Source organism: Dunckerocampus dactyliophorus, chromosome 16, assembly GCF_027744805.1.
Source record: "Dunckerocampus dactyliophorus isolate RoL2022-P2 chromosome 16, RoL_Ddac_1.1, whole genome shotgun sequence".
NCBI classification, from domain to species: domain Eukaryota; kingdom Metazoa; phylum Chordata; class Actinopteri; order Syngnathiformes; family Syngnathidae; genus Dunckerocampus; species Dunckerocampus dactyliophorus.
Window position 1 is genome coordinate 20,019,266 of NC_072834.1, and position 121,896 is coordinate 20,141,161.

Sequence of the window (121,896 nt, forward strand, 5' to 3'; positions counted from 1 at the left end):
TACTCATTTAGGCAACGCCCCATAACATTTGCTGAATATATTTTGGAAAAAACTGTGATAGAGTGAAGCCACGAAATTCAAAGTGCAAAGTGGCAAGGGACTACTGTAAACCCGAGTCATAAATGTAAGCTTCTCCGACGACATGTCGATGACATGTCCCGACAAGGGTATGTAGCACAAAAGCAGCAACGCACAATAGTCTGGAAGTCATTACACAAAGACAGCTGAACTGTTCGTCTCTCACTCCTTGTAAAGTCACTGTCCTTGAAGGCCTGGCAGTATAGAGCTGGCTAGCATATGCGCTCCCCACCACATGTACTAAATCACCCACCTAAACAAACAACAGCTAAGCAGAGACAAGCCCTCTTTGCACCAAGGAGTACCGTTTTTGTTCAAAGTGGCAAAGAACCTCTTTACCGCTTTCACTAAGGCGCGGTACACAAGTTGTTAATTAGTTGACACTCACGTAACAATAGGAATGGGATGGGGGTAGACATCCAAGATATATTAAGGTTTGCTATTTCAGATTGTTGTGCGGCAAGCAGAACTGTCACCCCCTCAGGAGCAAAGCGGTACTACACGACAAACAAGATTTTTTTTTTTGTGCCGTTCTCGGAAATCCTCCTGGGAACGCTCTTGCATATCACCTCTCAACTGTCGTAGCAATTCCAGACTGTGCCTGGAATAAAGGATTTGTTCTTTAGTGCAGTGACTCTCAACTGGTGGCTCGCGGGCAAAAAAATCAGACGAAAATAGTCTTGCGCTTTTTCATAGGAGGCAGTTTTCATAGGTGAAGACCAACAAAGTTTGTTACTACAGTAATCCCTCGCCACTTTACATTTTGAATTTCGTGGCTTCACGCTTTCAAAGTTTTTTCAAAAATATATTACTCATAAATCATAGCTGTTTTGTGGTTGAATACAGCCTATTATTAGTAAAAAAAAAAAAGCATATTAAAGCAAATTTTATGTATTTTTGGTTTAAATCAAGTATTTTCAAGCATAAAAATGAAGTAAAATAGGTAAAATACAACTATAAGGCATTCAGAAGACGCATTCAAAGACGTTGCAATGATATGTAGTATTCTACACTGGTCGCTAGATGTCAGCAATGTTACATTGATGAGACAATTGCTACCATAGAAAGTACTGTACAAAACAGAAAGTAAAAAAAGAACAAAAAACGCTCCCAAAGCTAAGGTGTGAATCTATATTATGTCTTATTTATGTCATATTTTTTCTTACTATGTCCACTATATTGGGTAATAAGAGTGTTAAGGTGATTAGAAGGCTACAATAATGTTAAAAAATATATATTCCGAAGGTTGTAAACAGCTTTAAACACAAAAATATTCCATCTATAAGTAAGGAACCCTACTTTGCGGACATTCGCTCATCACAGTCAGGTCTGCAACCAATTAACCACCATAAATGAGGGATTACTGTATATTGTGCCAAGCGTGAGTCGCACAGGAAGCAGTCAGAGGCATCTTCAGGTTGCCTTAAAGAAGTGCTCAACACAGGACAAACGGATAGCAGAACACAGATGCCTAGCTAACTCACGTTGCGAACAAATCACTATGGAACACACGACGCAACTGCACTGCACAGACTATGCGGTTATCAAAATAACACACACTCACATGTATGCAAAACTATACCCACATCTACAACCCGTGAGGCATGCTGGGCAAACTTGCGGTGCCGACTCTTCCCCACTTGCTAATAGAAGATATGTGAGCAATTAGAGTTGAAAAATATGCACAATTTGGGTCGCTCCTCGTCATTAAAGAGTGAAGGCGGCCCCCGCGACCAAACCGGGTGCCAACCACTGCTTTAATACACACCATTATGATTGTAAATGACATCTGTGGCGCCCACTATATCGAAAGACATGTTACCATACATGTAATACATGTATCGTCAAAGTTTTATCAGGGGTGGCCATTTGAGGCCCGTGGCTGTTTTTTTTTATTGGCCCATGCCACATTCTAAATATATAATTAACAAGAAAACTTTAAACCTACAAAAATTTTACAAGAACAAAGTAAAAATATAAAGAGAAAAACTTTGTAATCTAACAAGAAAAAGTCAAAGAAATAACCTAATTTTAGTAGCCAGGAGTTGAAATATTAACAAACTAGGTTTTCATTTTTGGAAAATTAGGTTGGGGGAAAGTTTATTATAAAGTCAACATATTATGGGAATAAAGTCCTAATATTGTGAAAAAAAATGTGTAAAGATTATTTAAGAAGAATGTTGACATATTTAGAAAGATGTTTTGCTTGATGGCAGCCATGTTTTTCAAACGATGTTGCTCAAATTTGACACATGTGCTTGTCTGTCCCCTAAAGGCGTGTACCAAGTTTTGTGGCCATTCGGCAAATGTTAGCGGGTGTTGTGTAGCGCGCATTGAGCTGTGTGATACATTTCCAGCCAGTCCAACTTATGGAGGTCAAACTTGAATAACATCACCTTCGTGTGGTGTGTTTGTCATATAAATAATAGCACAGGCAACACAGCAGGGGTGCGTGTTTTGACACATTTTCACCCTTTTGTGTGCAGCACTTCAGGAGAAGAAGCGTGACACCGTGGGGGCATCCTCATTTTTTCACATGTGCGTGACATTGTTGGTGATGGTCTTGAATTCTCTGGAAGGGTTAACGGCTGCTGGTTTTGTTGCGCTGAAAGAGGGGGTCCACAGGTAAACAAGCCTTCAAGCAATAAAAAACGGGAAACCAAACTATTTCCTGGGAATGCACACGTTTGTTTGAGTAGATGGGACACCTGTGCATTTCCGGTGTGTGTGTTGTGTGCGTTCCTACGCAGGCTTAAACCACAGGACTTGGAAAAAGACAGACTTAAAAGTAAAATAGGGCAACCGGATGAGCAAACGTGTGTGCAATCAGCTATGATGTTTCACTTTGTCTAAACAGGCCCAGTCAGTGTTTTCATTGTGTGTGTGTTGTTGAGGAGTAGCTTGAATTCATCGCACCACTCAAAGTGCAACTCCTCTAATGTTTATGCCGCCCCCGGTCAACGTAGGAGTTACTGCACTTGGAAATTTAGGAGTCCTGTAGGAACACTTGTACTTCACCTCCGCCATGAGGGAGACGTCTGGAAGTAACTTCTAAAATGTGCACCTCCCTCGTCACTTTTATGGATGAAATACGTGAAAAGCAAAACAAATATGTTTAGAAATACAAATGAACTTTCTTCTGTTTTTATGTGTGTGTGTGTGTGTGTGTATGCTCGTTGAGAAGAGCGATTTGTGCTTACATGTTGGACACAGGGGCGTCAAACTCATTTTGACGGTGGGCCACATGGCAGTTACAGTTGCCCTCAAAGGGCCGCCTGCATCGGTGAAACCAATACAGTGGTGTGAAAAAGTGTTTGCCGCCTTCCTGATTTATTTTTTTGCATGTTTGTCACCCTTAATAGTTTCAGATCATCAAACATATTTAAATATTAGTCAATGACAACACAACTGAACACAAAATGCAGTTTTTAAATTAAACTTTTTATTATTACAGGAGAAAAAAAATCCAATCCTGCACGGCCCTGTGTGAAAAAGTGATTGCCCTCCTGTTGAAACATAACATAACTGAGATTAATTGAGATCTATCAGTCTGGAAAAGGTTATAAAGTCATTTATAAAGCTTTGGGACTCCAGAAAACCACAGTGAGAGCCATTATCCACAAATGGCGAAAACATGGAACAGTGGGGAAACCGGCCAACCAAAATGATCCCAAGAGCGTAGCGACGACTCATCAAAGAGGTCACAAAAGACCCCACAACAACATCCAAAGAACTGCAGGCCTCACTTGCGTCAGTTAAAGTCAGTGTTCACCACCATAAGACTCCACCATAAGAAAGACACTGGGCAAAAACGGCCTGCATGGCAGAGTTCCAAGACCACTGCTGAACCAAAACAACATTCACGCTTAACATCTTGATGATCCCCAAGACCTTTGGGAAAATACGCTGTGGTCTGACGAGACAAAAGTTAAACTTTTTGGAAGGTGTGTTTCCCATTACATCTGGCGTAAAACTAACGCCGCGTTTCAGAAAAAGAACATCATACCAACAGTAAAATATGGTGGTGGTAGTGTGATGGTCTGGGGCTGTTTTGCTGCTTCAGGACGTGGAAGACTTGCTGTAATAAATGGAACCTACCAAAAAATCCTGAAGGAGAATGTCCGTCCATCTGTTGATGACCTCAAGCTGAAACCAACTTGGTTCTGCAGCAGGACAATGATCCAAAACACACCAGCAAGTACACCTCTGAATGGCTGAAGAAAAACAAAATGAAGACTTTGGAGTGGCCTAGTCAAAGTCCTGATCTGAATCCTATTGAGATGCTGTGGCATGACCTTAAAAAGGCGATTTTCGATTTTGATTTTTTCAAATGTGACTCAGGACTTGTTTGTATGTAGATATAAATCCGATATGTATGTGATCTACTGCAGTCTGAACATTTAGGTAGCATCTATGCAACATAAGCTACAGGTCACAGGTGAAGAAAAAAATTCAGACTTGACCTGCGGTGTGAGCGTAGCCTACGGTGCAAAGCGTTAACTCGGCTAATTAGCTCCAAGATAGTCGTCTCTGTTCAGACTAACAATATCGCGGTACGTACACGCCTTTGTCGCACGGTGGAAGGGGACTAACGTCGTCCACAGATTCAATCTCAAGGAAGCATATCAATGCATAGGGTCTCTTTGGTTCCGCCATTTCTGGTAAACCTGAACAATTTTATCCTAAAGCTTTCTTTTTTGGAGACTCTGCCTTGTTCAATGCAGTAGCTCCACCTAGTGTTTAAACTAAGAAGTACAACATGTTTAAGCACATACAGTATTGCGCGCGGGCCAAAGGCAATTATATTTTTGACTTTGACACGGGCCAGTTAAAAAAGGATGCCGGGTTGCATTTGGCCCGCAGGCTGTAGTTTGAACACCCCTAATTTAAGTATACTTTTACCTTCATTGAAGACGTGATTCTTGATGTGGCTGAAAACAGGAAGGTGGTGGTGGTTGATCGGGCTGCCACATCGTGTTTTTGGGAACAGTCACGTCTTCATTGAAAGTAAAAGTAAGTGTCTTCTGGGGTTTTACAAGCAAACCATAGTCCTTCTCTGGGGAGTCGACAGTGTAAAACAATATAACCCACAAGGACGGTTCCAATTTCATGCGCACACAGCGACTAGGTTGTAAAAGCTTTATGTTTGTGAGTCACATATCGCAATGTTACTGTACCTCACACAGCCAATGCATATGTACAAGTTGTGTCGATTATGATGAGGGTTCTAATTATATATTAGCAACATTCAAGAGGAGCGACGTTTTAGTCAAATGCAACAAGGTGACTGGTTTTTCATTCCTGCCCCTGCAAATACGACAACAGCCTTGATGAGGTTACACTGTTTAAATCACCTCGGGGAGCTGCTGCTATCTCACTGGAAGTGTTCCCAACGACAGCATAGAGCTTAAAATGTGGCATGTGAATTAAATTCACGTGAAAATAAGTTCCCCATTGAGACCCATAAAGCTGCAGAGATTGTCCTTTCAATTTGTGATTGAACACCACATCACAGATCGAAATTCTTTGCTTTTAATGACAAATCTTGCACATAAACAGACTGAGCTCGAGGGCTGTGAGCACATTATGGGCTTGTTGTGGCGAGCGTCTTTTGTGACTCACGCTTTTTGAAGACACAAAGTCAAAGGCAAACTTGGAGACGGCAATTAAACTTTACACGCGAGTAGTTAGAAGTGACGCATTGCAATGTGAGATTTGGCGCCACCTGTTGACCCTCGCTCTCAGCCCATTATAATGGGACTGTCTGTGCAATTTGGGTTGCTAACACACCTCATACGCACTTGGTCTGCCAAAGAATACGAAAATGTAGCAGGAGGGATCAGTGTTGTGCGTAATCAGGTCCCTCTTGATATTCTTTTTCAAAAAAGTGACAGTGACTAGCAACTACTGACTTTTGGAAACTGAAAATGATAGACTCTTAAAGTGGTTTAGAGAGGTAAAGGTATGCAGTCGTCCCTCGTTTATCCCTGTAAATTGGTTCCAGACCTGACCGCGATAAGAGAATTTCCGCAAAGTAGGATTCAATATTAATGAACGGAATATTTTCGTAGTTATAGCATAGAAAACCTGGTTCTAACTTTCTAAATATGGGTTATACCATTATTAGAGCCTTGTATACATGAAATGGCACCCCTATAGCCAATTTACACACCTATTATTCTTTGTTTCCATCACATTGCGCAGGCTACGGGATCTCTGCAGGGACGCCGCTAGCATAGCGAGCCACTGAGCTAAGTAGTTACCCTCTCCAATTAACTTTTTATTCATTTTTTAAAAATCTAAACTTAAGAACGTGCTTCAAATGGAGTGGGCAAGGAGGACAAAAACTTACCACTTCCACACGGAGTGAGAGGAGAACCTTTTTTTCCATTCGATCTCAGCCACAGCATGTCCGCCTCAGCCGTAGTTTGTGGGCTCAGCTCTGGTGGCTCAGTAGCCAGCCTCCATGCAGTCTGAAAGATAATGTAATCTAATGTTAACATTACTCATCCCTAGTGAACAGAATGCTACAGTCCCTCGTTTATAGCGGTTAATTGGTTCCAGACCTGATCTCGTTAAATGAATTTCCTCAATCTAGGATTCAATGTTAGTAAATGTAATATTGTCATAGTTAGAGCATACAAAACCTGTTTATGACTTTCTAAATACGGTTCTTACCATTATTAGAGCCCGGTAGACGTGAAATAACACCCCTAAAGTCACCTATACACTATTATTCATCATGTACATCACATTGTGCAACTGTTATGCTGCAGGGACTTGAGATGACCACGACCTAGCTAGCTAGCTCGCTATCAAGCTAGCGAGCTAGCCAGTTAGCCTCAAAATTATCCCTTCGAAACTTAAGAAGCCAAAAACTTACCACTTCCACATGGAATGGGAGGAGAAGCTTTTTTGAATTCTATCATGTTAGACATGACATGGCTGACTTAATGACTTCATGCAGTGTTAAGGCAATGTAACGTAAGCTAATGTCTCATTGTTTTGTGTCATTGCTGCCGCCTGATGGCCAGAATAGTACATATCACTTGTATTTCAATATGTTTTGACTAAAAATAGGCCATAGTCTACCACCTAACAGCCATCATTAATGAATGAATGAATTAATTTCTGAATTTCTGAATTTCTTGAACCGTGATATACCGTGAAACTCAGTAATCGGTTTCACTTTTGAGTCTGTGGTGTGTTCAAGGTCCGCCGAACAAAGTGCAAAATCGTAATGCTTGAGGCAAAAACATCACTGAAACAAGGACATAAACGTGTAAAAACTGTGGGCTTTCAACAGAGGCTCTGATGTGAAAGCACGTGCTGCTCTTCTCAACGAGCAGCGGGTGCTCAAAGCACTCACTGGCAACTCTGTCTTGTTTGTGACAAAATTACAAAAAAAGCGACAGACGAAAGTTGGTTTATAGATCTAAATAGGGTTGCACAAGGGAAATATGAAGTCATAACGATACGTCCCATAACATAAAAAAGTAGCTCTGATAACCGATAATAAAAAAAAAACGCCCCAGTGAGGTGAGTTTACCAGTACGGTGCGGGTGAGCAAATCAGGCGCTCTTTTTTTTCCTGGCTGTGACATTAACGGCCTGTCGTAACTTCTCCTGAGCTCGCTTGTAAACAAACATTGACTTCCCAAGGAAGACAATTCGTGTGATGGTTGTACCAAATGCTCCGCGATGAGGGGGAAAAAAAACATCGAGCACACAAAAAACCTTATCAGCCAACTGAAACACCAGCGCCGCGGCATTTGAAAGGTGCATTATCATGCATTCTTCCACACGCCCACCTGCGATTTCACTTCAAAGCTTGGCAGAGACCAACAATCATCCCCCAAAACATGCAGCATGTTTGCTCTAGGTCCAAAAAAACACCTGGATAGAGGATCTTTGACGAGTGTTTCTTTGTAGTCGCTCCTTAAAACAGCCTGCGAGTTCAGTTGAAAACGTGGACGCGACAGACAATAATCCCTAAAAACTGCAGCGCAGAATCTTTGACTGGTGTTTTTGCAGTAGGTCTTAAAATACAACACAGCGCTCCTGTTATATAGAGCATCTTTGACTGGTGTTTTTGCAGTAGGTCTTAAAATACAACACAGTGCTCCTGTCATACAGAGGATCTCCCGTAAAACAGCACAGTGCTCCTGTCACATAAAGGATCTTTGACGAACACTAAGTTTTTGAAAAGAGCAGCGCGCTCCTGGCATATAGAGGATCTTTGAATAAGAGTAGGTTCCTCAAAACAGCAAAGCGCTCCTGTCATATGAGGATCTTTGATGAGTGTTTCTCTGCAGTAGGTCCTTAAAAACAGTAGAATGTTGCTGTTATATAGATTATATGTCATATAGAGGATCAACAAGTACAGTTGGTAAAGTCCAAGTCCAATTTTGCATGTTCGCTTACAATATGATGCGCGTCGTCGTGTTATTAATACGCTGGGTGAGTCCAAAACGTCGTTTTTAGCATCCTATTAGCTTGTTAACAAAATGGAAACTGGAAGCGGACGTCAGCGGATGTCATCAAGGACTGACTGTAGTTCTTCGCTAACTAACACAGTTACGCCACAAGTCCCAAAAATGTGAACACAAAAAACGTTTTACAAAGATAATTTTACATGCAGAAAACAACACAGGTCACATTCTTTATCAAAATGCAGCCACTCACAACAACTTTGGCTCCATTTTGGGTTATTTTGCAGCCGCAAATGAATGACATACTGAGAGAAGGTACAAGTAACCTTAAATGTTCTTTGATCTGTTTCATTCGTCATGTTTATGCATTTAGAATTGTTTTATGAATGTAAAACCATAACAACGTGTTTTGTGTTAACATTTTTGGCTTTCTGGAATTGATTAATTGGATTTACATGATTTCTTATGGGAAAAATGCATTGGGTTAGAGTACAGCTTAATGACGCTAACCAAGGTTCCGCTGTCATTGGCAGAGGAATGTCCCCAAGCGGAATCTTTCTGGCAGTGCAACGCTTCACATGGCTGAGCAGTGAGTCGCTGAAATTGCGCGTCTCCCGTTTGGCGCCAGATTTATGCATTTAATGGGCTTATTCGAGTTTAAGTGGCGAGGAGAGACAACTTCTGTGAATGGAGACGGGGTCAGTGAGTGCGGCTGAGGCGAAACACGCATGTCGAGCTCTGCTGTGTTTGGAACGCTGCTGCAAATGAAGTCAATGACAGACCACAGTGTTGCTTCAAATAGGGGATGGCAAATTGAAGTTAACGCACGTCGTTTGCTCCCAAAGTGGGAGAGATTTCACATTAAAGCGGTGCATTGTGTGCACTGACGTCTCCTTCCCCAACATGTTGCGTCACAGCAGTCGTTCAGGCAAAGACGTGGCAGCGTGGCATTCCCGAGCTTATAGCTAGCTGTAGCACACAAATGTCAAACTCAAGGCCTGGGGGCCAGATTCGGCCCACCATATCGTTTTGTGTGACCCGCGAAAATAATACAATATTATATTTTTATATTTTAAAAATTAGTCTTTTATTATTAATAAATGATTACATTTATATTGTTGGATATATATTGTTGTATATATTACATAAAAATAATTTTAAATATTTAAAAATAAACAAAAATTCCAAAAGACACAATTCATACTAAATATACTGTATTTGTTCTAATCCTATTTAAAATGTATTATACAATAGTTGTATACAGTGTTCCCTCATTTATTGCGGAGGATAGGTTTCAAAATAGCCCGCAATAAGTGAACTCCGCGAAGGAGCCAACTTCTTTTTTTTTTTTTTTACAATGATTATATATGTTTTAAGGCTGTAAAACCCTCACCATATACTTTATACACTTTTCTCAGACAGGCAATAACATTTTCTCACATTTCTCTCTAGTTTAAACGCTCTCAAAAACCTTTGTTTGAATTTTAGAGATCAACCTACAGTTTGGACACAAGAAATGATTAAGTCACTCACGTATATTTCACTCCTGTGACCGTGCCTTTTCGTCCTATTCTTGCTAAAACCTATTGCTGCAATACTCCTCCTGTTGCAGTCAGCTAGCAAGCAAACAAGCTAGCATGACACAGGAGACAAGGCAGGGCAGCACAAAGGAGATAGATTGACAATTGTCTACAGCCAATCAGGACGCAGAAAACGATTGAGAGACACTCAACTTCCCACAATGCAATTCTTCTTAAAGGGCCAGGCTCGGCCTATAACAGCGTTCATATGATGTAATAAAAAGAAAAAAAAAGAAGCACTTAAAAAAAAATCAGTGAAAGGTGAGCCGCGATAGAGCTTTACTACTTTTACTTGTACTTTTACTCGAATTTTCACTTGGCACCTTGGCTTCTGATTTCAATGTGAGTAGGCACTGTAAATAAATAATGTAAGTACATAGTCAGGTGTGTAATAATATCATGAGCCGACTATACTGTGTTGATGACTACTGATGTGTATGGGTTAACAGTTATAGGCGTAACCATAACTGCCAAGTGGCCCACAGTGAAAACGAGTATGACCTCTGCTATAGCGTCCCAGGTTGACTCAGACCTTCAGAGAGTCCTGCAGTCTGACACATGCGGCGTAATGCCTGAGCTCATCTCTCCGCTGCGACAACCTCGGTGACTCACTGACTGAGTGGATGAGAACGTCCAAGTGAGCCAGAGAGGGTGTGATATAGCTGCAAAAGCCCATTATTAGCATCAACTTTGCTCTTTTTTCCTATTTTCGCTATTTTCGCCTTTTTTAAATTATCCAAACATTTCAACTTTTCCTGGTAAATTTTCTCCTCAGAATTATGACTTTATTCCCATCATATTTTGAATTTATTCTCATAACATTCTAACTTTTCCCGCAACCTAATTTTCCCAAAATTACAACTTTATTCGTTGTTTTGTTTGTTTCTCATTATGACTTTTTTTAAAAGTATTTTTTCTTTAATATTTCAACTTTGCTGCTAAAATGATGTCATTTTCTCCCACGGTATTACTTTACTTTATTTGTATTTTTTTTATTAGATAACTTTTCCCCCTGATATTTTGACTTTATTCTCGGACAAGTACAGCAGATTTTTCCATGTCTGTTGTTGTTGCTGTTGTTGTTTTTTTTCATTTTTCCAACTATTTCAACTTTCCTCTTGTAAATTCAATATTACTTTCTTCACCTAATATTTTCACTTTATTCTCACAGCATTATAACTTCTTCTACAAGGTAATTTTACAAAAATGACAACTTTATTTGTTGTTGTGTTTTTCTCATAATGTTAGGACTTAAAATTTTTTTTTTCTTTAATATTTCAAATTTATGCTACTAAAATGACATCAATATTGATTTTTCATTTTTGTTTTTTTTTCGTTTTCTTGTTAAATTATATTTTTAGAATTTACTGTGGGCCAATTGAAACAACTGCCGCCCTCGGGCCGCACTTTGGACACCCCTGTTCTGAAGCCAAATGACACATGTGACCATTGCATTGTTTTATTCATCTTACCTTCAAGGTCCCATATAATGCAGAAGTGACATTTTAATGATATCGTAACACTAATGTGTCCTTAGAGCCTGTTTATGAACCCCAAATGTGGTAAAAATCTATCATCACCCTCGCTTGATCCAATTTTGCATACAGGAAAAAAAAAGGGAAATTCTTAAAATGGGAGGGAGGCGGGAGATAAGGGCAAAATACTGTCGTTTCCCGACAAAAACGGGAGGGTTGACAGGCATGCACTTTTGAGAGATGAGGCCCTGAAATGCTTGCTTTTCATGATGCGACGAAGAAAAAAAAAAAAGGCTTCCCCAGGCTTCGCTACACATCTTAAAACCAAGCTCTACCAGCTATACATCAGTCAGCTAGGTAGTTTTTCTTGAGTGAATAAACTAACCTGGCACGATGTTAGCACTTTAGCATCACATAGCTATGCTAGTGTTGGATGTGATAAATGGCGCCTATTAGGCTGCACGGGGTTACAGTGTACACGTCAAAAGTGTATCTGCAGGCAAACACAGACAAACACAACGCTTACGAGCATTAAAGCAGAAAAAGTTGCTAGATTTGTCGCTGGTCGCTTTTGAGAAAATATGTGGCCAAGAGGGCTTGGAATGTCAGCAGATTTAGCGACAAAGTCGCCAAGTTGTCAACACTGGTTATTTCATGACTAAAGAGCTCTAATAATGTTAAAAATCATCTTTAGAAGGTCGTAAACAGGTCTTCTCTACTCTAACAACAAAAATATTCTATTTCTAAAGAAGAATTGCTACTTAATGGAAATTCATTTAGGGTCTGCAACCAATTAGCAGCCATCGACGAGGGATTGCTGTATTACTTTGTGCACTGCATTGAACAAAAGTATCGGGTACATTTAGAACAGGGAATAAACGAACATGAATGAATGGAGGAGGGAGGGGAAGCAGCATGAAGTCCCCACTCCTCCTCTTCTTCCCAGTGGGCCGGAGAGGGCGGGCTGGACGGCACGTCATGGAGCGTCACAGGCAGCTGCTCTTATTTAAAGTTGACTCACTGTTGGAGGAAAGTTTTGTCAGGCGGGAGCGCGTTGCTTAGCAGCTCGGAACAGGACTTTTCTCCCCCCCCGTCTCTCTGTGGATAGATTGCTTTTTCCCGGCACCAGCATGCCCTACAGCGTGACTCTCAAGGGACCCTCCCCGTGGGGGTTTCGCCTGGTGGGGGGACGGGACTTCAGCACGCCGCTGACCATCTCCAGGGTAGGTTCCGACTCGCCTGGAGCCCAATGAAGCGCTCTCTTTTCCACCCATCATCTTTATGTAAAGGCACGTTCATTGCCCTCGTTCTTTCATGCCATAGTTCAACGTTTGTAATGATGGACGTGGTTTGTTTCCAGCAGATATGAATGAGCAGTTATGCATCATTTTCACTTTCATTATTTTTCATTTTCACTTTCATATTACCTCACAGCACAGACATCCCATTACAGATCAATTGCTTACATGTACCATCAATATTATTATTTGTTTCTCGGCACTGACACTTCAAGTAGGGGTGTCCAAAGTGCGGCACAGGGGCCATTTTTGTATTGGCTGGCGGCACATTCTAAAAATATCATTTAACAAGAAAGCTAAAAAAAAAAAAAAAAATTGAAAAATCTGCAGTAATTTGACAAAAATAAAGTCAAATATTAAGAGAAAAAGTTGTAATTTAAAAAGTCACAATTTTATGAGAATTCTGTCATAATATTATGGAAATGAAATCAGAATTATGAGAAGAAAATTTACAAGAAGAACACTGAAATTGTTTGAAAATTTAATAAATCAAAAATGGAAAAAAAAAAACCTGCTGTAATTTGCCAAGAATAAAGTCAACATATTATGAGAAAAAGGGAGAAAAAGTCCCAATTTTACAAGAATAAACTTGGAATATTATGATGAAAAATAATGCCATTTTAGTAGCAAAAAATGTTTTTTTAAAATCATAATTTTCCGGGAAACAAAACAAAGTTGCAATTTTTGGAAAATTAGGTTGGGGAAAACGTTTTATTATGGGAACAAAATCATATTTTCAGAAGACGTTTGACAAAGACAATTTCTGAAGAAAATGGAAATATTTGGAAAATTTAAAAAAATGGGAAAAAAATGGGAAAAAGAGCAAAAAGTGAAGCTGATACTAATAATAGTCTTTTTCACCTGCGTGACAAAGCTGAGATGCAGTTTTTTCTTGAAATCTATAAAACTTCTTAGCTTATCTACATGTGTTGCTTCACAAACTATCAAGGTGGACCCTTTCATTTATTTACGACGTGGCCCTCGCTGGAAAAACCTTTGGACACCCCTGACTTAAAGCTTCCAAAAATACTTGCTTTAACTCGTCACATTTTTATTCAACTCAGACATGAAGAATGTCAAATGACAGCACCTCTTGAGTGAATTTAAATGTTGCCCGTCACATCAGTTACACCAGATTATTAAAACTGCTGTGAAATGATGTTTGTGTATAAGAAGGCGGAGTTATTGCCAGTGCGGAACCCTGGTGAACTTTCCCGACCCTCGGTATATGGGTCAGGCGTCGCGGTTTTGGCAGTAGCCACTCGCTCATGCCGGGCCAGAGTAAACACACGGCGCTCCCGCTGCAGGGCTTGTGGAAAGGCAGGGGAAGGGGGGTGGGGGTCTGGCAGCGGTGGCCCCGAGGGGGAGGCGCCGACATTTGTTTTTCTTCAGTGCTTATTGGCGCTGCTGAAGGATTCCAGGTGTTCCGCTCAACTGTATGGCACCCCCCCCCCCCCAAAAGTCAAACCCATAGGAGATTTATGACGTGCCCCCACAGCGAGGGGAGGAGATTCACGCCCGGACACTAGACGCCTAATTGGAGCCGGAACGAGTGGACGGGTGGACACATTTAGTGTTGCCTTCAGGTTGCTGACTTGTCATGGACTGATTCAATACGTCAGTGTTTCAGTGTTCTCCCTCGCTCATAAACTCATTAGAACGCACCCGGACTGCTAGAGAATAAGAAGACGCAGCAGGAGGGATCAGTGTTGCCAACTTAGCCACTCTGCTGCTTTATTTAGCAGACCCGTTTGGATCAGTGCTGTCCAAAGCTAAAAAAAAAGCTTTAAGAAAAAGAAACTGCAAAAAAAGAAAAATCAGCAGTAATTTCATAAGAATAAAGTCAAAATATTACGAGAAAAAAGTTGTCGTTTTACAAGAATAACTTTGTAATATTATGGGGAAAAATAACATCATTTTAGCATTCTAGTTACATAATGCTGAAATATTAAAGAAAAAATATATTTAAAAAAAAAGTTGTAATAATATGAGAATCAAAACAACACAATTTTGGGGGGGGGAATTAGGTTGCGGAAAAAGTTATGTCACCAGAATAAAATCTAAATATTATGGGAATAAAGTCATAATTATAAAAATAAGTTCAAATAGTTGGAAATTTAAAAAAAAATGGTGGAAATGGAAAAAACAGCTGAGAATAAAGTAAATATGAAGAGAAAAAGTCATATTCTAATAAAGGTAAATATTCTAGTAATTCTAGTAAAAGTCCCAAATTTACAAGAATGAACTTTGAAAAAAATGATGTCATTTTAGTAGCATGGAGATGAAATATTAAAGAAAAAGTTGAATTAAAACAACAACAACCTTAAGAGAGAAACAAACACAACAAAATAAAGTTGTCAGTTTTGGAAAATTAGGTTGGGGGAAAAGTTATAATATTATAAGATTATTTAAGAAGAAAGAAGTAAAAAAACAGCAAAAAATGAAAAAAGAGCAATGTTGATGGTAATAATAGGCTTTTTCTTGTATTTCCCAAAGTAGAGATGCAGTTTTTTTGTTGAAATTTATAAAATGTCTTAGTATATCTTACAGAATATCAAAATGTCCCTTGCAGTCTTTCATTTTTCAGTTTCTGGCCTTCAGTGGAAAAAGTTTGGACACCCCTGCTATAGTTGCTAAGTCCTTAACAGGGCAGGGGGAGGATCAATCATTTTCCAGGATAACGTGAAGGTTTCCAGGACATTTGACCTTTTTCTCATTTTTTGTAAAATTGGTCAACCAATTTCCAGGTTTGCCATGAGAGAAGGTGATGACAACGACTGAACCATTGAACTGGTCTTGTAGTGGGTTTTTGCTATCTTGTGAAGGTCGAGGTGGCTGGTGCTGGTCCAAAGGTTGCATCGGCGTCCACTGCTGTCAACAAACCAAAGTCCTCCATTAGGTTGCTGATGTTTCTCCAAGGAAGTTGTGTTTGCTTTTGGCTTTAAACACTGGCAGAGGCTTGAATGACTGACATATACCGTTACTTCCTGTCTGTCTTTAAACGCCAGTACTTTAAAAACCGTGTACCAGAAAACTATGATAAATGACAGCAGCTGGTTCTTATCTGAAGCTGCCAACATCCCGAGATAAGCCCATTAGTCCCCTGCCAGCCTGTTGGCACGGAGGCTTGCAGGCTGCGGTGTCTGAGAAACACAGATTCTGTCGCTGATGTTACTGCGCAGACATTTGGAGAGAACGTGTTAAAAACGGCAGCGAGGTGATTGTCAGTCTGCTGCCGGGACGCGCTGGCTCAAACGCAGCATCACAAATAATGACGCCATGAAGCTCAACCAGAGTCAAACTCTTATGCTGCTGTTTGGCCCACTACAACACAACAGGTCCTTTATTGTCGTATCTTTTACCGATTTTAGTATCAATAGTGTTAGCATTGATGAGTGCGTGTCTCCAGGAAGCGCTATTGTGTACTTGGTCCTCTGTAACGCAGCACTTGTGCAACGCAATAAATCGCATACAACAGCGTGACATTAAGGAGTGGAACACAAACGTTAGCAACACTAGCTTAGCTATGGGATGCTAAAGTGCTAACATTGCATTTTAACATCATGCCAGGTCAACATACTCACTGAAGAGAAACCTCAATGATCAAACTTCTAATGAAGGACGGCTAGACGGCAGAGCAGTCATTTTAAGATGTGTAGCAAAGCCTGTTTTATGCCATTTCATACATTATTGTTTGAAAAACCCTCCAAATTTGCACACTACGTCCAAATTCTATCCCAAAAGACGCCACACAATTCTTCAGTTCAGAGAGCATTGAAGATTTGAACATGTTGCTGGCTTGTAAATAAACAGTTGGAAGTGCAAATCGCAACATTTTTGGAAAAATCATAACTTCAAATCCCCATCACGAATGACACTTGCATAGCCATGTGATGCTACAGCGCAAACGTTACATTTCAAGAGCAACATCATGTAAGTTTGCCTATTCACTAAATTATCCAACGTACAGCTCCGTTAGCAACACTAGCATAGATTGATATACATTACATTCTAACATCATCCCAGGCTAGCCTAGTCACGAAAAAAACGTACGATGAAACTTATAGCGCCCACAAATGTAGCTGATTGACGGATAGTTGACATTTTTATTTGAAAATGTGCAGTGAAGCCTGCTTTAGGACATTTTATACATTATTGCTGAATGAACCTCTAAAGTTGCACCAAACGAGTTTGAACCGCCGTCTTGCGAAACCTCAACGTACGTCACAAGTCTTCAGTTTAGCAAAATTCAAAGATGAAAAATCTTGCGAGCTGCAGTTGGCGCCTTAACAGCAAATAAAGCTGACTTTAAACCATTTGGATTACCGGTAATTTTCACAATATAATTCATAAATTCAAATTCCATGCACGAATGGAGCCACTGTTAGCAACACCAGCCACAGTGCTAACATTACACTCACATTTTAACAGCAACATCATGCTAGGCTAGGCTATTTGGTGAAGAAAAACTTAATAATCAAACACATGATCAAAATTACAGCTCCCACGGCTGTGGCTGATTGACGGGTAGTTGGCCTGGCTTTATTTTAAGATGTGTAGCGAAGCCTTTTTTTTTTTTTACATAGTGGTAGATGTATACACGGGGTGTGCTCATCTACCTAGGGGCAGGTCAGAGGAGGTTTTTCCTTCATGACGTCATGAAAAGACGAAACTTTAAAAGGAAGCCTTTGAGCGCCTCTTCTCTTAAAAGAGGAGAAAACAAGTGAAGGACAGGATAGATTTTTATTGCCTTTGTGCTCATAAACAGGCTTTTCCAAGGGAGCTTGAATGAACTCCACGTCCTTCCAGCCTTTGACCTCTCAGTCCAGGTCTGTCCGCCACATACCAGAGGAGGGACATGTGACCTAAAGCTGCTCGTGGTTGTTTCGCCGACAACGGCACTTAATCTTCAACGTTAGGCCGCTCTGTGGCACCGACATTTTTCTTTTCGGGGTTACGATCATAGATGGTTGTGACCCGTGTCATCTCTACAAGCCAAGCAAAAAAACTTCCTGGAGCCGAGCGGCGGGAGAACAATGCGAGGACATCGGCGGTTGTCGAGCGCTTCCTGGTCATCTCGTAACACATGATTCATGGCCGACGTAAGCATGTGCCATCAGAACAAGCAGAAAGTGGATTCCAATAGAGGCTGCTTCCCATGAAATGGTACAGTGCAACCTTGGTTAGCGTGTTTTTCGGTTAACATTCAAAATGTTGTCTTTGTTTGCGTACAATATTCGATGACGTCATCAGCGGCTGCCTCTCAAAAATGTTAACCAAAAACACGGTTTTATAGTTTTACATGCATAAATGCATATTAATGATGAATGAACCTTCAATGAAGACGTGACTGTTTCCAAAGACACAATGTGGCGGCGAGACCTTCCTCTTCAACGCCATCTTCCTGTTTTGTTATGAGTTGTTTCATGAATTCAATAATGTCACAGCAACTTGCAACTTTCTTTAGCTCCATTTTGGGTTATGGAGCTGAGAAACACTGCGGAATTCAAGAAATAACTCATGGCAAAACAGGAAGGTGGTGTTGAGGAGTAAAGTGATGATCTCGCTGCCACGTCTTGTCTTTGCTTTCCATAGTGTTTCTCAACTTCTTTATTAAAATGATTCCATTTGCAACTTTCTTTGGCTCCATTTTGGGTTGTGAAGGTGGGAAATACTAAGGAATTCAAGAAAGAACTCATGGAAAAACAGGAAGGTGGTGTAGAAGTGGAATGTGTTGATCTCATGTTCATTTATCCTTTTCATTCATCATTTATATGCATTTAGAATTGTTTCCTGCATGTAAAACTATAATTGGAAAACTGCAAAAACTGTTTTGTGTTCACATTTTTGGCTTTCTGGAACGGATTCATTAGATTTACATTATTTCTAATGGGAAAAATTGATTGATTGACGAGTCGGACCTTCTGGAACAAATTAATGACGCTAACAAATGTTCCCCCGTACCTCGCTTATTTATTCCTTCCAAAAGGTCAGACAAAAAAATGAAAAGTACAAAAACCTTGCTTTGATTCCTTCTTTCTTGGCCAGCATGGAGCTTATTGTTGATGCGGCAGCAGACTAGTTTGACTTTGCCAAATGAAATCGCCAGATTTGGTGTTGGGTGTGATCCGATACGGCTGAATAAAAAGCAAAGCTGGGAGAAGATTCAATGTACCAACGTGTAAAATACAACAGTTTGTGAATAACCTACGGTGACCGAGACAGTGAACCGAGACAACCGAATTGTACGAAAGCTGGGGCGTTCGAGAACAGACGTTTGACTGTACGGTGACGGTGCAGCTTTCCCTCTCCTGGGAAGACTTTGTACACAGTTTTGGAGAGTCTGTCAAAATTCTTGAGGCCGGGATTCTCCACAAGACATCCAGATGATGCAATGTTTTTACTCATGAAGAGGTCTCGCCTAACACCTGGTTGATTTAACGACTTAACCTGATAGTTTCATCCATGTCGTGTTATCGTGACTCATATTAGTGACTTGCATCATTACAGACATTAGCAAGCGCACACTCATGCTCCGATGACTCCTCTTCCAGTTTCAGATATTCCCTCCCTTGCATCGAGTCATCACTTGCAGCCTCAAGTCCTAAGCACAACTGTTTGGTCGGAACGGACTACAGCTGGGCTTTTAAGCATCACACTTGTGGAAAAGGAAGTTTAGCACTTTGATCAGTGAACCTGAAGGAGGCCTTCTGGTGTGAAGCTCTCATGCATCATGGATGTAGCACGGAGATCAGGAAAGGCTTTAATCATAGATATAATAAATATCATAAAGGCTTTGATAATAAAGTGTCCTAAGGTCGGGTGCGCCACATTAGAAGGATATGACAGCCACGGCGGAGACACACGCTCCTGCAAAGTTCGTTTGTGCACTTGCCAAATTTCCTGCAGCTCACCCAAATGTGACGTCATCAAACACGAGCCACGGGCTGGACTTCGGTCTGTACAATCTGTCATTTTACAGCTCAGACGAGATAAAATACAAACACGTCTGGATACTCGGGGATGATGTCATTGTGGCCGTGTAGCATTTTCACGAACTAGCAAGCCTCACTTTCATTTACATCCTTACCCTACCGATAACGAGAGGCAGCGCGTTCATTCAACATATCGACGCAGTCATATTTCAGACGCCGTCTCTGTTAGCAATTAGTGGCCAACGTGTGGAACACACGAGGCACCTGAGGCTGCGGGTGCCCCCCGTGGTTCGATAAGATCGACAAGATCAAAGTTATTTGTGTCGCTGTGACTTGAGTTGTCACCAAGTGCGTCGCCTCTGGGAGAAGAGATCAGTTATTGGCGCACTGCAGGTTTTTCCAAAAAATGTTCATTCATACAGTGGTACCTTGGCATACGAGTGTCCCAATTAACGAGTGTTTTTTTAGATGCGAGCCATCTCTCCACAGATTTTTTTGCTTTGAACTACTAGCAAAAATTTGGGCTAGGAGCTGCTAGTTACCAGCATAACTGATGACAGCTATTTGGGGGATAGTGTCAATGACAATGGATCTGAATAGCATTAGCTAGGGTGCACATCAGTAAAACATACTGTACGTACATTATAGCGATCTAATTTATCTTCTTTATTATGGATTGTGCAAAACTAAGACAGGAACAACATCAAATTAAAAGCCCTAAATGAATACAGACCCACCATCCACCAGTATGAGCCTGGACTTCGTTTTTCAGAGAGGTTGTGTGCCACAAATACTGTATGCGCTCAATAAGGTCATCAAATCTTACCTTTATGCATTCCCACATAGTATCGGCATTTGGGAGCAAACATGAGGTGAAAGAAAAAGGGTAAAAATACAGTATCGTAGTCTATCTGTGCAGCGTGGGAAAACATTTAAGGTGCGTTCAAGGACTGTCAAAAAGTGGGACAAATCGACGCTTGCATTAAACATTCAAAAACTGTGGGATTTCTCTGTATATAAACTTGATGTAGTTATCGTTGTAGTTGCGTATCAAATCGTTTACCACAAAGAGATTTACACCACTCCTTATTATAGATTAAAACTTAATTGCAATTAAATGCCATTAATTAGGAGTTAACTATGGACAAAATGCAATTAATCACGATTAAGTATTTTAATCAGTTGACAGCCCTAATGATATCATATTATATTGTATTATATTTATTATATTATAAATAAAATACATACAGTGGTGCTTGTAGTTTGCAGTGGTGTTAAACTTTGGTTACCTGATGAAGCTACATGCGGTTCGAAATATTACAAACAGCTGCAAGGGTACCCAATGCTGTGGCTTTTACGTCATCTGTTGTCGACCCCAGTCATGCGGTCAGCATAGCGCCATGTGGGCGTGTGTGTGTGTGTGTGTGCAATTCATTCTTTACTTTATTTGCTGCCTGACCCAGAGGTGATGTTTTGTGTGCGCGTATGAACTTTGGTCCACGGTGACACAACACAGGCCCAAGAATAAAAACACACAAACACACACTGTGGAGGTCGTGCTAAATGGCGTGGGTAAAGCGTGACCTCCTGTCGCAGATTGTCAGCTCATGCAAGACTGAGCTGGTTTTCTTTGGACTTGGAAAATGTCATTCATGCTTTAGAGCTTTGTCGGATTTCTGCACATGCAATTAGTGTTTAGCTAGGTTTGCCTTCACACACGCAGACACACACATCTCACAATGACCTCTCAGTTTACTGGAACTGAGTCATGGGCAAAAAGCGGGGTGCTCGGGGGACTGGGGGTGGGTGTGCAGCAGTCAGAGGCAGTAAATTAGGAATTCCACATGTGAAGCACACGACTCAGCTATTAGCACTTCATGGAGCGTGAACTTCAGTTCCTTTGCTCTTAAAACACTTGCCAGTTAACGGGCCTACTCTCGTAAAGAGTCGCAGCGTGGAGCAAATTGTAACCAATCACGTCTGAAGCCCACCATTTCCCCTGCACTAGATTGTTAATATCACTTAACTGCGACACACCCTAATGCATGGTTCTTAAGGTGACTGGACCCGGCCCAGTAGGACATTATTTGTGCAAGCGGTGAACTCGCCGGAATGAAGATGGATGGAGCTCACAAGGGCATCCGCTTAAAAACACACACACAGATGACAGGAGGAAGACGAATGGCGGGCGCTTGACAAGCAAGGCACTCATTAACTGCAACATCGTCCCAACTCCTCTGCTGCGCGTGCAATTCCGAACGCAGCTGGTAATTTTAAGCTCTGCTAAGTGTCGGATGCAGTCGGATGCCGTCGAGAATGGCTTCTAATTTTCTGCCAGAGGCGGCTTGAAGCGACGGAGGATGCGGGGCAAAGTATCAAACGAAGCGCAAGTTAAGGCTCCGTCCCACTCCGGCGTTTAATGATTCCATCTGACAAACAAGGGCGTACGTTTTTGGGACTTTTTAGCTGGTTTTAAAGATGGGTAGGGGTGTCACAACATTAAAACGTGACAATATTTCTCGTTTAAGAGAAAAGCTGCCTGGCGGGCAGCCAGGAGCCAATCAGACTGTGAGCTATGACGTCGCTACTTTGAAGGATAACACACATAATGTGGGAATGGCAGCGCGTGAGGCAGGATTGCGACCACACAGGAAGTGCTTTGCGATCACTGTACACCTTGCGATCCAAGCTGGCCTCTGGTTGTCCCCGCATCCCATCGGAGTTCAACAGCCTGTCCAAGTAGAAGCAGCAGTAATTCAAAATTTGATCAGTTACTTAAGATCCGTCAGGTCAAAACACGATAGCTGCGTAAGACTTTTATCAAAACATGCAATTCTACTTCTATTTTGGAAATTCACTACTTCCTGGTTAATGGAGTGAGGTTCCCCAGGATAGTGAAGTCGAGAATCATTAAGGGAGTTTCTTCAAATGCGTACATAACCTACTTCCATGTCAGCACATGACAGGTGAAGGAATCTGATGTAATAGCTCTAATTAAGTCCACTAAGCGGCTGTGACAGTCCAGAGCAGGCGCCCCGACAAATAGTGTTGGTGTAATAAGAGAAAATGATTCTCACATGTTCTCTGTGTGTGTGAATGTAGACCACTAGGACATCCACCTCCCCTTTCTTCCTTTCCCACCTCACTCCTCGGCCTCCCCGGAGGGGCTCGGATGTCCAAAGGCAGGCGTCGCTACGGAATGATGGATAACAGGGTGGGCAACACAGAGGAAAACTGGTCCAAACATGATGCAGTGGACCAGTGGTTAGCAAACTTAGCAAACTGGTTAGCAAACTACTCCTGCACACTTAAAAAAACATAAACCTCACAGTAAAATATTTATGATATATCATATATTATATCTTATGACATGTGTCTCATTTTTCACCTGCACACACAGGATACTAATTAGAGGGGTAAGGTATCTCCTGGCAGGTTTGCAAAATTGGGGGCTTTCTAACAGTCAGTGCATCCAGTCAACAAACAAATGACAATGCACTAGTTAGTCACAGCACCACGTAAGAAGACCAGCTCTTATTTAGCACACAATATAAACGATCATCACATCAACACTTTCAATACACCTCATCATCAAACTTGCTTATTTGTTCTATCTAACGCACACACAACAATGAACAACTTCATCCTGTCACTGTTCTTCTGCACTGTACTGCCATCTGAGGCTGTTCACATGAGGCGTTTGAGTGCATTACATAAATCTCAGTGTTCGGCGCTAATGTAGTCAAGCCGTTTTTCATTTTTAGTCACATACCCCCTACGGCAATCTGCGTAGCCCACTTTGGAAACCTAGGCGATGCAGGGATTGCCCATGATGGAAAAACCAAAAACCTCCAGTATATACTGTACTAGCTAATGCCTAATGGAACATTCCGTTGTCCTCAGTGCCGACACTCCTAACGCTGCTTTTTATCCCCCTAAGCTCCTCTCTTCTCTCTTCTGTGACCCCTTTCTCCAGGTAACAGAGGGCAGCAAGGCGGCTCAAGGCGACCTGTGCCCCGGCGACACCATCCTGGCCATTAACGGCGACGTGACCGAGCAAATGACCCACATGGAGGCCCAGAACAGGATCAAGAACTGCACCCGGCAGCTCTCGCTCATCATCAGCAGGTATTTTCCACCAAACAGCCTACAACAGCTTCCTGAAGTGTTAAAGAGTTAATCAGGGAGAGAGTGAAGCATAAGGCAGGGAAACGTCGCCAACATAGTCATCCTGACTTGAAAAACACTGCGTGGTTTTCGGCTTCCTTTACCAGCGACAGCTGCCAACTGGCGGACAACAAGGACTGGAAGTTGACTGTGGAAATACACAAAGTCAAAGAAAGTCCTAAGTCAGGAGCTTTTCTCTTTTGTACTTCTTAGCGTGCATCCATCCATGCTTCCGTTCGTCCGTCCAGCGGGTCTGCAGCTGAGCGTGAAGTGGTTTGTCCACGTTGTGATGCAAATGTTTTTCAGCGCACGGAAAAGCAGCACGTCGACTGGAGCAGCTTCTGTGCAGCTGCAGCAGCAGAAGAGCGGCACTCCCACACTTAACCGAGCTATTTTTATAACCGCTAACCACTTTTATTTCTGCTTATACGTGAACAACATGACGTATATAGACCGCGCTGTGACCATGTGATTCAGCATAATAAAACAAAGCGGCGCATTAGGACTGACAAGCTTATTCCATTTGCTTGTGATCCCGATCAAGAAATATTACCGAGCCGCTGCAGATGTCTTTGGCCTTCTCTTTGATTTCTTGTGCATTGGTGTCCATCCAGGCGGAGGACGGTGCAAGAAGTAATTTGAATCCTGAACTGACGTCTAAAACCGATGCTATTTTCCGTCTATTAGGAGACAGTCAGTAGTCGTTGGCTCGTCTTCTTGGTTGTCTTCAGCCAAACAGCTTCCTTTCTGCCATCACAACCTGCCTCCACTGTTTTACTGACAGGATTAGTTCCGTTATAGTTCTACTTTCTTACTTTGCCAGTTGTAGAACCAGTGGCAGGCGCTGGATTTCACACCTGGGTCTTCAGTGGGGACTTAACCGATCAAATCCACTTCTTCATACCACCACTATCACGCTGCAATTACACAAATCATCAATAACATACAAACGCACATCACAATGTGTGCCATTCCAGCAAGAGATGCATTTCATGTATTGGGGATGACTAAAGAGTGAAACCCAGTTAACCCTCTGTCTTCATCTACATCGCCGCCAATGCACCTGAGTTACAGCTCTGCTGGTAACGATGAGCATTACGTGGCTGTAAATTTGGTGCTCAGCCAAAGACAACTGCAACATCATTTGGAGCAGTTCACAATCAATATTGATCAAACAATACGACAACAACATTGAAATAAAATACATCATACTCACCAGAGATGAAGATCATTTAGAGACAAAATCCATCCTCCTTTCCAGACTATTTTGTCGAACAGTTTTGCTCTGATCAACCAATCAGCGGACGGAAAAAATGCTGACGTTATTGTGGTCCTACTAGCTGGCCCTGAGAGGCGAATCTGCAATCTGATTAAAGAAAGAGCCCCGTTGATTTTAGTGTTTAAGTGACATTGACAAGCACTCCTGATTCTGAAGGCCCTGGGCAGATTTGATTGACATGGCAACGAGGGTTGTATATCTCTTTGTGGTAGACGATTCGATACACATCTACATACACGGGTTACAATGTGATTAAACATTTTAAAAAATGTTTAAAAACTGAACGATTCGATATGATTCGACACAGTGTGATGTACTTACAGTCTTTTCAAATGTGTAAAAGAGGCCATCGTATCCCCAAGCATGCTGTAAGGCACTGGCAAAAATAAAGTCAAAAGACAACAACAGCATGACATGTTAATTGTATTTATTTTTGGACACGGACCAAAAAAAGACTTGCTGAATGGACATCTTTTTGTTTGATGGCATCAATATGAAATATATCAATAAAAAAAACACAAACTAAGATTTCTGTTTGGCTGAAAATGATTTGGGGTGATTATCTAACGCTAGCACGCTGCGACTATTTGCATCCATTCTCATCTTCGGTCATGATGCGCCGCATGTGCGACAGTCATTTCACCGTCAGCCCGAGCGCTCGTGTTGTTTGAAGCGGTTATTTTAGGGCTGATTCTTATCGATCGAGGAGGCTGCTGTCGACGCAACTGTCGCAATCCGGTCCCATCGGTTTGTCGTTCACAACCCTAATGGCGACACAGAGAAGCTGCAATCTGATTGGACAAAAAAGAAATGTAACACACTAGTGTAAGAGACACATGACAAAATGAAGGTGTTAGACTGGTAGGAACATATTCAGGAATACTAGAACTGAAGTTTAAATGTAGGGGAATGGGGAAGGGCTTGCTGCTTACTGCATAGAACAAAGTGTTCCTGCCCTATGCATTGGTCATTGAGGCTACAAATTCCTCCTCCAAACTATAACCTCAAGTAAATTACCATAGACTGCTGCAGTGTTCATTAATCACCTTGATCTTGCATCTGGGCTGAGAAGAATGCAACAAGGTGTCATGTAGCCACACCGCAGAGGCGAAGTGAGACAGGCCGCTGGTATGTGACCATATATCGGCCGAATAATTACAGTGCGAGGTTCCCTGCCGCTGGACAGAAGGAGGAGAAGGAGGGGTGAGGCGTGCACATTTGGGATACTTTTGCACAGAGCTGAAAGGCGCTGACGGTGAAGTGAAGTGGACGTGCTTCCGAGAAACAACGCCTGTGGATGGTTTCGTAAAGGTAGTAAAAACAGGAGCAGCTGGAGACTGAAAGCCTTTGCTGCGATTGCGGCATTCCCCATAACTCGTACTCCTCAGCATGTGTCACAGGCAATGCATCAGATGCTAAATTCCTTCCATTGCAAGTAAAAAAGAGAAAAGATGCAGTTGTTGCTAGCAGGGTGGAGGAACGTGATATAACAACACAGCAAGAAGGGTATCAAGAGCCAAGACGAGGAGCAGTGAATAAGCGAACCCACCAGGACACTTTTTGTTGCCTCACGCACGTTTGTGGAAATTCAATCAAAACGTCTCCGTCCAGACACTTCCTAGCCTTCAAAGTGGGGGCACGTTCAACAGACACAACAGGAATGGGCGTTGATGCAAACGTTATTAGTGTATTTTAATCAACTGTAAAACAGTAGGCTCACATTGAAGCCATTTCACAGCTTAATGAAGTATTAGCCAGCTGCCACATGAAATATTTCATATGTAATTGCAACCATGGCTCCCCGTGCTGACTCACAAGAACATAATCTCCACAGAGGACAACAGCTCTTCGCCTCCATGAAGAGACCACGCCATAAAACACTCCAAACCGTCAAAAGCAAAAAGCAAAAGAAACAAGAGACCTGTAATTTCGTTGCTGCTGCCCATGGACAAATATATGAGTCTGCACGTCTGCATGAGAAGCAAAATTACAGTGCACTCTGTGCATCTGAGGTCTGCTGTAATGCAAGAATGTTTCTTTGGATGACGTCCATTACTGTCACAGCCCACATTTTTCATCTACAAATTACGGAGGGTTTTGAAGGAAGCGCTGGATCATGGGAGACTGGGCTCAGAGACTGTGAAGTTTGTTGATCGGGCATTCAACCTTAAAAGTGGTTAGATACTCCACAGGGTGTGGGGGACGCCCACTTTCCAATGTATATATTCCGCCTTCTTCCTACACCGCCGTTGCAAGCCACACCCCACGTAACAAGTGCACGCTCATTGGTTATGTTTGTGGCCAGCTAATGATAGTGATTGGCCAAAGTTTAGCTACGAATGTTCATTATTGAATGTATAGCCTATCACAACCATGCAATGACTCCAAATTGTCAGTCGCTTCTCAGACGCTGCTTTTGTGTGACGAGACAGCGATGAGTGACAGCCATGAACGCCAATCATTTTAATTTGGGTCAAAAGGAAATTTACCTTTGCACTGTAATACCCGTAGACATTTACGTGTACAGTCTGTTCTTTCAAACCTCTATCGATAGCATCTGCTAGCTGGTGGTGGGTGTTCTTATATATTTTGGGTTGAAAAAAGTGTAGAGCCGTCCCTTGCTGCATCGCGGTTCGAACATTGCTCCTTCACTCTATCACAATTTTTCAAAAATCTATGAATTATTAAATGGTCGCTGTTACTTGGTTGACTATTATAAGTAAAAAAATATTGAAATTCAAATGTTCTGGTTACTAGCCTTAGATTAGATTACTTTAACACTGCATCTAGTCAGCCATGGCATGTCCCATATCATATGAGTCAAAAGAAGTTCTCCTCCCATTTTGTGTGGAAGTGGTAAGTTTTTGGCTTCTTACTTTGTCCTTCTTCCCCAATTTGTTAGAAACACTTTCTTACCGTTAAAATAAGTAGGTTGGAGGCTAACTAGTTCGGTCGCTAGCATGCTATGCTGAAAGCCACGGCCGTCTCTTGTGTCCCTGCAGTGATCCCGTAGCCTGTGCATTAGCAGTGTGGTGTAAACAAAGAATAATAGGAGTGTAAAGGTGACTATAGGGTGATGGCAGTGAATGAATATAAATGAATGTTTGTGGGTGGGTGGAGAGGCCGTAGGCGTGAATTGGCGACCACGTTTCTGTCAGACTACCCCAAGGCAGCTGTGGTTACCACCACCAGTGTGTGACTGAGGAGTGAATGAATAATGGGTTCACTTCATTGTGAAGTGCTTTGCGTGCCTTTAAAAGCGCATATAAAATCGAATCCATTTTTGAAGAAACATATTTAGAAAGTCATAAACAGGTCTTCTATGCTCTACCTATGAAAATATTCAATTTATTGATATTGAATCCTACTTGGCGGAAATTCACTTAAAGTGGTCGGGCCAAGAACCAATTAACTGCTATAAACGAGGAACGACTGTAGCTTGGAGCTGAAGCAAGACACCACCTTTAAATCATGTTGAAGTGAGTCATGTTCAATTTATCTGGAGCCCTGTGAGATGTTGCATTTTGGAGTAAGAAAAGAGTTTTGTAGTTTTTTCGCAGACTTATCCGGTGTGGCTGGTGTCAGGTTAGATGTGTTTACTTCTGGGGTGGGTGAGTGTTTGTGAGGAGGGAGACGCATGGGTGTTGCCATGAATGGGACCCTGGAAACATTTCCCACCCGGACAAACGTTCTCTCTCCTCGAGATGACGGTATTTCAGCCGCATTAGAATTTCCGCAATATTCTACATTTAACACTACATTCCGTTTTTATTGGCAATTCTGCAATTTGGTTCCCGTGGTAATCGCAGGGCCCTACTTGTCTTTGCAGAACCAACTTCTGAAAGTTGACAACTTTACCTGAGTTTTTCCTTAAAGCTCTCACCCTCGCCCCAGTCACCAAACGCCACTCCCTCACTTTAACCACTAATCCTTGCCCCAAAAACTCCCTTTCTCTGGATTATCCACCCATCAGGTTATAATAGAGCTCTCCACTTGAAGTAGATGATTCCTGATGGTACATCTGCTAAATTATGTGCTCACAAATGAAAACAATCTGTGGATGCATGAACCAGCTGTAGAGGAAAACCCTTCCTCTCTGGAGATATTTTCTCCTCAGTGCCGTCGGTCGACTGCCTGATCCCTCCCTTCCCTCCACTCCCATGTACCTGGTGGCATCTAAACTCCGAATCGTTCCCTCTTTTTCCTTTTAGAGTTCTCTTTCTCTCTCAGTGTCTCCTCCAGTTCCACTTCTGCAGGAGCTCACTGGAGAAAGCCGTGTGGTTTCACAGGCCTTCAGAGGCAGATGGTGGTTGGGATGCGTGCCAGGCTGTTGGGAAGGAGCCCCGCTGATGGATGTGCTGAAAGGAGAGTCATGAAGAGCCTGTCTTGTTCGTTCTTCATTAAAAGGGCATCCCCGCTATGCATGCATCAATTTCACTTGCATTAAAGAAGAAAAATTGTGGGATTAAGTCCAGACTGGGTTGCAGCAGGTGGAAGTCTTCAGCACAATCAGAATGGCACTTGGGGCAAAAAAGAACTCAGAAGAAGGAAACAAAAGTGGGTAATGTTTCTTGGCTCGCAGCCCAAACAGCCACAAAGCTTCGTGCAAATCCTTCAAGTAGTTTTTGCCTAATCCTGCTCGCAACTTCACAAAGACCTGATTAAACGGACTGGTCAGGATGTTTTTTACTTTTGCAGAAAGATTTACGGAAAGCGGGCAGAGAAAAGACAGAGTCCGTGTTTCGCTGGCGGTGGATTTGCCCCCACTGCCTCGCTTTGACTCTGCGACCTGTGACTCACTGCTGAGGAATTAATGCACAAGGCAGCACGGGACCAAAGGAACACAAGACTCCGGGGCGGGGGGGGCGCAAGGAAACTCACTCTATCCCTTCAGCTCATGTTCGAGTGAGGTCTCTTTTGTGGTCGGTAAAAAATGCGACATCAGTAGAAGTTCAGGGCCGGTGTAGCAGGAAGGGAGTGGGGGAGCACCTACAGACTTCCATCCATCATTCATTGACGTCAAGCACCACCGTGACGAATTGTCCCCTCAGGTGAGACGCCCATAATTGTCTCCACTTACCTTCTCGAGCCAAACTTTAAATCTCATCTCAGATGACCAACCAAGCCTGATGCCACCGACAGACGAATGACCGTGTCCGCTGCAGGACGAGGCAAGGAGAAGAATCAAAACATTTTTTTAAATCCGCCTCTCAGTTTGGTGATGATTGGTTTTCATCCTCCTCATCGAGCACGGCCTACTCTGGCAGCCAAAGAAAAGTGCAGAAACCCCATCTTCCCATCAGGAAATTAAACCTGGTCAAGGGAAGGAAAATATGACCAAATAGTGAAGATTATTATCCTTCATTGCTGTCCGTGTCCTTATACTCTTTTTGTTTGTGTTGAATGTAGCATCAAAGATAAGGGCTGCAAACCAGGGTGCATCGAGCCCCTTCCTTCCTACACAACAAATCTGTTGTAGCGATCAGAGTGAGCAAAAGGAGGTAGAAATAACAGGATCGTTTTTTTGGCAGCCGGCAGCTGGAAACTGATGCTAAATATCTTGTTTCCATCACCCTGAAAGATAGTGGTTACTGCTCAATAAATCAAGAAAAAGAAGCTTTTTATTTCCTTGGAAGGGCTTCACTCCTGAGACTGCTTTAATAGTGGGGTCAGACAGAGCGAGGTTGAGAAGATAAAGTGAGTGGGTGATAAATAGAAGCTGGTCAGAAGGACCTTGCAGCTCATCTTCTGGACTTCATCCATCTGCCAGGCTGTACTGTAAGTTCTGTTGAATCCCCTTTGCGATCCTTTCCACAGTTTCCACTCTGGAAGAAAGCCCAAGTTTCGAAGAAGAGGATTTGAAATACAATGCGGACGTAGTAACTCATTTATGACGGATCTTAACAAGCATTCTTCAACTGGATTGTCTACTGGAACTGGTCCAGGTTCATTCTGAAAATCCCAAGTGCCCTTTATCCGCTCATGCCTCCAATCTTTCCCCATTTCCATGTTCACGTCACTTCCAAAATGTCAATTCAAAGTGGCCGTCTCGGAAACAAACAGCGCTTCTTTTCTCGAGGTTGTTTGTGCGGTCGCCATCGAAACCAAACAACGCAAACAGGAAGGCAGACTGAAGCGTCCTGCAAAGACACTCAGCGCCTCATAAGAGCGTTCTTGATCGCGCCACCTCCGTGCGTTCGTATCTCTCAGCCGATGCCAGGCCGGCTGCTTCATGATGACCTCAACTTTCCCAACTGATAAATCTATCAGGGTTGCCGGCGACGACGGCCGCTGTCCTCTCCTCGCTCCCTGTCGTGTCCTGAGCTCGCCCTTTTGGATCCTTTCCCTCTTAGCTACCAAACGCCATGGCAACGACATCCCGGCAAGGCGATGAAGCAAGAAATTGTTTGTCGCATGACACGTTGGTGATGACACACAAGCTTTAACACAAGAGAGAAGTATGGCTTGTCAATGATGCATCTTAACATGGCTGCCAGTGGTGAGTCATCTTCTCTCTTGTAAGCCGGCGCAACTGGAGTCAATTACAGGCAACCTGAAGATATATCTAATATGTTAGCACGCTTCTGTGAAGTTATGGCGTGTTGACGACTTTATCTGCGTACCAGCAGGGGAGATGGTTTTTCTGTTCCCGAGGTGAAAATGCGCAGACTGACACGTGAGTGGCGCATAGAGAGGGCACATGCATCACTTTTATTGGACATGTTATGTGATGGGGAGTTTAAAAAAAGGGGGTGAGGGTTTGCTGAATGACTACACAGGATTTGGCTCCGGTCCATTGAGTCTACATAAGTCAGGGGTGTCCTAAGAGCACTTTTTATTGGCCCGCGACACATTCTAAACATGTATTTAACAACAACAGCAAAAATGGAAAACTCTGCAGTAATTTTACAAGAATAAAGTGAAAATATTAACAGACAAAAGTTGTGATATAATGAGAAATAGGTGTAATAGGAAGAAAAACGTCATTCTAGTAGCACAAAGTTGAAATATTAAAGAAAAAAGACATAAAATAAAAAATAAAAATAAAAAAACAACAGTAGCAGAAATGGGAAAAACAGCTATAATTTTAGGAGAATAAAGTCACAATATTAAGAGAAAAAGGTTGCAATTTTACGAGAATAAACTTGTACTATTAAGAGGAAAAATGTTAGTAGCGTACAGCTGAAACAAAAGTTGTAATATTTGGAAAATTAGGTTGGGGAAAAAGTTAATATGAGAATAAAGTCCAAATATAATGGGAATAAAGTCATAATTATATTAGGAGAAGAAAATTTACGAAGATTATTTCAGAAGAAAGTCTAAATATTTAAAAAATATTAGAAAAACAGCAAAAATGAGAACAAATGAGCAAAGATCGAAGTTATGCTAATAGTATGCTTTTCACGTAGACTCCAAAGCTGAGATTGCCGGTTTATCTTGAATTGCATCCTTCCATTTTTCAGTCTGTGGCCCTCGCTGGGAAAGGTTTTGCCACCTCTGACATAGGTACCACCACTTTACAACAATTCTGAAGTGATTTTGTCATTTTCAGGTCTGTTTTTCATGAACACATGAAGCGCAAGAGTGGTCTAATACAAGAAGGGCAGTCTAATAATGTTTGCAACATCTTTGTAAGAGTAGACACAGTTTTCTGTGAGAAAACTCACATCTCGCTCGAAGATTTGATTTCATCAGACGCTCTCATGGATCTTGTCTTTCAGGTCTGGATCGGGAGAGAGAGTGTGGTCGCCGACAGTTGGTGAAGATGGCAAGACGAGCCCCTACACGGAGCCCGATTCACAGGTAGACACCCTTTTTCATCGGCTAAAACACTTCCTTGGAGCGCATTTCACTGATGGGATACCTCAGTCAATTAATGCCATAACGAGGAGATAGAACAAACCAAAAAAAACTTAGGCTTGCCTAGACTGACTAGAGTATTAGTGTATTCTTGAGTTGCTAAGGTAAAGTGCAACCAAGTGCATCAAAGAAATACTGTAAAAGTAAAACATGTAGCTGTAATGCATGCCGCCAGGAAGCCTGGAGCAGGGGTCTTACATATGCACGTGGGAATCTAAGACTGACTGCCTCTCCAAGCTTATACGGCCACACCTTGGTTTTCGTATGCCCCTGTGTTCGTATGATTTCATTTTCGTTTACTGTAGTAACGAAAAAATTTGTTTACTCTGCCCTGTAACGTCCCACAAACTCGAGTGCCCAAACCAAGCACCCTGCGTGTTGCTGTCTGTGCATTGTTTATTGAGTGTGACTGCTCCATAACCCACCATGGGGCCAAAGACAGTTGCGAGTCGCGAGAAACACTCATGAATTCGATCTTGCCAGGATGTACGGGAGGTCCGCATCAACAAGTTCCATCTATTCTTCATTTATTATTATTTTGCATTGTTTTCTGCATGTAACACCACAATTATTCTATACAAAATGTATTTTTTGCTCATATTTTTGGGAGTGCTGCATGGTGGCCTCGTGGTTAGCACAGCTCTGAGATCGGGAAGGGTTGGGTTTGTATCTCCATTCGGAGATACAAACCCGGCATGTGGCGTTTGCATGTTCTCCGTGTGCATGCGTGGGTTTTCCTTCCACATTCCAAAATGCATGTTAGTTTAATTGGAGTCTCCAAATTGTCCATAGGTATGAATAGGAATAGGTGTGAATGGTTGTTTGTCTATATGTGCCCTGTGATTGGCTGGCGACACCCCGCCTCTGCCCAAGGTCAGTTGGGATAGACTCCAGCATATCCCTGCGACCCTAGTGAGCATAGAAAATGAATGAATGAATGAATTTTTGGGTGTCTGGAAAGTATTCATTGGATTTACATTATTTCCTGTTTTCGTACGTTTCGGTTTTTGTAACAAATTCATGACAAAAAACGAGGTTCCATTGCAGTTAAAGATTGGTTCATCTGCAGACCTCACTGGCCCAATGATCTGCTCTCTGTGGGATCTGAAGACTTTAGACAGATATTGCAAAGTGACGACAACTTAAATTATCTGCACAGCTTGTTTTTTTTTTTAATTTGTCGTTTCAATCTGTCGTTCTTTTGTTCGTTTAGTGTTCGGAGAAATCGCTCTCCAGCTGCTCCACAATTTCCCAGTACACAACTTTGATCTGGATTCTAAAGTCCATTAAAACTTGATCCGAGTCTTTTGAAATCCGCCTCTTCGGATGATGATGGTTTGCAAAAGACCACAATTTGCCATCTGGGGCTGTAAATAAGCATGACACTTTTCCTCTCTCGCTCTGTTTATCATAAACAGAATCCATAGAAACAGTCAACTCTCGCTCCAGGAATAGCGTGGCCTGGGATAACGTATTCAAAATGAGAACGCGTCCTAATGTGGGCCGCAACTGTCTCGAAAGATAGTGCGTGGATTGTTCTCCGATCGTCTGAGCGGCCAGGATATTCCAGGCACAATGAAGTCTATTGCTGATGAGCTTTTTGAAGTCTTCCGGCCCTGGAAGGCTTCGGAGCATTTAGGAAGGATCGGGAGATGTGTGCGGAAATGTGCACACATGTGCAAGTATGGAGACTTTGAAAGAGACAATGAAGATATTGTGATAAGTGTCTTTGTCAATATCGACTTTTAAATGAAAAAAAAAAACGGCAGGCGGAGAAACCACACAAAGAACTGAGGTACCATGTCTCCATTACCACATCAATAGAAGCTTGACATCTTTCCAGAGGAGTATTGTTTTCAGCTCGGAGACACACTGAAAGCAGCATTATTGTCTCGTGTCATTCATCAGGCTTTGTGTTGAAGGGTGGTGGAAAGGTTTGGTCTTTACAATCACGTTGGGAACTCCAGCTTTACAGAAATCTTTAGAAAAATCACATTGAGAGCAAGAACAACTGTGACTGGAAAGCCAAACCTGAATGACTCACTCCAAAAACAAACAAAGCCTTGCATCAGAGTGGCTATCAACAAGTCAGCAAGCTGATGTATCAGATAATGCAATTACTATAATAACCTACGGCAAAGGTGCTGAGTGCTTGCAGAATGAGACTAATTAACTACGTAAGCAGGTGACAAGCTAAATTAAACAAACACGGTCTGCCGTGTAAGCCAAAACAAAATTGAAAACAGAACCGCAGTACTCTCACAAACTTAACTGGAGCAAAGAATCAGTATTCCACTCGCAAAGTTACACGCATGTACTGTACGTGCTGCCTTCCCACTGAAGGAGATGTTATTTACACTGAAAGGGTCCAAGTCGGGGGTGTCCAAAGTGTGGCCTGTAGCAGGAAAACTAAAAACAAACAACAGCAAAAAAGGAAAAATCAACAGTAATTTTACAGAATAATGTCGAAATATTTCGAGAAAAAAAGTTGTAATCTAACGGGAGTCGCAAATGAGGAAAAATAACGGCATTTTACGATTATTAAGTTTAAATATTAAAGAAAAAAAAACTTTTTTTAAAAATCATATCACATCAACCAAAGCAAGGAATAAAGTTGTCATTTTTGGATTTTCAATTGGGTTGCGGAAAATGTTATGTTTCTAGATCCAGTGAAAATATGATCATTTTACAGGAAGAAAATGAATAAAAAGAAAGCTAAAATAGCTGGAAGAAAACCTGGAAAAACAACCAGCTGTAATTTCACAAGAATAAAGTGAAAATCTTGAGAGAAAAAAAAGTCAGATTCAAAGGAGAAAAAAAATCACAATTTTTACAAAGAATAAACTTCTGATATTATGTCATTTTAGTAGAGCTGGAACAGGAAAGAAAAATATGTTCTTTTTTCAAGTCATCATATGAGAAACATCCATACCGCTTCTCCTCATTAGGGTCGCGGGGGCATGCTGGAGCCTATCCCAGCTGACTTTGGGCAACAGGCGGGGTACACCCTGGACTGGTCGCCAGCCAATGGCAGGGCACATATAGACAAACAACCATTCACACTCACATTCATACCTATGGACAATTTAGAGTCTCCAATTAACCTAACATGCATGTTTTTGGAATGTGGGAGGAAACCGGAGTACCCGGAGAAAACCCACGCACGCACGGGGAGAACATGCAAACTCCCAAGGGATGCCCAAGGGAGAATCGAACCCAGGTCTTCCTGATCTCCAGGCTGTTACTGTGTTGGCCAACATGCTAACCACTAGACCACAGACAATATACTAAGAGTATTTAAGAAGAAAGTTTAAATAATATGAAAGCGGCAAAGTTGCATCAAAGTTTGGACACCCCTGGTCTACTTGAAATGAGCTACTTGCTGGATGGAGATGACAGCACCTTTTATGACTGTGATGGCAAGCTGGTGCATTTGTGTGTCATCCCCATCGTCATCAGCAACGACTTGACTCGCGAGGCTTCATCTGCTTCCTCCTAACACGCTTCTTATGAAAGCAAAGACACATGCTGACATGCTGTAGCCTGAAGCAACGCCACCACTACAGTGTAGTGTTCATGGTGTCTCTTGCATTCACTGTCATTTATCAGTGCCACTTCAAAAGCGGTCGCCCGGGGCCTTTGCAATCATCGTTCTGTTCTTAAGCTTTTATGCTGCCGACTCGATCATCCATGAGTGACATCGGCGGATACCGATACCGATCACATATATTAAGTGTACATTTTTAAATGTGCTATCGGCGAAACCGGGGGTCACCAACGTGTTTTCTTGTGAGAGCTACTTTTACAGAGCTAATCATTTTAACATTTATTTTCATAGCTTATTCAACCCAAACAATGCAAATATGCTTGTAATTAACAAAATGCTGATATTCACTACTCACGTTTTGTATTTCAGAATGCATTTCTTTGTAGTGTTCTCACATTATTAACTGAAAACCTGAGTGACAAGCATGCTTGCAGGCGCCTCATGTGGTTGTGTGTGGGGGGGAGGGGTCCCTGGAGCCCGCGGACACCCTATTGGTGACACCTGGGCTATATGATATGAAAGGGGGACCATAAAATTTAGACCAAAACATTTTTGACTTACTCTTTCAAAATCACTGTTGAAACTTAGAGGACATGGCGCCTTCTTTAAGGAGAGCTTGGATGTGAGAGCAGCTTGATGGCGCTATAGCAGGACCCCCTGGCAAACCCGGTTTCCTCCAGTCCGATGAATCCAACCACTTTTGGGGCTATCCATCCCACACAGCAGACATGCTTGTTTTGGCTTTGTGAAGGGAAAGTGGGTGGGAGACGGTCACTATTGGCTGGATGCTGCAATGGGGGCGGAGGTGATCGTCGTTATAAATTAAGTATCGGCAAATGCCGATACCGTGCTTTTTCACGGAAATCAGCTGATACTGATCGGTGGCCGATCGATTGGAGCATCCCTTCTGGAAACATTTAAAAGTGAATAAAAGGCAGAAAAAGGAAAGAACCACTCATAGCAGTGTCCCATTTCGGGGTCCCAGCCTATACCGTCGACGAAGGCCGGTCCTTATGAGAGTCCTCCGGCCGCGGCTAGAGCGACATGAAATGGGACGGTTTAGCCTTCGGAACACTTCCTGGTTATGTCACGTGTTCACACCCCCTCGCTTCTTGCTATATGCCATCAAGGCCACAAAGTAGAGAAAAAAATATGGAGAGACCTAACAAAATATGAAATAATGTAGACAAAGTTGCTGTTTTATATTTATTTTGGGATTACGTGTTGCTGGAAAGAAAAGAGCAGCCAGCCATCAGCAGATTTATCTCAAGTCTCAAGTCCCATTACGTGCATTCTTAGCTGTCTCTTTTTATCTGTTTTCTAGCTTTAGAACGCAGAGAAGCGAAAGACGTGTTTTCAAGTCTCTTGTGGATGATGGGCAAAAATCCAAAAAAAGTTCACTTTTCCTTTAAGACAGAAGAAATGCATGCCAACGGTAGTTTTAGCACATGATCAACATGCATGGGTAAAAACAACAACAACTCTGCTTCCAAATGACCTTCCAAAGCTATACTGCGGTACTGCATATACTTGTACGTTTTATTATCCATTTCTCTGCATAGTAGGGATGGAAATCTCTTTGTGATTGACGATTCGATTCGAATCGCAATACACAGGTCACGATATGATTCAAAAACAATGTATTTTAAAAACAGAATGAATCGATGCAGTGTACAAACAAAACGATTCGATTTGATTGTATGGTTGATTTTTGTCGATGTAGACAATAATCTTACTTGACAAAATGAAGATGCCAATCATATTAAAGTGGCATTCTTACAGTATTTTCTAATGTGTGAAAGAGCACATCACATCCCCAAGCATGCTGCAAGGCACCGGTAAAAATAAAGTCAACAGAATAACAGGTCACATTTTTTTTTAGATGTATTTATTGTTGACACAGAGCAAAAAATGGCATCTTTTTCTTTGATGGGATCATATTTTTATACTTGGTTATATATAAAGAAATGGAAGTGGAGCCACCGAACTAGGTTTCGTTGTATATTGTGTGCAATGACAATAAACATCAATCTATCTGTCTTTCTATATCAAATAGAACAATGAAATAGCACAAGTCTTAACGTTCAGTCCAATTAATTATACAAAACAAACAAATAGTGCAAAGCCCCTAAAATAATGACGCATCTCTTCCAAGCACAGATAAGTAAATAGAAGTATTTGTCACATGAGTGCCACAAAAATGCAGTTTTAGCTTGGAAAAAAGAAATCCCATATTCCAAATGTCACAACTATGGTAACCGTATTTCAGACTGAGCATAGTGTTTTCAACATTTCAAGTAATCAAGTCACAAAGCAGAAAAGTTACCGTACTCACCTCTGATGGTCTCAGCTGCTCAGGTTTTGCACCCTTTTGGAAATTAATCCAAAGTTGGTGCGCTAGCTAGCCAGCGTTTGAACGCCAAAGTGTACAAAATGTTTTCTAAACACTATTCCATGATAGCGACAAGGCTGCAGAGCATTATACAGTACATGTTATGTAAACATCTTTTGAAAGCGAAATGTTTAGTGTGGGGGGCCAACATTTATCCACATATACAATCAAACAGGCTTTTAAAACCCCTTTAAGCTCATTAAGAAGACGATTTAAAACAGCAATTGAAGGATAAGCAACTCCAGAGTAATTTTCCAATCTTCATCTCCATGTCTTAAGGCTGAAGTCCATGTTCTGCAAGTTCTCTATTTCATCTCCAAATGTGTTTTCCTCCTCGAAAACTATTGACACATCGCTCAAATCTTCACTATAATCACTATAAACATCCTCTGTATCGTACACCGCTTTGTTTGTTTACCTGAGTGATATTACCCGTCACTTCCGGAAATGAGGCTGAACTGCGAGAGCTAGCTCGTCATGGGTGGCACTAGAAATGTAATTTTTTGCATATTTACCGTTCGCTTTCCAAAATGGAACAATGTAGAACATAATTACAAACAGCATATTACATATTTAAGCAAAGTTGATGTCAGGGCCCCTTTAAATGTCATTTTTTGTTCAATTGAGTGCAGCGTTTAATCTCTCTTAGCTAATATTTAGATTCCACATTAACTTTCACTTGGACTTACCGTAGAGTCGGAAAGTATAACCGGTTGCCTGGGCTACCAAGCATTTAACACTTCCGGTCTGCAAGGCTGTTTTGATTTGTTGGAATGATGAAAAGTGCTATTCCTTTAACCGTGACAATAAGTGACGTTTCCCTGCCAATAAAATGACTTCATTGGGTTTGAGGTCATTGTACGGTTGATTTTAAGAGCCGTGGCACTGAATGAACAATGTCCATGCTTTTTTTCCAGTGAGAAAGCATTTTTTAAAGGGAAATTTCCATGCCGTCTTAAATTTTTTTCCCCTCTATTTCCCATCTGTAATTGAAGGCTTTAGTGCTGACATGAGCGCTCAGAAAGATTTTCCAGCCAAACCATCAGTTAACTGTCATTTAAGATGGTTAGACTTCAGGTTACAAAGAGCTTCAAGTCCTTGGAGTAGCCCAGGGGTGTCCAAACTTTTTCCGGCGAGGGCCACACTGTGAAAAAGGAAAGGATTCAAGGATACTTTGGAAAGAAAAACTGCACCTCTGCTTTGTGATAGACTGTTTCCAAATATTTCAACTTTCTTCTAAGTCCTTCTCGTAATTCTGACTTTATTCCCATAATATTTTGACTTGATTCCCGTAATATTATGACTTTTTCCCCAACCTAATTTTCCAAAAATGACAACTTTGTTCTTTGTTTCTCATAATATTATGGCTTTAAAAGACAATAAAGTGTTTTTTTCTTTAATAGTTCAACTTTATGCTACTAAAATGACATCATTTTTCCTCGTAACACTACAAATTCATTCTCATAAAATTGTGACTTTTTTCTGGTAAGAACATGACTTTTTTCTCTTCATATTTTGACTTTGTTCTCGTAAAATTACAGCTTTTTTTTCCATTTCTGTTGTTTTTTTCATTTTTTCTGCTTGTAGTTATGACTTTATCTCATTATCATTAGCACATTTTTCAAAAATTACAACTTCACTGATTTACCACTTTGTTTTGTTTGTTTTTCATAATATTATGATTCTAAAAAAACATATTTTTTCTAAAATATTATTGTTATTATTGTTCCCCATAATATTACAAGGCTATTCTTGTAAAATGACGACTTTTTCTCGTTAGATTACAACTTTTTTCTCTTAATATTTTGACTCTAGTCTTGTAAAATTACTGCAGATTTTTTTTACTTTTTCACTTGTCATTTTTTTTTCCTTGATAATAATATTTTTTGAATTTTCTGAGGGCTAATAAAAAAAACAGTGGCCGCACTTTGGACACTCCCGGTGTACTGTCGGTCAGCGGTAAACAGATTCCTGCCGTGAAATGTGGGAACGTGATGCCGGCGTGCTATGACAGTTGCGGCCTTGCGGTCCAGAAGGGATGCAGAAGCTGAGAGGTCTGCAGGCGTGCGGCGGCTGGGAGGCCCAAGAACTGGCAGCTGAGGACAAACTCTCTCAGCGCACTTTAATAGGAGCTGACAAATGAAGTCCTTGCAGGAATTTCTGACCTTCCCTCGCTTGGAAGTGTACTCCATTTAAAAAGAAGAAGAAGAAAGCAGGAAAAAGCGCTTGTTCAATGAATGCAACAAAGCTGCTTTGTTCCAGGATTTGTGAAAAGCACAAAACTCCGCTTGCAGCTTCTAACAATGTGGATCTCCTCGGTGTCATGTGTTGCCAAAATGTGTTTACAGGGAACTTTGCTTCTTCATCCCCTGCCAGGGAATCCAATCAAGTGAAGTCTTTTTAAGAGCTCTGCATTCACAACACCACTCATCTGCTTTTTTATCTTGTTTGTTCTTTCGGCCCTTAAAGTGTTCAACCCATTCTTGACGGGGTCGCTTGATTGGTTGTCAATGTGGACGCTCATGAATCCACAAGATTCAAATTAGTTTTTTGTTTTCAAGGATAAAATCAGAATCTTTGTTTTGGACCTCCACTTTCTGCTGGCTGCGTGCACGATGGGGTTACACTGCAGAACAAAGAAGGTTTCTGTTGTGTTGTGCTGATGCTCGTTTAGATCAGAACTTTCTACAGTGGTGTACCCCTTCAGACATTTCACCTGAAGCCATGTACCCCCTACTCCTACACACTGACGAAACAGAAACCTTCTTCTCTTAATTTACTTGAAATAGTCAGCATAATTAAGTTTGACATGAGCACGGATAAATAGATAAGTCTTTCATTCCAATCTGATGTTGGCATCATGGCTTATTGCACCTATAAAGCCTTCTGAAAAAAACTCCAAAAGGCGCCAACAACACCCATCAACGCCCATTTAAGGTGACCTGCATCTTAGCCAAGCTGCGGTGACATTGTTATTACCTCCGGCAAAGCCGACATTTTTGCCGGTGTTCATCTGTTTGTCTGTTTGTGTTCAAAATAACATGAAAAGTCCTGATTGGAATTGGATGAAATTTTCAGGAATTCTCAGAAATGTGATATGGAAGAACTGATTACATTTTGGGGGTGATCCGAATCACCGTCTGGATTCAGGATTTTTTTTAAAGTATTCTTTAACATTGCGAGATAGGACCATGTTCAGCATTTGTGCATGCAACACCACAAAAAAATGATCAGAGCACTTGGAAAGAAAATACAGGACTAGTTTCCGGCAGGTTCTACAAAATACAAAAAATGTAGGATTATTATTTTGGTGTGAATCACAATATGAGGCCAACTATGCCGCTTATTAACATTGTTACGCCCAGGAACTACTTTAATGGCATAGTGGCACCTCGCCACGCCACACCGGCTAGCCACTAGCCGGCTAGCGACTAGCTTCACCACACACTCGCTCACAGCGCCTCAGGCCACTAGCGAAAGGTAATTGTACATATTATATTGTGTTGGAGCTGCCGCTACTGCTGCTGTTTTTTTGTGTTTGAGTTTGGAAAAGTCTTTTTTTTTAAGTCATAATATTATGAGAAACAAAACAAAATAAAGTTGTAAGTTTTGGAAAATGAGGTTGGGGAAAAGTCCTAATATTCTGAGAAGAACATTTTCAAGAAGAAATTTGAAATTGTTGGAATATAAAAAAAAAAAAATCATCAGAAATGCTGTGATTTTACGAGAATAAAGTCAAAATGTTAAGAGAACAAAGTCATAATATGAGGAAGAATAATGTAATTTGAAGTCCTAATATTATGAGAAACTTATATTACTATGAGAAAATGAGGTTGGGGAAAAAGTTGGACTAAAGTATTATGGGAATAAAATGATAATATTACGAGAAGAAAATTTATGAAGATTATGTAAGTAGAAGGTTGAAATATTTGGAAAAAAAACAGGAAAAATGAGAACAAAGAGCGAAGTTGATGCTAATAATAGGCTTTTTTTCCCCCTTGAAATATACGTATGTAACTTCTTAGCATGCTTTACAAAATCTCAAAGTGGCCCTTGCTGTCATTTTTCGTTTTTCATTTGCGGCATGGCTGAGGCGGTAGAGTGGTCGCCTCCCAACCTGAAGGTTGTGGGTTCCATCCTCCGTCCTCCCGTGAGCGTGTCGACGTGTCCTTACTAAGATACTGAACCCCCAGTCGCTCCCGATGCTGCGTCATCACCAGTTAAATGTGCTAGCAGCGTCAAAGCGCACTGAGTCCGCAAGTGAAAGACTGTTTACCATGAGTGGAAAAAGTTTGGACACCCCTGAAACAAGCCTTTTGGCAGAGAATTGTAAGTCACGTGATGGGTCAGGATCAAGCTTCTGTTGAACGGAGACCACGGCATCAAATCAGAGACCCTGGTCTCGGTGAAAGAACATTCCAAACCCGCCAGTCCTCCATTAAAAAGATTGATCCACCTTTTAGCCAAGACTATAAATGTTTAATCCAGAGACTTATCAGCGCATTCCCTCCATAGTAACCTTATCTTGTTTAGCCCCTCTTATCAAAACATGCGAGCGTCCTGGCGCACAATCCCCACTGGGACGTCTGTGAGCTTGTCTGCTCTTTAATAAAGCACGCGAAAGAGAGTTTGGAAGTAGAAAGAAATGGAAAAAGTTGGATGTATTCATTACAGTATACGTGTTATCGTCACTACAAATGTGTACATCGCCAACTAGTGGCCTGGCATGATTACTACACTATTCTGCAAGCGCAGAGATAAAACCTGTTCATTCTCCCTGGGTTATTGAAACCCTTAAAGCAGTCCTCTTCAACTAATGACATCAGACCGCCCTGCGACTTCAGCTCTTCAGCTTGCAGAGTTTTTGCAGCAGATTCCTAAAAACATAGTGAGGATCTTTGCTAGCATGAATGTAGTGCATCTGGTTCAATTTATGGTTTTCTGACGTTATATTTGCTGGAGTAAAAGTGTAAAGCAAATACATTATATACAAAATAATGTACAGTGTCCACGGTGGACAAGTGGTTAGCATGTTGGCCACACAGTCAGGAGATCGGGAAGATCCGAGGTTCCAAAGGCATGCATGCTAGCTTAATTGGCGACTTGATTGGTTGTTGGTCAGGTATGAATGTGAGCGTGAATGATTGTTTGTCTAGATGTGCCCTGCCATTGTCTGGTGACAGGCAGTCCAGGGCGTACCCCGCCTCTCGCCCGAAGTCAGCTGGGATAGGCTCCATGGATGGACAAAAGAAAATGTGTTGAGTGTGTGTGTGTGTGGGGGGGGGGTGTTCGTTGATGGTAACCCAGCCTGCAGCCGTGGGGAGGCCGTGAAGGGTAGAGGGAACCTTAATTGAACTCATACGTCTTTAAAAGAGACGCCCTGCCTGGCCCGGCTGTACACACACACACACACACACACTCGTGGTAAAACACACACACATGCACAATCTACCCCTCCTCGACCTCCTGCGAGGAGTTTAATCCCCCCGGACCTTCGAAATGAAGCTCTGCTCTGCTAAGCAAACACAAACCAGCCCTTCATGGCTCCCTGGGTCGGACCCTGGGGAGCCTGGCTTGGATGAGAGACAGACGGGCCGGGAGGGGGGCACATGGGGGCAGAAAGACAAGAAAACAAGATGGGATCCGGCCAACAAACAGCATTACCTTCCTTGGTGGAGGTTAGCGCTCATATTCTAGGATACCTGGCCAGTCTTTGTGTGCTTTAATGACTGGTCCAGGACTTCATTGCTGTGCGTGAGGGACACATTTTCAGAAAGCTAAGGACTGGGGGGCCAGACTTGATTGTTGATGGACTGGTATTTTGGTGGGTAATAATTTTGCCATTCATTTCCTACGTGTAAGGAAGAACCCCACTGACCGCTAATCGGCGACAGCCTCCGGGGGAGACATACAAAGGCCCTTTCAGTGTAAAAGTCCAGCTGTCTGATCAGGACATAAAAGACTTGATCAAACGTGATGACGACATCCACTTAGGAGGAAGAATGCAGCGCTTCACTTTGATGCTCGTTGATCTTCAAGTTGATCTTCTTTGGCCACTGATGCTAGGCAGGATGTGGATCTTGAAAGGAAAACTGCTCTTTTTTTGGAATTTCGCCCATCATCCGCAATCCTTATGTGAGACATGAACACCCGTCTCTCTTTTCTGTGCGTTCTAAAGATATAAAAACAGATAAAAAGAGCTCATAAATGCACGTAATCGGACACACCTGTGCCGCCTACAAAGACCGCTATTAAAACACCTCCAACAAGGTTTTATGTTTTATACACATGCTGCAACCATGTAGTAACAGTACATTCATGATAACATGTAATACTTGTAGTATGTTGCCGTTCTTTGGGCCTTTTGAGCATTAGCAGTGAGGTGTCACTACTCCAGCAACGTAGTTCGATCGGCGTAACAATCCTGACGATGTGGTTGTAGTTGGGTTAATATGCACGTCACATGGGACATTGTTGGCGCTTTTTGGAGTCTTTTTCAGAAGGTTTTATTAGCGGCGTAGGCGTATCCCATTGCGTGCGGTCATGAGCTGTCTTTTTATCAGTTTTTATATCTTGAGAACGACGTGTTCTTATCTCACGTAAGGATTGGGAACGATGGGCAAAATTCCCCCCAAAAAGTGCACTTTTCCTTTAAGGGTGTCTAATGTTCAAAGATGTGAGGAAGAGCAGACGGTTAGTTTTAGTCTGGACCACACCAGGCAGGATGAGGCGGAGAAGCTCTAAGATATAAACTTACTGGCGTGGAGGAGAGGAAGCTTCCAGAAAAGGCCTGGTTATGGAGGACCTGTATGTGTGTGTGTGTGTGTGTGTGTGTGTGTGTGTGTGTGTGGTCCCGGCTAGCTAGCGCTGAGGACAGGACATGATGACATCCAGCATTTCCATCTGTTGAGATGACTCAGCTGGAAGCTGTGGAAGAAGAATCTGATGTATTTTATTTATTTATTTATTTATTTAAGTCATTCCGCTTAGCTGTTATGGTCGCTCGGGTTGGCCATCGAGTCTCGAACATCGATGGGAACCGGGACTAACATTGCGAATCTCCCGGGATTGTTCAAATGTTTTATTTCAATTCCTAGTTTCGATTGCCGCAAACACCAACGAAGAAGAAGCCGGCGAGCACCAGCGAAGAAGAAGCGGCTAAAAAGTTTGGTTTAACTTGAACATAAAAAAGAGTGCAACACGATGATATGACGCAAATGAGGGTGCACCATCAACATGATTCATGTTCACTCATTCATGGTGCGGAAACAGCACAGTACCTCGTCGTTGATGCTACGTCAGACTCCCTCTAATCTAAGCAATCAGAATCAGGGAAGTCAAACAACCGACGACGTCTGTCTCATGCCAATGTAATTGAAGGGTTCCGGATGCTAGCTGGTGTGGAAGCTCGGGGTAAATAAAGGACGGGAGCTACGGTTACAGCTAGGCAAGTTTATCATTTGCACAGTCTGCATCAGCTAGCAGCAGTCAACTCACATCAATCAGTAAATGCTTTATTTTAAACTTTAGGAATAAAACCTTATTTTCAGCCAATAAGTCCTATCAGGAGTTGCCCAAAGAGGTCAGCCGAAACACCAAGCATGCACTGGTGTGTGTGCGTGTGTGTGTGCGTGTGTGCGTGCGTGTGTGTGTGCATCTGTGCTGCATTAGTGCGCTGCATTCCTCCAAAGAGCTCCAGCAGAGTGAGAATGTCTAAAGGTTTGTTCCAGCACATGAAGGATGTCATCATTGAACGTGCTGTGTGATATAAAGGTGCTCTCGCGGCAAAGACAAAGTTAGAAAAAAAAAGGTTTTGTTTGCAAGCGTTTGGACAGAAACATAAGACAGCTTCCAGTTTTACACCCATGGATAAGAAATATCAACCTTTTCTTTGTTCCTCTGTCTGTCCTCGCAGAACTTCCGGCCCATCACCAGTGGCTACGCCAACTACAACCGCAAGCCCTCGTACACCCCCGAGCCTCAGCCCCCGCCGCCCCCGCCGCCCGCTCACATGCACAACGGGTACTCCAAGACCGGCGCCAGCAACCACAACAACAACGGCCACAGCTACGCTTACGGCAACGGCAACGGCACCGGGGCGCACGCCGCGTACAACAACCCGGCCGGACTCTACGCACCCAACGGGAGCAACGGGGACAGGTCTCTGCCAGGGAAACTGGGGGGTCTCAGCCTGAGCGCCTCTCACAGGTGAGGAGCTTCCACAACGTATCCCACCAGGCATCCTTCGGTTGTTTACGACGCTACGTTTGCAAGCGTTCCTGCTCAAAATAAAATATTGGGACACAGCTCTTGGTTGGACAAGAGTCCTTAGACGTCCCATTCTTCATCTTAGCAGGACATTGTGGACAGTTGCACACTTCCAACCCTTTTTGCATCTGGGTTGGCCAGGACCTGAGGCAGGCTGGTCATCGGAAGTACCAGGAGTTTTCCCCGTGGGCCAATTGATGGTCGTTTATTTTTGGATTTATTGCTTCTCTTTAGCCAACTCTTCCTGGTGTGGATGAGCAGGAGAGGATATGTCGAGCCAGCAGCCCCTCTCTCAGGTCCGACATCAGTGGCGTCCGACTTCACAACTGAACGAAAAAACATCCTCAAATCCTGTAGAAAGTCTTTCCAGAAGAGAGGAAGCTGCTCGAGCTGCAAAATACATTCGTGTCGTTCAGGGGTTTCCATTTGCAGCCTGCGGCACATTCACAACTTTAATTTAAGAAGAAAACAAAAAAAACACTGCAAAAATGGAAAACCAGCAGTCATTTTACAAGAATAAACTAATAATAATGAGAGAAAAAAGTTGTAATCTAACGAGAAGTTGTAATGCGACAACAATAACGTTAAGAGGAAGAATAACGTCATTTTAGTAGCGTAAAGTTGAAATATTAAAGGAAAAAGACGGTTGTTTTTTAAAGTTGTAATATTATGAGACACAAACAAAACAAGTTGTAATTTTTGGAAAGTTTGGTTGCGGAAAAAATTTAATGTCATAGGAATAAAGTCTAAATATTGTGGGAATGAAGGCATAATTTCGAGAAGAAAATGTACAAGAAGAAAGTTTAAAAAGTTGGAAAAGTAAAAAAAAACAAAAAAACAGCAGAAATCCAAAAAACAGTTGTCATTTTATGAGAATATAATCAAAAAATGATGGGAATAAAGTCATAAGTACGAGAAAAGAAGCGGCTGGGATGAGAATCCGCACCTCCAAGTACGAGTCCATGGTTCTCGCCCAAAAAAGGGTGGAGTGCCATCTCCGGGTCGGGGATGAATATCCTGCCCCAAGTGGATGACTGATGTGTGCCATCTTTTCTGTCTCGTCAAGCCCCGAGCCCCCCACGCACTCCCCCGCGGGCCGCAACGGCGTGGACATGCAGTCGCACGTCTATAAGATGCTGACCGACTACGAGGAGCCCTCCTCGGAGCCCAAACAGTCCGGATCCTTCAAATACCTTCAGGGAATCCTGGAGGCTGAGGATGGAGGTAAGTCAGTCAGTCATCATGTATTTGCCAGGGGCCCCTGGCAAATACCACTCATAATAACTAAACTTAAATGTACAGTTAATCCATGTGATCGGCATCGGTGTTGGCTGATCTCACTCATGGATGATTGAAATCGCCAGCATAAAACCCTCGTGGTTAGATACGCTGAGTTGACAAAATACTAAAGTCAAAGTAAAAAGTCAACAGTGGTCACTAGTTGGACGTACGTGCTTTTCGTCCGGCCTCATTTTATCACGAAGCATTACCTGTGACCACTAACAACAAGTCGACCACAGGAACACGCCTGCTGTTTGGGATACATTGTGCTTTTCCTGGTAACTCCCTCCTAAATTCGATTCATCTTCCCGAGATAGTGTTTTGCTTGTGGTATGAATAGCTGCTCGTGATACGTAAGAAAAGGCAACGAGCACCTGGGAAACCCTTGGCGTGTCTCGGAGCGTTTGTCACGTAACGACATCATGCATTCCTGCTCCCACTGAAATAGCTTTCCTTTTATAGGCGGACACAGACAGGAGACTTTAAAGGGAGAGAGGTGGGAGGGAGGCTTTTCACTTAGCTTGTGAATGCATGAAGACTGGAAGTCAAGTTTCGGTCGGGCGATTTACTGTCAAAAACAAGTTCACAATGGGACAATAAAGCGAGAAAAATGGCTGTCCTGTCTGCCTTTTGACCGCTTGGAAGCAGAATTGTTGGGAGCCATGCTCATGGAATGTTTTGTTTCTTCTGGCGAAAGCTGCCTTCAAAGATGCAAAGCGTTCATTAAAACTGCAACCGCAATAACAAACATATTGTTCAATGAATACCTCAATGACAAGTCAGCATTGTCATCTTTGGATCACTAGAATATTTGGATTTCCCTCAAAGAGCTGCAGCTCCTGCGTGCCGGCAGCACTCGTGCAGTCACCATTACCACCATGCTTGACTGTAGGCAAGACACAACTATGTTGGTACTCACAACTCAGTGTTGAGTAGTATTTCCCTCAATCAACTGCCGAGTCCCACTCCCGGCAGCACTCATGCACACTGTCACAACCATGCTGGACTGTCGACAAGACACAATTATCTTGCTGCTCACTTGTGTTGAGTTGTATTTCCCTCAGTGAACCACAGCATCCCAGTGATGGCAGCAATTGTGCACACTACCACCACCATGCTTGCCTGTAGACAAGACACCATTACTTGTGTTGAGTTGTATTTCCCTCAATAAACCGTAGTGTCCCAGTGCCGAAAGCACTCGTGCACACTGCCGCCACCATGCTTGACTGTAGACAAGACACAATCATCTTGCTACCCACTTGTGTGGAGTTGTATTTCCCTCAACAAACCGCATTGTCCCAGAGCTGGCAGCACTCATGCACATTGTTGCCACCATGCGTGACTGTAGGCAAAACACAATCATCTTGTTACTCACTTGTGTTGAGTTGTAGTTCCCTCAGTAAACCACAGCATCCCAGTTCCGGCAGCACTCGTGCACACTGCCACCACCATGCTTGGCTGTAAGCAACACACAATCATCTTGCTATTCATTTATGTCAAGCTGTATTCCCCTCAATAAACCGCAGCATCCCAGTATGGGCAGCACTCGTGCACACTGCCACCACCATGCTTGACTGTACTCACTTGTGTTGTCAGATATTTAGACAATAATGGCTGTGTGTTGACTGTAAATCTATACTGCTCTAGAAGCTGTACACTGACTACTCTAAAGTACATTCATTTCTATAGTACTGTCCCTTGACAAGATGTAATGAGTTAGTGTGTGAAACATTAATGGAGTGACTGTAGAAGTACAAACACACAAAGTGTCCTCATCGTCAGACGAGGACAAGCTGATCCAAACATGATGGACATTTAAATCCATCATCTTGACTGACAAGTTGAGTCCCCGCTGAAACACGGAGACATTCCATGTTTACTTTGGGATTATTTTAAAGATGACAGTCTCTTTTGTTGGTGTTTGGACGTCATCCGACCCGCGCGAGAGAATATGTCTGCTGTTGCTTCTTTTCAAATGAGTCCAGTTAGCGAGGTAGAGTTGTGTTGTCATTAGATCACCACAATGGATGGTCTCCTGTTGAAGACCTGAGCCTCTGCAGAGACGCATGTTGCCGACGAGGACCAAAAGCAAACAGCAGCCAGTGTTTATTGGAATTCCACATTCCCTGGTTTGATAGGACGCTGGGTCAGCTGACAGCAGCAAAGAAATAAAAAAAACTGATGTGGACGGATTGTTTGAAGAGTTTTACAGTTCCAGCTCTGTCGCGTACGTAATGAAACAAGTTTACCAAGTAACATTAGCATAAGAGCTGAGCAGAGGAAATCCTAAAAAAAAGCCGTCTGGGGTGGAGGCAGTGACCAACGCGACATGAGCCGTTTTCAACTCTGTCTTGTCAAATGCACCGTGTACTCCGGGGCGGTCGGAGTGTGTGACTGGCCAATCACAGAGCGTGAAGAGTGAATACATAAGTAGTTACACAATGCGGATTTTCCTTCATCACGGTTACGGATAATGACGAGCTGTACTTGTTTCATGCTCGTACTCTGCAAAAATGCATGATCCGTAACGGATACTCAATCCCTAAATATTACGATAAGAAAATGTAGAAGAAAATAAAAAACAACAACAGCAAAAATGCTACGATTGGCTTGCATTGACTCAAACGTTATTTGCAATTATTAGGACTACAAATGCTAACAAATAAGTCTCCTCATTTGACAGACAATTGCGGCTAATCTCAAAATTGTGCAAATTTTAGGGCGTTCAACTTTGAGGGTCCCTCTGTACCTGATCCATGTAACACTTTGGCACTTTGGGTTTTTATTGGTGGACTCAGTCTGATCTTGCAAGAAAGAAGAAAGCTGTCCCCCATGGTTGGATTCATTGGTGTTGTACACTGGCTGCTATTGATGTCGCTGATGCAGCTAGCGCCATCTAAGTAAGGCTTGGTGTAAACATCCCTGAATGTTTCCCAGAAGGAAAAACGGGGTTTTCCATCAGAGTGTCTTCCTAGCTTCCAGAAGCCTCCCACTTCACTGACTACTAACTGGATGCTGACTGTAAATTCTTCCTCTGTTATTGTCGGATATCACGCCTACAAAGCAGACATCAGCATGTGGCGTTGCCAAGGAGATAAACGTGGCGTCGTGGTGGGAGACATGGTGCATATAGTTATCATCTCGCTGTGATCGCGCCATCCTGGCGGGCTGAGGTGGATGATTGATGGTCCGTTTCACATGGCATGCCGTCTGGTTTGGATGTCGTGGCGTCGATGAAATGGTACACCCCTCTCGCTTGCGTAGCGTGATTACGGTTGCGTGAGAAGGCGTCAGGCAAAGGAAAATGGAAAAGTAATAGCGAGTTCCTGAGCTGACCTTTTAAAGCAGCGGTGTTCAGGGTATGGCCCGGGTGCCATTTTCGGTCTGCAGCTTGCTTTTCATTGGCCCTCGGCGTATTGTAACAGTAAAATACAGTGAAACTTGGTTTTCTTACACCGTTGTTTTCATTGAATTTGGTTTTTGATGAAAAATATTATGAAATATTACTGACTATATACCAGGGGTGTCCCAAGTGTGGCCCGGGGGCCATTTGAGACCCATTTGAAGCCCAGCGGCACATTCTAAAACAAGAAAACTAAAAAAAAAAATCTCAACGTCAATAAAAATGGAAAAATCAGCAGTAATTTTACAAGAATAAAACCAAAATTTTCATCAAAATGAGTTGTCATCCAAAAGAGAAAGGTGCAATTTTTTTAGGACGAGAACAAATTAGGATTTGACCAACTGTACCTGTGGATTTGTCCTAATCAGATATCATGACATTACTACTACCACATCACTACTATCAGGAGAACCAGAGTGTAGAGTGGGAGGAGCCACCTGCTGTGGCCCGGCAAAGTGCACTATATTCGGGAACACGCGCCGAGCAGCCGGTGTGACACCACGGAGGTCTCTGGCAAACCTTGCTGTTTCAGGTGGCTGATCTTTTTTTTGTGTGCTCGATGGGGTTCTTTTCCCCTCATCGCGGAGCATTTGGTACAACTAGCACGCAAAATGTCTTCCTGAAGTGAGGTGAATGAATGAAGTGAGCTCAGGGGAAGTTACTACAGGCCGTTAACGTCGCAGGCAGGAGATAAAAGGAGCGCTTGATTTTCTCACCCGCACAGTATGGGTAATCTCGCCTCATTGGAGCGTTTTTTTTTTAAATGGTCAGTTATTAGAGCTATTTTTAATGTTTGCGGATTTATCGGGATGAAGTCATAATTCCCTCATGTTGGTCCGATATTTATCGTGCACCCCTGGTTGAAATATTAATAGAAAAATAATATTGTGAAACAAATATTTGTAATATTACATTGGAAAAAAAAGTCATTTTTCTAGCATAAAGCTGAAATATTAAAGAAAAAAGCGAGACACAAACAAAACAACAAATAAAGTTGTAATTTTTCTAAATTAGGTTGGGCAAAAATGATATGACAATAAAAGTCAAAATATTATGGGAAAAAATGTACTAGAAGAAAATTTACAATAAGAAAGTTGAAATATTTGGAGAAAAAAAATTGCAAAAAAGGCGAAGAGTGAAGCTGATAGTAATAATAGGCTTTTTCACCTATAAGACAAAGGTGAGATGCATTTTTTTCTTGAAATATATATAAGTTCTTAGCATATCTACATGTGTTGCTTTACAAAATGTCAAAGTGGCAAAGTTGCATCCTTTCATTTTTCACTGTGGGGCCCTCAGTGGAAAATGTTCGGACACCCCGGCTATAGATAGATTCCAGCCAGGAAATCATTATTTAGTGTGTATGGTTTATTTGTTTGGAAAACGCACGTATAACGATGAACAAGTCAGTGTTTATCTCCTTTCCTCCGAATAAGCAATGTGCACTGTTACACTCATTTGCTTTGTCAGCTACAACACAGAGGTAAAAAATAAAGTGACCCGCATGCTTCCCTGGCCTCAACATGGTTCCAATTTTTTCCTTTTAGGCGTGTCCCCAACAGAGAGGATGAGGAACCTCAAGTCTCCGGTCAGATCCCCCATCCCAAAGCTGGGGAGCCCCATCCCTGGTTCCATGTCTGGTCTGCAGAAGCTGCCCCAGTGCACACGCTGCTGTAATGGCATTGTGTAAGTATGATGCACATCTGGCTTACATCGAGGAGTTATTGTATTATGGGATGTTGATATGTTCCAAATCCAAGATCAAACAACAGTGCAAAAGCCAAGCGGTAAAAGGCACAAGCAAGTAACAGGAAGTATGACAACCTCTACATTTAAGCTAACTGTACAAGTGTAACGGATGCCTGCCGGTGTGGCTGTGTACACACACACGCAAAGGTAAACGTCCCTGAACCTTAAAGGAAAAATGCACTTTTTTTGGAATTTTGAAATAACAGCGAAAAAGAGGCAGCTCAGAATGCACCAATAAAGCCTGCTACTAAAACACCTCCAATGACGCTCCATTTACATACATGGGACCTGCATATTAACCATCTACAGCGACGTTAATATTATTGTTATTATTGTTACGCCCAAGAAAAACATTACTTGCGTAGTGATACCTCGCCACACCGCACCGGCTAGCTACTAGTTTCACCACACAGCCTCAGGCCACTAGCGAAAGGTAACGCTACACATTGGAGCTGCCGCCACTGCTGCTGTGTTTTAGTTTTTGAGTTTGGAAAAGTTGACGCTGGGCGTAGCGTTCCTTTCTATTGCTACGTGAAATCAATGCACCAAGGAGGGAAGTTCCGCGAATGCTTAAAATGACCAAAATAGGACAAAAATACTGTAAGTATGGCATGTTATCATGAATGCACCTGTTACTTCATGCTCACAGCACCGCCATATTTTACTGTTGGTATGATGTTCTTTTTCTGAAATGCTTTCTTAAATTACTTTTACGCCAGATGTAATGAGACACACACCTTCCAAAAAGTTTAACTTTTGTCTCGTTAGACCACGGAGTATTTCTCCAAAGGTCTTGGGGATCATCAAGATGTTTTCTGTCAAAATTGAGACAGGCCTTCATGTTGTTTTTGTTCAGCAGTGGTTTTGGTCTTGGAAATCTGCCATGCAGGCCGTTTTTGCCCAGTGTCTTTCTTATGGTGGAGTCATGAACGCTGACCTTAACTGAGGCAATATACTGTACTGGTATATACTGTGTATTGTATGCATGTACATTAGCAATTCCATATTATGTGTACATAATGTTTTGAGTTAGTGCAGATTAGTGACAATTATGTGTGTGTGCATGTGACGGAGGAATGTGAAGTTTCGTGCCTCGTAATAAGTAGACCATGTGCAGCCTCTGTTGTCACATGAGCTGTAATAGTTGCTGATGTGCTGTGTGTTACAGTGAAAGAGATCACTATTCAAAACCCCTTGCACGTCTGGATTTCGTTATGCCCAAGTGTGCTACGTTCCAAATAAAGTGCAGTTTTCCTTTAAAAGTCGCACTCCGACGTCAGGTTGGCACTTCGGGCTTTTAGCTCGACGGCTGGTGCCCTTGACTGTCATTCTGCGTTCCTTGGTTCAAGCCCATGGCGCTATTTTGCACACATTTGAACTTTTGTAAGTGTCACAAACGTGTAGGAAGAAGGTAGGCGGTGTTAAGTGTAATGAAAGAAAACGGTCACTTTTAAGTTTTGGCGCGTATGGAGTCTGACTGCTCTGAACGAGGGTCCACTTACATAAAAAGGCAATAAAAGTCAAAGAAAAAGCAAATGCAGAGTTAATCATCTGACGCTGGCTGAACTGACATTTTGCGTGGTTGGAACTTCAACGTCTTGTGCAAAGTTAGAGGCATGATTATCATCATTTTCCCCAAATCTTTGGTTCAGTTCCGACTCACAGAATCTCATCTCATGTATTTCTAGAATTCCATCCATCCATCTTCTATCGCTTATCCGAGATCGGGTCGCGGGGGCAACAGCCTAAGCAGGGAGGCCCAGATTTCCCTCTCCACTTCGTCCAGCTCCTCCCGGCGGGTCCCGAGGCGTTCCCAGGCCAGTTGGGAGACATAGTCTCGCCAACGTGTCCTGGGTCTTCCCCAAGGCCTTCTACCGGTCGGACTTGCCCTGAACACCTCCCCAGGGAGGCGTCCGGGAGGCATCCTGACCAGATGCCCAAGCCACCTCATCTGGCTCCTCTCAATGCGGAGGAGTAGCGGTTCTACTCCGAGTCTCCCCCTTATCTCTAAGGGAGAGCCCAGCCACCCTACGGAAAAAACTCATTTCGGCCGCTTGTACCCGCGATCTTGTCCTTTCGGTCATTATATTTCTAGAATTATATGAGGCAATATAAATGTTAAAAACTGATCCGTCGCATCACTTTTAATTATCTTTGGCGACCCAACTGGTCCCCCTTGCTCAAGCCCGGTTCCACCGGATGAGACTCGAGAGCGCTGGCTGTCAAGCTCAAAGCCCAACCTGTCAACTTGATGTCCAGCGCGGCTATTCAGGCGTCAGCGAGTGAGGTTTACCAACGCACGTTACACAGCCTCACTGCCTGACGTCCCTTACTGAGGCAAGGAAACGACTCTGTGTGGGGCGGCCATTTGCCTCGAGCGGACAGTGTGAAAGTAAATCGGCTTGGAATGTGATCCTAAAAGTCCTCAAACAAAAACCCGCATGTCGACATGCACCGGCAGGCTCACGCACCCGGAAAGTTGAACGATGAAACCGCACCGACCAACACACTCTACACACACACACACACACACACACACACAATAGCCGTCTCGTTTGCAAAAGCAAGCCCAGGTAAGCAGTGATGTCATTCGTCATGAACCAGGAAGCGTTGTAGGGCACAAGGAGAGGCCAGCACCTTTCTCAACAAATACGCAACACAAAGCAGGCAGCACACGACTGAAAAGGAAAAAGTGAGTCAAAGCCTCAACACGTGCTGGCCAATAAAAACGGTATTCAGCCGAGGAGTACTTCCTCCTGTTAGCAACACAGTTCGCTCACAGCCTGTGACTCAATCACGGCAATACAAACACAACACATTGACACAACTAGTGGGACACTCCACCCACAGGACGACTGAACCAGACTCCATTCATAAACCACATCATCAAAAGTATGGAGACACCTTCCCATTCAATAACATGGGATAGTGTCTTCATACTTTTGTCTGGTTTGGCTTAAATAAAAGCAGAAAAAATATAAATAAAATAAATAAAGGAAGGAATAAATAATGAATAAAAACGGCTTAAATAAAAGTGTAAAAATAATCCAAATTAAATTGACTTAAATAAAATTTAAAAAAAAAATAATTGAGATAAATTAAAATGGAAAATTAATTACTGTTCAAGTCTAAAAAATAACGAAAAAAAATGACAACAAAAAGTGTAGAAAAAATAAAAAAATTTAAAATGACTTCAAAGTGTAAAAAATTGTAAAAATAAATAAAAATGAAAAATGACTGAAACAAAAGTGGGTCGCAACTGAATGAACATTGGAAAGTGTGGGTCCCAGGTTGAGACCATTTGAGAGCCCCTGCTGTGGACGGAGCACGGAGGTTATGTTTACAGAGCCACACTGCCACCGGGTGGCGTTTTATAGGTATTGCTGGAATGAAGCGTGTCTGATTTTTTTTTTTTTTTTCAAAATTTTTTGGTTGATCTCCAGGTTGCACATCGACTTTTGTTTGTCCGTATGTTAAAGTTATAATTAGAAAGTTGTTGTTACCTGACGTCACCTTGCTCATTTACAGTCGTGTTGGCGATATTTACGCTCCTGACACTTTCATCCAAAAGAGCATAAAACATTTCTTTCCTGCACGTGCAACGTCCTAAAAAAACCCACATAAGACTTGCTGATTTGTGGTCGCCCATCTTCCATCCTGTGTTTTTTATTTTTATTTGTGCAGGGGCACCATCGTGAAGGCCCGGGACAAACTGTACCACCCAGAGTGTTTTGTGTGCGACGACTGCGGCACCAACCTCAAGCAGAGGGGGTACTTCTTCATTGAGGACAATCTGTACTGCGAGACCCACGCCAAGGCCCGCGTGCAGCCCCCAGAGGGCTACGACGTGGTGGCCGTCTACCCCAACTCCAAGGTGGAGATCGTCTGAGGTGGACGGCAGGCAGAAACATCTGAAGAAGGTGTCTACTAAGGGTCGTCCTCGCTGAGCGCTTTCATGCAGGAATGCTCATCTTGGACCACTGGGAGCTTCATCTCTGTGGGACTGGGGGGGGTCCGCGATTAGCATTCCTGTAGTTGCTGCGCTGGCGGAGTGAAGCAGCATCAGGCCGTGACGCTCTTTCTGCTGCACGCTAACACTTCCTAGCTTCTTCTTGTCCTGTTGGTAGGCGCCTGAGCATCACAAGCGGGGTGACTGTGGAATGTCAGCTGAACTTGGCTGAACTTTAACCTGAGCTAAACGGCTCCATATGCAACTATGCTAGCTCCACCTTCGCAAATGCAAACAAAACGCCGCAAGGGCAAAGTCTCCCATTCCGCTGCATTTACGCTGCACGTGACACAATTCTCTCTTTTTTCCCTTCCATGTGAATCAGGATAAAATCGGGTATCGGAATTAAATTGGAAGTGGGCATTTAAGCGTTGCAAATTATGCAGAAATAAGGATTCCACACTTCTTATCTCTCACTGCAGCATTCATACCGAATTTCCTCATCTAGCGGCCAGGAGAGCGCTTATTTACGTCACTGCAGAAGGGCCAAGACATGAGGCCATGTGTAATATATATTTATATATATATATAAAATTATGAAAGCCTGCATTTTCTTAAGAAATTTTCTATAATTGTAAATAATATTGTATATTTCAATCATTTTTAGAAGTATTTTTGTATTTTTAAAACAAAATCAAATGATTGTCATTGAGGAAATGCACAAACCTTTGTTTGTTAAATACATTTCGTAACAGTAAACAATGTTCCATATATTTTCATATATTTGTGCGGTATTTTTTTTTTGTAAAAACAAAATTTAATTATTATGATTATTATAGATAAATGCACAAATCTTTATTTGTTAAATACATGTTATAATAGTAAATATTATTCTAAACATTTTAATAATTTTTGAAGTTGAAAAAGAAAAGAAAATGCATTTTTTTTAAGCGGAAATGCTCAAATCTTTATTTGTTAAATACATTTTATAACAGTAAATCATATTTTTTTCATTTTGTAAATATTATTTTTATGTGATTTAGTTAAAAATGAAATAAAATAATTATTATGGATGAAATGCATAGAATCTGCAACAACTTAGGTTGGCTAATCCTTATTTGATATGATAGTAAACAATGTTTTTCATCATTTTTAATTGTTTCATTTGTTAAATCAATTTGAGAACAGGAAATAATATTCTGTTTTTTTCATTTCATCATTTTTTTACTAATCAAATAAAAGAATTATAATTGAGGAAATCCATAAAGTCTGACACAATTTAGGCAGCAGAATACAAAACGTTAGAATAGTAAATAATATTCAATGTTTTTTATTTATTACATTTCACTCTATTTTTTGGTTTTAAAACAAAATAAAACCCAGGCAGGCAAATCTGAAGTAAAAAAAAAAGCAAGAGAGTGCTAGATGCCTCGATGTGTGCTGCTGTTTTGGTTAGCAACAAAGTTCCGTTTGTCATGACTTAAGTGACGGATGCTTCATTTTCTAATTTGGTAGCGTTTTTGTTTCCGTTTATTGCGACATGGTATCTATTGGAGCGAAGGCCGCTGTTTGAGGAAATACATGAATGGGATTGTAAACAAAGACGTCACCATAGCAACCTGCAGCTCCACTCTTCCAGCTGGACCTTCTTGTCCGGATTGTTCCACATTAGCGTCCACACAAGCAAAAGGCCTGAATGACGTTGTCACCGCTGCATGATGTCATCATTCTTGACAAAGCCTGACTATTTTTAACAACTTTTCTCATTGAAAAATGTTATTTTTCCTTGCGCGCACTCCGTAATCCTGTAAATTGTAAATGTTGAACATATAAATTGATATCGGCGCCACACCTGGCTGTCGCTGTTGTACAGAAACATGTTGCCTTCTCTCTTTCTAGTTCTTCCACGTTTAACTTATTGCTCTGCCAACGCTTTTCGCTTGGGTTGAGGATGTTCTGATTTGCCGACCCATAAAAGGAAAAAGGTGCCTGACAAGCCAGCGGACGTGCAGGTCTTAAGTGCCGCACGACACCGGATTCTTCCTGGCTTTGTTGTGCTCGTGCAAACGTTTTCATGACAATCTTACCCTCCATCAATCCACCGCAGGTTTAGATAACAACACTAAGCGTTGCGATATCGTCTTTACAATGTCAATACTAACAATGCTTAGTGAAAGCGGCGTCCCCCAGGGCTCCGTCTTAGGTCCACCTTTCATTTGCTTGCACACACTCCCTGCTGATTGATGCGCTTACAGTCTGATTTTTTGAATTCTTGGAATGATTGTTTGCAAAATAAAATGATTGTTTTCACTGAATGTCGCAGTGTGATTGAACCACAACAAATATGTTAGCTCTTTGCTTACTTACTATTTCTATTTTCTAAATTTCGCGACGTCACTCATAGTTTTTCCAAATAAATTAATAAATTATCATTGTTTTGTTGTTGACTATTACAAGTAAATAAAATATGCATATTTAAGCAATTTTGTATGCATTTTTGGCTTAAATGAAGCATCTTTAAGCAGAAAAATGGCTAAAGTAACGAAAATACAAATACAGTATATGGCATTCAGAAAACGCATTCAAAGACGTGAAATGCAGTACAGCAATCCCTCGTTTATGGCGGTTAATTAGTTTCAGACCCGACTGCAAAGTAGGATTCTTTATTTATAAATGGAATATTTTTATAGTTAGAGCAGAGAAATCCTGTTTACGACCTTCTGAATACACTTTTTACCATTATTAAAGCTTTCTAGACATGAAATAACACCCCTATAGTCACCCTTACACTCCTATTACTCTATATAGTAGACATAATCAGAGAAAATAAGCCATTCACGACATAAATAAGACTCGTGCTCGTGTGTGTTTCAGTAAATTTCTAGCGAACGTGTGGACAGGAAGTGATGTTGATCTTTAGCTTGCATGGGTTACGCCCGCAACAGTAGCTTGTGTTATTATTCTGATGATGTGCCTGTTGTGAGATCATTCAAACCTGCAATAAAACCCCGGCCCGGCGATCAAGTCTGGTGCTTGTGTTACTAGTGACACCTAGTGGACAGTGTAGACTGCAGTTCAATGACGTCTTTGAAACGTCTTTTCCTCTTTTCTGACCTATAAATCTTGTTACAATGTTGTATTCTCGTGTTAATAATGACAATGAGGTTTGCGCGTTCGGAAGTGAGACCTGAAAGCAGTTTTGGACGGCACTGCATGCTATGTTTTACTGACTTTTTTTAAACACACAGTTCCACTAGAGGAAATGCAACCCAGACTTCCTTATATGGGCATGTCCAGGCAAAAGCTGTGGGCCTGCCCTCCCCCCGCTCTGCTTCGCTCTGCTCTGTTCACCATGTCAGCACGTATGGCTCCCAGGAAAAGTTTGTTCGGGTGTGCCTAAAAAAGCAAGCATCAGGCGGAAGATGTTGGGTTTGATGATTCCCGGCCAGCAAGAGAAAAGTATGCTCATCTGTCAACGGCATTTCACACGGGACTGTTTTGTGAACATGGGCCAATACGAATCTGGACCATCCGCCAAACTGTTGCTCAAGTCCGACACCTTTCCAACGTTGATTCTTGTTGAAGAGTCAGAAGAGCAAGCTGTAGGAAACAATTTATCATTTTATCAGTGTCCTATATAACTAATCGGACAACAGGGGTTCGGCAGCTATCCGGAAGTCCTCGGGAGAACTTGGGAGTGTGAGCAATCACAGCAGAGTGGGCTCGGTGGGAGGCGTACCTGGGTGGAGTAAATTACACAGGCCGTTGGGGCTGCAGGCAGGAAACACTGCAGGAAGAGGTGCAGAGTCTAGAAAGAATCTCGAATCTAGAAAGCTTTCTGTGCGGGTTATCGTGTGTCGCTGCTCTATGGAAGTCCACAACTCAATACAAAGGCCCGAAAATGAGTATAATAGGTCCCCTTTAACGCCTTAAACTGTATTTGTATTTTAGTTCATTCACCCATTTTTATGCTTGAAAATGTTTAATTTAGGACAAGAATACATAAAATTTGCTTAAATACGTATTTTTTGGACTAATAAAAGGCAGAAGTCAAACACGAGACAGCAAATCATAATTTACCAATTCATGAATTTTTTTAAAAAACGCAATACAGTGAGGGTGCGATGTTCAAACCGCCAAGTTGCGAGGGACCACTGTATTCTACACTGGCCACTAGGTGTCAGTAGTCTTACATTGATCAGACAATAGCCACTGCAGGAGGTACGCTGTCCAGACTCAACAAGGAGTCTATGTCATGTCTTATTTATGTCTTAAATGTCTTATTTTCTCTGATTATGTCTACTATATTGGGTACTAGGAGTGTAAAGGTGACTATAGGGGTGTTATTTCATGTCTAGAGGGCTCTAATAATGTTAAAAACTGTATTTAGAAGGTGGTAAATAGGTCTATGCTCTAACTACCAAAATATTCTATTTATAAATAAGGAATCCTACTTTGCATAAATTTACTTATCACTGTCGGGTCTGGAACCAATGAACTGACAAAAAAGAGGGATGACTGTACCGCTATTTTGTATTTCTGCATTACAAAAAAAGAAGTGTTGATCAGTCTGATTCCGATAAATTTGCTGTATTTGAACATAATGCCGTGTGTGTAACGGCAGCCTGCAGTAATCTGAACGTAATCCCGTACTCAAAATCTGGAACCAGCCCACCTGGAATCACTTTCCCCGCACGGCGTTAATCGGGGGCACCTAAACAGACAGCAACACTTGAACAAATGCATTTTTCTCTTTTCCTTAACTTTACAGCAGGCCCAGGTGGGGGGACGTGCATGTACGCGGCACCTGGCAACAATTGCAGCGCTCCTGTAACGAGAAGCAGGCGTCCGGAGGCGACCCGGCGCCTCATTAGGCCGTGTCGTGCGCTCAATGGCAGCTTGTTCGACAACCCTGTTTGGGAGGGCTGCCAGATTTGAAGGAGAAGTTAGACAATCCAAACAAGCTCCAACAAGCAGGAACGTGAGCTGATGAGTTACTGGAAAAGTCACATGACCTGATGTGATCCTTTCATTTCGAAATGACGCTTAGGAGGAGATGGGTGTGCGAAGTGCAGCCCAAAGCTTGCTTTTCTGTCGCTCTGCCGCACATTCTACGCAGAAAATTAAATGCAATTTTGCTACGGGAGCTAATTCTGGCAGATTTACTGTGATGCTTTTGTGACTCCTTGAATAAAATGAAACATGCATGCATCCCAACATGACAAAGGAGGATCACTGACATGAAAGAAGTCCTAATGTTGCAAAAACAAGTTTAATGTTAGAAGATGTCAGACTAATATTAATATCCTTAAGCACACGGGTATCCAAAGTGCGGCCTGCAGCTCTTTTTTTAATGTCCCGCGGCGCATTCTAAAAATAGAACTTAACAAGAAAACTTAAACAAAACAAAAAACAACAGCAAGAATTTAATTTTTAAAAAGAGAATAAAATCAAAATATTAAGAGAAAAAAGTTGTAATCTAACAAGAAAAAGTTGTAATTTTAAGTCAATAACGTCGTAATATTATCACGAAATTTGTTGAAAAAGTTGAAAAATTAAAGAAAAAATACATTAAAAAAAATTCTAACATTATGATTATAATTAAAAAATAATAACAAATGTTGCAATTTTTGGGAAATTAAGTTGGGGAAAATGTTATAGTTTTACAAGAATAAAGTCAAAATATTATTTTAAATAATCTCATAATTACGAGAAGAAAACGACAAGAAAAAAAATGAAATAGTTGGAAAACATTTTTTTTTAATAGCAGAAATGGAAATAAACGACTGTAATTTTACAAGAATAAAGTCAAAATATTCCAAGAAAAAAGTATTTTACAAAAATAAACTTGGAATATTATGAGGGAAAATAGCATCACTTTAATGGAATAGAGTAGTTAAAATATTAAAGAAAAAAAGTTTAATTTTATTAAAGGAAGTTTATTAAAGGAAAAAGTTATATATAAATAAAGTCATAATATTACCGGAAGAAAGTTTAGGAAGAATATTTATGAAGAAAGTTTAAATATTTGGAAAATTAAAATTTAAAAAAAAGGGCAAACATGTGGACAGAACCAACAAAGAGTAAAGTTGATATTAATAATAGGCTTTGAAAAATGATTAGACCACCCTTGTTTCTTCACTTTCTTGTTCATTTTAATGCCTGATACAACTAAAGGTACCTTCGTTTGGACAAATATAACAATGACAACAAAAATAGCTCATAAGAGTTACATTTTTTGGCAGTGCAATGCTAGAGCTATTCATGTAAGAACTTAAGTGATTTTGGTTGTTATCAAGAAAACCACGGAAGTTGCTAGATATCAGCTCTTAAATTAAACCTTTATGATCTATATTTGTTATCATCATTATATTTGCCCAAACAAATGTACCTTTAGTTGTACCAGGCATTAAAATGGATCAATAAAATGAAGAAACAAGGGTGGTCAAATCATTTTTTCCATGATTGTATGCAGTGTAAAGTTATCAGTGGTTTTTGATGTTTCCGGTGCACAAAGTCAGATCCAAAACTGTTCATAAAATGATAAATAAATAGTAAAAGTAAAAGGTGGTCATTTTTCCCAGCTAAATCCCAGTCAGTGACGAGATGGATTGCCTGGAGACGATGCTGCTTGATTAAAAGTTGACAAACAATGCATTCCACTATCCTCCTCCTCGTCTTTCGGGGAAATATGTTGCAAGCTCACGCCTCCACTTAACACATTAAAGAGAAACCATCTCCACCGCCACGCATTCATGTGAAAGTGCAATCATTCCCTTTGTTCAGTGTGCGCAGGTGGGCACGTGTTGGTTTCTGTTGGCCCACCCCGGCCACATCACCACCACAGCGGCAAATGGGACAGAACTTTCCAGAAGCTTGTTGGAAAACATCACACACACGCACAAACTTACACACACACACACACTGAGGCTTTTGTGTTGCAAGCTGACGTCACTTGCTAACTGGACTGTTTAATTGTCAGGTCGTTCAGGCTGAGCTGTTACCACGGTAACAATGGAGGTGGGGTCGGAGCGATGAAATATACAAAATGGCAAAAAAATGTGTTGATATTTGACCCAAACCACTTGAAGCTTCGTTTATTGGCTCTAAAATCAATAGAGTTCTTATTGCTATTTTATTTTAGTCACTTTGTCTTTCACATCTCTTTTTATTATAGAAAATTATATTTAAAAAAAACTATTTTATATATATATATTTTTAACCCTTACTTTAAAAAAATTTATACTATATTTATACTATTTTTATATATACTGTAAATACAGTACATATATATATTTATTTATTATTTTTCAATAACCACATTTTCATCACTTTGTCGTACATGTTGATTTGTATTTATTATATATGTATACAGTTTTTGTTTGTTGATTACAATTTGTATGCTTTTGACTTTTTTTAAAGACGTTTTTTAAGTACTTATTTACAACGTATATAAATATATACTACGTTATTGGAAAACAAAATAGGGTGAAAAAGGTAAATAATTACTACATCTACACTGAATAGGTTGCACTTGTTTGGTTATCGTCCATTCAGCGGCGTTTGTACGTTAAGTAGGTTGAACGTGCGTTGCCACTCGCCCGTATGGACGCCGGCTAATGGACTCTTAGTCAACCCAATAAGTCCGCCGCCACGTGGGAGGCGGGTTCGAGGCAGGGTGATGCCCTGGGTCTTTTCCACCACCGCACTCACCCCGTTACAACTCCCAGTGAGTGTCACTTCAAGTGGCCCACAGAACTAGTCAAAAGTTTGGGGACACCTTGCCATGCGACACAATGAGGAAGTGTCACGTTCAAATGCAGTATAGATGGTAAATCTTGGAATGAACATTCAGGATTAAGCATGTACAAATACTTGGTTGTCTACCTTAATCGCTTTAGCTGATTGGTTAGACAGAATCAGAAGGGGCGGGGGTAGTGGGGCCTATTCCACCAAAAAAATGAAGTATTTGAATTTTAATCGCGTTCATGTAACTAATATACAAATACACAAATACGTCAACTCACTGAAACACGTCAGCGTCACAAAATGCAGTTTTGGCATCACCGTGTGGTCAATAAGGATCGGTGCAAATCAACCCTTTTTTTATTTTTATTATTGCTGTTAAATATTCCAAATCCGAGTGATCTTTCGATTTGAATTGCAAACAATCGTGTATGCTTTGTGTGTTTTAACTATTCTGATTGTTTTTTTGTAAATAGTGACAGCGCAACCAATGAACAATGGTATCGATAAATACAAATAAAATACACTCTACCGAAGTGCCGTCCGTGGCTGTTTTTTTTATTGGCCCGCGGCACATTCTAAAAATACAATTTAACAAGCAAAAATGTAAAAATCAGCAGCACTTTTACAAGAATACTGGATATACTGTATATATGTCTTCTTAGCATATCTACATGTGTTGCTTTACAAAATATAAAAGTGGCAAAGTTGCGTCCTTTCATTTTTCACGATGTGGCCCTCGCTGGTAAATGTTTGAACACCCCTGCTCTATACCATTAGCATCTATCTGTCCATCATTCATCCATCTGTCGCTCCCTTTCTACACAGGTAGCTGTACATCTATCCGTACATGTATCGATCCATCCCTCTATGTCGTCCTCTCGTGGTGGATTGGACTCAATGCCGGAAGCTGTGGGAGCAGCAACTGAAAAAACCTGCACTTGGAGTGTACCCGAACGCCTCACAGTGTTGTATGTATGTATCTGTGTCGCCCTCTGGTGGTGGGTTGCGCTCAGTGACTAAAAGGGATGATGAAATGAGCGACACTAGTGTGCGTACCTGAACGCCTCACAGACGCGCCTCAGGCTGCTGGTGTGGCCAACCTGAAGAACCAGCTTTCTTCCGACCTCTGCTTCCTACACCTCTTCCTCTTCCACTCTGGAACAAGATCGATTGAGCACTTACTTACTTAAGACTTGCCGCTATGCCGAGTCTGTTTTGATGAGTCAGCACTTCGAACTGACAAAGGGAAACTCCCTCACAAGCCAACTTGCCTTTTTCTTGTAGGTTCTCTCTTGTAGGTCCTTGTCCCCTCATGATTGACACGCAAATGGACCTCAGGTGGACTCTGTCAGGTTTGGGCCATGTGGGTGACGACAAGGCGTTTTTCCACAAATGGACTTTCATAGCCGGTTCCTTGAAGGTGGACTTTTGGGGGGACGTGTGAAAAGCTTTCTTTCTAGAGGAGGGCAGTAAACTACAAGCATGAAGACTTATCCAGAAAGCATCGCCTTTCTGGGACAGTTTGGCCGCTTCCAGCAGATGGTCTTCTTCCTGCTGTGCATCAGCATCGTTCCCAATGGCTTCGGCGCCTTCACGCTCGTCTTCTTAGCGGACACGCCGAGTCACCACTGCCGGGTTCCGGACGTCAACCTCACCGAGGACTGGCGCAGCGCCATCATCCCTGTCCGGGTAAGTAGAGACGAGCCGTTTAACCCATAACGCATCTGTCATGAAGTGCCGCTTCCGGGAACACCATCCATCACCCGGCTGCTGCTTCCCTTCCCCAAAAGTCTGACTGAGAGTATAAACGCCAAAAACACACTGCCGATTTGCACCGAATTAAGTGAAACAGCGGGACATTTACAAAACGTCCACCTAATTGGCTTGTTTGAGCACCTTTGCCTGGAAATTGCGTAAATGAGCGCCTTCTTAAACGGAATTTGGCAAAGAGTTACGCACTCCCGGCGAGTTTGTGACCACAACAGCAGTCAGGAGGATTGTCAGGAGTCTCGTTGAGCAGAACAAACATGAGGCTGCAACATGTTTGAATCTGCTTCAGAAGTTCATTACAGTGCAGGAATAGTGCCAAAAGAGCGTCCCATGCAAGTATGGAAGCAAAAAAAAAAAAAATAAATCCAAAGAGGCATATGGAATTGATTTCCTGTCTGTTTTTGATTCAAGAGCAGCCTCAAAAGACTTTCATGGATGGATGTGATCGTCTCAGAAGTTGTAATACAAGTTAAAAATGCTATTTGGATGGATGCTTGTAGTTTGCAGCGGTTGACAGCATCATGGTGCAGGGGGGTCCCAACTTTCCCCAGCGAGGGCCACATATTGAAAAATGAAAGGATGCAACTTTGTCACTTGGATATTTCATAAAGCAACACATGTAGATATGCTAAGAAGTTATCGATTTCAAGAATAAAATGCTTTGCAGCTTTGTTATATATGTGAAAAAAGTCATATTAATATCAACTTCACTCTTTGATCTTTTTTTAACCATTTTTGCATTATTTTTATTTTCTATATATTTCAACTTTCTACTTGAGTCATTTTTGTATTTTTTTTGTAATATTATGACTTTACTCCCATTATATTTTGACTTTAATTTCATAATATTATAACTTTGTCTCCAGCCTAATTTTCAAAAAATGACAAATTAATTTTGTTTTGTTTTTCCTCATCATATTACAATAAAAAAATTAATTTTGACCTCAAATTAATTTTTTTAAAATTATATTTTCTCTTATTTCAACTGTATACTACTAAAAAGATGTAATTTTTCCTCATAATATGACCAGTTTATTCTCATAAAATTGCGACTTTTTTCAGATCAGAATACAACTTTTTTCTCTTAATATTTTGACTTTATTCTTGTAAAATTACAGCTGTTCTTTCCATTTCTGTTGTTCTTTTTTTAAATTTTCCAACTGTTTACATTTTTCTGTTGCATATTTTCTTTTCGTAATTATGCCTTTATTCCCACAATATTTGGATTTTATCCTCATAACATTATAACTTTTTCTGCAACCTAATTTTCCAAAAACTTTATTTGTTGTTTGGTTTGTTTCTGATAATATTACAACTTAAAAAAAAATCTTTTTTTCCTTATTATTTCAACTTTATGCTACTAAAATGACATTGTTTTTATAATATTACTAGGGCTGTCAAAGTTAATGCATTATTAACCCGCCTATCCCAGCTGACTTCGGGCGACAGGCAGGGTACACCCTGGACTGGTCGCCAGCCAATCGCAGGGCACATATAGCGATCTAATTTATCTTATTTGCTATGTATTGCGTAAAACTATGACAGGAACAACATCAAATTAAAAGCATGATATGAATACAGACCCACCATCCACCAGTACAAGCCTGGACTTGTTTTTCAGAGAGTTTATATGCACATTAGCGCTCAATAAGCTCATCAAATCTTACCTTCATGCATTCCTACATAGTATCAGCATTTGGGAGCAAATATGAGGTGAAAGAAAAAGGGTAAAGATACATTATATTAGTCTTATCTGTGTGAATTAATAAAGTATCTATCTGTGCAGCGTGTGGGAAGGTGCGTTCAAGGACCGTCAAAACAAACTCAGATAAATTGCCGCTTGCATTAAACATTCAAAACCTGGAGGATTTCCAACTGCATATTATTTTTGAATAAAATAATGGCCCATATTTCCAAAATGTATATCCTTTTGCATCAAATTTGATGTGGTTGTCATTGTAGTTGCGTATGGAGCCATTTACCGCAATCCTACTTATTATGAATAAAAACTTATTTTCATCTGCGATGAGAGGTGATGAATTATAAGTTAACTGCGGACAAAATGCAACAGATCATGATGAAATATTTGAATTGACTGACAGCCCTAAATGTTACGCTATTTTTAGAATGTGCTGCAGGCCAATAGAAAAAACAGCCGTACTTTGGACACGCCTGTCATAATGGGAGCTGTTTCAGATATTTTGGCCCCCTTATAGGTGAACAGAAAGTGCTACGCTCCGGCTGGGGGAAGCACCAGAGGCTTAAGGTAAAGAGAAGAGGTTCCCAACTCTCTTGTCCCGAAAGCCACCTGACAACTTCCTGGTGCTGTACGGTGGATTCATTGTCAATAAGCTGAGAAGAGGAAACAGCAGGTATTCAACATCATGAGTCCATCATTTCAAAAGTCCGACACATACAAAAAAACATGAGGTGCGGCCGTTTGGGAGAGGAGAGAGATGGGAGGTGCTCTTCCGCCTTCTCGTCATCCATCCACCCCTTCATGGAGGGCTGGTCCCCTGCCGCAGCCAATCTGGGGAGCCGGAATTCTCCAAGACAGAAAGAAGCGCACCTGCACAGCATAAGCCGGCGATCAACCCAACGGAAAAGAAAACAAACAAAACAAAACTTACGACCCAGGGGGGTCTTTCAGCTTTGTGTGTGATGCAGTTTCAGCAGTGTAAACTGCAAGCCAAATAATAAACATGTTGTTAAACGAATGGAAAATGACCATTAGTATGTTCGTAAAAGCAGGCTGGAGCTCATTGGATGATGCATGCGTACCTAATGTTGTGCTTCCTATTCAGGTTCAAAGTTAAAGGTGCACACTGATGGTTGTTTCTGCGTTAAATGAACGTTCCGCAGTAAACAATGCATACAGTATAGTCACCATGCATGCTAACCTTGTCTTTGTGTGGCCTGGAGGTGGTCAACGGCAAGCCGGTGCGCAGCAGCTGCAGCAGGTACCGCCTGGACGTGGTGCGGAACCTGTCGGATCAGGGATACAGTCCGGATCATGATGTAAACCTCACCACCCTGGAGGAGGAGACGTGTAAGGATGGCTGGATCTACAGCAAGGACGTCTACCAGTCTACCATTGTCACCGAGGTGAAAAAAAAAAAAAAAATCAGCCCCCAAAGATGGTTTCACTTAGCAAGTCCCATGTATTTACGAACTTGAGGAACATCAAATTTGGTAGGCGTGTTCATTAGGAGCAGACGCACACAAAAGTCTGAAGAACCCATGCTGTACAACCAAAAGAGAGTTGGCCATTTGGTTTTTAATTTGCCGTTTTACTAATATTGGCTTTTTTGAACGGGTCCTACAAAGATGAGCTCGTCCGAGATGTTTTGGCCCATTGCTACCAAATTTAAATTGCATACACTAGACCAGGGGTGTCCAAAGTGCGGCCCACGGCCCGCAGCTTTTTTTTGGCCCATGGTACGTTCTAAAAATATAATTTAACAACAAAACAAAACATAAAAAAAAGCAAAAAATGGCAAAGTCAGCAGTCAAAATATTAAGAGAAAAAGTTGTAATCCAAGTCTTACAAAAAAAAGCAGGGTTTTTTTGTGAGAATATTTTGAAAAACAAACAAAACAACAAAGTCGCAACTTTTGGAAAATTAGGTTGCGGGAAAGTTATAATTTTCCGAGAATAAAGTCAAAATATTATGGAAATAAAGTCATAAGTACAAGAAGAAAATTTACAAGAAGCAAATCGGAAATTTCATTTAATTTGAAAAAACCAACAGAAATGGGGAAACACCAGCTGTTTTACAAAAATAAAGTAAAAATATCAAGAGAAAACGTCATATTCTAATGAGAAAAAAAGTAATATTATGAAGAAAAATAATGATATTTTACTGGCATAGAGCTGAAATACTAAAGAAAAAATATGTTCTATTTTTAAAAGTCGTAATATGAGAAAAAAAACAAAATAAAGTTGGAATTTTTGAAAAATTAGGTTGGGGGAAAAGTTCTGATATTATGGGAATAAAGTCATAATTACGAAAAGAAAATTTACAAGAAAAAAGTTGAAATAGTTGGGGAAGCAACCGCAATTTTACAAGAATAAAGTCAAAATATGAAGACAAAAATGTGAGAAAAATGAGAAATGAGAAAAAAGTTTTCAGCAATATTACGAGAATAAGCTCGTAATATTATGGGTAAAATAATGTCATTTTAGTAGCACAGAGTTGAAATACTAAAGAAAAAATGTTCTCTTGTTTTCTTTAAATATGACAAGCAAAACAAAGTTGGAATTTTTGTAAAAAGAGATTAGGAAAAAAGTTATAGTTAATAATAATTATAAGTTAATATTATGAGAATAAAGTCAAAATAATAATAATAATAAAAAGAAAGTTTAAATATTTTGATTAAATAAAAACAACAGCAAAAATGGGAAAAAAAGAGCAAGACTGAAGTAATAATAAGCTTTTTCACCTATATGACAAAGCTGAGATGCAGTTTTTTCTTGAAATATACATAACGTCTTAGCATATTACAAAATACTGTATAATAATAAGTGGCAAAGTTGCATCCTTTCATTTTTCACTACGTGGCCCTCGCTGGAAAAACCTCTGGACACCCCTGTGCTTGACAGATGGGCCGTGCTAAAAACTGCAATGACTTTAGAGTTCCGTCTAAAGAGTTTGATGACTTGTCATAAAAAACGTATTTATTTTTTTGCTGTTTTAAAGACTCATCACAAACAGAAGCGCCGCTTAACCTGGTTTCCGTTCATCTTTCAGTTCGACCTGGTGTGCAACGACAAGTGGAAGAAGCCGTTCACCACCACCATCTTTTTTGTGGGGATTCTGGTTGGGTCCTTCTTTGCTGGACAGCTCTCAGACAAGTACTGCAAAAATGACAATAAATCAATCACAGGGCACATATACACAAACAGCCATTCACACTCACATTCATACCTATGGACAATTTACAGTCACCAATTAACCTAACATGCATGTTTTTGGAATGTGGGAGGAAAGTGGAGAAAACCCACGCACGCATAGGGAGAACGTGCAAAGTCCACACAGAGATGGCCAACGGAGATTCGAACCCAGATCTTCCAGATCTGTGACATGCTAACCACTAGGCCACCGCACGTCCCAATAATAATAATAATAAGAAGAAGAAGAAGAAGAAGAAATAATACAATTACTATTTAATAGTGTCACTACTGTAGATGATTTACTTTGATATACTGTATACTGTATATTAAAAAGTCTGTGCTCCATGACTATGGAGTACCCCCGGGCTCTGTCCTGAGTCCAGCTCTATTGTCGTTACTCCTGTTAGTTTATGCAAGGAGGACATGACAGGACTGCATCCTGTTAGGACCGATAAAGTGATTACGATGTAACGGTGTAATATGTCAAAAGGAAAAGGAAGGAGTATTTCATGGAGTGAAAAAATATAACTGCGAGGGTTGCATGTGCTAGCATGAATTAGTTAGTTAGTAGTAGTTACTCACTGTCATCAAATCTTACCTTTATGCATTCCCACATATTATTAGCAATTGGGACCAGAAAAATAGAAAATATTCAGTAGTCTATCTGTGCAGCTTGGGAGAAAGTTAGATGGCGTGTTTAAGGACCGTCAAACAAAGTGAGACATGCCGCCGCTCGTAACAAACAACATAAACATGCAAAACTGTGGGATTTCTGACTGTATATTATTTTTTTAATCAAATAATGGCCCATATGTCCAAAAATGATATCAATTTACATACAATTTGATATAGTTATTTACATTTTTTTAAAGTGTTTTTTTATTTATTTTAAGGTTGGGGACCCCTGCCTTACAGCAAGAATGCCACTTTTATACAATTGACTTCTTTGTTTTCTAATGTAAGATTAATGCCGACATCAGCAAATGTAACCGTAGAATTGTATCAAATCGTATCGTTTGTACCCTGCATCAAATCGAATCGTTCTGTTTTTGAAAAATATCGTTTTTGAATCGTTTCGTAATCCATGTATCTAGATGTGTATGAAATCGTCTATCACAAAGAGATTTACAACCCTAATAAATGTACTGTATGGAGCGGGAGTGGTAGTCATATGAAGGAATATAATTCAAATTACATGAATTTGATCACATTTCCAGATTTATTTGCATATGTCATTTGCATAGAATTCAAATGAAAAGACTGAAATGTTGTTCAGATATTATAGCGCAATAGAGAGTTGTTGTAATGAAAAAAAATGTGTCTTACAGGTGCGGAAGGAAACCCGTCCTCTTCGTCACGCTGGCTCTCCAGACCATTTTCACCTTCATTCAGGTCTTCTCCGTGTCCTGGTTGATGTTCACTGTCCTCCTGGTTATCAATGGCTTGGGACAGATGTCCAACTACATGGCTGCTCTGGTGCTAGGTAGCGTGCCTCTGATCTCTTACTTTGACGTAAGTGTCCCCACACCCACGTTTGATGTTTGTGTGCAGGAGCAGAGATCCTGACGGGCAACGTCCGCCTGCTGTATTCGTCCTTGGGTACTTGTTTTGGTTTTGCTGCAGGCTACATGCTGCTGCCTCTGTGTGCCTACTTTGTGAGGGACTGGAAGACTCTCCTGCTGGTGTTGTCTGTGCCCTGCCTGGCCTTCTTCCCTTTCTGGTGGTGAGTGAATCATTTATGAGATTCCGGGCAATCCGCGGTCGGCCCGAGCTTCTGTTTTCCTCCATGCGGATGCAGGTTTATCCCAGAGTCTCCCCGGTGGCTTCTCTGCCAGGACCGAGTCGAGGAGGCGGAGGCCATCGTGAAGAAGGCGGCTAAGATAAACAAAGTTCAGGCCCCTGGCGCCATCTTTGAAGGCTACAATGTAAGAGGACGCCAATCTACTGTATGTTGGAATGCAGGAAGTAGTCAAGCCGGCTTCCATTTTTGCAGGTGGCCAAGGCCAAGACCGATCCTAAGGAACCGCATAGCATCTTGGACCTGGTCAGGAACGTCGACATCGCCGCCATGACTGTCGTTCTCTGCTACGTGGCGTGAGTACCCAAACTTTGAAGTCATATCATTGCATCCTACTATTATTTGGTGATATATGATATATTTTGTGATGTAATGAGGGATGTCAAACTCATTTTTATTTATCATTATCATTATTAGTATTAGGGCTGTCACAGTTAACGCATAAAGAACAGAAATTTCCTTTCACGGCACTATTTTTTTGAGACGCGATTAACGTACACAAGTCCTGTTTGAAACACGTGGCAGTGGCGGTGGATGTGGAGCCACAAGCGGGAACAAATATTGAGCAGAAATGGACAAAGCAAAGGGGATTTTGAATGGTAAGTCCAAATCCCAATTCTACCCCTTGTCTTACGGATCGAGGATACAGGAGCGCTCCTCGGGTCCATATCCCTCCCAGTCTACCAGGTACTGCACCCCACTCCCCCTCCTTCTCGCATCCAAGATGGCTCTCACAGTGTAAGCTGGCTGGCCATCAATGATGCGCTGCGGAGGAGGAGCCTCCACCGGAGGACACAGCTGGCTGGTTTTAACAGGCTTGAGATGGGACACATGGATAATGGGATGAATCCTTACTGATGGAGGGAGCTTCAGCCTCACGGAGGACTTGTTAATGACTGCGTCCAATACGTAGGGTCCCACGAATCTCGGAGCCATCTTCCTGGATGTCCCAGCCAGGGGTAGGTCCCGGGATGATAGCCAGATCTCCTGGCCCGGACGGTAGGCGGGTGCCGGGATGCGATGTCGGTCTGCCATTTGAGTGTTGCGCTCCGCTGTGCGGTACAGGGCAGCGTGGGTATCTCGCCAGATGCGGTGAGCCCGCCGGAGGTGCAGGTGGACTGCGGGGATGGCGACCTCGGCCTCCTGGGAGGGAAACAGTGGCGGCTCGTAACCGAAAGCAGACTTGAAAGGGGACATACCTGTGGCCGAGCTGACAAGGGAGTTGTGGGCATACTCGACTCAGGGTAGGTGAGCCGACCAGGAGGAGGGATGCCGGTGGCACACGCAACAAAGTGCTGCCTCCAGGTCTTGGTTGGCCCGTTCTGTCTGGCCATTGGACTGCAGGTGGTACCCGGATGTAAGGCTGACCCTGGCCCCCAGAGCCCTGCAGAAGCTCCTCCAGACTCGGGATGAAAACTGGGGTCCCTGTCGGAAACAATGTCCACCGGGATGCCATGGAGGCGAAACACATGCCTGACTAGGAGGCGCGCAGTCTCTAGGGAGGAGGGTAGCTTTGGCAGGGCGACAAGGTGAATCATCTTCAAGAACTGGTCTACAATATTTAAGATGACGGTGTTACCGGAAGAGGGAGGTAACCCCGTAACGAAGTCCAGGGTCGTGATGGCACAGGAAGCGGCTGGAGCAGACCCGCTGGAGGTTGGTGGGAGGACTTATTCCTGGCGCAGACAGAGCAGGCTGCAACATACTCCTTGACATTTGCAGACATCGATGGCCACCAGAATCTTTGAGCCACCAGGAATTGAGTACGTCGGGCTCCTGGGTGGCAGGACACCTTGGCAGCGTGGGCCCACTGCAAGACTTCCGATCGGAGGTTAGCAGGCACAAAGAGTCTACCTTGTGGACACCCCTTCGGTGCCTGCACGCCCGCCGTTGCTTTAGTCACACGTCTCTCCACCTCCCACTGGGCCGCCCCCAACACCCTGGCCACAGGTACGATGGGCTCCGGCTTCTCGTCAACCTCTGCCGGGCAGAAGATCCTTGAAAGGGCGTCCGGCTTGGTACTCTAAGATCTGGGCCTGTAGGTTATACAGTAGAGAAGGTGAATCTGGTGAGGAACAGTGATCAGCGTGCTTGACTGGGGTTAAGACTCTGTGCGCAGCGTATGTAAGACAAGTTCTTGTGGTCGGTAAAGACCACGAATGGCTGGGCTGCGCCCTCCAGCCAATGCCTCCACTCCCGCAGCGCCAGCACAATGGCCAGCAGCTCTCGATTCCCCAAGTCGTAGTTGCATTCTTTTACGGACCTTTTATGACTCTGTGGTGGCCTCAGCCATCTTCTATGCTGTGGGCTGCTGGAGAGGGGGCAGCACGGACAGGGACAGGAGCAGGATCAATAGGCTGATCAGGAGAGCGAGCTCTGTCCTGGACGGTCCTCTGGACTCCGTGGAGGAAGTTGGGGGGAGAAGGATGTTGGCTAAGCTGACATCCATCATGGACAACACCTCTCACCCGCTACATGACACTGTTGTTTCCCTGAGCAGCTCCTTCAGCAGCAGACTGTTACACCCACGGTGTAAGAAGGAGAGGTTCCGCAGGTCCTTCATACCGACCGCTGTCAGGCTCTACAACACCTGCACCACCTGAACCATGTTGTAGTCACGATGCTTTACTTTACTTTACTGTTCTCTTTACTTGTCTTGCTTGCTTGCTGCTGTAACAAGTAAATTTCCCCACTGTGGGATAAATAAAGTACATACAATACAATACAACACATTCAGCCGGTGTGAGGCGACGCAAGAAGAATGCGCATGGGTGCAGTCTCTGGTCGACCGAGGACCTCTGGGAGAGGATGGCGCCCACTCCTGTATCCGATGTGTCTACCTCGACTATGAACTGCAGAGAAGGATCAGGGTGGGTTAGTACTGGTGCGGATGTGAATAACGCTTTAAGTCTAACGAAAGCCTTCTCCACCTCCGGGGTCCACACGAACGGTACCTTAACTGATGTAAGCCTAGTCAGAGGTTCCACTTTGACACTGAAGTTGCGGATGAACCTACGGTAGACGTTAGCAAACCCTAGGAACCTCTGCGAGTGCTTCCTTGTTGTAGGAGGCCAATCGACCACCGCCTGCACCTTGGCGTCATGCAGCTTGACCAAGAAAACTGTGATAAAGTGTGTGTAAAAGAGCGTGTGTGGGGGTGTGTATGTGTGTGTAAAAGAGTGTTTGGAAGTGGAGTATAAGTTATACGGTAACCTGACTGCACTACAGTTCTAGTTTTGTAAACTACTGACTGTACTTGACACTCTATTTGTTGTAAGTTGTCAATATGTATTTTTCTAACACATTGTTTGCATTTCACTTAGTTGGTGGGTGTTTTTGGAAAACCTTTATTTTTAATGTTAGTCACAATTATATTTTGTGAGATTATTTTCTTGAAGAGAATGATTATTTTAGTGATAGACAGTTTACCAATGTCATGGTCTCATGTTGATAGGTGTATTAAAAACTTTAAAATGATCTTCCAAAGGTACACTTATTATAGATAAAAACGTCTTTCTAGCTGCAATTAATTACAAGTTAACTCTGGACAAAATGTGATTAATAAAGATAATATTTTTAATTGATTGACAGCCCTAATATGTACATATATATCTGGGAGAAGGAGGCGTCACACAACAACGCCCAATGCCTGTCAGACTTACAAGCAGACCACAGGAATCTCCCAGAACAGCACCCAGTAATCAACAATGGCAGATATCCAAGCAGGAGTGTCTAAGTTGAAGGCCTGAACAGTACCAGGCCCCGACATGGTTCATACCTACTGGCTTCAGAAGCTACCTGCCCTCCATGAACACTTGGCAGCACACATGAACCAGCTGCTACTATTGGGGACTGAGCCAGAATGGTTAGTTCGGACGGTCCTCATCATGAAGGACTCCGAGAAGGGAACAGCACCATCAAACTACCGACCAATAACCTGCCTCAGCACCACATGGAAACTCGGTGGATACTAAGTGTGACCAAAGAGTGTGAGTAAGATGTGTCACGCTCTGCAGGACAGGAGCGAGCGTCTCTTATTTTGGCGGGCTGTGCTTTCTCCGGGGAGGAAGAGGCAGCCGCTTCACGCCTGGTAGCCGCGCAGTGCCCAAGGGAGAATCGAACCCGATGTCTAGACTGTTACTGTGTTGGCCAACATGCCAAAACCACTAGACCACCGTGCGGCCCGGGCTGAAGGAAGAACTAGAGGAAATGTGGGGTGTGAAGGCAAAACAAAAGCAGTGGTGCTGGTAGTGATCGGGGCACTTGGGGCAATCACTCCCAAGCTTGGTGGATGGCTCCAGCAAATACCAGGAACAACATCAGACATCTCCGTCCAGAAGAGCACAATACTGGGAACAGCTAAGATCCTGCTGGGCCCTCTAACTTGAAGGAGATACCGCCCGGGTGGGCGAGAAAAGTTTTTTTTTTTTTATATATAAACTAGGGCTGTCAAAAATTGTGCGTTAACGGCGGTAACAAATTTATTTCACGTTAAACGTTTCTATCGTAATTAACACATGCGCATCATGTCAAGTCACACAGTCACACGGAGTCTGACGCTCTTTTATAACGTTATTCTGACCTGACCACATCAACAGCTATTCCAACACCATATATGTTTCTCCAACTCACAAACACGTCTTTAGTCGCTCGTCTCTCGTCAGTAGACGACTGTGAAGTGCATTAAGGGACAGTCCGAACATCGTACAGCGTCTTTATTATGCGTCTATGTGTGGTCTAAATGAACAGAAAGACAATGTAAAACAATAAGCAGATATTCTTATCACGTACTAACGTAATTCTTAATGCGTAAGTACAATTTGTTGCATTTAAGTATGCTCGGAAATCGTAAAAAATACACTCAAAACATGTGAGCTAAAGAGACTAGTGTGAGGCAAATACTGATTCATGTTCAGACATGTGTGCTATCTTTTAACTTGTTTTTACCTTGTTTTTGCAGGTGTTAATACACACAAATATTCATAATCCTGTCCTGTCTCTTATCTTTCTGTTCATAAAATACAGTAAATGAATGGCATATTTTACACACAGCTGGAAATGGTGATTAATCAGGATTAATTAATATAAAACTGTGATTAATTTGATTACAATAGAATATAATTTAATCATCTTGACTGCTATTGTCATATTTAGTTGGGTGGAGGAATTAAACACTTACAAAATATTAATGTTATACATATAAACCAAAAAACAAAAAATATGCTTTCATCCCTTTGTTATCATACTACTACTACTACTACTACTACTACTAATAATAATAATTAGTTCATTTAATAATTCATGGGGTGTCACGGGACGATGCACAAGATTGGGTCTACGAGAACGAGACGAGATAAGATTTTAACATTCCTTACTAAAAAGTACAATGAAAAAACATGAAAACTATATGACAATATATTGCAATCTACTCATTTAATTTCTACTACGTTACACTCTTCTGCATTCTGTGTGTGCACTAGCGGCCCCGCCTCCACCCACTGAGAGAAAGAGAGTGTATGACTGACAAAATGGCTCTCTCCATTTCATGTCGTTGTTCAATGGAACAAATGCGCCAAGGTGCCGAAACCAATGCACAGAGTGAACTCTCTTCCTGCCCGTTTGGAGGCGAGAGACGAGGAAATGCACATGGCAATACAGTATATTGAGGCCAGCAAAATTATGCAGTTCATTTTCATCATTTATTTTATGATTACGGCCGCACGGTGGTCTAGTGGTTAGCATGTTGGCCAACACAGTAACAACCTGGAGATCGGGAAGACCTGGGTTCGATTCTCCCTTGGGCATTTCTGTGTGGAGTTTGCATGTTCTCCCCGTGTGCACGTGGGTTTTCTCCGGGCACTCCGGCTTCCTCCCACATTCCCAAAAACATGCAGGTGAGGTTAATTGGCACTCCAAATTGTCCATAGGTATGAATGTGAGTGTGAATGGTTGTTTGTCTATATGTGCCCTGCCATTGGCTGGCGACCAGTCCAGGGTGTACCCCGCCTGTCGCCCGAAGTCAGCTGGGATAGGCTCCAGCATGCCCCCGGGACCCGAATGAGGCTGAAGCGGTATAGAAAATGGATGGATGGATTTTATGATTACATCCACCCATCCATTTTCTTCCAGTTATACCGGTCGGGGTGTCGGGGGCAGCAGTCTCAGTAGGGAAGTCCAGGAAGTCCCTGGCCACCTCTTCCAGTTCCACCGGGAGGACACCAAGGCATTCCCAGTCATTCACAGGCCAGCTGTGAGATAATCCCATTAATTAATGAATTTATTTATTATCATGGCAGGCCTTGTCATGTTTTAATCTCGTGAGATCTTGTAACACCCCTAATAATTCACCAATATGAATCCATCGTTTTTAAAGTGTCAAACTAATGTCATCAGACATTATTTACCTGATAACTTGTAAATGATAACAAATAAATTATCGAATTTCATTAATCATAAGTGTGCACTAACAAGTAAATAAAATAAAATCAATTCCACCTTTTGTTTCCAACAGCTAAAAAGCAATTTAACCAATCATAAAAGCAACTTGATGCCTGAGGCTGGAGCGGATGGACCTTCGGTTGTGTGTCTTGTTGTCTAGAGTTAGCGTCAGTGTGTGCGCTGATGGGTGTGGCTTACAAAGCGTCCACCAACTGAAAACTGACGCTCTTCTATAGGTAAGAAGACACACCAGCTTGTCTCCTTCCTGCTCAAACGAAACATCATACCTTATGTAAAAAAAAACGCAGTACTACAAAACCATTCACACACCTAATGCCTGACAAAGGGGGGTAAAAACGACCTTTAGTGGCTGGATGCTGTCATTGCATCACACGACTATTTTCCACGCGTAACTTGTTCTTCTCCTTCCCAGATTCACCATATCTGCGGGATACTACGGCATCTCCTTCAACACCACGCAGCTCCACGACAACACCTACGTCAGCTGCTTCATCTCGGGCGCCGTGGAGCTGCCGGCGTACGTCTCCAGCTGGCTGGCGCTGCGTTACATCCCGCGGAGGCTGTCGGTCATCGCCACCTTGGTGCTCGCCGCCATTCCGCTGTACCTCATGCAGCTGGTGCCTGAAGGTAGTGCAAAAGTTGTGTGTCGGGACACTGGGTGGAAAGTTGCCCCCGCCCCCAAAAAACCATGAGTTTTGATCCTTAGCATTTTTAATGGAAAATCATTTCAAATCAATAAAGTTCAAGCAAAGAATACCTCCCATTTTCCCCAGGAAACTCCCATACACTGGCCTTCTTCCCGTCACCCGCTTGTATAAATAGTACATTTCCCATATTTTAACTTTCAGCAAAAAAAATCAAGACATAAAATAAAATCTCCTCCGGTACAGCAGGGGAGTCCAAAGTGCATAACAGTAATTTAACAAGATAACTAAAAAAACAAAACAAAACAAAAAAAAAAAACATAAAAAATGGAAAAATCTGCAATAATTTTACAACAACGAAGTTAAAATACTAAGAGAAAAAAAGTTGTAACCTAACGAGAAACAGTCAGAAATTTAAGAGAATAACGTCGAAAAAAAAGAAATAATTTTAGTAGCATAAAGTTGAACTATTAAAGAAAAAAAAAGTCATTTTTTAAAAGTTGTAATACTGTATTATTAGAAACAACAAATAAAGTTGTAATTTTTGGGAAATTAGATTGCGGAAAGCTGAAATAGCAGAAAAAAAGCAGAAAGCTGAAATAGTCGAAATAGAATAACAACAGCAAAAATGGAAAAAACAGCTCTAATTTTACAAGAAGTCAAAATATTAAGAGAGGAAGTCATATTCTAACGAGAAAATATGAGCTATATGACAGAATATAGATAGAATAATAGAATATGAACAAAAATGTCATTTTAGTAGTGTAGAGTTGAAATATTAAGGAAAAAAGACATTATTGCTGTAAAAGTCATAATCTCGATAAAAACAAACAAAACAAAATAAAGTTGGAATTTTTGGAAAATTAGGTTTGGAGAAAAAGTTATAATATTATGGGTTAAAAATCATAATATTGTGGGAACAAAGTCATAATATTCCGAAAAGAATATTAAGGAAGATTATTAGATTTCTTTCCCTTGTTTTCAAATGCAAATGTGGACAGGTATAAAGAAAACTGTCAGGAAAAAGTCATATTTGACTCCTTTTTTGGCAAGTTTGTACCAATGTTCAAAACAACTACAGTTCTTGCTGAATGCCAAAGAGACACCGAATCATTGCACATTTAGTTTTGTGTGTGTGGTCATAATTTTTAATGAATTTAGCTTATTTTTTGGTCAAATTGCTGATTTACACAACGTAGGAATCCTTTATAAAATCATAAAGATAATGTGCGGTATACCTTGTGGTTGTCTACCATGATGCTTGTTTTGATATGCAGTACACAGGAATGTACGTGTATGCTAGTTGAAGCAGGTAAGTGAAACGTAAAATATAAAACTGGGCAGCGTTTACAAAGCTTTGAGCAACAGCACCCCCATAGTGTGCAAGCACGGGGACCAGGACAGTTTTCAAATCGCTACAAATTGATTAATCCTGCTCTTCCATGTGTTTTAAGGTTATTTCGGCCTCTCTCTCTTGTTGGAGATGGTGGGCAAATACGCCATCACCACGGGTTTCGGTCTGATGTTCGCCTACACCACCGAGCTTTACCCGACGGCACTGCGGAACACGGCAGCCGGGATCTGCAACACGGTGGCGCGGCTGGGAAGCTGCATCATGCCTTACCTGCTGGAGCTTAGTTGAGTACAACGGCTTTTTTGTTTCGTTTTAACGGGATTCGAGCAGGAGCAAATCAAGATAAACACAATGTATTCTTAAAAGTTATTTGCACACAGAACATGAATGATGATTTATAAGTGTTTCACTAATTCACGTTGGAAAGAGTCGTTCCGTACAAGGCAATATACATTTATATTCCAAGTTATAATAATGAATAAAATTACACTTTCACTCAAAATTCTATACCCCACACTATCATGTGAGTGGTTCATTTTAATAAATCTGAAAACACACAAAAAAATGATAATAACAATCAAATTAAAATAATTTCACATATACAGTATATCACTTTGTCATTATAGGGTATATAAACCTAATTTCAGCAATTTTGGGTAAAATGTGGAAAAGTTGAAGAGGGGTCACTCTCTGTGGTCTGTTCCGGTAAAACTGCTTGTTATTGGAAGCACAACATTTCAAACCAGCAATAAAATAACTAGTGCTGTCAAAAATAGCGCGTTAACTGCGGTAACTAATTGATTTCATTAATTACAATTTTTACCGTCATTAACGCAACTGCGTCATGTCAAGCTACATCTCCCCACAGGGTCACACAAAGTCTGACGCGGTACGGGCAGCATAAAACCCTGATCGTAGCATTCCTGTAACCCCGCCATCCATTCATTTTCTGTGCCGCTTATCCTGACTAGGGTTGCGGGGGTATGCTGGAGCCTATCCCAGCTGACTTTGGGCGAGAGGCGGGGTACACCCTGGACTGGTTGCCAGTCAATTGCAGGGCACACATAGACAAACAACCACCCTAGTTGTAATCTAACAGAAAAAGCTGTCATTTTAGGAGAATATTATGAGGAAAATGAAGGAAAAATAACATCATTTTAGTAGCGTGTAGTTGAAATATTAAAGTTTCTTTTTCAGTCATAATATTATGACAAACAAACCAAAAAAAGTAGAACATTTTTGGAAATTTAAGTTGGGGAAAAACCTACAATAATATGGGAATAAAGTTAAATATTACAAGCAGAAAATTTACAAGAAGAAAGTTGAAATACATGAATCCCTCGTTTATGGCGATTAATTGGTTCCAGTGATAAGCGATAGTGACAACAAGTGATAAGTGAAATTCCGCAAAGTAGGATTCCTTATGTATAAATGGAATATTTTCATAGTTAAAGCATAGAAAACCTGTTTACAACCTTCTAAATACACTTTTTAAACATTATTAGAGCCCTCTAGACATGACAAAACACCCCTTTAGTCACCTTTACACTCCTATTACTCAACAGTCGTGGAGAAAAGTTTTGAGAATGATACAAGTGTTGGTTTCACAAGTTTGCTGATTTTAGATATTTTTGTCAGATGTTACTGTTACTATGTTGTTCGCCAAGCCACTTAGTTATCACTTTGTTTCCAAACTGTTCTTGGGTGGTTGTGAGAAGCTGGTTTTGGTACCATTCTTTATTCATAGCTGTGTTCAAAAATGTGAGCCCACTCCCACTCCCACACATGAATGATTTCAGTTGTTGATGATGCGATAAATGGTTGATTGGGGTTAAATCTTACTATCAGCAATATCCTTGCCTGTGAAGCCCTTTTTGTGCTAAGCAATGGTGACGGCAACAGTGGTTAACAGAGGAAAAACAAAGATACCAAGCACCACCCTCCTTTTAAAGTTTCCAGTCTGTTATTGTCACATCTCCAGCCTTTGTCCTTGTCAACCCTCTCACCTGTGTTAACCAGAGAATCACTCACATGATGTCAGCTGGTCCTTTTGTGGCAGGGCTGAAATGATGTGGAGATGGTGTTTTTTGGGATTAACTTAATTTTCATGGCAAAAAGGGTCTTTGCAATGAATTGCCATTCATCTTATCATGCTTAATAACATTCTGGAGTATATGCAAATTCCATCATAAAAAGACTTTGTGAAAATGTATATTTGTGTCATTCTCAAACCTGGCCATGACTGTAGACATAATAATTGAAGAGATTTTAGACATAAATAAGACTTAACATAGACTCACACACTCACAGCATTGACAGCGCACTACCTGTGGTTGCTATTGTCTCATCGATGTAACGTTACTGACACCTCGTGAGCAGTGTAGAGTACTACTGTAATGTCGCTGTTTGTGGTTGAGGAGAAACTCCCGATGCACTTCAATTGCTTTATAAACAAACAGAGAACACGTATGCTGTCAACATTCACACAGGAGCTGCTGTCAACATTCACACAGGAGCTGCTGTCGGTCACAACTCACGACATTAATTCGCACTCTCCACACTACTAACCATGCCAGTACTCAGCTAAACACACGTCACTTCCCTGGCGCCGCCTCTTAAAGGTGCACACAACAAGTCACAGCCATTACACCAAATATGACGTCTTCTGAATGCCTTATATTTGTATTGTCGTTCACTAAGCCATTTTATGCTTGAAAATGCTTCATGAAGGCCAAGAATGCGCACAAGTTGCGTAAATATGTATATCTTTTACTAATACTAGGCCGTGTTCAACAAGGAAACCGTAATCAATTATTAATACATTTTTGAAAAAACACAAAAGAGTGAGGGTGTGACTTTGGAACTGCGATGTAGCGAGGGATGACTGTATTTGGAAAAAAAAAACAGTAGAAAAAAGAACAGCTGTAATTTTTACAAGAGTAAAGTCAAAATATGAAGAGAAAAAAGTCATATTCAAACAAGAATAGTTGCAATTTTATATATATAAACTCATAATGTTATGAGGAAAAATAATGTCATTTTAGTAGCATAGAGTTGAAATATGAAAGAAAAAATCTGTTTTTTTTCCCCAAGTCGTAATATTATGAGAAACAAGCAAATAATAAGGTTGGGGAAAAAGTTATAGTATGATGGGAATAAAGTCATATCATATTACGAGAAGAAAATTTACCAGAAAGTTAAAATATTTGGAAAATAAAAAAAAAATAACAGCAAACACACAGGAAAAAAAGAGTAAAGGGCAAAGTTGATAGTAATAATAGGTTTTTTTATTCACCTATACGACAAAGCTAACATGCATTTTTTTCCTGAAATCTACATAACTTCTTAGCATATCTACACGTTCCTTTACAAAATATCAAAGTGGCAAAGTTGCATCCTTTCATTTTTCCCTATGTGTTCACACCGCCGCATAAAATGGTACTGCCCAAAATGGTACAACGTCTGCATCAACTGTCACCTCTCATCCACACAGGGTCCTACTCGAAGTTCCTGCCTTACATCATCTTGGGAAGTCTGGCCGTCTTGGCCGCCTTCGCCACCATTTTCCTTCCAGAGAGTTTTGGACGACCTCTGCCTGATACCATGCGCGACATGCGCAAGAGAGAACGGTGCGTCACCTTTAAGTCTTCTGCAAGTGAATACTCCTTTGCATTTATTTGCACATTGAAATCTATGATCATTTTCCTTCCAGCATCAACTGTCCCTGCCTCCCAAAAGCCGAGACTCCTGTGGCTGTGTTACTTATGGACAATCCCAAAGCATAACGTGTACTGCATGTAACTTTTACACTCGCCGTGTAACGGTACCACGTAATCATGGCTCGGTACGTACCTCGTTTTTAAGGTCACGGTTGGGTGCAGTTAGAGAACAAAAGACAAATAATGTAACGATAGTTTGCACTTGTAAACATGCGTCTGTGAATGAAAGCGAACCTGTAACCGTCGGGGCTGCAACGATACACAAAATTCACCATTCAGTTCCATTCGATACTTCAGTGTCAGGTTGTGTATGTTTTCGATCCTGAAAAACAGGAATTTTCATGCCTTTTTTAAAATTTATTCACATGATCAGCATTTGTTTCAAGTCGGAAGTACGCTGTTTAAATTAAATGAGATGTATGCAGTGCAGCCATACCATACCCACATTTTCTGCTGTGTATAATTACAACTTATAACCATAGAAAACAAAAACAGCACTTTTTACAATTGAATTCGACATGGCAATAAAGGTAATTACTAGGGCTGTTAAAAATAGCACGTTAACAGCAGCAACTAATATATTTAATTAATTACGTTAAATTTTTGTGCGTAATTAACGCATACGCATCATGGCAAGCCATGGCTGTCTGTTAGGACGACAGACGGCGGGGCAGTGTAGCTCCCCACAGAGTCACACAGAGTCTGACGCTCTTTTATAACTTTATTCTGACCTGAACACATCAACAGCAGTGCAATTCCAACAGCATAATATCTCCAACTCCAAACAGTCCATTCGTCATTGTAACGACACTTCCTCATCGACACTAGACAGACCGCAAGATTCATTCACGGACGCTCCGAACATCACAACCTTTTTATTATGTGTGAATAGGTGGTCTAAATAAACAGAAAGGCAAAGAAAAACGGTAAGTGGATATTCTTATCACTCACTTTGTAACCCCTTATGCGGAAGTACAATTTGCTGCATTCACGTACTGTATGTATGCTCGTAAATCCCACAAAATTCACTCAAAACAGGTGAATTCAACTTAAATGATGTGGTGTATTTGAACGCAACTCCTCTTTGCTCATAATAACACAGTTAAAGTCTGATTAAAATATTCTGCTATTAAAGAAACCAGCTTTAGGTAAATAGATTTTCAGAAATATGTGCCATCTCTTAACTTGATTTAAATTTTAAGCTAATTTGACACTGCTAATACATACAAATATATACAGTGCGTAATCCTGCCTTGTCATTTATCTTTCTTTCCATAAAATACAGTAAAAATGGGCATATTTCAGACATAGTGTGACATGGTGATAATCATGTTTCATTAATTTCAAAACAATGATTAATCTGATTAAAAACTTTAATCATTTGACAGCCCTAATAATTACACATAATTCTTCAGTGGTTCTGTGCATAGATTCAACAGTATTTCAATTTCACCACTACGTGCTTTGGAATTTTCCGTCTTCATTCTATCGCTGTTTGTCTTAATCATATTAATTAATAAATCATTGCTGTGGTCGAATAGCACCTATTGTTAGTCAAACATCTGCACGTTAAAGCAAATTTTGGGTGTTTTAAGGAAGCATTTTCAAACATAATAATGGCTAAATCAAGTACAATACAAATATAAGGCATTCGGAAGACATATTCAAAGACGTTGTAATGATATGTAGTGTTCTACACTGGTCACTAGGTGTCAATAATGTTACATTGATGAGACAATAGCCACTACAGGAAGTACTCAGTATGACTCTCCTGATACTAACATGTGTGAGTCTATCTTATGTCTTATTTAGGTCTTAAATGTCTTATTTTCTCTTATAATGCCTACTATATTGGGTAAAAGGAGGGTATGCTGACTATAGGAGCATTAATTAATGTCTAGAGGGCTCTAATCATGTTTAAAAATATATTTAGAAGGTGGTAAACAGGTTTTCTATGCTCTAACTACCAAAATATTTCATTTATAAATAAGGAATCCTGCTTTGTAAAAATTCACTTATCACGTTAATTGATTCGGGTCTGGAATCAATTAACCACCAGAAACAAAGGATTACTGTACCGCTGAAGTCAATGCAACACATAAAAAAATAAGGCGTAAAAAGATTTTTTTCAATTCATCATAGCAACAATAACAAGTAATTGTAGAAAAACACATTTCCGCAAAGTTTAGGACGCAAATGGCGTAATTGACTTTTTTTAAGGTTTTGCGTGGGATGCAATGTGGACATTTATTGTACGTGCAGTCAAATTTCGCGGCTTCACTCTATCACGGTTTTTCAAAATATATTAAATAATAAATCATGCGATTTTGTGTTTGACTATGGCCTATTGCTTGTCAACAAATATGCATATTTAAGAAAATGTTACGTATTTTGACCTAACGTAAGCGTTTTCAACCATGAAAAAGCTAAATGAACTAAAAGATATGACACTGAAAGAGATGTTGTATTGTACACTAGTCACTAGGTGTCAGTAATGTTACACTGATAAGACAATTGCCACCACAGCAAGTGCTGTAGAGAACAACAAGTAGGAACTCTCCCAATGCTAATACGTGTGAGTCTGTATCATGTCTTATTTTCTCTTATAATGTCCGCCATATTGGGTAATAGGAGTGTAAAGGTGACTATAGGTAATAATTAGGGATGCTCCAATCAGGTTTTCATGCTGCCGATACCGCATCACCCTAGTTTTACAAAATGAAAATGGCCAAGAGCTACTCATTTACCTTATTTCAACCCAAACAAAGAGAATACTGTGTGCTTGTTTTACCAGAACGTTAACAAAATGCTGGTATCCACATCACACACTTTCTTTCTAGTGTTCTCACATTGTTAACTGAAACCCTGAAAGAAAAGCAGGCTTGCAGGCGCCTCATGTGGTTGTGGCGGGCTCGCTAGTGACCGCAGGCACTTTGGATAAGCGAGCAGGTTGATGGCGCTCCAGCAGGAGTCAGGACCCCCAGGCAATCCACCATCCAGTCCGACGACTCCAACCACTTTTCGTGCTATCCGCCTTAGACCTCCGGCTGCCACGCACACACGGGCTCATGTCCCGCGTTTGGCTAATTAGCCGCCGCTAATGATGACATTGTGAGCCGCGAAAACTCACCACACCCTGCCAAGTGACCGCCCCCCAAATGCCACACCAGACTAAAGCTTATAAAGGCGCCAACGACACACAACGACAGGAAGTCCCACACGGCAGACATGTTTGTTTTGGCTTTGTGAAGGGAAAGTCGGCGGGAGATGGTCGCGATAGGCTGGATGCTGCAACGGGGGTGGAGGTGATCAGGGAAGGTGATTGCCGTTAAAAAGCAAGTATCGAAGAAGAAGGTTAGAAGGTTGTCAACAGGTTTTCTACGCACAAACTACAAAAATATTCCATTTATAAATAAGGAATCCTACTTTGCGGAAATTCACCAATTAACCGCCATAAACGAGGGGTTACGTGCATGCATCTTAGCCGCTGACTTATTTGATCAGAAATTTGGATAATAAAGTCGAGATGCAACGACAGGAGCCGCAGCGAATCAGGAGGGGACTTTGATGTCAGCTGACTGACACCGGGTGATGTTTGTGACTTTTGGGTTGCAGTGTCTTTCCATTCATAGTGCACACCGAACAGAGAGCACTCTGTCGAACGGTTCAATGCGGACACGTGTGTTGTTGCACCCCTAACCACGTGACTACACAACTTAAACCCACCGCACCCTCAATGAGCGCTGCACGTGCACACACTCACCCGCTTTCTATCCACGAGGCGAAGCCCAGCCAATTAACCACACGAGTGACCTGGATGGTTACAGGTAAACTATCGTTCCATTTTGATTCATCAGGGACCCGTAACCACGTGACTACAGCAAACCAAATCAATCACAAACGGCTCATCCAGCCTAAATCGGGCGAAAGCTGAGGATGATGCCCAACCAGCAGCACTACACACCTCCTGTGTTATACTACGGTTTACAGATCTTTTCCCCTCTTCTGACATTCCGTGGAAAATCTGTATTACATGTAGTATGTGCTGCAGGTGTTTTTTTCCAGGTGATTTACGGGTTTATGCGCACAATGACAATATTTGCTCATGTAGTATTATAGTATTGCTCGTCATATTGGTAATGGTTTTGTTTATTTAAATGATTTTTTTTCAACTCTCAAATGCAGATGTTGCCTTTTGATGTATGTGTTTTGGTATATATTTTTTTTACAGGTTAAAAACGCAAGACAATCTCTAAACGGACATTTTTTTTACACTTTGCTCAGGTGCTGAAAGCCTTAAATAAGCAATCATCAGGGTTCAACCTTTTTCACAGCCACAACCAAAGTAGACACAAGGACAGCAGCACCGCGACTGTCAGTGTCAGCAGAGGATGCAGTAGTTTTCGAGATGAAGGTGAAAGTGGCACTTTTCACCACAAAGATGTCAGTATTAAAGCGGTAAACTGTGTTAAATGTCGCTTAATGCTCTTATCAATTACAGTAAAAGCCTTGCGATGATTGATTGTTAGGACTTAGGATCATTTTCTCATATTCATACTTGTTAGTAGATGATGAACATGAATATTTCAAATTGTTGTTGGGGGGAGCAATGTAACTAGCAACTTAAGCTGACAGATAACTGTAACAGATTTCAAAAGCAGGAAAAGAAAGGCCTAAATTACATACTTCCATCTTGTCAAAATGAAAAAAAGAAGGGTCTGGAGGGCCCCAAAAGGCTGGGTTTGCCTTGGGCCCCCAAATGACTAAATACACCCCTGGAGACCTTATGAGGCATCCTCGTATCGGCAAAAATGTATTTACCGAGTGATTTTATTAAGTAATATACTCAAGGAGACTTTAGAATAACTGTTTGCATAGATGTTTATTGATTGAATTATTACCCGAGTGCCTTAATTTAAGTACAGTATAAAACTACCTGTTTGACGCCTTGAGATAGACTGGGGAAAGTAATGTCTTGTTTATGTTAGCATAATTGTCAACAACTAAGTGTAATCAGCTGCTGGCGTCACACAAGCTTCGTCAAGGAATCCAGGAGAAAGTTATCCTTGGAGAGACTGGCGCCAGTGATCTGAGCGAAACAATCATAAAAGGCGTAAAACAGTCATCATTCAGCTGCCGTGGAGCGACCAGGGGGCCGGGGGATGAGACGGGGCTTTGTAAACTGTTAAGATATTCTGTCTGATTGATTCTCAATACAATTCTTAAACTTAATCTGGTGTGTGAGTCTTCTTTCCTTCTCATAACTTAATTCATTTTCTAAAGTGGTCCTTTGACCTTAGTAGGCTGTGGAGAATTTCACCTCCAACACATTGTTTTTTTTTCATTTTCTATATTAAACAGCAAAGTACACGTTTATTGGTTCTACAAGGAAGATATTTAGTTGGATATCTTTTTTTGCATGCCTACAAATTGTGGTTGCAGCAGCAGAATGATGTGTTTTGTGTTATTCTGTTAATTGATGCTTGTGTGGCTTTTGTCGTTCCCTGGTGGGAGGGGCCTGGGGTTTATAAGGAGGCCCTTTCCAACCATTCGTGGTGGGAGTAGGTTGACGAGTTGGTGAGAGTGGAGTAGGTTGGAACTGCATTGCATTACACTACAGGAAGGTAGTGCTGAGCCTGAAACACAGTAGATGAAGTACTGTTGTTTCATCACTGGAAATATTTTTGTAAATACTTTGCACTTGCAATTTTTGAAATTTTTTTCTACGCTTTTTCAGTGCTCTGCACTACCTAGAGAGCACAATAAAAACCCTAAAAGTTATCTTTTTTACGCCACCGTTGTTTTTCCAGACTTTTCTGAGGGGCTTGCAGCAGAAGCCTGCGACAGTACGACATCATAATCCCTCATATCGGCCACATATTTATCATGCACCCCTAAATCCTGGCTTCACGTGAATGCTCAACATGGAACAGACTGCAAGGAAAAAACTCATTATAAAACAAAGACCAATCTCAATTAGACAAAAAGGTCCAATCTGATTGTGGATATAATTTGTAAATTTCCGTAACTATTTACAGTCAAAAAAGACAACATCAAGAAAACATCATACAACCAAATGTAAATGAAAACGTCCAAAACTAAAAGCAAAAAGCATCATCCAGGTAGCTTGTGTGCGGAACCTCGCCTCCTGCCCTGCCTTCTGCTTAGTGTCCACACACACACGCACACACGCACACACGCGGCACCACACATTTTCACCCAGCATGTGTAGCTTTCACAGAAAAAAAAAGAGGAGAAAAAAAAGACTGCTTTTTCAATTCAAAGAACCGGATGTAAAAGCCGTTTTGTTCACAAACGTCCCATCACTACTGTCACAGTTTGGGTGTGGTGGTAAGGAAGCAAGGAGACACAAACACTATAAAACAAACGCAAATGAAAAATGCTGCAACCACTTAACCGCTGCAGGATCACAAACAAATGCAAAAGAATTAGAGAAATGCTGCAATTTCACCAAACAATACAGAAGTTAACCAAGGCACCAGGGATGCCAGACCTGAGAGATATCCGTCTTTTAAGACACGGGTGGTGAAGGAATATGTTAGTGAAATAGTTTCATATGGCTGGCCGATATGACCTCAAATCAATATCACGATAAATTGGGCAGTTTTACCTTGATAACGATAAATGCACGATAAATCCCCCACCACCCCACAGCTATACGTTCTTAATATCAAATTATTTTTTTCAAGTGAAAATTGCTAGACAAGATATTTTTTATTTTCAGGAAAAAAAAATAAGAAATGGGACTTTTTTATTTTCTGGAAATTTTGTTTTTGCAGTGTAGATGGCTCATTTTGAAAACTGCATCCAGGAGGTTTTCTATGCTGTAACTACCAAAATATTCCATTTCTAAATAAGGAATTTTACTTTGCAAAAACACACTGATAACAGTTGGGTCTGGAACCAATGAACTGCCATGAAAGAGTTATTACTGCGCTGATTAATTTCCTCCATTCTGCATGCTAGCGTGTCATGAATGACTAAACATTTTGAATGTAATATACTTGCAGGGCACAGTTGAATGCTTTTAAAGGGACTTGCCTGTTTGTCTGAGGAATCGATACCACATAAAAAATCTAACATGCCTGCCAGGGACAAATAGTTTGTTTATCCACAGAGAAGAGTTGGAGAAAAATGCCATCATCATAAGGGAGCGAGTCTGTGACCAAATTGGCAGAGCTCTGCTTAGCTCCAGGCAGAAGTTAGAATTGAGTGCTCAGATGATGCTTATTTCATCAGTTCAATGTGTAAAATCAGACAAGCAAAACAGTTTTGCGTTATCTCGCAAAAGTTTTGCGAGGGAACGCAAAAGTTCGTTCTTTTTTTTTTTTTTTTTAACCCATTATATATTTTTTTTCTCCATGTCCCCTCCGGACATGAGAAGAGAAGAGAAGAAACAAGGACAGACACTGACAAGACAAGGAAACACCAGAACAAAACATGAGTGGAAGGACAGAGCTGACGGGAGGACAAGAATCAGGGCAAGACAAAGGTGTAGCAATGGCGGGACACTGGGAGGACACAAGGAGCACAGCTGACACACTCCAAAAAAAAGTCCCAATCCAAACCACACGGTGGGCGGAGGAAGGTTTCGAGGATTCAGTAACTGGTTCTACAAAGGAGGAGCCCACTGCTGCTCGTCTACCCTTGCTGACAACTTTGAGCAGAGAAGAAGGTCAGACCAGGTTGCACCATGAGGGACTACGATACCACCGTGGACTTTCTGGGACAGTGGGGGCGATTCCAGATGATGGTGTTCTTCATGCTCTGTTCCACCATCCTGCCCAATGGATTGAGCTCCTTCTCCCTGGTCTTCGTCACGGACACGCCCAGACACCACTGCCTGGTCCCCGAGGTCAACCTCAGCCAAGACTGGAGGGAAGCTGTGATCCCGAAGGAGGTACTGCACATCTCCTAACAATACAGAATGCAGGATGTTCAGCATTGTCATTGCTGCAGCTGTTTGAAACCTTTGAACGCGACACTGTCTATTTCTTTTCTGGTTTAAAATTGACCCCTCGTGAGTTGCTACCACAGCATCAACGAGTCTTTCTACAACAGAAAATTCAACTCATACAAAAGACACCCCAAAACAAAAGTATTCTACAAAAAACAATAACACAACACAATACAGCAACGTCATACCTAAAAGCAGCTCATATCAAAAAAGAACTAAACAAGGAACAAGGCAACCTACTTGTATTCCACAGATTAGCAGCCCAAGACAACACTTCTTCTATGTTGAACATGTTCTTGCCACAGGGACAACCATGTCACCATTTGTCTGCCGTCTGGTAGAGTGGCTGTGTCTCTTGTAAGCAGAAAGGATTTTAGAATGCAAGATTTTAGGCTTCATACTGGTCTGAATAGTATCAAAAATAACAAGGAGATTCTTTCAAAATCTATTTTCCATTTGTAACAATGAGGGAGCTGGATGCTTACTGCCAATGCTGGTCTCTATGTCTTGTTTGCATTGAGTTGAAGCTCATGAAAGTCTTTCTTTGGGGCACATGACCAGATAACAGCAATTATCCAGTTGAGATAACACTAATGATTGGAGAATTTGTTGTAAAATAGGCACATCTTGAATGACAGCAACAGCCCTACTCATTTTAATATGACAAGACCAGTTCTTCTGAAATAGTGGGGCGGGCCTCCCTGGAGGTGCAGAGAGCCGTTGGAGGGGGCGTGGGACTGTACTAACACTGCAAAAACAGCCATAGCAACCATTGGCAAAAATGGGGTAAGCAAAAGTTTGTTGGCTAGAATTCTTATAACTAGAATACTTTTCTTGTGACTTTTAAGAATGTAATGAGTCTTAAAATAAGCAAGTTTTTCTTAGTCACTTGGCTAGATTTAAGTAAATTGTTCTTATTATAAGGTATGAAGTAAGCCAAATGTTCTTTTAAGATTCTTAAATTGAGACAAAACTTGCTTTTATGAGGCTAGATTTAAGCCAAGATGTTTTCATATTCTAGATGTAGGAGTACAATTCTATTTTCTTACAATATCTAGAGCAGTGGTTCTTAACCTTGTTGGAGGTACCAAACCCCATCAATTTCATATGCCCATTCACCGAACCCTTCTTTAGTGAAAAATAAAATGTTATTTTTTTTCAAATTCAAGACATAGGTATATGTTTGTTTACTGGTGCACAAAATGACGCAGACAGGACGCTGACTCCCATCACGGTCTGTGATACATGTGAAGCCATGCTGTACATATTCGTCCGACCACTTTCTTTTTTTGCTTGACATAGTTAGTAAGGATTAAAATATTAAGAACAAAATCACACGACGTGCTACCACATCAGTCACACGTTGACTACTTGATGGCGCGTTCCATTTGTACTTGGAAGTGGGAAGTCGGAGTGAGAGTGACGTGATCTCTGAGTTAAAAGCGTTCCAGTTGCCAAGTCAGAAAAACTTCACGCTATAGCAATATTTTTTATAAATTATTTATTGATTATTTATCGTTTACACACGAGGCAGACATCATTAATTGTTAACTCAGAGGTGGTGTGGATGCTCTGACTTCCAAGTTGAACATTCCGTGTGTTTTAGTCGGGTGTTCTCGCTAGGAACTCGGAAATTCCAACTTCCAAGTACAAATGGAACGCACCACGAGCGCACTAAATTCTTCGCAGCACTGATTGGCCAAGGCAAGCAATGTAATGTGACTATCTGCAGCCAGTGATGACTAAGCGGCGGTGTGTCATCACGAATTGACACGATGGGTCCGGTGTGTCTTAAGCTCCGTGGCGGAGGCTCCGCCGAACCCCTGGGACCGACTCACCGAACCCCTAGGGTTCGATCGAACCCAGGTTAAGAACCACTGATCTCGAGTCTCTAGTTAACCCATCATGCGGAAGGAATCAGGTACACAGGGTTGAGTGTGTGAGTTCCACAAAGATGTGTTCCAACGGAGATTTGAACCCAGGATTTTAACCACTTGGCCACCACGCAGCTAACACCTCTTCTTGTCAACATGTTAGTTATGTTGGTTACTTCTTTTCAACAAGCAGGTAGCAAATTATATGCGATGCACGACATTGGGTCCATCAGAACGGGAAGAGACAAGATTTTAACATTAATTTTAAGAGATTTAATGGTAATAGTAATGGTTTGATTAATTTTAACATTCTTTTCAATTAAGTATTCATCACATGTCACAATTCACAATTCCACATGTCCAAAAGGAGTAGGAAGAAGCACAGCATATTCAATCCTATAGCCCCTCTCATCAATTTTTGATGTATTCAACTAGAAGAGAGTGTATTTGGAATACAGGAAGTGAACAAATGTATTGCAATTGATGTAAAACGGAAAGTGGGTAGGATTAAATAAGGTTTGCTTCTTCTTACTCCTTCAGGATATGTGGAACTGTGAATTGCAATATGTGATGTATTCCAATGTAAGTTCTTTGCATGTTCGAATAAGTCAAACCATTACCATTACTAATACCTCCTGGTTTTACATCACATTGCTAATACATCTCACATCAAGTGCTGATACATTTGTTCATTTCCCATTCAACATGTTCCTTTTGCATTTTCTGAATAACACAAGAAATGATAAAGCAATAGTAAAATATTACAATGCAGTTGAGGTCTGTATGTGAGGTTTGACAAATTGCTGTAAATTGCAGAAAGTGCTTGTCAGTCAGGTCGAGAACCGGATGAGGCCGACGAGCATGCAGATGAGCTTCCCTGAGATGATCTCTGGCAGTCTGTGCAGAAATTCTTTGGTTATGCAAACCGATTGTTGCAGCACCTGTCTGGGTGGTTGGTCTCACACGATAATGAAGCTGAACCTGCTGGATGTGTGAGGCCGGTTGTGGGGATAATTTTTAATAAACAGAATCAACAAGGTGAGCACATGAACATGGACGAACCGATATGTTACAGTTATTCAAAAGTAGTCACGAGGAAGCAGGGGAAGACGACCAACTTATTGCACACAACTCGAAAAAAAAACTGGAAGTGCAGCAGAGCCTTTGTCCCGACAGCCAACGCTTACTGAGGCGTTTGCTTGGCAAAGTAAAATCTTGAAATGATGTTGAAATGAAATGTTTGACAGCCAGTACAAATTGCTTGGGAGAGTTTACATGTTAGAAACAGCAATTCCTGAACTAGATAACCGAGTGAAAGAAGACGTGTAGAAGGACATCAAAAACATTTACATTTTACGCCGCCAACATTGAGGTTTTTTTTTGGTCTTTTTTTGTTTAGTTTATCATGTTGTTTGTTTAATGTATTGTATTTAAAACCTCTTAACATTCCGATTATAATTATAGACATTCCGATTGTATTAAATACTCTTAAGTAATTAAAGTTTATTGCATTTGATACTACGTATTCGTATTATTATGCTATATATATATAATTAAAAAATGGGCTCAGAACTTCTGTGTCACGCTAATTGTGTCTTAGGCTCACAGGGTACACTTGAGTACCATCTGTGGTTCAAATATGCATTACACCTAACAATAATTATCAATGAAAAAATGGTATCAAAAAATGTGGCAGAAATGATCAAATATTGACAATAATTTGCCGCACAATTATCGACCAGCAAACTTAGTTATCGTGTCAGGCCTAAGTGTGGCATTTATATTTTTGTTCAGTATGTGTTCATATGTGCTTGAACGATGCTGGTGCCAGAAACATATACAGTGTTTTGCACAGATAAATAAATTAACAGAGGTGCCAACCTCGGGGAAATCTTTAATGATGATATGCGGTATTCCCATAAAGATAAGCAGAATGTTTGTTGATGCACAGTAATGGTGATATGAATAGTGTTCATGCTTATCTCAGGATTCACACAAACCTTGAAGTATCCATACAGTATATATTTTGTGGCACACTAGTATGCTCATGTGTCAGCATTCCCATAAAATTACACTTAGCATGGAGGGAATGATGGGTGTCAATCCTCATTTAAATTTTTTTTTTACGTGTTCTATAAACTCATGAATGCTCATCTCTCAGGATTCCCATAGAGATCCATCCATCCATTTTCTTCCGCCTATCAAGGGTCAGATCACGGGGACAGCAGCCTAAGCAGAGAAGCCGAGGCCTCCCTCGCCCCCGCTACGTCATCCAGTTCCTCCCGGCGGATGCAGATGCTTTCCAAGGCCATTTGAGAGACATAGTCTCTCCAATGTGTCCGGTACCTCTTGCCGGTCAGATGTTCCCGGAACACCTCACCAGTGAAGCGTCCAGAAGGCATTCTGTTCAGGAGCCCAAGCCAAATGATCTGGCTCGTCTCAGTGCAGAGCTCTACTCCAATTTCCTCCCAGATGATGCAGCTTCTTAACCTATCTCTAAGGGCGAGCCCAGCCACCCTAAAGGAGGAAACTCATTTTGGCTGCTTGTAGCCGCGATCTTGTCTTTTCGGTCACTATGCAAAGCTCATTACCATAAGTGAGGTTAGGAACGTACATCGACCGGTAATATGATAGCTTTGCCTTTCAACTCAGCTCTCTCTTTACCACGATGGACCGATGCAGAGTACGCACCAATCCACCTTCGATCTTGTGATCCATTCTTCCCTCTCTCGTAAACAAGACTCCGAGATACTTAAAATCCTCCACTTGGGGCAGGATCTCATCCCCAACCCGGAGATGGCACTCCACCCTTTTCTGGGCGAGAACCATGGACTCGGACTTCCCCATCCGGCCACTTCACACTTGGCTGCAAAGCGAGAGCCACAGCGAGAGCTGTGGCTCATGGCTCGATGAAGCCAGCAGGACCACATCATCTGTAAAACGCAGAGACCCAATCCTGCAGCCATTAAACTGAATCACCTCAACGCCCTGGCTGTGCCTAGAAATTCTGTCCATAAAAGTAATAAACACAATCTGACAAAGGCAGCCCTTGCGGAGCGCAACCCTCAATGGAAATGAATCCGACTTACTGCCGACAATGCGGACCAAGCTCTGGCACTGGTCTTAAAGGGAACGAACTGCCCAATTCAGGCAGTCCAATACCCCATACTCCTGGAGAACCCCCCACATGATTCCTCAAGGGACACGGTTGGATGCCTTCTCCAAGTTCAAATCTAGACTGGATGGGCAAGCTCCCATGGACCCTCAAAGACTCTGCTGTCAACTGAGTGATCATGTTGATGCACAAATGGGGAAATCTACGAAGAAGTTCCAGGAGATCGTGGAAAAGCAAGAAAATAGCATAGCACAAAAGCAAAAGGATACCGTAGTGCAAATGCTACTGAAATTTGACAAAAAGCTGGAGCATATTGAGGAGTAGATAATGAATTTGGATCCCATGCAACAAAACATGGGCTCCGTGCAACAAAACGTGGGCTCCTTAATGAAGAAGGTCCAGGACTTGACAGATGAAGTTCAATGTCTGAGAGTGGAGAACAAAGAATTACAGGAAAGTAATGCAGCACTGAGAGCCACTCTCAAAAAAGAGACTGAAGAAAAAGACAAGACCATTGAGCAACTGAAAACCACCATAGATGACATGGATCAGAACACCCGAATGAATGATGTGGTCGTGATGGGGCTTCGGATCAAACCTAGGTCCTATGCCAGGGCAGTGGCGAATAAGGACGATCAAGACGAAATGGATGTCGCCTCAACGGAGCAACAAGTTGTCATCCCTTTGCAATCTAAGGAGGTGGACGTACAGGAAATTCAAGACTACACTGCTATAACAAGGAAAGAAGCTGAAAGGTACAAACGTCTACATGAATGACCATCTGACAAAGCGCAATGCTGAAGTCGCTAAGAAAGCACGTGTTCTGAGGAAGCAAGGACGGATCCAAGTTACATGGAGTGCAAATTGCAAAATCTTCATCAAATTGATTGGAGGACCAGAGGCCAGAGTTCTTCTTGTCAACGACATCACGGATCTAGAAAAATACTCAAGTCTCCCAACATGGAGGAAAACAGCTTTAATATGCCTCAAAATCTACAATTGGACACTTTTTGTTTCACAGATCACAAACAATTGGATTTGGAAAAAGACATTGATCCTGACTCAAACTTTTTTTTTTCAAATCACAAATTACTGTTGTTATTATACGGAGGAGCAATACAACAGTAATCTTAATATCGTCAATAAGTTGTCAATTATCCACATAAACAGCAGAAGCATGTATGCAAACTTTAATGACATCAAACAATATTTGAACCAATTCAAGGAACCCTTTAAAGTAATAGCAATCTCAGAAACTTGGATTAATGCGAACAAAGGTATGGACTTTGAACTGGAAGGATATGAAATGATATGTATAAACCGCAATAACTCCAGTGGAGGCGGTGTGGCTGTGTACGTGGACAAACATCTGAACTACAAAATGGTAAAGAATATGTCATTTGTTTTTGACAACATCCTAGAATGCATAACGATTGAAATCTGTAAAGAAAAAAGAAAACATGTGTTAATACATTGTGTAGATAGAACTCCAAAGTCAAGGATTGGAGTGTTTGAGGATTGGATTAAGACAACGTTTACAGACAGAGGTCAAAAAACAATTTTTATTTGTGGAGACGTCAATATTGATCTTTTGAATCCACATAAGTAAAAGGAAATAGATGACTTCATAGAACATTAGCGCACTTAAATAGTCTTATAAGGAACAGCACTAAGAAAGCAGACTACCCTCACTATTTTACGGTTGAAAACACTAAGGATGATATGAATGAGGTAGTTGAAAAGTTTAACAACTATTTAGTAAATATTGGACCAAAACTGGAAGACGAAATTCCAAAACTGTGGACAATGGACGAATGGAATGAAACCGTAGATAGGAATCTCAATTCCATGTTTCTCACTGATGTAACTAAAAAGGAAATCACTGACATTGTCAGAAATTTTAAAGCAAAAACATCAACTGATGGAATCAAAATGGAAACAATTAAAAGGGTTATCAATGAGATTGTAGAACCGTTAACATATATTAGTAACTTGTCATTTCAGACTGGAAAATTTCAAAATGAAAATAGCTAAAGTGGTCCCAATTACCAAAAATGGAGATAAACATCAATTTACAAATTACCGACCAGTTTCCTAATTACCCCAATTTCTAAAATTATCAAGAACGAAACACAAATTTATTAATAAGAATTAATTACTAGCAGGTAGTCAATATGGATACGGAGCTAACATTTCAATTTCTATGGCACTGATTGAAATCACGGAGGAAATTACTAATGCTATAAACCGTAGTGCAGTTGCAGTATTCATGGATCTTACAAAAGCCTTACAGTGTTACAATTAATCACAATAATTTGGCAACAAAATTAGAAAGGTACAGAATCAGAGGATTAGTTGTGAATTGAGTTAAAAGCTACCTAGCAAACAGGAAGCAATTTGCAAAGCTAGGAGAATACACATCTGCAAGTTTAAATATGACATGTGGAGTACCCCAGGGGTCAATATTGGGACCAAAACTGTTCAATTCTGTATATCAACGTCATTTTTAAAGTGACAAAGGACTTAAAGTTGGTATTATTTGTAGATGATACCACTGCCTTTTGTTGTGGGGAAAGCACACAAGAACTAATTAAAAAGGTCAAGGATGAAATGGTCATATTAAAATCATGGTTTGATAAAAACAGATTATCCTTGAACCAAAGTAAAACTAAAATAATGCTTTTTGGAAATAGCAGAAAGGATATGTACGATCAAATACAAATAGACGGGGTGGATATTGAAAGAGTGAAAGAAAATACACTTCTGGGGATCATAATAAAAAATGAGTTGGAAATCTCATATTAAAAATATACAACAAAAGGTGGCGAGAAATACTTCAATATTGAATAAAGCAAAATTTGTTCTTGATCAAAAATCACTCCACGCTCTTTACTGTTCTTTGGTATTACCATATCTAACTTATTGTGTGGGGTTATGGGGCAATCATTATAAAAGCAGTCTTCACTCACTCAATGTACTGCAAAAAAGATGGGTGAGGATAATTCATAATACCGCGTATAGAGAACATACAAATACTTTATTTTTAAAATCACAGATATTAAACTTTGCTGATTTAGTACATTTTAAAACTGCTAAAATAATGCAGAAAGCTAACAATAGCTTGTTACCAAAAACGTACATACAGTATTTCTCTATAAGAGAGGAGAAATATGATCTTGGATCAAAATTTAACTTAAAACACTTGCGAGAACAACGCTGAAAAGCCACAGCATTTCAGTATGCGGAATTAAATTATGGAACGGCTTGAGTAAGGAACTCAAACAAAGCACCAAGACGAGCAAATTCAAAAAACAATACAAGCAGTTAATGTTTACTAAATATAAGGCAGAAGAGTCTTGAACTTGCTTTATTATGCTTGCCTTCATCTTATTTATTTATTATTATATTGATTATTCTATGGAATAAAATTATATGGAATACAAGAAGTGAATAATATGCACTGCACATGATGTGGAACGGATGGGGGGTAGGATTAAATAAGCTTTGCTTCTTCTTGCTCCTTTTGGACATGTGGAACTGTGAAATGATTCATAGGATGTATTCCATTGTAAGCTGCATGCATGTTCAAATAACATTAAACCAAACCAAACCAAACATGCAAATGCTAACTAGTGGGCTAACAGTTTGTGTACCTTGTGGTTTGGCTTTGGAGGAGGTCAACGGGGAGCTGGTGAAGAGCCAATGCTGCAGGTACAGGCTGGATGTGGTTCGCAACCTCTCTGACATGGGTCTGGTTCCCGGTCGGGACGTCAACCTTAGCAGGCTGGAGCAGGAGGACTGCGTGGACGGCTGGAGCTACAGCAGCGAACACTACCAGTCCACCGTGGTCTCTGAGGTGACTGTGCTGCTCATCATGCTTCTGCTCTCTTTCATGTCGTCATGTGTGTGATTCATGTTAAAAAACAATGTGAAGTGATGCAGATTTGCACCTGATTGATTTTTGACTTTGCCTAAGTCTATTTTGTCAGCCTAATGGTGCCAAACGCCACCGTCACTCGACTTGCATTTCCAGTTTGACCTGGTGTGCAGTGAGAGCTGGAAGCAGCCACTGACCTCCACCGTTTTCTTCCTGGGAGTTCTTGTGGGGTCCTTCTTCTCCGGAGTGCTCTCAGACAGGTACGCCGCTGAAAGGAGAGCGACACCAGGGTTTCCCCTGGGATTTTTTTGAAGCTCTGCATGGGAGGGCGTAGTGCCACCGCTGTGTCTTGCCGCTACTGCGTCTGCAGTTTTTTTTTATAATGACAAAAAAAATGTTTATGATTTATTTATTTATTTACTAATCTATTTATTTTACTTTCTTGAACAACCAACAGAACATGAACAGAGAACATTGCAAAACTGTTAATTTCATGGCAAAGTTGCTGAGAACACTTAAAGTGAGAGTCTAAAATGTCGAGCCTCCTTTTGCTACCTGACCTATTTAGTCCAGTAGTGATGGGTCACTAGTACAAAAGTTCACCATTTTGTACAGTTTGACACAAACCTAAATTTAATTTGATGCCTGTTTTGGAGTAATACGAATACATGGGAAATGCATTCCGTCCATCCATCCATCAATTTTCTATGCCGTTCATCCTCATTTGGGTTGCAGGGGTATGCTGGAGCCTATCCCAGCTGACCTTTGGGCGAGAGGCAGGGTACACCCTGGATGGGTTGGGAAATGAATTGTTCAGTAATTTATTTTTTATTTCAAAATAACACAATTCATAAAATAATTTAAATGTATATTAGAAATCAGTCCTGTATAAAGAGTATAAATTGAAAGTCCAGGCTTATGATAGCACAGGCGTATCCAACTTGCAGCACTATTAAAGCTACTTTGACAAAAAGGAAGGCGAGGTGAGCTACATTATTTGTTTTATGTGACTTCCAAGATTTAAATTTGTACTTTATTTAAAAAGCACATCTCCACTTAATGTGCTCATCTGTCATTAAATACAGGCGTCATGAATAGAACACATAAAAACACTAAGAGGTAAAGTAAATATTCTTTGGTGAACTACTCAACATCAGCTGGTGAGCTACTGCTAGCATACGAGCCTGTTGGAAACCCCTGTGGGAGCATCACTATCTTAAAGCTGGTATTCTGCAAAGCGAGTTTAGTGGGTTAGCGAGCTGTGTTGTGTGGAAAGCCGGACTTGCGTGTTCAGCGAAGGTAGCTCTCTTTTAAAGCAGCTGTATCGCCATGGTAACTTAGGCTAAACTCATAGTCTGGTCGGGAACAGGTTATGTCCAGGCTTTCAGCTTAAAATCATCCAAGAAAGTGCTACTGTCTCACTAAAAAATAAAAAAAAGAGTATTCCCTGATTATATTATCCATCTATAAGTGAGATAACGTTTCAGCCAAGGGAATACGCTAGATATGCTCACACGAGCAGCAGAAATAAAATTAATAAAATTAATCTTAGCAGATGTAAATGTCCTAGGCGTGAGGCCTTGCGTGAGTACTGAGCCTGTTAGTCTTCTTATTTTACAATAATTGCTGGAGGAATAAACACTCTGAGGCATAAATCAACTGCATTAAAGCACTTGTTTTATTATAAAAAGGGAAAACGGGATACAGCAGACTAAAATATTTAAAGAATTTATGACATCAAAAACTAAAGTTGTTGCTCCAATGCATTTATTTTTTAAATGGGTAAGTGTTAATATTCTCAAAATTGTGCAATGTTGAGTGTTGATAAATGAAAAGGCTAGTAGGGTATAGTTTTTATAATAATCATTGTTAACCTGCAAATTCATACGCTGAATGCTGGCATGCCAGCAGTCCTCCCTCGCTGTACTGGCGGCCACACTGTTGCTTTTGTCAGTCCTAATCTTTTGGGAACTCCTCATAACACTCCATAAAAATTACACACTGGCTGGGATCGCTTCACTTTTCAGCGGAAGTAGAATAATGTGACGTCAAACATCCTTTTTCATGTGAACGCGCACTTAGCACAACCGGACTGGACAAAATAAGTTCATAACCATCGCCGCGGGACCGATTGAGTCTGATTGCAGATGTTGGGTTTTGCCGAATTGCATCTTGAGCACAAAGCCCGGGCTGTTTGAGCTACTTTCTCCGTAAACCCCCTACGTGTTTATGTTGAACAACTTAGACACACAACTAGTGTTTTGAAGACAAGCCATAAGTATTATAATGATAACAAGAGCAAGATTGCTAAGTGACACTATAAAACGTGAACATGATAGCCACATGTAGCTCGCTTGTGGGACAAAAACCAGTTAGCTAGCTGCCGCCAGAGAGGCAGTGAGAGCCAGGCAAAATGTGTAAACAGAGATGCCAGAAAGTGGAATGAGATTGAAACGTGATCGATGACATACACTGGCATAGCACATACACTGGCTTAGCCTGTGAAAAGCTGTCGTCAATTGGCTCCACATTTAATGGACTATTTTTCATTCTCTCAATAATAAGAAAGAAAGTGAACGTCAACACAAGACGGGTCACGTACTTTTATCCGGTCACACGTACGCAAGTGCCAACAGGGCAGACACGCAATTCTGGTGCATGTTTATCAAAATAAAGCGCAGTGAAACAATTTTATCATATTTTAAATGGTTTTCATTGCATACAATATATTACTTAACATTGTTTTCAAGTAAAAAACAACTTGTTTTTATGCTGTGGTGGCTGTTATTTTGTCGTGGCGGTGTGCCACGATCAGTTAACGGAAACCCCGGGAACCGTCATCAGTCATTGTTGATATGACATGTTAGCAAATAAACAGCTTTCAGAGGAACAAAGAAATCACTTTCAAACCACAGTGTCAATCAAAATGAGCCACAACATTAGCTGCGCTTGATTTCTAATACAGTCGTGGCCAACCTACAGCCCGTGGCTGATGGGGTTTTTTCCAAATAAAACTTTCTTCTTGCAAATTTTCTTCTCATAGTAGCATGTCTTTGTTCCCATATTTTGACCTTTTCCTCGATGTTAATTTCCAGAAATGACAACTTTTAGTTTTGTTTGTCATGATATTACAACTTAAAAATAAATAAATAAATAACATTTATTCTTTATTATTTCAACTCTAAAATGTAAATTTTCCTCATATTCCAAATTTATTCCTGAGCAATTGCAACTTTTTTTTGCGTGAGAATATGAGTTTTATCTCTGATTATTTTGACGTTATTCTCGTAAAATTATAGCTGTTTTTTTTTCATTTCTGCTGTTGTTGTATTTTCCAGCTATTTCAACTTTCCTCTTGTAAACTTTTATCTTAATATTATGACTTTATTCCCATAATATTTTGACCTTATACCCATAATATAATAACTTTTTCCTTAACCAAATTTTGAAAAAATGACAACTGTTTCTCATTATAGAACAACTTTAATTTTTTTTACAACTTTTTATTTCATATTTCAAATTTATACTACTAAAGTTATGCTATTTTTCCTCATATTACGTTAAATTACGACTTTTTCTCGTTAGATGACAACTTTTTTCTCTTAAGTTGATTTTATTCTTTTAAAATTACTGCTGCTTTTTCTTTTTTTTTCTCATAAAATCTACAAAGTGACAGAAGAAAGTTAATTCGTAGTTCTACTTGTTTTGCTTTTCATGTTTCTTTACTTACTTTTTAATAATGCATCAATTGTGCAAATTTGACGATGATGTCATTATCCGCCCCCCCAAACCGCTCCATATCCCACCACCGCCACAAAAAAAGTCCAAGGAAACACTGTTGACTGTAATGTTGTAGTTGTTATAAGCGTTCAGCATTCCACATTCATGTACAATACAATCAGTCCAAGGTGACGATTTGCTGCTTTCATCTTCTTTCAGGTTTGGCCGTAAGCCAGTTCTGTTTGCAACCTTGGCAGTTCAAGCCGTGTTCAGCTTGGCGCTGATCGCCGCGCCCTCCTGGGAGGTGCTGTGTGTGCTTTTTTTCTGCAGCGGCTTGGGAAACATCTCTAATTACGTCTCCTGCTATGTGCTGGGTAAACACACACACATAATGCTGTGGATCAAACGGTATACGGTAATCCCTCGTTTATCACGGTTAATTGGTTCCAGACACGACCGTGGTAGGTGAATTTGCACAAAGTAGGATTCCTTATTTGTAAATTGAATATTTTGGTAGTTGGAGCATAGAAAACTTGTTTACAACCTTCTAAATATGTTTTTTTTTTAACATTGTTAGAGCCCTCTAGACCAGGGGTGCTCACACTTTTTTAGCCTGCGAGCTACTTTTAAAATGACCAAGTCCCAAAGATCTACCTACTAGTATAAATATAGAATTGATATACATTTACTATATTTATTAAAAAAAAAATATGAGTAGGTATTTATGTACGTTATACATTTATATCAGGAGTGCACACACTTTCTCAGCATGCAAATACAGTAGTACCTCGCATAACATAAACCTCCTTTTACATAAATTCCACTGAACATGAAGAATTTATGTAAAGTTTTTGCTTCGTATTACAGAAGAAATTCCATATAACATAAAGCGTCAAGTCAGTGCAAGTCTTTTTTTTTTCAATCTACTTTATTAATGCCTCAAGTCGGTGCAGGTTCAGACTAACACTTGGTGACGCCTTCTGACGCATCACGCTCTCATTGGCTGATTTTCGGGGCACCGCCTCCGCTCTCATCTCATTGGCAGATTATCGGGGCACCGCCTACGCTCTCATCTCATTGGCTGAGTTATACAGCACATACGTGAGTTTGTGTGAGAGACAGGCTTCTCCCTTCAACCTCCTTCCTCTTCGTAGTCGCCCTGAAACTAACCTTAACAATTAAGTTAAGTTACAAATTAAAATTTTGCACACAGCATTATCGTGTAGTGCGTGTGCGCTTGTCTGTGAGACCAGCTGACTCTTAGACTCTTTGAGTCGCGTTTCGACTCAGGCTAGTCCTCCTCCTCCTTCCTGCCTCCACTTGCGCTCCTGATCAAGACATCTCGTGAACGGTAGGATTGTTTTTGTTTTTCAGTTTTATTCATTCAGTCATGGAATCGAAAATGGAAACAATTAAAAGGGTCATCAATTAAAAGGGTCATCAATGAGATCGCAGACCCGTTAACATATATTAGTAACTTATCATTTCAGACTGGAATATTTCCAAGCAAAATGAAAACAGCCAAGGTGGTTCCAATTTTCAAAAAAGGAGACAAACACCAATTTACAAATTATCGACCAGTTTCCTTGTTACCACAATTCTCGAAAATTGTGGAGAAGCTATTTAATAATAGGTTGGACAAATTTATTAATAAGAATGAATTATTGGCAAGTAGTCAATATGGTTACAGAGCCAACATTTCAACTTCTATGGCACTGATGGAAATCACGGAGGAAATCACTACTGCCATAGACAACAGAAGATGCGCAGCCGCAGTATTCATGGATCTGACAAAAGCTTTCGATACAATTAATCACACTATTTTAATTTCAAAATTAGAAAGGTACGGAATTAGAGGTTTAGTCTTAAATTGGGTTAAAAGCTACCTAGCAAAGAGGAAACAATTTGTAAAGCTAGGAGAATATACATCTGGGAGTCTACACAATACGTGTGGAGTACCACAGGGGTCCATACTGGGACCAAAACTGTTTAACTTGTACATTAACGACATTTGCAAAGTAACTAACAACTTAAAATTGGTCTTATTCGCCGATGATACCACCGCTTTCTGTTCTGGTGAAAGCACACAAGAACTCATTAAAAAGGTCAAGGATGAAATGGTCATTTTAAAGTCATGGTTTGACAAGAATAGATTATCTCTGAATTTAAGTAAAACTAAAATAATGCTATTTGGTAATAGTAGAAAGGACACGTACGACCAAATACAAATTAATGGAACGGATATTGAAAAAGTGGAAGAATATAAATTCCTTGGGGTTATAATAGATGAAAAAATGAGTTGGAAATCTCATATTAAATATATACAGCAAAAGGTGGCGAGAAATATCTCTATATTGAATAAAGCAAAATATCTTCTTGATCAAAAATCACTCCACACTCTGTACTGTTCCTTAGTATTACCATATCTAACGTATTGTGTGGAGATATGGGGAAATAATTACAAAAGCAATCTTCACTCACTCACTGTACTGCAAAAAAGATCTTTGAGGATAATTCATAATGCCAAGTATAGAGAACATACAAACCCTTTATTTTTAAAATCACAGATATTAAAATTCGCAGATTTAGTACACTTTCAAACCGCTAGAATAATGTATAAAGTTAATAATAACTCGTTACACAAAAATCTAATTAAGTATTTCTCAATCAGAGAGGAGAAATATGATCTTAGAGGAAAATTAAACCTAAAACATTTATATGCGAGAACAACGCTGAAAACCCACAGCATTTCCGTGTGTGGAATTAAATTATGGAACGGATTGAGTAAAGAACTCAAACAATGTACCGAGATGAGCAAATTCAAAAAACAATACAAGCAGTTGATGTTTGCTAAATACAAGGCAGAAGAGTCTTGATTGTTCTGTCAGGTTGGTTATTTTATTTTATTTATTTATTTATTTATTTATTTATTTATTTATTTAAATTTTATTTTTTATTTATTTATTTTTATTTATTTTTTTTTTATAATTTTCTTTGTTGTGTTTAAAAAAAAAAAAAAAAAAAGGAAAGGAAAAAAAAAAAGGAAAAAAAAAAAAGCTTTGTTCTTATTTATTTATTTAGTATTGTCATCATTATTATCATTATTATGAATGTTCTCTCTTTTTTGGGGGGAGGGCTATCTCACCGTTATCTATTATGTGTTATCCTGACTATCACTGAAAACATGACATGGAATCCAGGAAGTGAACTACATGTACTGTACTAGATGTAGAATGGATGGGGGGTAGGATTAAATAAGATTTGCTTCTTCCTACTCCTTTTGGACATGTGGAACTGTCAAAGAATGATTCACGAGATGTATTCCATTGTAACCTTCATGTTCAAATAAACTAAACCAAACCAAACCAAACCAAAACCATTTACAGTAATCTTATTTATTACCTTATTTTATATTGGAATGTTACTGTACTATGTTTATGCTAATGTTTTCTTATATTTTCCCACCATATTTGGTGGACTTTGAATATTTTGAAGTGCCAAAGGGGTGAGTTTGGGAGATCTTGGAATGGATTAGGCTATTTACATGTATTTTACACTTCGTATTACATAAAATCCCTATAACATAAAGGTTCTCGGAACGGATTATTTACGTTGTATGGGGCGTCTACTGTACAAGTCCAAATGATCTACCTTTTTCTAAAACATATAACACATACAAAATGTAACCAGTACCCTGAAACCCTGTAACCACGAAAGTCGATTATAAATATGAATGATTAGTATTTCATATTCACATTTTCAAACTTTACATGTAATTAAAGTAGTTGCTGTCATAATTCACTTCAATTTGGAAATAAAGATAATTCCACATAAGTCCTAAATAGTTGTGTACATAACCTGAGTACTGGTAATATGTCAGTCAAATTAGTGTGTGACATTTATTAGGGCACACAGTTCATGTATTACATCCAGTTAGCATTTGCTATCAAACATTACCCATGTACAACAATTTAAAATGATTATGCAAAAGTCAATGCAGCTAAAGTCAAGGCAAAATATTGAAAAGGTTTCACCAATGGGCACATTTTTAATTTCATCATGAAATAATAGTTTAAGAAGCCAACGTGTAGAAAACACTGATTTCTGTAGTAGAGTTCATGACGCCAAGCAAAGCCAGTAAACAATACACTTTTTTTCTACATAACTAGCCGCTACAAGTGAACAGATAACTTTAGTTATAGATATAGGCATCTTACCGCAGAGTTAGTTCATCCATAATCACAATAATAAAGATGAAAGTTGCATCTTCGTGTGTAGCTTGAAATGCTGCGGGGGAGCAAGCACGAATCAGGAGGGGAGCTTAATGTCAGCGGACTGATGTCATATGACGACTACAAAGTGACGTTTACGTGATCGACCCAAACTACCTTGGCGATCCACCGCTAGCTCGCGATCGACGTAATGGCCACCCCCGCTCTAGACATTAAATAACACCCCTATAGTCACCTTTACACTTCTATTACTCCTACGCTTCTTCACAGACACCTGTTGTTTGTTGTGTCTGTCACTGGCTCGTTCACGGACGTCTCCATGGCAATTGCTGTGATACCCTGCGAACTGAGGCTCCAAGATTGGGCACCTGCCGGGGGAACGTCTTCGGGCCTACACACTCACGCAACCAAGGACACTCACATGTGCATTCGGACACACATCCCTTCCCTTATCCAACGCCTTCGCCGCTATATCCACCTGGTGCTGGCGAGACGGGGACCACAGCTCTTGCCGATAATGGCTGCATTAGCTGTGGCTGGCTGCTGGCCACGCTGGGATCACCTCCACTCCCCTTTGCCCTCTCCCCTGGTGCAAGTCTTGCGTTCATGTTGTAAAAGTGTGTTTATTTATGCCTGTATATGCTGAGGTTTTTCAACAGTCCCCCACTGTACTCCCCATAGGAGCTTAGTTTGGAATTGTCTTTTTTTCCCTCCCCTCTCCTCCTGTTGTTCCCTTTCCTCTCCCTCCTCCATTATCCGTCATCCTGTCCTGTCTACCCCCCGACTTACTGTATACTATGTTGTATATGGATGGATGGATGGATGATTGCACAATTCCGCTTGTACCGCTGTGTAAGTGGCAAGTAAAGGCTGATTCTGATTCTATTACCCAATATAGTAGACATAACCAGGGCATAACATACCCAGAAAATACATCATAAGTCATAAATAAGACTTGTGCTCTTGTGTTGGAGTGCTAGGGGAGATGAATGGGGGATGGACAGGGAGTGTTTTTATTAGGGATTTCTATTAGTAATTATTGTGCCTGTGCCTAGTGGTTAGCATGTTGGCCACACAGTCAGGAGATCTGAAAGATCTGGGTTTGGATCCGACCGTGTGTGGAGTTTGCATGTTCTCCCCCTGTGTGTGTGGATTTCTTCCTACATTTGAAAAATATGCATGCTAGGTTGATCTAAATTGTCCTGCCCTGCGATTGACTGGCGACAAGTCCAGGGTGTACCCTGCCTCTTGCCAAAGTCAGATGAGATAGACTCCATCATACCCCTGCAACCCTAGTGAAGACAAGCACCATAGAAAATGAATGAATGAATGCATTTTGTGCCTGTTGTCAGTTAATTCAAACATGACAACAACTTGTCAGGTGCTTGTGTGTCTCACCTAACATTACAGTAACATTAGTGACACCGAGTGACCACCACATAATAACAATAATAATAACACATTTTATTGAAAAAGCGATTTTCAAAAAACTCAAAGACGATTTAGGCAAGAATTAAGAGATGTGTATATGTGATGTGAGATATATAAGTTATCAGCTAAAAGCAGTGTGGAACAGGCGTGTTTTTAAGTCACTCTTGAAGTTGGTAAGGTCTGCAGTGCCATGGATGTGTGGAGGAAGTGAGTTCCGAAGGGAAAGGGGGCAACAGAGAAGGCTCTCTCCCTCCAGGTTCAGTGGGTAACCTGGGTGCTTGGTCCTACGTCCCTATAGGGACGGTCATCCGGCATCAGCCGGCATCTGAGGAGCGAAGGGTACAGGAAAGGGCGTGGGGGTGGAGCAAGTCTTTAAGGTAAGAGGTGGCCTGGTTATGAAGTGCTTTATGGGTGAGTAAGAGGATTTTGAATTGGATGCAGAAAGGGATAGGGAGCCACTGGCGGTTCGAAAGGACAGGGGCGATATGGTCTCAGGAACGGGTATGGGTGAGAGGGCAGGCGGCAGAGTTTTGAATGTATTGGAGTTTATTAAGGAGATTGGTTGCTGTTACAGTAGACAATGTGTGATGTGATGGAGGCATGACTGAGGGCGAAGGCAGGTGGTGTTCTTGAGGTGGTGAAAAGCTGTTTTTGTGATTGCTTTAAAGGAAAAGTGTACTTTTTTTGGAATTTTGCCCATCATCCACAATCCTTGTGTGAGACATAAACACCCATGTCTTTCTTTTTTCTGTGCATTCTAAAGACATTAAAAACAGATAACAAGAGGCAGGTAATTAATGTACGTAATGGTACACACCTATGCTGCCTACAAAGCCCGCTATTAAAGCACCTCCAAAAACCTCCAAGAAGATATTATGGTTATATATACATGCTTTGAGCATGTAGTAACATGCACATTCATGATAACGTACTTTGGTCATTTTAAACATTAGAGGAATTTCCTTCCTTGGCACATTGATTTCACAAAGCAACAGAGAAAGGAACGCTACACTTAGCGTTAACTTATCCAAACTCAAAAAGAAAAATACAGCAGCATGTGTGGCCGCAGCTCCAATATGTAACGTCACCTTTTGCTAGTGGCCTGGGGCATTGTGAGCGAGTGTGTGGTGAAGCTAGTCGCTAGCCAGCTAGTAGCTAGCCGGTGTGGTGTGGCAAGGTGTCACTACTAGAATAACATAGTTCTTGGGCGTAACAATGTTAATACAATTATAACACTGTCGATGTAGCTTGGTTAATATGCAGGTCACATTATATGTAAATTGTTGAGTTTTTTTGGGTTTTTTTCAGAAGGCTTTATAGGTGCAATAGGTGCATCCCATTACATGCATTCTTAACTTTTATATCTTTAGAACGCACAGAAAAGAGAAAGACATGTGTTCATGTCTCACATACGGTTTGGGGATGATGGGCAAAATTTAAAAAAAGTGCACTTTTCCTTGAATGTGTTGGGAGAAGGTGATCTTACTGTCTCAGTTGACTCCAAGGTCGAGGGCGAGAGGGTGGACTTTCCAAGAAAGTTGGAAGTCTTTGACTGTTGAGGTGAGGTACTTGGGGCATATTATGAGGATTTCAGATTTGGTAATGTTGAGTTTAAGGAAATTTGTTTGCATCCATAAGCTAATATCAAAAAGAGACTTTGAGAGAGTAGAGTGGGTCTGAGGGTGGATGAAGTTAGAGGATATGTAAAGTTGGATGACATCGGCATAACAGTGGAAACAGAGACCGCGGCGATGGATAATCTGACATCTGACCAAGGCTGAGGAGGTAGAGCATGAAGTGGAGAGGACCAAGCACCGAACCTACATATCATCACAACGTCTTTGAATGCGTCTTCTAAATGCTTTATTTGTATTTTATTTTGTTTAGCCATTTATATGCTTGAAAATGTTTGATTTAGGCAAAAAATACATACAATTTGCTTCAATATGCATATGTTTTGACTAGAAGTACAACAGCAAGATTTATTAATTCAAATATTTTTGAAAAACCACGATCGAGTGGAGTCACCTAATTCGAGCTGCAAAGCGTCGAGGGATTACTGTAATTGCTATTCACATCTTATTCGACAACATTCACTGTATTGCTACTCACAGAGAAGGGAATTCAAAAAGTCTTACATCGCAGCACCAACAATCATTCTGTGCTTATAGGACATATTACTTCTTATGAGCAAAACAAATACACTCAGCTAAAAAATACTCTACAAAAATACACTTTTGCTTTTGCTCCCATTTTTAATTATTTAAAAATAAAAACTATGAACGGTCGCTAACACAGATTTGTCAAGAATATTTCAGAGTGATAGTCATGTTTTTGATGAGTGTATATCTTACTAGCTTAAAATGCGTATTTTTGTTCTTGAGTTCACATATTTAATCTTAATACTTCATCACAGTGTCTACATTTTTGGTTTCTGCTCTATTAAACATTTTTATGATTGCAACGTCTCTCTATGTGAAGTTACTTTACTGCTACATACTTGGAGCCTTTGAAGTTTAGATTGGACAGTATCCTGTTTGACAGGACTGACATCACTTTTTGTTTTCTCTACTGTGCAGGCACAGAAATCTTAACGGGCAACGCTCGGGTGGTGTACGCATCGATGGGCGTGTGCATTGGCTTCGCCTTGGGCTACATGATGCTGCCGCTAGTAGCTTACTTCCTCAGAAGCTGGAAGGACTTGACAGTGGCCATCACTGTGCCTGCCCTGTTGTACATCCCCTTCTGGTGGTGGGCTGTGGTCATTACTAGAAAAGATTCACCTGAAGGTTGTTACTAGCTATCCGCTTTGAGATTCCATATGGTTGTGTGTGTGTGTGTGTGTGTGTGTGTGTGTGTGTGTGTGTGTGTGTGTGTGTGTGTGTGTGAGACAGGATCCTCCCAGAGTCTCCGATGTGGTTGTTGTCTCAGGGACGAGTGGCGGAGGCCGAGACCATCTTGAGGAGAGCTGCAAAGATGAACAGAGTGGAAGCTCCGGAGAAAATCTTGGCCGATTACATGATAAACGCAAGTCAACTACATGTTCCTACAGCATACATTCACCAGACACTTCTTTAGGTACACCTGAAAACATGTCTGACGTTAAAAACAAATCGTTCTCCAAAATGTTTCCTCTCTCCTTAAAGTTGCCCTAAAAGACAAATTATCCTCCATACCAGATTATCCCATGAGTTGGAATAAATCTGCGGTGCTTCCTATCAGTTGTGTGACTCAAAACTTTATTTTTCTTTCCAAATATCTGGTTCTTAATATTTCCTCCAGGCTGTCAGACATGACACGTCATCATATTATTAAACTATATATTAATATTCAGGGTTCTAATCTCCGTTGTGCATCGCTATGTGGAGTCTGCATGTTCTCCCCGTGCGTACGTGGGTTTTCCCCGGGTACTCCGGTTTCCTCCCACATTTCAAGAACATGCATGTTGACAAGTAGGTATGAATGTGAGTGTGAATGTTTGTCTATATGTGCCCTGCCATTGACTGCCAGTCCAGGGTGTACCCCGCCTCTCGCCCCAAGTCAGCTGGGATAGGCTCCAGCATACCCCCGACCCGAGTGAGGATAGAAAATGGATGGATGGATTAATATTCAAAACAATAGAAGATGGTCTCACACCATGGAATCACTTGCCGATATCACTCATGGGTAGAGTAACTACAGTCAATATGATGATTTTCCCTGATTTCTGTCTGGTCAGCGCCCCCAGTGTGGCTGGTGTTGGGGTCCTGGCTGTCCCTGGTCCCTGGCTCGGTGCTTGCTTGGCTATGGTGGTGTGGCGGATTTAGGTCCCTTGTTCGGGTAGGCGGTTGGCTGCCGAGTGGGGTCCACTGGTGGTGCCCTTTAGTGGTGGCAGGGGTCTCTATAATCGAGTGGGCCCTGTCTGCAGAGGTGGTGGGGCATGGGTTTGGGCTTAGCTCTTTCTTCTCACTCTTTTTCCCCCAATACACTACCTCCCACACCCCTTGGGGGTGCGTCGGGGTCACACACTTCACACAGTATCAACCCCCATCCTTGCACCTCTGTCAAATAACAGACTGATACTTCATTTATCATCATTATTATTATTACCTTTATTATTACGATTACCCTGACTGTTATTTTTATTGATTATAAAGGATGATTATTGCTATTGCAGCTACCCAGTGGCAGGGCCCCGAAGGTGGATGAGATCCGCCCGGAGTTCCTTAAGACCCTGAATGCTGTGGGGGTGTCATGACACGACTCTGCAGCATCGCGTAGACATCGGGGGCAGTACCTTTGGATGGCAGACCAGGGTAGAGGTCCCGCTTTTTAAGAAGGGAACCGGAGGGTGTTTTCCAACTATTGGACGAGTGAGGGAAGGATGGAACGTAAGATCGACAGGCGGATTAGTACAGCATCTGCAGTGATGCGGACTCTCCATCGATCTGTTGTGGTGAAGAGGGAGCTGAGACGAAAGGCAAAGCTGTCAATTTATCATTCGATCTACATTCCTACCCTCATCTATGGTCATGAGCTTTGGGGAGTGACCGAAAGGACAAGATTGCAGGTACAAGCGCCCAAAATTAGTTTTCTCCGTAGGGTGGCTGGCTCTCCATTAGAGATAAGGTGAGAAGGACTGTAATCCGGGAGAAACTCTGAGTAGAACTGATGCTCCTTCACATTGAGAGGAACCAGATGAGGTGGCTCGGGCATCTGGTCAGGATGCCTCCCAAACGCCTCCATGGAGAGGTGTTCAGGGCACGTCCGACCGGTAGGAGGCCTCAGGGAAGACCAAGGGCACGTTGGAGAGACTATGTCTCTCAACTGGCCTGGGAATGCCTCGGGATCCTCCGGGAGGAGTTGGAGGAAGTGACCAGGGAGAGGGAAGTCTGTGCTTCCCTGCCTAATGCTGCTGCCCCCGCGACCCGACCTCGGACAAGCGATAGACATTGTTATTGCTCATTGCTACAAACATCTCTTAGTAGAATGCAGTGCAGAAACTGCAACCACAGCAAATATTGTTACATAAAACCTTCTGGAAGTGTCAGTCATGTGCGTGTGTACCTAATGTTGTGGCCAGCGAATGTAAAATGACGTACATGGTGACTGACAGCACTCACAGTTGTTGCATCTTGTAGGCAAACAAACCTGAGGCAAGGTCTGTGCAGCGCTACACTTTCCTTGACCTGCTGAGGAGAAGAAGCACCGCAGCAACAACAATCATTCTGTGCTTTGTGTGGTGAGTGACACACACACACGCACACATACACAACCATGTTATCTGGAGTAAAACCACTGCCGTCTCACCAGGTTCACTATGAGTATCTGCTACTACGGCCTGTCCCTGAACACATCACGACTCCACTCGGACCCGTACATCAGCTGCTTCCTGTCGGCCGTGGTGGAGGTGCCGGCATACAGCAGCGCCTGCTTGGCCATGCGCTTCCTCCCTCGACGCATGGCCGTCGCCCTGGTCTTCCTGGTTGTTGCCTTGTCGCTCTTCTTCATTCAGCTGGTACCTCAAAGTGAGTGGGAGCAGCCGTGTCAGTAAAATGTCGACAAGAGTGCACGATTCAAATAGATAAACGTCTTTCAAACCACATCAGCCATTGGTGAACAACAAAAAAAACATTTATAAACTAAAATCTAAATACAACAGGTGCAGGCAGTGAAACACCAGATCCAGAAGATGGTGAGAAAAGCTTGCAATAGTGTATGTGGAAGTGTACATGAAGGTACAATGCCACCACCTAAAGGGCTAGAGTGGATTTTCACATGTTGAGGATGGGTCGGCCATGGTGGGCGTCTCTACTGGGCTCCATGCTACAAATAACAAATAGCTTCAACGAATGCGAACTGTGACTCTAGTTGCCTCAAATGTGATTTAACAAGTAGGCTTCTTACTGAGACAAAGAGAAATAATCTCTAAAACAGTCAAATTTGGAAATAAGAGGTAGGACTTCAGAAATCTTGCATTTGACGTTGTAGACCAGGGCTCTCAAACTCAATTTAAATGTGGGCCAGTGGAGGTAGAGTCCAGGTGAGGCAGGGGCCGTGTCAACGATTCTCTTCAGAATCACGTTTCAACAAAGTGACTATACTGCAAAAACTCAATTTCAAGACAGTAAAAATGTCTAAAATGTCTAAAAAAGCAACAGTTTATATTTTTTTCAACAAAGAAAAAAATATCTTCTCTAGCAATTCTCACATATCCAGCCAATTCTTATGAAGACATTTTTTGCCAGAAATTTGCTATTTTTTCCAATAACAAGCTAAAAACTTAATCGTGATTTTTCTTCAGCAACACATTAAGAATATTTGTCTTAAATTAAGACAAACTAGAACAAAACTGGTTACCTACCTTTCTAAATTTAAGAACGCACTCGCACAGAAAATACATCTAAATATTTGCTGATTTCGACCCAATGTGAAGGCTGCACTGCAGATGTCTGAGAGCATAGGCTACCAAGATATGTTATGGTCAAGCTAGTTATAAAGTATTACTAATCTTCTGATCAGATTAAGTTTTTTCCATTAAATACAAGCTTGTGAAACAGGATTGTAGTTATGAGAATTATAGCCAAGCTAATTTCGTTTACCCCATTGGCAAATTTTTTGCTTGAAATAAGAAAAGTTGTGACATCTTTGTGTCGAGTTTGCATGTTTTCGCCGTGCATGTGTGGGTTTCCCTGCCACATTTCCAAAACGTGCATTCTCGGTTAATTGGAGACAGTAAATTGTCTATAAGCCTAGGTCACAACCGAACATACGATTTTGAGACCGGTGTTAGCTTTAGCACGTGCACTGTCCATGCACCAGCTGTGGAACAGTCTCGAATACAAACAGGAGGAAGCCCAGATAAACACACAAGTTAGGAACCAAAAGGCTCAAGCGGTTGCCCAGGCCCCGATGTGAATGTGATCCAGCAGGCACCAACAGTAGAACAGGTCCCGGAACAAGTCAAAGACCATGCTACTGTTTTTATAAACTACAACTCAACAAGGGTACCTTTGCACTAAACCTGGACGCCAAGTAGGGGGCCATAAATATGGTTCCATGGGCCATGAGTTTGAGACCCCTGTAGCAGACCCTTAATGTTCTTGCATTAAAACAGATCTGACCCAAACGGACTGAAAATGTGTCATATTTGCGCCCTCACCCTCAGGTGTATTACAGATGGCTGTAGCCTTGGAGATGCTGGGTAAATTTGGAGTGACCGCCGGCACATCGCTTCTCTTTGCCTTCACCGCTGAGCTCTATCCAACCGGCCTGAGGAACACGGCGTCGGGGACGTGTGTCACGGTTTCCAGGACGGGAAGCTGCATTGCACCATTTCTGCTGCAATTGAGTGAGAGCATTTGGGCACTGCCGTCTTATTGAAACTTACTACTTGCTTCATTTAAAAACACAGTCTTTGTTTATACAGACGTTTACTTCAAGTATCTGTCTTACGTCACCTTTGGGTCTCTGGCCATCGTGTCCGCCTGTGTCACGCTCTTCCTACCTGAGAGTTTTAGGCGCCCTCTACCTGAGACCATCCAGCAAATGCAAAAGAGACAAAGGTAGGATCTCATCTCTGCTATCTACAGATGATGTGGTCCTGATGGCCTCATCAGGGAGCGGTTTGCAGCTGATTGTGAAGCTTCTGGGTTGAGACTCAAATACAAATCTGAGGCCCTTCGGGTTGAGAGTGAGGTCTTGCCCCAGGTGAAGGAGTTCAAGTATCTCGGGGTCTTGTTTGTGAGTGAGGGAAGGCTGGAGCATGAGATTGACAGGCGGAGCAGCGCAACATTTGCAGTCATCGCTCGCTGTACCAGACCGTGGCCGGAAGGCAAAGCTCTAGATTTACCTGTCGGTCTACACTACCGGTCAAAAGTTTTGGAACACTATAATTACTCTGGAGGAAAAACCTACATTTGTAAGTGTTAAGATGGTTTGTCTCTCTTCCATTGTTAATTTAGTTTTGAGAGTTTCCTCCATAGCGTGACGGGACTCACCTAAGACAGGGGTCACCAATACGTCCATCGCGATCGACCAGTCGATCTTTGGGACTTTGTTGGTTGATTGCAAAAATATCAGAAAAAATAAATGTATTATCTAGGGCTGTCAAATGCTGGATACAGTGGTGTGAAAAAGTGTTTGTCTGCCTTCTGATTTCTTTTTTTTTTACTTGTTTGTCACACTTAAATGTTTCAGATCATCAAACAAATTTAAATATTAGTAAATGACAACACAACTGAACACAAAATGCAGGCCCTGTGCGAAAAAGTGATTCCCCCTTAAACCTAACAACTGGTTGGGCCACCCTTAGCAGCAACAGCATTTGTGATAACTTGCAATGAGTCTTACAGCGCTGTGGAAGAATTTGGGCTCACTCATCTTTGCAGAATTGTTGTCGTTCAGCCACATTAGAGGGTTTTCCAGCATGAACTGCCTTTTTAAGGTCATGCCACAGGACTTGGACTAGGCCACTCCAAAGTCTTCATTTTGTTTTTCCTTCAGCCATTCAGAGGTGGACTTGCTGGTGTGTTTTGGATCATTGTCCTGCTGCAGAACCCAAGTTGGTTTCAGCTTGAGGTCACAACAGATGGCCAGCCATTCTTGTTCAGAATTTTTTGGTAGGCAGCAGAATTCATGGTTCCATTTATCACAGCAAGTCCTCCAGGTCCTGAAGCAGCAAAACAGCCCCAGACCATCACACTACCACCACCATATTTTACCGTTGGTATGATGTTCTTTTTCTGAAATGCAGCGTTACTTTTACGCCAGATGTAATGGGACACACACCTTCCAAAAGTTCAACTTTTGTCTCGTCAGACCACAGAGTATTTTCCCAAAGGCCTTGGAGATCATCAAGATGTTTTCTGGCAAAATTGAGACAATCCTTAATTTCTTTTTGTTCAGCAGTGGTTTTCGTCTTGGAACTCTGCCATTGTAACGGATGGCAGCCTGTGAGGCTGTGCAAGTGTACGTTGGTAAAACCTCACTCCCTCTGCCTTGAGACCTGTGCTGAACATGTGGTCAGCACGCTCGTCTCCCATTGCGAAGGTCCTGTGTTCGCCCCCCGTTGCGGGCGGTGTGAAGCAGGGCGGGGTAAATAGTCAATGAGCTTGTTCCTCCTCTGCCTTACAGTGTCACGTGTCCGTGCATCACAAGAAGAAAAACCTCCAACCGCCTGGCGGTCTTGGAAAGCCAACTGTGAACATTTCAAATGCAATCTGCAGTGGACGGCATCGATTCTTTATTTTCCATCTATGTTATTCACATTGAATAAAGAATTTTAAATGTGAGCCACTGGATTTTTTTGTATCTTTATCACTGATTTTCAACTGGTGGGTCGTGACCCAAAACCGAAGGAGGAAAATCAGGCTCCAATGGGATGTACCGTACGTTCTGGTGTATAGACTGCTACTTTTATCTCTGCTGCTTATACAGTGGTGTGGCTAATGTATGGCTACAAACGACTTTTCCCATGTTCAAATCTCCTATATTTCAAAGGTGTCACTGTACCGCGGGGGCGGTAGGGGTTTGGGGGTCTTGTTTAGTATTGCAAAACGACCCTGACGAGTCGAACATCTTAATTCGTGTGCAAACATTGTAAATAGGCAT

The 121,896-nt window shown here is 41.4% G+C and overlaps 3 protein-coding genes across 3 annotated transcripts; all 3 read left to right on the plus strand.

Moving 5' to 3' along the window:
• The first annotated feature begins 12,599 nt into the window (after positions 1-12,599).
• pdlim4 (PDZ and LIM domain 4) lies at positions 12,600-60,002 on the plus strand. The gene is made up of 7 exons (XM_054754413.1): positions 12,600-12,787; positions 23,774-23,925; positions 32,965-33,046; positions 46,958-47,250; positions 48,377-48,534; positions 53,542-53,680; positions 57,428-60,002. Exons 1-7 carry the CDS (start codon positions 12,695-12,697, stop codon positions 57,630-57,632), a joined length of 1,122 nt encoding a protein of 373 aa, XP_054610388.1. The 5' UTR covers positions 12,600-12,694; the 3' UTR covers positions 57,633-60,002.
• Positions 60,003-66,504: 6,502 nt separating this feature from the next.
• On the plus strand, positions 66,505-90,277 carry LOC129168764 (organic cation/carnitine transporter 2-like). The gene is made up of 11 exons (XM_054754412.1): positions 66,505-67,130; positions 70,134-70,316; positions 71,962-72,065; positions 73,433-73,587; positions 73,656-73,827; positions 73,903-74,029; positions 74,098-74,198; positions 80,774-80,988; positions 82,460-82,642; positions 85,853-85,988; positions 86,072-90,277. Exons 1-11 carry the CDS (start codon positions 66,924-66,926, stop codon positions 86,142-86,144), a joined length of 1,656 nt encoding a protein of 551 aa, XP_054610387.1. The 5' UTR covers positions 66,505-66,923; the 3' UTR covers positions 86,145-90,277.
• A 3,515-nt stretch (positions 90,278-93,792) lies between these two features.
• Positions 93,793-121,533, plus strand: LOC129169068 (solute carrier family 22 member 4-like). Its single transcript, XM_054755068.1, has 12 exons — positions 93,793-93,999; positions 102,719-102,901; positions 103,079-103,182; positions 106,862-107,016; positions 114,885-115,056; positions 115,200-115,336; positions 116,753-116,772; positions 117,456-117,526; positions 117,598-117,812; positions 119,453-119,635; positions 119,714-119,849; positions 121,420-121,533. The coding sequence occupies exons 1-12, from the start codon at positions 93,793-93,795 to the stop codon at positions 121,487-121,489; spliced, it is 1,653 nt and encodes a 550-aa protein (XP_054611043.1). The 3' UTR covers positions 121,490-121,533.
• Positions 121,534-121,896: the final 363 nt, after the last annotated feature.

Coding starts and splice junctions, on each gene's coding strand:
- pdlim4 (XM_054754413.1), top strand. CDS start 12,695: ATGCCCTACAGCGTGACTCTCAAGGGACCCTCCCCGTGGGGGTTTCGC. Junction 33,047..46,957: donor ACACGGAGCCCGATTCACAG/GTAGACACCCTT, acceptor CTGTCCTCGCAG/AACTTCCGGCCCATCACCAG. Junction 47,251..48,376: donor AGCCTGAGCGCCTCTCACAG/GTGAGGAGCTTC, acceptor TGTCTCGTCAAG/CCCCGAGCCCCCCACGCACT.
- LOC129168764 (XM_054754412.1), top strand. CDS start 66,924: ATGAAGACTTATCCAGAAAGCATCGCCTTTCTGGGACAGTTTGGCCGC. Junction 72,066..73,432: donor GCTGGACAGCTCTCAGACAA/GTACTGCAAAAA, acceptor TGTGTCTTACAG/GTGCGGAAGGAAACCCGTCC. Junction 74,199..80,773: donor GTCGTTCTCTGCTACGTGGC/GTGAGTACCCAA, acceptor TCTCCTTCCCAG/ATTCACCATATCTGCGGGAT.
- LOC129169068 (XM_054755068.1), top strand. CDS start 93,793: ATGAGGGACTACGATACCACCGTGGACTTTCTGGGACAGTGGGGGCGA. Junction 116,773..117,455: donor CTGAGACGAAAGGCAAAGCT/GTCAATTTATCA, acceptor AGGTCTGTGCAG/CGCTACACTTTCCTTGACCT. Junction 119,636..119,713: donor ACCATTTCTGCTGCAATTGA/GTGAGAGCATTT, acceptor TTGTTTATACAG/ACGTTTACTTCAAGTATCTG.